General features: G+C 39.5%; 7 protein-coding genes and 1 long non-coding RNA gene across 17 annotated transcripts in view; 3 read left to right on the forward strand and 5 right to left on the reverse strand.

Annotated features, from left to right (window-relative positions):
• LOC133560522 (transmembrane protein 184C-like) overlaps positions 1-8159 on the forward strand; it is a 9570-nt gene extending 1411 nt beyond the window's left edge. The window contains exons 4-11 of the mRNA XM_061913114.1: positions 1-201; positions 279-353; positions 3850-3943; positions 4029-4141; positions 4232-4331; positions 4682-4759; positions 6478-6571; positions 6643-8159. The exon at positions 1-201 is cut by the window's left edge and continues 5 nt beyond it. Of these exons, the coding sequence (XP_061769098.1) occupies positions 1-201; positions 279-353; positions 3850-3943; positions 4029-4141; positions 4232-4331; positions 4682-4759; positions 6478-6571; positions 6643-6899 (1012 nt within the window). The 3' untranslated portion in view covers positions 6900-8159. The remainder of the gene's footprint in view (positions 202-278; positions 354-3849; positions 3944-4028; positions 4142-4231; positions 4332-4681; positions 4760-6477; positions 6572-6642) is intronic.
• A 16428-nt stretch (positions 8160-24587) lies between these two features.
• On the forward strand, positions 24588-47319 carry sult4a1 (sulfotransferase family 4A, member 1). 5 transcript variants are annotated; one of them, XM_061913118.1, is made up of 8 exons: positions 24588-24875; positions 29091-29221; positions 29331-29411; positions 30079-30205; positions 30322-30416; positions 33272-33410; positions 39959-40033; positions 42869-43004. In XM_061913118.1, the coding sequence occupies exons 1-7, from the start codon at positions 24707-24709 to the stop codon at positions 39997-39999; spliced, it is 783 nt and encodes a 260-aa protein (XP_061769102.1). In that variant the 5' UTR covers positions 24588-24706; the 3' UTR covers positions 40000-40033; positions 42869-43004. The 5 variants fall into 5 exon arrangements, with proteins under 5 accessions (XP_061769102.1, XP_061769103.1, XP_061769100.1 ...); XM_061913119.1 differs by having other exon boundaries at positions 33272-33404; XM_061913116.1 differs by lacking the exon at positions 39959-40033 and having other exon boundaries at positions 42869-47319.
• On the reverse strand, positions 25841-50254 carry LOC133560524 (uncharacterized). The gene is made up of 3 exons (XR_009808472.1): positions 50129-50254; positions 38912-39120; positions 25841-31330 (listed from the first exon to the last, which is right to left on the reverse strand). It is a non-coding gene; the product is annotated as an uncharacterized LOC133560524 (long non-coding RNA).
• Positions 50255-51614: 1360 nt separating this feature from the next.
• On the reverse strand, positions 51615-72701 carry bcar1 (BCAR1 scaffold protein, Cas family member). Of its 2 annotated transcripts, XM_061913121.1 has the most exons (6): positions 72502-72701; positions 64827-65366; positions 60138-60272; positions 58716-59108; positions 54981-55808; positions 51615-54310 (listed from the first exon to the last, which is right to left on the reverse strand). In XM_061913121.1, the coding sequence occupies exons 1-6, from the start codon at positions 72535-72537 to the stop codon at positions 53825-53827; spliced, it is 2418 nt and encodes an 805-aa protein (XP_061769105.1). In that variant the 5' UTR covers positions 72538-72701; the 3' UTR covers positions 51615-53824. The 2 variants fall into 2 exon arrangements, with proteins under 2 accessions (XP_061769105.1, XP_061769106.1); XM_061913122.1 differs by lacking the exons at positions 64827-65366; positions 72502-72701 and adding an exon at positions 62179-64458.
• Positions 72702-77932: 5231 nt separating this feature from the next.
• Positions 77933-91965, reverse strand: cfdp1 (craniofacial development protein 1). Its single transcript, XM_061913123.1, has 8 exons — positions 91820-91965; positions 91612-91741; positions 91055-91178; positions 90443-90674; positions 85225-85331; positions 83442-83570; positions 80150-80308; positions 77933-78432 (listed from the first exon to the last, which is right to left on the reverse strand). Exons 2-8 carry the CDS (start codon positions 91673-91675, stop codon positions 78336-78338), a joined length of 912 nt encoding a protein of 303 aa, XP_061769107.1. The 5' UTR covers positions 91676-91741; positions 91820-91965; the 3' UTR covers positions 77933-78335.
• A 5847-nt stretch (positions 91966-97812) lies between these two features.
• Positions 97813-106550, reverse strand: gal (galanin/GMAP prepropeptide). 3 transcript variants are annotated; one of them, XM_061913124.1, is made up of 8 exons: positions 106393-106550; positions 104193-104312; positions 104040-104111; positions 102852-102906; positions 102375-102446; positions 100188-100246; positions 99689-99760; positions 97813-98085 (listed from the first exon to the last, which is right to left on the reverse strand). In XM_061913124.1, exons 3-8 carry the CDS (start codon positions 104109-104111, stop codon positions 98080-98082), a joined length of 336 nt encoding a protein of 111 aa, XP_061769108.1. In that variant the 5' UTR covers positions 104193-104312; positions 106393-106550; the 3' UTR covers positions 97813-98079. The 3 variants fall into 3 exon arrangements, with proteins under 3 accessions (XP_061769108.1, XP_061769109.1, XP_061769110.1); XM_061913125.1 differs by having other exon boundaries at positions 104193-104315; positions 106393-106549; XM_061913126.1 differs by lacking the exon at positions 100188-100246.
• A 12181-nt stretch (positions 106551-118731) lies between these two features.
• Positions 118732-144179, forward strand: part of caprin2 (caprin family member 2) — a 28125-nt gene continuing 2677 nt past the window's right edge. Inside the window, exons 1-20 of one of the 3 annotated variants that reach the window (XM_061913137.1) lie at positions 118791-118943; positions 121558-121812; positions 121897-121959; positions 124931-125017; positions 127332-127570; positions 129564-129646; positions 131285-131362; positions 131646-131683; positions 132723-132908; positions 133466-133501; positions 133578-133706; positions 135265-135349; positions 136595-136644; positions 136722-136817; positions 136900-136971; positions 137675-137815; positions 138050-138146; positions 138515-138576; positions 141099-141150; positions 142445-142815. In XM_061913137.1, coding sequence (XP_061769121.1) covers positions 118905-118943; positions 121558-121812; positions 121897-121959; positions 124931-125017; positions 127332-127570; positions 129564-129646; positions 131285-131362; positions 131646-131683; positions 132723-132908; positions 133466-133501; positions 133578-133706; positions 135265-135349; positions 136595-136644; positions 136722-136817; positions 136900-136971; positions 137675-137815; positions 138050-138146; positions 138515-138576; positions 141099-141150; positions 142445-142707 — 2151 coding nt within the window. In that variant the 5' untranslated portion in view covers positions 118791-118904 and the 3' untranslated portion in view covers positions 142708-142815. Of the gene's footprint in view, positions 118944-121557; positions 121813-121896; positions 121960-124930; positions 125018-127331; positions 127571-129563; positions 129647-131284; positions 131363-131645; positions 131684-132722; positions 132909-133465; positions 133502-133577; positions 133707-135264; positions 135350-136594; positions 136645-136721; positions 136818-136899; positions 136972-137674; positions 137816-138049; positions 138147-138514; positions 138577-141098; positions 141151-142444; positions 142816-144179 lie in introns of those variants that run through there. The other 2 variants (XM_061913136.1, XM_061913135.1) reach the window with 2 other exon arrangements.
• Positions 141895-144179, reverse strand: part of LOC133560533 (uncharacterized) — a 6321-nt gene continuing 4036 nt past the window's right edge. The window contains exon 3 of the mRNA XM_061913138.1: positions 141895-144179. This exon is cut by the window's right edge and continues 72 nt beyond it. Coding sequence (XP_061769122.1) covers positions 143689-144179 — 491 coding nt within the window. The 3' untranslated portion in view covers positions 141895-143688.

The raw sequence follows: 144179 nt of genomic DNA on the forward strand, positions 1-144179 counted from the left end.
GGCTCTGAGGTATCCCGGCCTGGCCATCTACGTGGACACCTGCAGGGAGTGCTACGAGGCCTATGTCATATACAACTTCCTGGTCTTTCTGCTCAACTTCCTTAGCAACCAGTACCCCAGCTTGGTGCTAATGCTGGAGGTCCAGCAGCAGCAGCCCCACCTGCCGCCACTCTGCTGCTGCCCGCCATGGCCGATGGGGGAGTAAGCGAGGGGGGCGGGGGCGCTCAGTTGACACCGGTGGAAAATAAAAACCAACAACTGTCTTCCTGTCCTGACAGAGTGCTGCTGTTCAGGTGCAAGCTGGGGGTCCTGCAGTACACCGTGGTCAGGCCCGTAACCACGGTGATAGCACTGTAAGTCTAACCATAGTGATGCATCGCTACTGACACATAGATGCTGGTGCTGATTCCTACTCCGAGGTGGGTAGTAACGTGCTACTTTTACTCTGCTACATTTACTTACCGTATTTCCTTGAATAGCCGCCGGGGCGCTAATAAATTTAAAACCTCTTCTCACTCCTGGGCTTATTCAAAGCATGCGGTATAAGTACGCATGCGCTATTAATTTTAAAACCTCCTCTCACCCCTGCGTTTACCAATGGCATGCAGTCATAAATTGGGCGTGATGTAATGACACCATCATGAAAAGCACATTTAGAAAATTCTTCTGCGGCCTTGTAGCAATCGAGCCGCGGCTCGGTGGTTGAGGACCACTGCTTTACAACATGTCATCGCGCCTGCTTTTACACCATTCTATCTGCGTGCCAAACAGACGCATGCATTTTTGCTGCTTTTCAAATGAGATTGCAAAGCATACTTGGTCGACAGCCATACCGTTTACACTGATGGTTGTGATATAAACAACTTTAACACTCTTACTAATATGTGCCACACACTGTGAACCCACACCAAACACGAATAACAAACACATTTCTGGAGAACATCAGCTCTTTAACACATTATAAAGGCAACATAATAATAACCCAGAATGCCATGCATCCATGACTCTTGCTGATTATATTATACACCCGGCGCCCCACACCCCGCCCACCTCAACCAACGCACGAAGGGGCGTGGGGGGTTGGTGCTAGCGGGGTGTATAATAGAGCCGGTAAGAGTCATGGATGAATTGCATTCTGGGTAATTATTATGTTGCGTTTATAATGTGTTACAGAGCCGACGTTCTCCAGAAATGTGTTTGTCATTCTTGTTTGGTGTGGGTTCACACTGTGTGGCGCATATTAGTAAGAGTGTTATAGTTGTTTTGTATCACAACCTTCATTGTGATCTGTATGGCTGTGGAACAAGACCCCTGGTTTACACATAGTAAAAGCAAAAAAATCCCCCTCCGTCATTTTGAAAATGACGACAGAGGAAGCATCGCCCATGACATCACAAATCTGACCCGGCAGTAAAAGTAAGCATGCGCTAATAAAAATGGGTAGCGAGTTTGACCCGGCAGTAATTCAAGGCAGGCGCATATTACATGCCCGGCGGCAATTCAAGGAAATACGGTAAGTACTTTTTGGGGTAAATTGTACTTGTCAGAGAAATTTTTGATGCAACCTATTTTTTTACTTTTACTTGAGTATTTTGTATCAATATACATTGAGTATATACATTTACAATCTATTGATTACTGCTTGCAGAAATAAAATAGTCTTTTTAGAGAGACATCTTCCAGCAGGCACTGTCACATGACTCCGTTTCACCAATCCAATGTAAGCAGAAGTGACGTCGGACATAATTTCACCGATCAAACGGACCCCGGTAGTCACATGACCACACATCCTTGACCTTTTTTGTAACACAATTAGTTAATGAAGCGTACTTTTGTAGTTAGTTTCCTATATTTCTGCTTAATACCTTTAATACGGTAATCCTAGTGAGCAGTGGAGAATAGGGGGTGATTTTAGGTCCAGAAGATATTTTGCTTTATTCATTAATAACGTGTTTCTTGCCACTTTATGAGTTTTCCAACTCATTTCATCATCTAGTATGAGAACTAGAATGTGATTTATTTTATGCTGTCAAGGTCTACTCTGTAAATTTGTATTTGTTTGACTTTCTCTTCTACTGTTACTGAATAACATTAGTTTTACTGAGATAGTCTGGTTTTGTCAAACCATTTCTTTCATTTCTTAATGTATTCTGATGTTATTTACATTAGATTCTGTGTGTTCCTGCTGAGCAAAATGCAGTCTTGTAGTCTGCAAATAATACTAACTTTGAATCATTTGTCACTTTACAAATGCTGTTTATATAAAGAATGAGAGAATTATATATTTAGCGCTGTTTATACATGTTTACCCTGTCGGTTAAATATCTTCTTACCCAGTTTAAGACCAAACCTCTGATGCCATACAGTTTTAATTTGTTAAATAAGATAATTATGATTAATTGTGTCAAATGTTTATAAGTCCATAAACACTGCCGCTGAACACGGTTTACCATGTTTTGCATTGGTAATTTCCTCCATTATTTTCATCAATGCTATCGACTAAAGAGGAGCCCTGTTAAAGTGTCATAAGTGTCTCTCTGTCTCACACACACACACACACACACACACACACACACACACACACACACACACACACACACACACACACACACACACACAAACGGTTGTAGTGCAAATAATATTTAAAAAAATCAACTAGATAAATTAGAAGTTACTCGCCAGTTTATCAGTACATAAGTACTTTTTCACAAAGTTCTTACTTATACTAGACTATTGATTGATTGATTGAAACTTTTATTAGTAGATTGCACAGTCCAGTACGTATTCTGTGCAATTGACCACTAAATGGTAACATCTGAATACGTTTTTCAACTTGTTTAAGTCGGGGTCCACGTTAATCAATTCATGGTAATTATTCAGATGACAGCTTTTCACTTGAATCATATAACTCTAAAAGCACAGGTGTCAAACTCAAGGCCCAGAGGCCAGATCTGGCCCGCCACGTCATTTTATGTGGCCTGCGAAAGCCTGGAAATTAAGTGCGTTCTTCATCTTTCGTACTAAATGTATTCATGGTTTCCAATTTTTGACAGACAAAATGTCATGCATGAAAGTGCATATGTTTTAAACTTTGAATATTATCGGCTCATGCACCAAATGTTATATTTTCATTTGATGTGCCAATCTTGAGGCATTTCAAGGTTCGATTCGATTCCGATTCTTGGGGTGACTATTTGATTCAGAATGGATTCTCCATTGTAACTGATTCTCTCAATATATTTTTTGGTTACCGGTTACAAAACCTCCTTTTTGTTGCTAACATATGCCGAGTAAGTGAGTAAGCATGAAGATGGCCTAAAAAGGTCTTTTTAAAAATAGATTATTAAAAAAAAGGTTTTTTTTTTAAAAAATGGATTACTTTAAATGATTAATATAGAGAGGAAATGAATAAGAATCGCAATACGGATATGAATGCTTTTTTTAAGCACCCCAAATTAATATACCATATTATAAGTTGTTTGTAAAGATAAATACTTAAATATCTGCTTGTCACCTTGATTTATGATATCCACCAATTTGTATTTACAAAACTCAAAAGTTCAAATGCATAAGCAATTGTATAATAATATACTGAGGCGATTATACATTTATGTTTATACATTCACTCTCACAAGCGGCCCTCTAACGGCAACCATAACTGCGATGTGGCCCTCGATGAAAACAACTTTGACACCCCTGCTCTAAAGCAACTGTACTCTTACTTCAGTAAAATTTCTAGCTACTCTCCCCACCTCTGTTCTTACTTCACGATACTAACTCCAACCTGGCGTTGCCATGGTAACATGGCTGTCAAAGTCATTCATAAGATGATCGTGTGATTCACTGCAGGGTCTGTCAGCTGTGCGGCGTTTACGACGAAGCTAACTTCAGTTTTCGCAACGCCTGGTCCTACCTGGTCATCATCAACAACATGTCACAGCTGGTCAGCACACACACACACACACACACACACACACACACACACACACACACACACACAACCTAACAAATAGACTGTGTGTGTACAGTCGGCTATGTACTGCCTGGTGCTTCTCTACCGGGCTCTCAGAGACGAGCTGGCTCCCATCAGGCCTGTGGGCAAGTTCCTGTGCGTCAAGCTAGTGGTGTTCGTCTCCTTCTGGTACGAAGGACAGCAACTACAGAGAAAATGTGTCTTTACTTTAATTCTTTGAAGTCAAGCCATGACTGTGGTCGGGTGCTGTGTCTCCAGGCAGGCGATGCTGATTGCCTTGCTGGTGAAAGTGGGCGTCATCTCGGAAAAACACACCTGGGACTGGGCCAGTGTGGAGGCGGTGGCCACGGGTTTGCAGGTGAGGACAAACTATTTGTTTTATTATCTCAATGCTGCTGGGACGGCGTGGCGCAGTGGGAGAGTGGCCGTGCGCAATCCGAGGGTCCCTGGTTTAATCCCCACCTAGTATCAACCTCGTCACGTCCGTTGTGTCCTTGAGCAAGACACTTTACCCTTGCTCCTGATGGGTGCTGGTTAGCGCCTTGCATGGCAGCTCCCTCCATCAGTGTGTGAATGTGTGTGTGAATGCGCTTTGAGTACCTTGAAGGTAGAAAAGCGCTATACAAGTACAACCCATTTATCATTTTATTTATGTATTTTTTATTTTATTTTGCTGCTTTCAATGTTTGTGTTTTTATGCCCATTCAGGACTTCATCATCTGCATAGAAATGTTCCTGGCAGCCATTGCTCACCACTACACCTTCACCTATAAGCCCTACGTGCAGGTACACACACGCATTGTTATCTTCTTGGGACCTCCGAATAATGCCTACCTTTTTAGGATCGCCCTTTGTAGATATATAAAGATTTGTATTTACAACAATAATAATATATACATACTATACATACATAAAAAAGCTTGGTGTGAAAATTTAGTTGGAATTTCACAAGAAAAAGTTTACAATATCACAAGAAAAACTATTTTTGGCAGTATTATAATGAAAGTCATAATTTTAATCAACGCAAGTCAAAATGTTACAAGAAAAACTGAACATTTGTGCAATATTATGATCAAAGTTGGAATTTTACTCAACAGTCACAATCTTACAAGAAAAGCTTAACATTTTTGCAATTTTATGAAAAGAGTCGTAATTTTACTTGACGAGTCACAATTTTATCAGAAAACTCAAACATTTGGGCAATATAATAATAATCTGAATTTCATTTGGCAAAATTATGACAAAAGTCATTGTCTTACTCAAAATATGTCACTATTTTATAAGAACAACAAAAAAATTGGCAATTTTGTGAAAAGTCAGAATTTTATGAAAAAATATCACCATTTTGCATTAAAAAGTAATAACTTTACATGAAAGTCATAATTTTACGAGAAAATATTGCAATATTACAAAAACAAAAAGAATACGACAAATTGAAAAAAGAAAAAAGTTGACTCATTGTGAGAAAAAGACTGATTTTAGTTAATTTATTTTTAATTGTTTGTTTGTAAGTGTTTTTTAATCTTCATTATTACAGTAGGTCTCTATATACATATTTATTTTATGTGTTTAATTTTGGCCACATGTTATTTCATTTGTTGACCAGAGGGGGAGCATTTTTAAAACTGACCCACAGTCAATTTGAAAAATTCCTCCTTTACACCACCAGGGGTGGAAACAGGGGCGTCGCCAGACATATTTCACTGGGGCACTTGCCCCAATGTTGATCTGCAGTGCCCCACTAAAAATGTCACCAATAAAAAAAAAACGCTTCAGAGTTTTAAGTCTACATAACATAGACAACAGCATATACTACTTAGTATGGTAATTGATTGCTACTGTATTCACTCCACGAAACAGTGAGCACATGGCTACTTAATATGGTAATTTGTGTGGATCAAGACTTCGGTTGAGAGAGAGAGAGAGAGAGAGAGAGGGGGGGGGGGGGGGATTCGAATCACTGCGTGAGGTAGGTGACGTTAGCCAACAACAATTTGTTAATTACAATATTTTGATTTTGATTTGACTCAAACTGTAACTCCTAGATGGATTTAAGAAAGTTATTCGCCCGCAGCAGAGATGAAGCGAGGAATGAGAGATGTAAGTGAAGTCCTAGCTAGCTAGGCAACATCATTGTCTTTAGTTGATGCTAAGTTAGCTAACGTTATTCCTTGTATCAAGACAAACATATTAATTTGCTGTACGAGCTGTCGGGGGAATTTCCAATGAACATGAAATATAATGTTGGTTATTGTCTGCTGGTTCTGCATCAATGATGATTTGGAGTAAGCATGTGTGAGTTGAGTGCTTCTCAAATGGTTTATCTTCAGGAAGAAAAACATTTTTCCATATCATCAAGTCGTGAGCCAATTTTTAAGTCATTCAAGTGTATTTCACAGAAAAATAGCACACACACACACACACACACACACACACACACACACACACACACACACACACACACACACACAAAGTGTAGTTTTAAAAAGAAGATCTTGTTTTAGGAGGCGGAGGAAGGAACTTGCTTCGACAGCTTTCTGGCCATGTGGGACTTCTCGGACATCAGAGCTGACGTCACGGAGCAGGTCCGCCATGTTGGTGAGTGTTAAGATCCCCACCGATGGAAAAAAACCAACTCATTCATCCGACATCTTACCTGTCTGCACCAGGTCGCACCTTCCTGGGTCGTCCCAACAAGATGTACTTCGGTGCAGTGGCCCGCCCTGAGCACAACGAGCACACTGGCCTCCTGACGGGCGGCTCCCAAGACCCCGTCGCCGTGACAGCCGCGTCCATGCCCGCCTCGCCGTCCTCTACTGGGCGTTACCAAGGCCTCGGGCACACCCCCACTCCGCACTCCATCTCAGCTCCTGCCGGATTCACTTCAGCATCTTGGGAGGACGACAGTGAAAACTCTCCATCGTAGGGTTGTGGGCGGCCAATGGCGGGACATGTGTGCTGCACACAGGGGGCGGGGCGTTTTTTGTGTATCGACTGTAAATATTAATAACTCCACTCCTGATGAAAATCTTTCAAAGAATTGCGTGAATGTGGTTTTAGAGCTTCAAAATGCAAAAAGAAAAACTGCCTTTTAAGGGCAAAATTGGCAGGAAAATGTGGATTTAATGTAATTCTGTGTCAATTCTTCACACTCTTATGACCACCTGATGGCAAATATAAATCCAATTGAGAACATTTAGGGATTATCTTAACATCGGGATGGGATGGCCCGGATGGTAGAGCAGCAGTGTCAGCAACTTGAGGGTTCCAGGTTCAATTCCATCTTCCGCCATCCTGGCCACGGCCATTGTGCCTTGGCCAAGATTCTTCACTTACCTTGCTCCCAGTGGCGCCTACACTGGTGTATGATGTGCAGGACTCCCTGGGGAAAAATAGATTATTTATCTCAATGGGACCTTTCCTGGGGTTAAAAAAACATTCTCAGTAACCTTCTGGAAATACCTCAGGCTAAACTCGTTCAGGTTTTGTTAAGCGAATCATTACTGACTCTTCTTTTACCACTTTTATAATTCTGTTGTGCAAACGTCTTCACTTTTTTATGAGCTTCTGATCAATGATTAACTATTTCAATTCATCCTTTTTAATTATTTGCCTGCTCAACATTTGTGTCCCCATTTCTTTTTTTTGGCATTTTGAAGCTTTCTTGGAATCTTTTTACGATCCCACAGTGCAAAATGCACAATCTTGTTGTCAGGCTTGTCAACGACATTTTGGTTATATTTTGTTTTTTCCTCTGTGTGTTTTATTTCCTGTCAGTGCTCTTATTTTTGTCCAGTTTCCTGCTTGTCTGCCTGAGTGCCGTTCCCTCTCAGCTGCGGCTGATTGGCACCAGGGCACACCTGGTGTCAATCAGTCGGCTACTATTTATACCTGCCTCGCCCTCCAGTCAGGGCTGGAGTATTCTGTCAGGAGGTGGGGGTGACGAACCACATGATGCAGAGATGGCAGGCTTGACACAGGAAGACATGATTTTTAATGTCCAAAAAAATGCAGAAAAAACACAAACCAGGAACCAGCAAACAGGAAACAAGAAAACTGGAGACAGCAACCAGCAAAAAGTCCACAGCATAGGTAACAGCTTTCAATACTCCAGCCCTGACTTGAGAGCAAGGCAAGTATAAATAGCAGCTGGCTGATTGACACCAGGTGTGCCCAGGTGCCAATCAGCCACAGCTGAAGGGAAACAGCACTCAGGGAGACGAGCAGGAAACTGAACCTAAATAAGAGCGCTGACAGGAAATAAAACACACAGAGGAAAAACCAAAACATAACTAAAGTGTCAGTGACAAGCCTGACACTTGTAATATTTGTAACTGGTTCTAAAACTTTCATCAGGACTTACACAGGTTAAAAAAGAAAAAAAAAATAGAATATCATGCAAAGGTTCGTTAATACTAGCAATTAGATTTGCAAGCTGAAACTAATAGATGACATATTCTCATAACACGTAACTGAATATATTCAAATATGTATTTTGATCTAATTTTGATTATGGCTTACCTTATGAAAACCCCAAATTTAAAATGTTGTGTTTTCAAAAACTAAACCATGAGCAGCAAAATTAAAACATTGACATATTTCACTTTGCAATGTGTTTATATCACATATTAGTTTTATATTTGAAGTTAAATTGCTAAAAAAAGGAACTTTGACACAATATTCTATTTTTTTTGTTTCACCTTTATGTAAAGACAGTACAACTACTGTTTGAACATTTTTATTAGGCCTGTGTAAGTTCCTTTAACACGGCAAGTTTTTGTAACACGCATGCTCCCGACTTCCTCCATTCCGTAGTGTGAGGAAATGTGATGGCATTCTGTTACTGTTGAGCCACAGGCTCCAAAACAGCGATCAGAATTGCACAAATAAAGAACATTATGATAATCTCAGATCCAAAGCCATTACATGTCCTTCCGACAAAAAAAGACAATTTTTATCTTTGATCGCCTTGAGACGACATCGTTGGAGCGTGCTTTAAAGCTTGCAGGCAGGAGGAGTTTTACGTCTGTGTTTAAATTACGATGTAGTGCATGAAATGTAAATTGTTACACTAACCGCTAAAGTAAGATGGAATAAAAGATCAGCAGAAGAAGAAAACACAGTAGACAGGAAGTCTTGACTCAATTATTTATCAGAGACTTTCTTCAAAACATGTCAATACAGCTTTTTTCATACCAATCACCGGCATCACAATAATAGCATAACGTGTCAAATCCGGTCTAACTACCATAAAAAATAAAAAATCGTGCTTTGTCAAATATTTTTTATAATGTATTCGCTGACATGTCTACCTAAATAAATATTTTCTGGCAGATTAAAACAAAGTGTACGTTCTTTTATATCATGTCCTGATTAATAGTCTGCCATTGCAGAATCTTCAGCAGGCTTCATATTACCTTTTTATTAATATAGAGAGAAGGTTAAAACATTGGCATTCAGAGATATGAATACCGTCAATCAGTACAACATATAATGTACAGAATATCAGAAGCATTTATTCAGGTAGAAATATCACAGATTACATTAACAACCATCTTTGACAATCAAACCATGTTTGTAACAATTCGCATTGTGTGTTTTTAATGTGTGAAACTAGTATCTACTCATGGAAATGTAGCTCCTCTCATCTGAATGCAAGTGCTCCTGCAGAAGGACTACAAACGTATTCCCACAAAATTGAGCAAGACACTAATGCACTGCAGGTAATTTTTTTCATTATCATTAAAAGCGTATTCATGTCTGTTTTGTGCTAAGCTGTTTAAAAAAAGCATAACAGGTTTAAAAAAAAAAAAAACATTTAATTCAAGCAAACTAATTATCCAGTAATGGCATTAAAACTTGAAAATTAACTGTCTAGGGTACACTTATTAAATACGAAAATGTATATTTATATGTGATTAATCACTGTTAATTTTGAGTTAACTTCGATACGGCAAATTTTCTTTTCACCATGCAAATCTTCCATCTGCATCGAATCGTAATGTTTTTAAAAGAATTGTTAGTGAATCGTATCGTAACCTATGTATCAAGAATCAAATCACCATTTAAGGTAGAGATGCACACCCCTTATATCTGTGTACTTAAAGAGTAAACTGCCCTTTTGGTGGAATTTTTCCGAACGTTCACGATCATGAAAGACATGACGACAAAATGTTTACAAAGTACGAAGGTGAAGACTCATGATAAAAATGTTGAATTTATTGCAAATTAAAAAATCGTATTCATCTCATTATGTGAATTATGATTTACTTTACCATTTATTTATTTTAAGAATTCTATTATTTATGGAATAATGTGTACAAATTGAGAATAGGAAGTGAATACATTTGTAAGTAATTGCTATTAATTAGAAAAGCTGTAGGATTACTTGAGCTTTGCTTCTTCCAGCTATGCCTTTTTGAACATGTTGAAAAAAAGAAACTTGAAATTGTGATGTACCATGTTGCAACTATATGCATGTTCGAAATGAAATTAAACCATAAACAATTTAAGCAAACAGTGTAGTTTAGAGTAGTGGTCGTCCTTCGTGATGAGTCTTCACACTTCAGGCATGGATGAGTTCTCCGATTTGGAAGTGGCTTGCAATGTGTGGCTTTGATCCATCTTGTAAATCTGTAAGGGCATAATGAGAGAATTAAGGGATACATGCTACTTCACATTGGACTAACAGTAATCAAGCAGAGGGTTTGCTTGGAAATGTTAAAAAGCAAGATAAAGATTCGAACCCTGAAGTGATTTGATCAATTGTTGTTGAAAAATTAAATATGGAAATCACCACCAGGAGTGCAATGATCCCCAGGGTGACCAGTCCTGTAGTCTCAACGCATCTGAGACAGCGAAAAGGCTTATCACACCCTGTGTTTGAATCAAACGTATAAACTGCCAAAGCATCAGCCGGGTGATTTGATTTCAATGTGGCTATCAACAATTTTCATTGGATTTTTTAAAGTCAAAAGGCTTCCCAAAAAAACAACCCTCACTCTGAAAATAGAAGACAGTGCTTATGTTTACGTACAGTTATTGAGAAGTCATCACTATTGAGTCATTATTGAAGAAGAAATGCCCTCAATCTCCATACAAGCAATCCTGGCGGATAGCAATTTACAATCCCGCATAAATAACATTGATAACCCATGGGTGAAATGGACCCTTAAAGTTTGGAAAATTATCATAAAGGACTACAAACTCGAGAGCGATGCTGCAGTCTTAAATGGTGTGCCTATGATACAGAGTTTACACCTAATAAATTAGACTCGAGATTTAAGGACTGTATATGTAAGGGTATAACAGCTTTATGTAGCGTAATGGAAGATAAAAAATGCATAGTTTTGAAAGTATTAAAAGGACATATATATTAAAAAATCAAGATTTCTATAGATATTTGCAGTTGCGGCATTTTGTTGATATGAAGGTGAAAAGCGTCACAAAGACGAGTATATGTTTGATTGAATTGTTTACAAAAGTCTACATTTCAGATGGTATTGATAAAACTGTTTCATGCTTGGATAAGGGTCTGTTGAATATGCAATCATACTCAACTTCATTTATAAAAAAAAAATGGGAGAAGGAAGGAGGGTTAACTATATCGGAGGAAGAATGGACAATAATATGGAAATATCAATGGACTTGTACCAGCTCACCCGAGTGGAGGGAGTTTGGCTGGAAAAGTTTGATCAGATTTTTTTATTACACCTTCTCAGGAGTCTCACTATGATAACTCCCCTGCTTGCTGGAGAAATTGTGGGAATTCAAACGCAAACCACTACCATGTTTTCTGGGACTGCTCCACCATAAAGGACTATTGGAAAGAGATACACAAAGCTCTACAGGATAAAACTAGAAATACCCCTTGAAAGTAAAACTTAGTTTTTTGTACTTGCCCTTCAGGACGGGCTGAAGAAAGATAAAGACTTAATGATTATCCTACTGGTGGCTTGTAAAAAGACCATCACTAGGAAATGGATATCCCAGGAGAGCCCAACTTTGAAGCAATGGATGGAAACCACAGTGGACATATATAACATGGAGAAGATAACTGCCTTTATTAATTATAAATTGGAGAAATTGACTTCATACTGGGAAAACTGGGTCAATTATGTCACGCCCCATAAGCCTGACTTAAATGTTTCAAATTAGTGCACTGCTTTAAAAAATAAAATAAAATTAAAAAGATTACTCCCTTTATGTATGTGTATATACATATATGTATCAGTGTGTGTATATATATATATATATATATATATATATATATATATATATATATATATATGTATGTATCTGTTTATATTTATTTTATTGTATTCATGATTACTTTTATCAATGTATTATTATTTATTTTTTGTTTATTCAATTGATGTATTTGTAGATACTACTTTGTTTTAGTTTTTTTGTTTTTTTGTTTGTTTGTTTTTTTGCTATTTTTTTTGGGGGGTGGTATGATGGGGATATAAACAAAAAATACTTTTGACATTTAGGGCAGACAGCAGATATGTGATGTATGTGAATATGATGTAATGGATAGAAATGTCTGACGCTGGATGTCAATAACAAAAAACAAAAAAAAAACATGAAAAGTCATCACATTTTTTTGCTGAAATCAAGAAAATCTAAAATTTTGTGACGATCTATGATGTAATGGATAGAAATGTCTGACGCTGGATGTCAATTAAAAAAAACCAAAAAAAAAACCATGAGAAGTCATCACATTTTTTTGCTGAAATCAAGAAAATCTAAAGTTTTGTGACAATCGGTCACATTACGTCTTGTGTTTCTGTAGTTTGTTTATTTCCTGTGTGGCACTCTTATTTTTGGTTATTTTTCCTGCATGTCTCCCTGAGCGCTCATTCTCCTCACCTGCTGTTGATTGGCAGCCTGGCCACACCTGGTAGTGGTTGTCAATCAGCTGGCTTCTATAAATGCCTGCTCTGCCCTTTCATCAGTGCTGGAGGATTTTGTGTCAAATAGCACACACTCTGTCTGGCTCTTCTTGTATGCTTTTTAGTGTTTTCATGCACTTCCCTGCTGCACCTTGTGCCATTTTGTGGACATTAAAAGACTCCTATTTGTACGTCAACCTCTTGTCTCCTAGGGGTCGTTTATTTTCTTGGTTAGGTTCTCAAGAAAACTACCCCAAAAAGAAGCGCTTACTCCAGTGAAAGTCTAGTCAGTGCTTTTTTGTGGGAAGTATTTGTGAACAATTCCGAACGGTACACATATGCATATGTTTTGTCAGATTCCACACACTAAACAACCCCAAAGAGAAGCACTTAAGAATTTACAAAGTATCAGTGAGGTCAGATGATTTTGATGTGATGTTCCCATTAATTTACGTAGGATTTTTTTAAATTCAACAAGACCACCCAAACCAACAGCACTAACTTTGAAAAATAAAAGACAGTGCTTATGTTTGGGTAGTCTCATTGGCAAAATCATCACACTTTGTTTGGCTGAAATCAACACAATCAAAAATAATGATGAATACCAGTTTGTCCCTTTGAATTGATCAAGCCGTGTGTTGAAAAACTTCAGTGTTCATGCAGAATATGTCTGTACGACTGCCCCAACAAAAAGCACATCCAGTTAATGCTTAGGTTGGGGCAATGAAGCAGACTTGGACTGGAGGTCCTTCCTTTTTAGGTACTCAAGAACACTACCCCAACAAGAAGCACTTATTGCAGTGAAAGTCAAGTCTGTACTTTTGTTTGGGAAGTATTTGTGAACAATTCCAAGTGCTAAACACTATAGCATATGTTTTGTCAAAGTCTACACCCGGAACAACCCCAAAGACGAGCACTGCAATTTTCTTGTATTTGAGGGCATTTTATTCCAGGGTATTTGAAAGCTGTAATGTCAGCTGTTATCTTCTCTAGTGATAGGTGGGGAGACACTCATTGATGCAGTAGGTGAGACTTGATTTCTCATGGCTATGACTGGGCTGAGTTCAGCGTGGTGGTAGTACTTGTGTTGATATCATCACTGTCAACCATGAATGATTCTTCACCAGTGCTTGCTGCTTCAAATTCACTTGCAGGTAGTGACGAGGAATCATCCTCTCTCATAATTAAAGCTGAACAAAAACAACAAAAGGACACATCAATGTGAGTCAATATCATACATATATAATTTTCATTCATTCTTCTGTCTCGTGTGGGTCAATCATAATCTTGTAGTACCTAATGCAGTTGCAGAGATGCTCTGGCCATCTCTGCTAGTAGGCTACGGATGTAAATTTGTCTACACAAAAAGCAGTTTGGGTGCATGTTTTAATTTTATGATTAAATAATTACCTTTGCAAAATGAATACTTTCTATGATGTCACTCAAGAGACTCCTGTTAGCGGAGATGATTAAGATTTTTTTTTATATTAGGGGAACGGGGCAGTTAACTCCAGCAGTAGCAGACACAGCTAATATCACTGAGATGTCTAAATTCACCTCAAAAAGCCTGCACCTGTTCAGCTTCATTTACAACAATGGCTTTACTAGAGCTAACAGCGTAGTCAGGAGGCTCATCTGCACTCCTGGAGATAAAAACTATGTTCACAGTTATAACAGTGGAGCTCTCGGCCTCCGCTCAAAACTGGAAGATCTTTTGAAATCAACTAATAAAGTTAACTTAAAATAAAAAGGCTGCAGATCATCTATCTTAATTGGCAGTTTAGTTTTATATTGTGTTACACTGGAAAACAGACACCAGTAATTGGCATACTTGCTAACCTTGAGACCTACCATTTCGGGAGGAGGGGGTGGGGGCGTGGTTGGGGGCGTGGTTAAGAGGGGAGGAGTATATTTACAGCTAGAATTCACCAACTCAAGTATTTCATATATATATATCCATCCATCCATCCATCCATTTTCTACCGCTTATTCCCTTTCGGGGTCGCGGGGGGCGCTGGCGCCTATCTCAGCTACAATCGGGCTGAAGGCGGGGTACACCCTGGACAAGTCCTGGACAAGTCGCCACCTCATCGCAGGGCCAACACAGCCAGACAATATTCACACTCACATTCACACACTAGGGCCAATTTAGTGTTGCCAATCAACCTATCTCCAGGTGCATGTCTTTGGAAGTGGGAGGAAGCCGGAGTACCCGGAGGGAACCCACGCATTCACGGGGAGAACATGCAAACTCCACACAGAAAGATCCCGAGCCTGGATTTGAACTCAGGACTGCAGGACCTTTGTATTGTGAGGCAGACACACTAACCCCTCTTCCACCGTGATATATACATATATATATATATATATATATATATATATATATATATGTATTAGGGGGGTAACGGTACGTGTATTTGTATTGAACCGTTTCGGTATGGGGGTTCCAGTTCGGTGCGGAGGAGTATACTAAAGTCTTAACAAGCTGCTCCGCTCCGTTCTGCCTCTGTCTCCTGCACAGCACCCTGCAATTGTCCCTCCCACACAACCATCTGATTGGTTACAACAGTAGCGATAACAAGCCAATCAGCAGTGCGTATTTAGAGCGCATCTAGTCAGTGCTTCAGCGTCGAGCAGATAGGCGATTAGCAGGTGTACAACGGTCTCTCCCCAAATTATACTAAACACTTCCAAGTCAACTACTTTCTAAACATCAATATGAGCCCGTTGGCCTTCTAGAAACAAACTGCAACTCAGCTCACTTGCAGTCCTGGCTTTAGGCGAAGGCTAGTTAGCTTTTAGCGTAACGTTAGCTCATTTTGCGGTGTGTGTGTGTGTGTGTGTGTGTGTGTGTGTGTGTGTGTTACGGACAGTGTTGATTGAGGTGTGTTGAAGCGGCAAAAAAGGACATTATGTTAAATGAAGAGTTTCTGTCTCTGATAGTGTATATAATAATGTAAGTGCATCATAAAGCCTACATGAACGCCATGGTGTTTAGGTATGAATAGTCTCTCCTATTGCTATTGTACTATTTTTCAGGTATAGTTACATTAATCATTAGTAATGTAGCAGCCTAGTTTTGAATGGCAGGGTCCCTGCTATCACATGTTGATACAAATATAACATTTACATAATAAAAAATCAACTACAGGCTTCCCCAATGCTGTAATAAATTAAGCATGATGAGTTGACTTGAAACTGTTTAATGTTACTATTTTTAGATGTAGAAGAAAAGTTGTGTCATTTTATTTCATCTAAGCAACAACTTGAGGCAGTTTAATTTGGATTAACATGGGCAGAATTATTATAGTGTTCCCAATGTTAAAAGGATCAAGCCATTATTTACAAATTTGGTAAATAAATAACCTAAAAATTTATATTTTGTTGTTTTCTTACTTTACCGAAAATGAACCGAACCGTGACCTCTAAACCGAGGTACGTACCGAAACAAAATTTTTGTGTACCGTTACACCCCTAATATGTGTGTATATATATATATCTATATATATATATACTTGACTTTCAGTGAATTCTAGGTCTTTACAAGAAGTGTAAATACAAAATAATTACTTTATCCATGTTTCTGCTTCTGCTTTCATCACACATCAGACCAAAGGGTTGGTTTTGGCAAAGTTCGATCACTTCCGGGGCAATGGCACCTGTCAAATACACAGTAATGAAAACACAGTTGTTTTACTAACTGTACTGTGCTGGCTGGTTACAAAAAACAACAACAACACTTACCTTTCACTATTTGAATAGCCTTTGTTCTGCCATTTGCGTAGTGGCGAGCGATCTCTGAATCCGGGAACATATCCTTTACGGATTTGTTGTAGACATCCGCAAAGGAGAACGGGATGTTGCTTCCAGCTATCAGCATAGCCATCTTTGTCTCGGCATAAGTTACACCATCAGGTCTCCATTTTGCGAGGTGGCCCATAATACTGGGTTGTAAACGGTGCTGCGCTATGGACACTTTGTGCTTCGCTGACCGTTCTTGACTGAGTATGTCCGTTCGGCCACCATTTTCAATGGAGAAATCTGTTCTACAAAATTTACAGGCAACATACACCTTCCCCTTCGAACTGTCCTGGATAAACTGAAATTCTTGTTTCCATTCGTTTTGGAACTTGCAATCATATTTCTTCATCTTGCTCGTCGACAGCGTCGCCATGGCTGTAACTTCTTCGTTCTTCTGCTTTGTCTCCTTGTGTGCGCAGTTGTGTCATCTCTAAAAGCCGTAGATGTTATGATGTGATTGGGCAGGCAAGCTGTTTATATAGTGGGAAAGCGGACGTTAAAAAAGGCTGTCCCCACTCACTGGACTCAGGTCCGCATGGAGCTGGAGGGGGCGTGGGCTCCAGCTCCGGCTGAATTCCGGGAGATTTTCTGATTTCTATTGGCTTCAGGGAGGGAATTCTGTTGGCTGCAAGGTCATCTGCCACCACATACTGAACTTCAGGTCCTCAGCAGAACAGACTACAACATTTTTGATTATCTCCACTACTCGCCGTAGTGTCCTCTTGGCTGAAGACAGTACTGAGGGATGAAGTCACCCCACTCACCCAATCACCAATGACTGCAAGAGGGGAAAAAAGAAACGCCTTTTTTTGTAAGTTTGTAGGCCAAACTGTCAAACTGACTGCTTCTGTTAGCATACAGGTTACCTGTTTTCGCTGTTTCTAGAAAATGGTTCATTCAGAAGTTTAAAAAAAAAAAAAAGGAACTAAATTGAAAACAACACACTGTTTTGTATTTTTGTCAAAAATATGATGATAAAGTTTCGTAAATTAAGATACGTTTCGTAATTGTTAACCGATATCATGGATTGCATCTGGGGCCAAGAGTATCATCTCACCCCTATATGGGCACCACCTGGCCGCACAGCTGGTGGCACTTCAGGCTGATTGAGCAGGTACCGGGAATGTACCGCCCCTCGATGATGCGGCCAAGGCTGGGGCGTTGTCCTCTGTGTTCCACTCTGCCTCCATGCCCTGGCTCCTCCCCTGTGAGGTGCCTACCTGTCAGGCAGTGCTTGAGTGAGACTCCGCAGTCCATTAATACATAAGGGCATTTGAATGACTTGTTTTACACCTTCTCTGTCGCATATTTCTTTAGTCAGTGGTGTACCTTCATCAGGTCAAGTTTGCCAATAAATGATGAAAGATACACATACCAACGGCTGCAATGGTAGGAGCTTTGTTGAAAATATGTTTGGTGCAAACATCCTTGATGGTCGAAGTGTCAACAGCCTTTTGGAAGGGAAATAGAAAATCACTTACCATGACCATGTTTAAAAAAGAAACTTCCAATAAAAATACTATTAATTCTTGACAGCACAATTGCTTAGGCATTGATTTACTTTCATGCCATGTAATGTCGATAATTACTATTAATCATAAGTCATATCATAAATGAGCAGTTAGCATGAGAGCACCGAGCAAGAGTTTGTTGAATTTTACACAAGAATACCAAAATTGTGACTAAATGTGTCTAACCTAATCACACCAACTATGAGTTGGCAGGGGATTCATTTAAGTTTAGCTTTGTAATAATTGTCCAACACTTAAATGTTTTATGTAACTATTAAAAAAAACATAATATATGAACAAAAGTGAACAATACACTGTTATTGTCGAATTTTACAGCATAACGCGATTTATCACAACTGAGCACAAAAGTGAGGCGTATTTAAATACAATTAATCAATTCAGCCCACAAAAAGCATTTACATCCTGTACATACACTTTGAGATTAGTCCCACAGACTTGTGCAGTGGAATGTAATTGTACGCGCAAAACATAACTGGATGTGGGTGGTTACGACCACACACACATTTATGCATTTAAAATGTAAGTAATTTACCCAAATATCATTGTCCAGTGCAACTCTTAACATGTTTGCGTACTTGCCAAGCCACATTAGTGTCAGGCTTTCCCCTGACAGTTTGTCTATGTTTTAGTTTTTTCCTCTGCATTTGTCTGTTTCTTCTGTGTTTAGTATCTCCTGTCTTTTGTTCCTGTCTAGTGCTCTTATTTTGTCAGCTTCCTGTCTTGTTCCCTGAGTGCTGTGTTCCTCCTCAGCTGCGGCTGATTTGCACCTGCCCACACCTTTGCCAATCAGCCCGCTCCTATTTGTACCTGCTTTGTCTTGTGTCGGTTGCTGGATCATTGTATTGTATTGTCGTTGCCACATGTCACTCTTGCCGTGCTACCTGTCATGTCGTTTTGTTACAGGTACTACCTGTCGTGCTACAATTTGTCCTGGTCGTCATAGCGGTAAGCTGTTTCTGTTAGCATTAGTTATTTCCAGTTTTTCTGTTTGCTATTCACTCGCTTCCATGCTTAAGTTCCTTTTTGTTTTCTAGCTTCCAGTGTTAGCTCCCTTAGTTTGTTATTCCGCCCACGTGCGTGCTTTTTGTTTGCTTTTGTTTAGTTTTAATTAAATCATGTTTTTATATTCTATGCCTGTCTCCGTCTCTGCATCTTGGGGTTCATCAACAAATAACTCTGACAATTAGTTGGCCTTTGTTGCACCTTTTATACTAAATGGTTATTATTTATTCATACATTTTAGAGAACACATATCCATCTTACAAACCCTGTTTCCATATGAGTTGGGAAATTGTGTTAGATGTAAATATAAACGGAATATAATGATTTGCAAATCCTTTTCAACCCATATTCAATTGAATGCACAACAAAGACAATATATTTGATGTTCAAAATAATAAACTTTTTTTTTTTTGCAAATAATTAACTTAGAATTTCATGGCTGCAACACGTGCCAAAGTAGCTGGGAAAGGGCATGTTCACCACTGTGTTACATCACCTTTTCTTTTAACAACACTCAATAAACGTTTGGGAACTGAGGAAACTAATTGTTGAAGCTTTGAAAGTGGAATTCTTTCCCATTCTTGTTTTATGTAGAGCTTCAGTCATTCAACAGTCCGGGGTCTCCACTGTCGTACTTTACGCTTCATAATGCGCCACACATTTTCGATGGGAGACAGGTCTGGATTGCAGGTGGGCCAGGAAAGTACCCGCACTCTTTTTTTTATGAACCCACGCTGTTGTAACACATGCTGAATGTTGTTTGGCATTGTCTTACTGAAATAAGCAGGGGCGTCCATGAAAAATACGGCGCTTAGATGGAAGCATATGTTGTTTCAAAGTCTGTATGTACCTTTCAGCATTAATGGTGCTTTCACAGATGTGTAAGTTACCCATGCCTTGGGCACTAATGCACCCCCATACCATTACAGATGCTGGCTTTTGAACGTTGCGTCGATAACAGTCTGGATGGTTCGCTTCCCCTTTGGTACAGATCACACGATGTCGAATATTTCCAAAAACAATTTGAAATGTGGACTCGTCAGACCACAGAACACTTTTCCACTTTGCATCAGTCCATCTTAGATGATCTCGGGCCCAGAGAAGCCGGCAGTGTTTCTGGATGTTGTTGATAAATGGGTTTCGCTTTGCATAGTAGAGCTTTAACTTGCACTTACAGATGTAGCGACAATCTATATTTAGTGACAGTGGTTTTTTTGAAGTCTTCCTGAGCCCATGTCGTGATATCCTTTATAGATTGATGTTGGTTTTTGCTACAGTGCCGCTGAGGGATCGAAGGTCACCGTCATTCAATGTTGGTTTCCGGCCATGCCGCTTACGTGGAGTGATTTCTTCAGATTTTCTGAACCTTTTGATGATATTATAGACCGTAGATGTTGCGATCCGCTACTTGGATCACCACATATGGTTTATACTTCCAGTTGTTGTATCACTGTTGTTCTACACTCTTACTTCCTGTTTAGTCAGTCACTATGGTTGCTCATTGATCCCACCTGCTAATCACAGTTTTTGCACACCTGTCACTTTTTGGTTACTCCCCTATTTAAGCCCGTCCCTTTTCGTTATTCTTTCTGGGACTCTAATTTGCCTTCGAGCAACATTCACGACTGTCTACTACCCGTATGTATTTTCTCGCTAGCTCTTACGCTAAGCCACTTGATATTCCAGCTTTCATGCTGAATGTTTTTGTTTACTTTTTTGTGTGCTTCGTGCCAAGTATAGTTTTTGTATTTTCTATTCCTAGCTTTCATACTAGCGCCCTTGGTTTATTTTTGTCTGTTAGCTCCAGTGTTTTGTCTGTTAGCTCCAGTGTTTTTGTTCAGTCTGTTTTTGTTAAGTGTAATAAATCATTTAAACTTACCGTTGCTGTGTTCATGCCGACGCATCCACGAAGGGACCAATTTGGCATCACTATGCCAACCAGTCGTAACAGTAGATGTTGTAATCCCTAAATTTCTTGCAATTGTACTTTGAGAAACGTTGTTCTTAAACTGTTTGACTATTTGCTCACGCAGTTGTGGACAAAAGGGTGTACCTCACCCCATCCTTTCTTGTGAAAGACTGATCATTTTTTGGGAAGCTGTTTTTATACCCAATCATGGCACCCACCTGTTCCCAATTAGCCTGCACACCTGTGGGATGTTCCAAATAAGTGTTTGATGAGCATTCCTCAACTTTATCAGTATTTATTGCCCCCTTTCCCAACTTTTTTATCACGTGTTGCTGGCATTAAATTCTAAAGTTAATGATTATTTGCAAAATAAAAAATGTTTATCAGTTTGAACATCAAATATGTTGTCTTTGTAGCATATTCAACTGAATATGGGTTAAAAAGGATTTGCAAATCATTGTATTCCGTTTATATTTACATAAAACACAATCTCCCAACTCATATGGAAACGGGGTTTGTACATTTCAGAATCAGAATCAGGTTTATTTGGCTAAGTATACTTGCATATACAAGGAATTTCTGTTCGGCAGTTGTTAGCGCTCTAATCATACAAAAAAAGACAGGTATACATTCACTGAGCAAGCAAGTACTCTAGGAGTATACTTTACAGCAAGACATACACTAGTCGCCTATCAACATTATTTACAAGTCAGATTTGGTGCATAGTACAAATATATACATATGAGAAATATATTGTGACCAAAAAATGTAACGACGGAGTAGTACAAAAAAAGCCAGGTGCATGGTGTGGAATGTGCAATAACTATGTAATATGCAGGATGAGAGAGTGATAAAGTCAGTAGTGTCATAAAGTCAGGCTGTGCTTGGGAACAGATCAGATTGTGCTGTCCACCTTATCTACTGTTCAGGAGAGTGGTGGCAGTTGGAAAGAAGCTGTTCTTGTGTCTGGTAGTTTTTTAACTCTGTATTGTCTGGTTGAAGACAGTGTATGCCAGGTGTGTGAGGTCTTTCATGATGTTCTCTGCCATGCTGGAGTACAAGTCCTGTAGGGCAGTGTTTTTCAACATTTTTTTGAGCCAAGGCACATTTTCTGTGTTGAAAAAATCTGGAGGCACACCACCAGCAGAAATGACTAAAAAAGTAGATGTACTGTCTCGACCTGTCACATCACGCTGTATGAATTTTTTGCTGTTATCCTGTGTGTAGTGTTTTAGTCCTTGTCTTGCGCTCCTGTTTTGGTGGCTTTTCCTCTTTTTCTGATATTTTCCTGTGGCAGTTTCATGTCTTCCTTTGAGGGATTTTTCCTGCATCTACTTTGTTTTAGCAATCAAGAATATTGAAGTTGTTTTTATCCTTCATTGTGGAGACATTGTTGATTGTCATGTCATGTTCGGATGTACATTGTGGACGCCGTCTTTGCTCCGCAGTAAGTCTTTGCTGTCGTCCAACATTCTGTTTTTGTTTACTTTGTAGCCAGTTCAATTTTAGTTTCGTTCTGGATAGCCTTCACTAAGCGTCAATGTTTTTCTTAGGGGCACTCACCTTTTGTTTATTTTTGGTTCAAGCATTAGACATATTTTTACCTGCACCATCCCTCCCGCTGTTTCCGACATCTACAAAGCAATTAGCTACCGGCTGCCACCTACAGAGATGGAAGAGTATTACACGGTTACTCTGCCTAGCTCTAGACAGCACCGACACTCAACAACAACACATCATTTGCAGACTATAATTACTGGTTTGCCAAAAATATTTTTAACCCAAATAGGTGAATTTAGATAATCTCCCACGGAACACCAGACTGTATCTCACGGCACACTAGTGTGCCGCGGCACAGTGGTTGAAAAACACTGCTGTAGGGGAGGGCAGGGTGGCACCTATGATCTTTTCCGCCGATCTGATTGTGCGCTGTAGTCTGCATCTGTCCTGTGTTGTGGTTGCCCCCAACCCAACCAGACTAATGGATGAGCAGAGAATGGATTCAACTGTAGCAGTGTAGAATATGACTAACAGCTCTTGTGGTAGGCCATATTTGCTAAGTTGCCGTTGAAAGTACATCCTCTGCTGAGCGTTTTTGAGGATGGAGCTGATGTTTGTCTCCCACTTCAAATCCTAGGAGATGATGGTTCCCAAGAACTTGAAAGAGTTTACCAGTGACACTGGGCTGTTGGATATTGTGAGGGGATGCAGCACTGAGGGGTGTTTCCTAAAGTCCACAGCCATCTCCCCAGTCTTTAGAGTATTCAGCTCAAGGTTGTGTTGACTACACCAAAGCACCAGCCTCTCAACCTCCTGACGATATGCAGACTCGTCACCATCCTGAATGAGCCCAATAAATCACAGTGGTGTCATGTTCAAATTTCAAGAGTTTGACAGCTGGATCCTTGGAGTATAGTCATTTGTGTATAGGGAGAAGAGCAACAGAGAAAGGACGCACCCCTGTGGCGCTCCAGTTTTGAGATTTGACATAAAATATCAACTCTCTGATTAATTGTATACGATTCATTGAATTTTAACTATATAATCAAAATTGGTGTGGCATGATCACAGAATAAAATGTCACAGTATGGCTCGGGGGTTGTTGGCTTGGACCCCAAGATACGGAGACAGCAGGTGAAGTGCAGGATTGACAATGTGCACAGGAACTATAGGGGAAGTTATGGCACCAAGCCCAGGACTGGAGACATAAGTCCAATTGGCAACCAGGTACAGGTGGGAGCCAGTGCTCTGACGAAAGAAGTGGTAGCAAATTGGAGGAAATTCGGAAGTGGAAACAAAAATTATAGCGCTGAACAGAAAAATGCAACAAGAAACGAGTAATTGTTGTGAGATTATGACAGATAACCTGTTTTTTGTAAAGATTTGCACTCAGAAAAGAGTAGGAGGTACTGCAAAATTTTGTATCAAATATAATTACCTAGTAAATACTAATAGTCCATTTTGAAATTGATATTCTTACCTTAAATTGTTCATTTGATAATCATTAGTATAATAAGAATAACTCGGGACATATATTTTAGGCGGACTATGTAATTTCATCTTTGTTTACATACAATTTTTTTATAACAAAATAAAGTCAATAGTGCAAAAAGGTCTCGTTCTCCCCAAGTTTGTAAACAATACAACAATATATACATATAACAGTATTAACAGTGTAACTATATCAAGAACAACAAAACTTGCGCTACAAACAAGTAGCAAGTTGAGTTATTTTCATGTCATTACATTTACCATGAACAATGTAATACGATAAATAGTACACGCCTTTGTCATGAATTAGTATTTCAGAGAAAAATAAACCTCGTATGTTAAAATGTATTTACGTTAATCACAATTATATTGTAATTATGTGTTAAAATGTGATCGAGGAATAGTGACTGTAATACGTTTTAAAAACGCAAGTGGCTGGTGAGTTTTGCGCATGCGCACACCGTTGATGCTGTTAAAAGGCCAGTGAGAGCATTACGTCACTTTTGTTGCCCCGGAAGCAGTGACGAATCTGCATTGAATGAAGCATACTGCATTTTGGTAAACATATCGCTCATGTGGATTTAAGTGTTCTGACACTACGATGGCAGAGAGTGAGGTCGAAACGCCGAGTACTCCGATCGAGTTTGACAGCAAATACTTCGAGTTTGATGGGATTCGTCTGCCTCCCTTCTGCAGAGGAAAGATGGAGGAGATCGCCAACTTCTCCATCAGAGGGAGTGACATATGGATTATAACCTACCCGAAGTCAGGTGACACACCTTCCTTCACGTAGTATTCAACAATTAGCATGAGCAAAGACAGCTCAACAAGCAGCCTGTGCTAAATAAAACACGTCATTTGAAGGCCATTTAACTTTAGTACAGCAGTTGCAAGGTTTTAGAATCTTAATAAAGGCTACCACTGATGGCAAAGAGGACAAGTGTGATGATAACCATAGAAAAAAAGCTGCAACGTTACGGTGGTACAGTGAAACCGATATAAGCAATTAAACATTTCATTAAAAGATCAATTAGAACATTGGTGCACCCGTCATATATTCCACAGTTTTTTTCCATAAAAAATATCCGTCCATCCATCCATTTTCTACCGCTTATTCCCTTCGGATTCGCGGGGGGGTTGCTGGGGGGGCGCTGGAGCCTATCTCAACTACAATCGGGCGGAAGGCCAAGTACAACCTGGACAAGTCACCACCTCATCACAGGTCCAACACAGATAGAAAGACAACATTCACACACTAGGGCCAATTTAGTGTTGCCAATCAACCTATCTACAGGTGCATGTCTTTGGCGGTGGGAGGAAGCCGGAATACCCGGAGGGAACCCACGCAGTTACAGGGAGGACATGCAAACTCCACACAGAAAGATCCCGAGCCCGGGATTGAACCCAGGACTACTCAGGACCTTCGTATTGTGAGGCAGACTCACTAACCCCTATGACACCGTGCTGCCCAAAATTTAAAAAAATGGTGCTTTGTCATTTCTGTGGCTTCTCTTAATGCTTGTGCAGCAGTTGGCATGCCATTAAAAGTGGAACTGCACTTTTTTATGGAATTGTGCCTATAATTCACAATCCTTATGAGCAACAAAAGCATGCATGTCTTTTTTAAAATGCATTCTAACTTGTATATGAACGTAAATAAAAGTCAGTGTCACGGCTTGGTATAACACAGTTTAAGAGGAACCCAAGGATGCAGACAGACAAGAGGTGAGTCGAGCAGTTCTTTACTTGGGTAGCGTACTCACAAAAAGGTGCTCCTCACAGGAGAGAACAAAAGGCGGCGGTGCAAAAAGGAGAACTCAAAATGGGCACCGTGGATAAACAAAAACTATTATACAAAACTAGAACAAACTTGGGTTGGAGTTGCAAGATGTGCAACTGCTGACGCAGACACCAAGCTGGATGGCACCGGGAGCGGCCAGGATAACAAGTAACACGAAACATGGAAGTCGTCAGGAGTGGAGAGCCAAGGATTGGAATCACCAAGTGCCATCCAGCTGCCAAGGTGCTGCTTAAATATCATCCGGGTATATTGGAGGCAGCTGTGCATGTCTCACAACTCCGCCCACTTAGTGGAAACAGGAACTCTAAGGGGAAGGAGAAATTAAGTGAAGGTCAACATGGTCAACTGCACCAACAGAGGAAAACTGAATACGAACCACAAGGTTACAGCAGGTGGTGACAGTCAGCTTACAAGAGTCTTGGGGAGCCATGACATCATTGCTTCGATTGTGTCTATTCCGACCATAAAACCCAATATTTAACCATCCAAAAAGCGCCAACAATACTCCCATTTATATTTTGTGATCTGACATCATCAGCCGGTGAGCTGCTTTTTCGCTCCTGAGCTTGTAAAAATTGATACTACATTATAAATCGTGCCTTTCACCTTGATAGTAAAATGATTTGGACATAAACTAAGAAGTTGGTACACTTTGATAGACAACTTGGACACGGAAATGGCAAGAAAAACCCGACAAGACGCTCTGCTCCAAAACCCTTTTTTCTTTGCAAGGATAATGAGTCATTCATCAAAATAAAATAAAAGAAGGTGCTGTTCTTCTTTATTTGTCCACATACATTTTAAATCTTCTTATTGTTTTATTGAGCGCATTAAGTTGTGATTAAGTGTAGGGTTTTAAGCTCATCAAACTTTTCTGCACTTCAGACACTGCTTATTTTGGCCCCCCAAGAATTGGGACTCTGCATAATTAGCCATGACAAAGGTGGGTGGGTGACTCATTATTCACATCATTTTTTAAGGGGCGTAAAACGCTATAAAAATATATTTAAAGACACATCTTTGTGTTGTTATTAGCTATTAGTAGCTATTTACATGTAAGGAAGTAAGTAGATGTTATTGATATAGTACTTCTCACAGAGAGAGCTCCCAAAGTGCTTCACATGGTTTAAATACAAACAGCATAATTAAATATCAGCATATAGCATAATGCAACAGCAGAGATAGTGCAGATTAAATATGATAATGAAAATATTTAAAAAATATATAAAAATGATCATGGAATGTTACTGGAACACATGCTTAAACAAATGTGTTTTAATGGCTTTTAGAAAATGTCCACAGGATGGCCAACTCTCATCGTATACGGGAGTGCTTACTCGTGTTACAACATGCTCTTTTTCTCTTTTTTTCTTGCACTTTGGCATTTTTTTCGTTTGTTTCTACAATGTGCTACAGGTACAAAGGGGCTAACTGTTTCGTAGGGTCTGCCATCTAATCATCTACTGTGACGTTAAGAATGAGGAGAAGGTGGTCGATTGAACTAATGTATCTTTTTTTCTCCACACACACACACACACACACACACACACACGCACACACACACACACACAGACACACACACTCACACTCACACTCACACACTATATTGCCAAAAGTATTTGGCCACCTGCCTTGACCCACATATGAACTTGAAGTGCCATCCCATTCTTAACCTATAGGGTTCAATATGATGTCGGTCCACCTTTTGCAGCTGTTACAGCTTCAACTCTTCTGGGGAGGCTGTCCACAAGGTTTGTGTGTTTATAGGAATTTTCGACCATTCTTCCAAAAGCGCATTGGTGAGGTCACACACTGATGTTGGTCGAGAAGGCCTAGTTCTCAGTTTCTGTTCTAATTCATCCCAAAGGTGTTCTATCGGGTTCAGGTCAAGACTCTGTGCAGGCCAGTCAAGATCATCCACACCAGACTCTGTCATCAATTTCTTTATGGACTTTGCTTTCTACATTTGTGCACAGTCATGTTGGAAGAGGAAGGGGCCTACTCCAAACTGTTCCCACAAGGTTGGGAGTATGGAATTGACCAACATGTTTTGGTATCCTGGAGCATTCAAAGTTCCTTTCACTGCAACTAAGGAACTCCTGGAAAAACAACCCCACTCCATAATTCCTCCTCCACCTAATTTCACACTCGGCACAATGCAATCTCCAAGCCCTGACTCGTCCATCAGATTGCCAGATGAAAAAACGTGATTCAACACTCCAGAGAACTGCTCTAGAGTCCGGTGGCAACGTGCTTTACACCACTGCATCCAAAGCTTTGCATTGGACTTGGTGATGTATGGCTTACATACAGCTGCTCGGCCATGGAAACACATTCCATGAAGCTCTGTGTGTACTGTACGTGGGCTAATTGGAAGGTCACATGAAGTTTGGAGCTCTCTTGCAATTGACTGTGCAGAAAGTTGGCGACCTCTTTGCAATATCCGCTTCAGCGTCCGCTGGCCCCTCTCTGTCAGTGTACATGGCCTACCACTTTGTGGCTGAGTTGCTGTTGTTCCCAAACTTTTCCATTTTCTTATAATAAAGCCGACAGATGACTTTGGAATATTTAGGAGCAAGGAAGTTTCACGACTGGATTTGTTACACAGGTGGCATCCTATGACAGTTCCACACTGGAAATCACTGAGAGCGACCCATTCTTTCGCAAATGTTTGTAGAAACAGTTTCTATGCCGAAGGGCTTGAATTTATACACCTGTGGCCGGGCCAAGTGATTAGGACACTTGATTTTGATCATTTGGATGAGTGGCCAAATACTTTTGGCAATATAGTGTATGTGGAGCAAGTTGGTGATTTTCCTTTTAATAATTTATTTGTATATCATTTTGTTTGGATGTTTTATTAATTATATCTGAATAATTTGTATCAAACTTGCCAGCAGTGGACTCTTTGAAAACAACATATCATTTTGGCTGAAATAAGTAATATTTTTTAAGGCACTTAATGTAATAAAAACAGTATTTCTGTGGGAAATTTGTTGGATTATTTTGTCTGACGTTTGACAAACGCTGAAAAAAAGGGATTTAATCCAAGAAACTGTCTTTTTCAGTAGTTTCTCAACTCAGGCAATCAGAACGTAGCTTTTGACAGCCCTAATTTACACTGTATATTTTTACCATTATGTGTCATTATCCACTAATGTGCCTTTGCTTCCTGTCACTGCAGGCACCAGTCTACTTCAAGAGGTTGTGTATCTTGTGAGTCAAGGAGCAGACCCAAATGAGATTGGCTTTATGAACATTGATGAACAGTTGCCTGTCTTAGAGTACCCTCAACCAGGCCTGGACATCATAAAGGTATTTAAAATCTGGTTAAGTACGGCATACTGATTTGTAGCCCATGTATGGAAAAACCAAGCAACAGTTAACGGTCTAATAATTTTTACTGTAATTATTATTTCTACAGGAGCTTATGTCCCCCCGCCTGATCAAAAGTCATCTTCCCTACCGATTCCTTCCCTCAGGAATACACAATGGAGAGGCAAAGGTCAGTTCCATGTTGGCTCATGTCTCCTAACTTTACATTTTTATGGAGTCAATATCCGTCAAATTTAATGTTCAATCAAGTGTAGTCTTTTTGCCAATGCCCTCAGCAGTGTGTTTGTTGTGCATTTTGTATATGAGAACTCACACTTTCCTCAGATCCTCCTGTGCTTGCAGCAGAAACAGTTGAGTTCATCTGTTAGAAAATATTAATATATATTTATATTAATCAGAACACAAATACTTTAATAATCCCCGAGGAGAAATTAAGATTTTCAGCAGAATCCCATTCAAGAGCAGACAAACATAAGGAGACATAACATACATGTAGCCTATTTCTAATTATTAAGTGATGCCTGTTATGTTAAAGGTAATGCAACTTTTATCAACAAGATCCCTCTCTGTTGTGTTATAACATTGTTACAATAACACAAGGCAGCATGGGCCTTGCACTGAATTATATATATATATAAATATATATATATTTTTTGTAGTATGTTTGTTTAGGAAAAAAGTGAAAAAGGCAAAGCCACAGTGTTTGTGACACCAAGCATCAGTACTTTTTCTATTCAATTTCTTGGTGCCCTTCGTCTTGTTTCCCCTTTTGAACCTTAACCTGCATCATAAGAAATGTGTTATTCCCCCAATACTCTCAATATCCTTCGATGCAGGTAATATACATGGCTCGTAACCCAAAAGACTTGGTAGTATCCTACTACCAGTTCCACCGATCTCTTAGGACCATGAGCTACCGAGGAACCTTCCAAGAGTTCTGCCAGCGTTTCATGAATGAAAAGTGTAAGTATGGCAGTTACCACATTCTATACTAATTGAACTCAGTTATTGATCTGGTTATTGGACTGTCCAGAGACGACGGCAAACTCAAAATGACCTGTGTTTTTTTTTTTTCTTAGTAGGATATGGTTCCTGGTTTGAACATGTTTTAGAATTTTGGGAACATCGTATGGACTCTAATGTCCTCTTCTTGAAATATGAAGATATGTACAAGGTAAGGCCGTGTCTCAATTGGTGCACTTGTGTAGTAACACTTCAAGTCATAAGTCATGTTCCTACTAAGAAGTACAGCAGAATGCAGTGCACTGTTTGTTCTCATTGATACAAATGTTGAGTGTATAGTGCTTGGACACTTGGCACCCTTGATAGTTGCCATCTAGTCTACTTAAATGAAGGCGAGTAATCGCAATTTCTAAAACTGTCAAAATCGGCGTAAGGGTACACAATATGCTTACTTATTAAAGGGCACATTTGTGACACAGCCATCATTTCTATACTATACTCTTTATTGTATCATAAGTGGAAGTCCCACAATTTATTTAATGTATTGACATCTCAAAGCGCCACCTAAAAAGATAATTCAAAATAAAACATGCACATTTGACAACAAAGTTAGTAAAGGACAATATGAAAGTATTACAGTAACTGACTAAAAGCACTGAGTATTCAGTGAGCTAAGTGAGGGTGTCACCATGCAGACGGTGATGGTAAAGAGGCGCAGTGTGTACTCCGTACAAATGTGAACAGGAAACCGGGAGTATTTCACCATAAACAAATTGAGAAATTTACATTTAATACATGTGAATTGTATCGGCCGATCTCACTAGTGGATCCTCGTAATCGTCAGCATAAAACATACATCGGAGAGTTCTGAATATATTAGGATGAAAAAAATAGTAAATCGTTTTTGAAAGGGAAAATGATAGAAGTAACATAACTCATTTGGTTGTAGTGATCATAAGAACTGGTGGTGGACTAAACAGGAAACAACAGAGTCCTGAAGCATGTCAAAGTACAGTAAAGATCCTGCCTGCTCTTGTTCCAGCTGTGTGCTTAAGAAGCCACGCTCATTATTTGATGCGTGCCAGTGTGCCTCTCAGTGCGGCCCAGCGTCTGACATAACGCCATCTGGGAATGAAACAAAGTACAACGCAGTCAGGAATAGAAAATGACCCCAACACAAGTCGAGCATGACAAACAAGAAAACTACTATTAATACAGAAGATGGGAAGGATGCTGCAAGACGTAATCAAAATATTTCTAGCTCAACTTATTAAAAAAACATCACACCATTATCACTTCCAATTGGTCGTATTCACTTGACGTCACATCTGGCTCATTAACTATGTGAGACTCCAAGTGGGGGGCCAGCGAGAGTCTGCTGTCTGGGTGGCATTTTGCCTTTCTTATAAAAAATGCCGTAATGATGATAATAATAATAATGGATTAAAATTCATATAGCGCTTTTCTAGACACTCAAAGCACTTCACAGAGAAGTGAGAACCCATCATTCATTCACACCTGGGGATGTAAGCTACATTTGTAGCCACAGCTGCCCTGGGGTGGACTGACGGAAGCGTGGCTGCCAGTTTGCGCCTACGGCACCTCCAACCACCACCTTTCATCCACCAGTGTGAGCAGCACTGGGGGCAAGGGTGAAGTGTCCTGCCCAAGGACACAACGACAGCGATTTGGATGTCAAGAGGCGGGGAGCGACCCTGCAACTCTTAGGTTTCTGGCACGGCTGCTCTAGCCACTGCGCCATGCTTTGTTTTAGGCTGTTAGAACCGTTGAAATTGCGAAAAGGATACAAGTTTTTTAGAGTCCTTTAAGAGGTAATCAGGAAGGACGAAATATGTCAAGATACTATGAAGCGACGACGGGAAAAGTGTCTCTCGAATATATCACGCCAGTCCAAACGAGCAAAGTCGAAGAACGTACATGTTTGTAGTGATCACTTTGTTACAGGTTTGTTCGATAGAATTTTAACGTTTAGTATATCCCATTTAAATTTTATCTTGATTTTTTTTTTTTTTGGTTTATCTTGTTTTGCAGTTTTTTAAAACGTAGTCTTAGTAAAAAAGCAAAAGTGAGCAAAACCCGAAAAGTTAAGCTTTCACTAAAGGCAGCAAACATAAATCAAGCTTACAGCCCAAACACACTGTTGGGATCTGTAGATATATTTTGATAAAGATGGGTAAAACTGGCGTACTCGTCACGACGTATACAACAACATTAACAAACATGGCCGAGTTACAGTGAGCTGTAATAGAGCTTTTGTTGTCTCCCTGTTATTTATCAGAGCACATATGACAACAGACCAATAATCAAGGCCATCAAGTGCTAAAGGCAGTTTGTTTGCAAGGATGCATCCTAGCAAGACACCAAGTTAAATCATGAAATGTAACCTTACCCGTGCATTAACGATGCGTGATCTATCTGGGAAAATCTTGGTACCAATTTCCGTGACCCAACCACACACAAAGAAGTTATTGGTCAGGCTTTTCCAAGCTTTCATCTGTTTTGCCATGTAGAATAATGTCTAGAGCACAAGATAGTTCAACATGTCTTGGAATGCGAATGATGGATAATCCTTGAGCTCACGCGATAAATCTTTTTTTGATAACTTATAGGAATTTATACAATTGCATAGATAGATTTTGTTTTTGCTCGTATAGTGGAGTCCTAGATCCCTTGACTACCCCGATAGTTAGCACGCTGTTTTCTGCAAAGTAGCCATGATGGTTTGGTGGCCCCTACTTTCTCTTACTTTTCAGCTCAAAAGTCACATGACTGAATACAACCTACTAAGATCTGCAGAGAGATGTTCTTCAGCTTCAGTTCTTCTAATGTGAATAGTTACTCCATTATTATTTTTAATAAGAGTACACTACATTGTTTTAAGTTCTAAATCTATTGGTTTTAACTTTAGTAAAGGTTATTATTACCACATTGCTTTATAAAAAAAATAGAGAGAAACGTTTCCGGTTAACCCGAAAAAATGTTTTATATCCATAAACGGTAGAAAATGTATGGATGGATGGAACTAACTTCTTATTCATCCTTTAGGATCTTGGAGCTTTGGTGGAGCAGCTAGCATGGTTCCTGGGTGTGTCGTGTGACAAGGCTCAGCACGAGGCCCTGGTGGAGAGCTGCAACCAGCTTATTGAGCAGTGTTGCAGCTCGGAGGTGCAGTCAATTGGTAGGGGTGAGTAAAAGAGAAATTTTGAGTAAAAGATTTCAGTGACACCATTTTTGCCATTTTAGGGTCAAGCAAGTGGACACACATTTGTAAATGATTACAAGATAATGAGATATTATTGCATTAAAAGCAGAAATAACATTTTTCTACATAATTGGAACTTTATATTGTTACACACATACAAACCCCGTTTCCATATGAGTTGGGAAATTGTGTTACAATGATTTGCAAATCCTTTTCAACCCATATTCAATTGAATGCACTACAAAGACAAGATATTTGATGTTCAAACTCATAAACTTTTTTTTTTTTTGCAAATAATAATTAACTTAGAATTTCATGGCTGCAACACGTGCCAAAGTAGTTGGGAAAGGGCATGTTCACCACTGTGTTACATCACATTTTTTTTAACAACACTCAATAAACGTTTGGGAACTGAGGAAACTAATTGTTGAAGCTTTGAAAGTGGAATTCTTTACTGTTCATGCTTGATGTACAGCTTAAGTTGTTCAACAGTCCGGGGTCTTGTTGTCGTATTTTACGCTTCATAATGCGCCACACATTTTCGATGGAAGACATGTCTGGACTGCAGGCGGGCCAGTAAAGTACCCGCACTCTTTTGCTATGAAGTCCCTGAAATAAGCAGGGGTGTCCATGATACCGTTGCTTGGATGACAACATGTTGCTCCAAAACCTGTATGGACCATTCAGCATTAATGGTGCCTTCACAGATGTGTAAGTTTCCTATGCCTTGGGCAGTAATACACCCCCATACCATCACAGATGCTAGCTTTTGAACTTTGCGCCTATAACAATCCGGATGGTTATTTTCCTCTTTGTTCCGGAGGACACCATGTCCAGTTTCCAAATATAGTTTGAAATGTGGACTCGTCAGACCACAGAACACTTTTCCACTTTGCATCAGTCCATCTTAGATGAGCTCAGACCCAGCGAAGCTGGCGGCGTTCCTGGGTGTTGTTGATAAATGGCTTTTGCTTTGCATAGTAGAGTTTTAACTAGCACTTACAGGTGTAGCGACCAACTGTAAAAAATCAAATCAAATCAAATCAACTTTATTTATAAAGCACATTTAAAATTTACCACAGGGGTAGCCCAAGTGCTGTACAATGGACCGGTTAAAAGATAATACGAGGACCAAGCAAACAACACAACACAAACAGAACATGATAAAAAAAAACAAAAAAGAAAACATAAAAACAGGTTCACAGCAGGTGTATAATGGGGTGTCATTGCAGGATGGATATCACTTAATGTTAAAAGCCAAGGAATAAAACTATGTTTTTAAGAGAGATTTAAAAACAGGAAGAGAGGAGGCTTGTCTAACACTCAGAGGTAGGTCGTTCCAGAGCTTGGGAGCAGCAGCAGCAAAACCTCTGTCACCCCTAAGCTTCAACCTTGTGCCAGGGACCGTCAGTAGCAGCTGATCGGCTGATCTTAGGGATCGGGTGGGGCAGTAAGGCTGAAGAAGGTCGGAGAGATATGTTGGCGCGAGGTTGTTTAGACATTTAAAAACAAGTAGAAGGAGTTTAAAATTGATTCAATAACGCACAGGGAGCCAGTGAAGGGACGCTAATATAGGGGTGATGTGCTCACGTCTGCGGGTCTGTGTTAGCAGACGAGCAGCAGAGTTCTGCACGAGCTGCAGGCGGGCGAGGGAGGCCTGGCTAATGCCAACATACAGGGATGGCCTTGCAGTAGTCTAAACGATTCAAGATAAAGGCGTGAATTAATTTATCAAGGTCATGTCCTGACAGAAGCGGTTTCACTTTCGCTATTTGGCGTAATTGATCAAAGCTTTTTTCAACGACGCTGCTGATTTGTTTTTTGAATTTAAAATCTGAGTCAAACTTTACCCCCAGGTTTGTGACACAGTCGCTGAGATACGGGGTCAGATTGCCGAGGTCAACGCTGGGTGAGGGAGAGCGACTTGGACCGAACAACATAACTTCTGTTTTGTCTTCATTTAAGACTCAGGAAGTTAGCTGAAAGCCAGGCTTTGATGTCGTGCAGGCAGTCAATGAGACGTTGAACTGTGTTGTTTTGTGCCATGGGAAAATAGATCTGGCAATCATCGGCTTGAAAATTAAATGCGATGCCATACTTCCTAAAAATAGAACCAAGGGGGAGAAGGTAAAGCGCAAATAAGATTGTGGCAAGGATTGAGCCCTGGGGGACCCCGTGTGGTAGAGGAGCTGTGGAAGACATAAAACTGTCTATTTTTACACAAAAACTCCTGTCGGCTAGGTACGACCGGAACCATTTGAGGGCGGCGCCCTTAATACCCACACAGTTCTCAAGACGAGTGATTAAGGTGGCGCGGTCGACAGTGTCGAACGCGGCAGACAGACCTAAAAGCACTAGGACGACATATTTGCCAGAATCAGTTGACAGGAGGATATTGTTAAAAACTTTTAGAAGCGCTGACTCTGTGCTGTGGAGGGCTTTAAAACCGGACTGGAACAGCTCAGTGATACCATTATCCTCTAAGAAGGGCAACAACTGACTGTAGACAACCTTCTCTAATATTTTGGAAATGTATGGAAGATTAGAGATAGGTCTAAGGTTAGAGAGGAGAGAGGGAATCCAGGCTTGTTTTTTTAAGTAAAGGTCGTACCACTGCATGTTTAAACTCTACTGGAACTATTCCAGAAGAGAGGCTACTATTGATAATGTTAAGGACACCTGATCCCATAGTAGCAAGTACCTCCTTAAACAGGCGAGGTGGGAGGGCATCTGCAGGAGAACCAGAGGGCTTCATATGACTAACTGTGTCATTTAAAAAAGAAAAGGACACCGGCTCAAACTGATGGAAAACAGAAGAGAAATGCAGAGGAACAGAAGGGTCATATGAAGGCTGGGATAAACTGGCTCTAATTGACGCAATTTTGTCTGTGATAAAATGGAAACAATTTTCACAGAATTCAAAAGAAGCATCAAAACCAACAGATTTGGGAGCATCAATGACAGTGTTAATAGTTTTGAACATAACTCTGGGGTTGTTCCAGTTAAAAGATAGAATCTGAGATAGATATATATTCATCTCTGCTTTTACAGTCATCTGAAAGGAAAGCAGGCTTTCTCTAAAAATGGCAAAGGACACATGCAGCCTGTCCTTTTTCCATCTTCTCTTTGCTCTTCTGCATTCGCGCCTGGCCGCACGAGTGACCTCATTCAACCAGGGCTGAGGCGTGGCTTTAGAGCGACGGTACTTGAAAGGAGCGATCGTGTCCAGTGTTTGTAAACAAATAGAGTTGAACCCAGAAACCAACTCTTCAGTATTTGGACATACAGAGGCTGCAGAATTATGATCACAAAGAGTTGAAAAAATGGAGGAGAACAGAGCAGGAGATGACGAATTAAACATGCGAGAGTGTTGAGGCGGAACGCACAATTTAACCGGACACTGAGTGGGAAGATCAAACAGGATCGGCATATGATCAGAGAACACAGCGTCGCAAATGTCCAAATTTAAAACACACAAACCATACGAGAGCACTAAATCGAGTGTATTCCCGGGTTCGTGTGTAGAACCACACACAGACTGTACAAAGTTAAAAGAGTCAATGACATTCAGGAAGCTCCTGTATAAAGGTTCGTCTGGGCAGCAGGTGTGAATATTGAAATCATCAACAATTAGGACACGATCATATTTGGGGAGGATTTCGGCCAGAAATTCAGAAAAGTCATTTATAAAGTCTTTGTGGTACTTGGGTGGTCGATATATGACGGCACACAGGACGACATCAGAAAGACCCAGTTCAAATATGCATAGTTCGAAGCTTGAAAAGGAGAATTGCAGGTGGTTCTGACGGCATTTAAAGTGATTTTTAAAAACGACTGCTAATTCTCCTCCTTTTCGGCCGGACGACCGCGGAGAATCAAAATAGGAACACTCCGGAGGCAGAAGTTCATTAAGAGCGGCGGACTCCCCGACTCTCAGCCATGTTTCTGTCAAACAGAGGAGGTCCAGTCTGCGGGAGACGAATAAATCCTTCAGGATAAATGTTTTGTTGGTCAAGGATCTTGCTAAACAAGACCGAACTTAACGGGGGCCGGCGCGTCCAAGGCCGCTGCGTCCAAGGCCGCTGCTAATCCAGATGGGGCCCGACACACAGCCCGCAGGTGGCGGGAATTCACGGCGCACCTCCGGGAGCGGGGACAGCAGGACCGAGGCGGGCAAGCTTCCCTCTGCGGACTGACGACTGGAACAATCCAGGACCCGGCGGGATCCAGCGAACGCGGGTGCAGGAAGAAACCAGGTACTGGACCATACCTCCTTCGGGAAGCCACGGAAAGCCGGGCCAGGAGTGCCCTAACTCTCACCAGCTGGCCACCAGATTTGCTGCGGCGCCGGTGGCGCTTTTGCCGGGGGGGAGGAGCCATTGGGCGAAAAAGGAAAGCAGGAATCCGGCCAGGTGAGAATACTGACTTGGACGTCGAAAAACCAACGTAGAAGTTGATCATGTCCGTGTGAGAGGGACACAGATCCAACAGCGTTTGGCGATCATACACCAACAGTGAGCTGACAGGGACAACAAAAAACGTGAACAGCACAAAAACAAACAGAGCTGACAGCGGAAGACAGCAAGCCACAGCACATACTGGCGCCATCTTGGATCAAGGCCTGTAGTTACTGACAGTGGTTTTATGAAGTGTTCCTGAGCCCCTGTGGTGATATCCTTTACACACTGATGTCGGTTTTTGATGCAGTACCGCCTGAGGAATCAAAGGTCCGTAATCTCATCGCTTACGTGCAGTGATTTTTCCAGATTCTCTGAACCTTTTGATGATTTTACGGACCATAGATGATAAAATCCCTAAATTCCTTGCAATAGCTCGTTGAGAAATGTTGTTCTAAAACTGTTCGACAATTCGCTTACAAATTGGTGACCCTCGCCCCATCCTTCTTTGTGAATTACTTAGCATTTCATGTAAGCTGCTTTTATACCCAATCATGGCACCCACCTGTTCCCAATTAGGCTGCACACCTGTGGGATGTTCCAAATAAGTGTTTGATGAGCATTCCTCAACTTTATCAGTATTTATTGCCACCTTTCCCAACTTCTTTGTCACGTGTTGCGGGCATCAAATTCTAAAGTTAATGATTATTTGCAAAAAATAAATGTTCATCAGTTTGGACATCAAATATGTTGTCTTTGCAGCATATTCAACTGAATATGGTTTGAAAATGATTTGCAAATCATTGTATTCCGTTTATATTTACATCCAACACAATTTCCCAACTTTTATGGAAACGGGGTTTGTATATACAGTAAACAAATAGTCGATGTACATATACAGTACATATTCATTTAGCCAACCATAACTTCAAAACTGTTATGTACGTAAGGGGTGGAAGGAGAAGACACCACGAAAAAACTCAGGTTACCAGGTTTATTGTAACCTTTGATGATTGTGTGGGGGGTGCATGCTACTCTGCGCGTTGGTTGCAGGACTAAGTGTGGAATTAACCGTGTAAATAATACCAGAGGATGTTGTACGTGCGGGATGGATGAATTCTTTGTCCGTCCGAGAGGGTGAGGCACAAAGGAAGTCCGGGGACAGGCAGGAGGTCGAGGGCAGGAGAGAAACGACAAGGTCTGTGTCCAGGCAAGGGTCCAGGATCAAGGGAGGCAGTCCAAAATCCGGATGGAGGTCGAGGCACAGAGCTCGAGCACACGGAACAAGGCGGGTACTGCGAGGGAGACAAGGAACATGAGTCAAAAAGACAAAAGGACACGAGAACTTGGGCGAGGACAACAAGAGGGAAGCCAGAGACGTAAAAATTAGTACTGAGAGTTAACAACTTTCCGGCGTAGGTTCCAAGGAATGACTGGTCTCTATACTGTCCTCCTGATTGCTGCCAGGTGCGCTGATCGCTGACAATCGGCAGCTGCAGCGAAGCGTGGCCGTAAAGCGTTCGGCATGTGCGGGGCGTGTACTGGCCCTGTGGGATCATGCTACGGGAGAATTGTGGGTTCGAGACCGCGCCGTGACAAAAACCCTACATTAATGTTTTATATACACTACCGTTCAAAAGTTTGGGGTCACATTGAAATGTCCTTATTTTTGAAGGAAAAGCACTGTACTTTTCAATGAAAATAACTTTAAACTAGTTTTAACTTTAAAGAAATACACTCTATACATTGCTAATGTGGCAAATGACTATTCTGACTCAAAATTTGAGAAGCACTTTGCGATACTATTGTAACAATTAGTCATTTCCTGCATAAAGTATCTAATACTGGTTGAGCTATTTCAATGTTTTGGTAACTACTGCATGTTTTAATGTTTGCTTATCAAACTCTAAAACAGGGGTTGAATCATTTTGAGTTCTGTTTTCTTTCTAAATATCCAAGAGAAAATAAAAGAATAAAACAAACATTTTAAGATTCGTATTTTAATTTGAGGCCGTGTGTCCTTTGTCATTTTTTTTTCTCTTGTCATTAATTTATCCACATTTTATTATAATTTTTCTCTTTTATGTCAATGTTTCATTATGCTTTATGTCAAGTTTGTCCTTTGTTTTTCAGTTTCTTCATTTTGTTTTGAGCCCATGGAAGTCTATAGCTGATATTCAGTTGGCCGTTTGTCACGTTTCATTGCAGGTGAGCTCTACTTCATTTGATTATCAAATAGTTTAGGTAAAATATTTGACCTACACAAGTAGTTTAAAAACAGGCTGACATGACAAAGACAGTCTTAAATGACGAACATATATTCAGAATCACAAAATGAATAACAAAAACCAGCAAAGTGCTGCTCAGTTCCTTATCTCACCACAGACCTCCAGTTTTAGACAGCGTAAGGTGTGTTGTCATTGTTTACTTGCTAAAATTAGCCTTTGGCTAGACTGACCATACATCCTCTTTTCCCCGGACATGTCCTCTTTTGCGGGACTGTCCGGGGTGTCTGGGCAGGTTTTCTTAAATGCCTCAAATGTCCGACGTTTCGAGTCAGGGTTACTTGTATTTTCAATGTACGTCCAGAGTTAAGAAGAAAACAAATTGTGAAGGTGTGCGCACGCAGCAACATTCGTGAGGGAGCGGCAGAGACAGAGAGATCGAGAGAAAGAGGCAGAGAATTGATTGTAAAGCAAGCCGTACTTGTTCAACAGCCACACGGGTCACACTGAGGGTGGCCGTATAAACAACTTCAACACTGTTACAAATATGCGCCACACTGTGAACCCACACCAAACAAGAATGACAAAAACATTTCGGAAGAACATCCGCACCGTAACACAACATAAACACAACAGAACAAATACCCAGAACTCCATGCAACACTGACTCTTCAGGGACGCTACAATATACACCCCCGTTACCCCCCTGCCACCCACCTCAACCCCGATTAGTTCACATCAAATATTCCACGTTGAAAAATATTTTTGGTGGAATATTTTTCATATTTTGTGTGTTTGCCATAAAAAACAGTTTTGTTTGACAAAAAAGGGCGGAAAACAAACAAACAAAAAAAAAACATAAAAAAAACCTAAAACAATTTGAAATGAGGGATAGATGTGAAGTTAATGAAGACGCCAGAGATTTAAGCGTTAAATATAAATTGTATGTATGCCCTGGCACACCATTATCATAATTTCATGACCAAAGCAAAATACTTTTTACACTTTTATACTGAAATAAATACACCTACAACTTATTAAATAAAAACATAGAAAAAACTACTAGCAGCGGTAAAGTTTAGATCCATGAAGGAAAGAAGAAAGTGAATGAATGTTTATAACTGAACACATTTACATATGCACATACATTTTTCTTTTTTTTATATTATTTCTTTTAATGAATTAAGTAATGTTTATGACAACCTTTTTCCAAAACACAGTATATAATGTAAGATATAACAGGACAATGCATACATTTATCAAAAGGCTTACAAAAAAGTGGGATCCCAAAAATGTATTTTTATGACTTGATGGGGTCCATGGGACCCCTTTTTGAAAATTCCTAGCACCAACACTGGAATCAACAGAGGAGAACAAATGCTTTATTTAAATAAATAAATTATTTATAAAGCAAGTTCAAGTATCATTGGTAAATGTTCACCTAGTCCTGGCCTTGGCACGTATATGTGTCCTCTTTTTGGGATTTCACAATATGGTCAGCCTAGCTATGGCCGTGTCAACGTTGGATATAACGCGGTCGTTGGGGTCCATGAAATACCGATCGCATTATTCCTGAGATTGCGGTTAATAAAAATCCTTATTTTTTACCCTTTTTCTGTTTGAAAAAGTTATGCCTTGATGCTCGGCTGCCTTCACCTACTTGGTGGACAGGGCCCCCAAGTGACGTGACGTGAACGGTGGCTTGATCTCCCATATCACAGAATGGGGTGGACACTATCCACCAGTAGGTATGGACATCACTCGGTCAATATTTACCGTATTTTTCGGACTATAAGTCGCAGTTTTTTTCATAGTTTGGCCAGGGGTGCGACTTATACTCAGGAGCGACTCATGTGTGAAATTATTAACACATTACCGTAAAATATCAAATAAAATTATTTAGCTCATTCACATAAGAGACTAGACATATAAGATTTCATAGGATTTATCGATTAGGAGTGACAGACTGTTTGGTAAACGTATAGCATGTTCTATATGTTATAGTTATTTGAATGACTCTTACCATAATATGTTACGTTAACATACCAGGCACCTTCTCAGTTGGTTATTTATGCGTCATATAACGTACACTTATTCAGCCTGTTGTTCACTATTCTTTATTAATTTTAAATTGCCTTTCAAATGTCTATTCTTGGCGTTGGGTTTTATCAAATAAATTTCCCCCAAAAATGTGACTTATACACCAGTGCGACTTATATGTTTTTTTCCTTCTTATTATGCATTTTCGGCAGGTGCGACATATACTTCGGAGCAACTCATACTCCAAAAAATAGGGTTGTTTTAAAGAAAAAATGTATTCCTTCTTTTACGTGTTATGATCTGGTGGCATGTCTGTGAAGGTCGTGTCTCTCAGAATGCAAAGCACGGCAGGAAGCACCTTGCAGGTAAGAAGGCTTGTTTAATTCCAGTACAAGGCACAAAAAAAATGCAGGGCATCAGCATCGCGTGAAGTTAATGGGAACGCAAAGGATCGGCAACAGTAAACAACAAGAAAGTCTTTGTGTAGCAAAGAAGTAGCGTAACTGTCGCGTTGAGTACCTCAAAACAGGACATGATTGGAGAGGAAAAGTTATGACGGCAAGTTTGTAAATAAGCAACAAATTGGTGGGAAACAACGCGATTGACTGGTGGAAAATGAACGGGCAGAAATTCTGAGTCAATGACACAACAGTGTTATATTGGACCGCGCTATATCGAACTTCGAGTGTATAAGTAAAAAATATTGATATTTTTGTTTGTTTTTAACAATTTTTATTAATGATTTATTTCTCGAACCCCTTGCGTATGCTCGTTACAGGTCATGTGGGTCTATGGAAGGACGTCTTCACTGTGTCAATGAATGAAAAGTTTGATGCGGTGTACAGACAGAAGATGGGAAATTCCAACCTGAACTTTCATTTCGGCCTGGGAGAAAGAACTGATTTTCACCCGGCAACTGATTAATAACTTCACAATCCAATCCAAGCAACTGCTCACTTAACTCTCAGTGCATGAGCCTTACACGTTTGTGTGCTTAAGTACGTGTCACGACATGAATTTACATGTTATTCAAGTATCCTTCATCATCAGTCTACTGTAACACTCCAATTGGTTTTAAACACACCTGTGAAATGTTTTACAGTTGTACATGAGTTGATGTACATTTACACCATACAAAACCAACTTTATTTATAAAGCCCTTTAAAAACAAACACAGTTATGGATAAAAAGAACAAACAAAACAAGTCACAATTTAGATAAAAAAAAACTTAAGATTCAACAGGATGTCCACATTAGATATGGCATTTCCGGTTCTCTTGTTTGTCTCCCTTTGAAGTCCAGGAATTGTTCAGTGTTCTTTTGATGATTGGTTGTTATGATGTAAGACTTTTAGTGGATCCAGGAATTTGTAAAGCCAACATAAAAGAAATCACACACAATCTTGCTTCTGTTTGCCATGTGATAGAAGCTCAGCATGCAATCACAGATGTCCTCACCGCTTATATTGTCATTTGACTTCCTTATGGCTGCGTGTCTTCTCACATGGACCTGGACTTGGTCTGCCTTTGACCATCTACAGCAGGCCTGGGCAATTATTTTGACTCGGGGGGCTACAATTAGAGAAAAAAATGTGTATGGGGGTCGGTATATCACTTTTTAATAACACATATACAAAACCTCACAATAATGTCTGATTGAATGCTAAAAATGTTATGACAGACCACCTTAAAATTGTAATGGAATTTAACATTTTCTATGAACGATAAAAAACACTGAATATTGACAAAATATGAAAGTCACACACCCTGTCGATCGACATATTTTACAATCAAGTGAAACGCAACAAAAATGCAACAAACGTTGAAATAAACCCACCTACAATCTGATGCATCTGATATATCACTAAGCTTTAGAACTTTGTTGTGAAAATCTCCTTCCGCGTCTGTGAAAACGCTTCCCACCCAAACTGCTTGGTGCCTCGTCTGAGCTGCTGTGACATACATAACCATAGTAACTAATTAAATTACCATAGTAAATAATTAGATTACCATAGTAACTAATTAGATTACCATAGTAACTGGTATATCATCCATAAATGCAGATTCCAACCATTGAAATATGTTGTATAGTTGAAGATTTACGGTCATTAGAAAACATCACTGCACATCATAATGGCAGCTACACTTTCCATCTTAGAGATCTAAAAAAAATAGATTAAAAAGCTTAACGGGCCGCATGTGGCCCCCAGGCCTTAATTTGCCTAGGTCCGATCTATAGGATCTCTTTGATTGATTGATTGAAACTTTTATTAGTAAATGGTAACACCCGAATAAGTTTTTCAACTTGTTTAAGTCGGGGTCCACGTTAATCATTCCATGTACAAAACCCAAAACCAGTGAAGTTGGCACGTTGTGTAATTTGTAATTAAAAACCGAATACAATGATTTGCAAATCCTTTTCAACTTATATTCAAATGAATACACTACAAGGATAAAATATTTAATGTGCGAACTGAGAAGCAGTTTTTTTTTTGTGCAAATAATCTTTAACTTAGAATTTAATGGCAGCAACACAGTGCAAAAAAGTTGGTGCAGAGGCATTTTTTACCACTGTGTTACATGGTCTTGCCTTTTAACAACTCTCAGTAAACGTTTGGGAACTGAGGAGACCAATTTTTGAAACTTTTCAGGTGGAATTCTTTCCCATTCTTGCCTGATGTACAGCTTAAGTTGTTCAACAGTCCTGGGTCTCCGTTGTCGTGTTTTACGCTTCATATTGCACCACACATTTTCAATGGATGACAGGTCTGTACTACAGGCATTCCAGTCTAGTACCCACACTCTTTTACTATGAAGCCACGCTGTTGTAACACGTGTCTTGGCATTGTCTTGCTGAAATAAGCAGGGGCATCCATGATAACGTTGCTTGGATGGCAACATATGTTGCTCCAAAACATGTATGTACCTTACAGAATTAATGGTGCCTTCACAGATGTGTAAGTTACCCATGCTTTAGGCACCAACACACCCCCATACCATCACAGATGCTGGCTTTTGAACTTTGCGCCTACAGCAATCCGGATGGTTCTTTTCCTCTTTAGTCCGGAGGAGATGACGTCCACAGTTTCCAAAAACAATTTGAAATGTGTACTCGTCAGACCACAGAACACTTTTCTTCTTTGCGTCAGTCCATCTTAGACGAGCTCGGGCCCAGCAAAGCCGACGCAGTTTCTGGGTGTTGTTGATAAATGGCTTAGGCTTTGCATAATAGAGTTTTACCTTGCAATTACAGATGTAGCGACGAACTGTAGTTACTGACAGTGGTTTTCTGAAGTGTCCCTCAGCCCATGTGGTGATATCCTTTACACACTGATGTCGCTTTTGGATGTAGTACCACTTGAGGGATCGAAGTTCACAGGCATTGCCGCTTACGTGCAGTTTTTTTCTCCAGATTCTCTGAACCTTTTGATATTATGGACCGTAGATGGTGAAATCCCTAAATTCCTTGCAATATGCTCGTTGAGAAATGTTCTTAAACTGTTCGACAATTTGCTCACGCATTTGTTCACAAAGTGGGGACCCTCGTCCCATCCTTGTTTGTGAATGACTGAGCATTTCATGGAAGCTGCTTTTATACCCAATCATGGCACCCACCTGTTCCAATTAGGCTGTTCACCTGTGGGATGTTCCAAATAAGTTTTTGATGAGCATTCCTCAACTTTCTCTTTTTTTTTTTGCCACCTGTGCCAGCTTTTTTGAAACATGTTGCAGGCGTCAAATTCCAAATGAGCTGATATTTGCAAAAATAAAAGTTTTCCGGTTTGAACGTTGAGTATCTTGTCTTTGCAGTCTATTCAATTGAATATAGGTTGAAAATTATTTTCAAAACGTTGTATTCTGTTTTTATTTACGAATTACACAACATGCCAACTTCACTGGTTTTGGGTTTTGTACAATAGAAGCCATCCTCACTGGATTGTTGTTAAACCTATTTGTGATCACCAGCACAAGACCTGTAACTCGAATCAATGACGCTCTTCTTCTTTTGTTAATTGTCATCAGGCATGGCTGACATGGCTTAGGGAGAAGGTTTTTTTGTTGTGGTTCCAGCTGCTGGAAGTTCCTTAGCCAATAATTCTGGGAATAGTTTCAACCACGCGTAGTACTGCTGCTGCCCCAGGTCCCAAGCTGTGATCAGCAAAAGTATCCTTCCCTTGATAAACTTTAAAGTCCTGCACCAAATTATCTGGACTATATAGCTTTCCTGACACAAAACGTCTGACGGGACGTCGGCCTACGAAAGGGATCCTTTGCTCAGCTATGCATGTTTTTAATGGTATTGGCAGGCTTAGGCAATCTTGCCTTGCATTTTACTTTTGTAACTGTATGTAAAAATGTTCCCACTGAAGTGGTAGTTATGCGTTCTTTACAGTCCTTTGTTTTCGTTAATGTTTCCCTTGTTTCCATGTTTTGTTTTTTTTTTACCTTTTTTTGTGGACTGTTCATATCTACACAGCAACCACATCATTCCCCATTGTGGGATAATAAAGTCTATCCTATCCGATCCTTACTCTGCCCAGAAAAAGTCTGACTTTACAAAGAGTTTCTCTTTTTTTCTCTCTGATACATCCAGTTCATGGACAGTTTTTAGTGACCTCGAGTCTGCTTGTGTTTTTGTTTTGCTGGGCCAAAACTTCTCGTAAGGCGAATTGCAGGTGCCAAAGAGCCTCATTTGTTCAGCGGTGGTTCTCAGACGCCCCCCATCTATCGCTCTGTCTCATTTGTTCACGCTTGCTTGTGAAAGTATCAAAGACTTTGTTCAGGTATTCCATAGGACTTCTGTTTTTAAAAACCTTGACAGTTGGTATAGGCCTGGATAACATTGGTTGAAATCTTTATTGGGAGGAAACAACTGCAAACTGTCAATGTGGTGATGAACACAGTATTTTACTATTGATCACCTTTAAAGCTGGCATACACAATTTTAGAAGAGTCCTGTGAGAAAAAGGCCTGGAAAACAATGTTAAATATTATGTGATATTATTGATGATGAATACATAAGAAATGTGTTCTTTTCCAAAGCCGGATGTTTTCCGATTCTGGAATAAGCCATGTAACTTGAAAATATTGTTTACACATTTTGTTGTACTGAACCTTCTGAAACCTGCCCATTTTTGTTGTTCATTAAAAATGTTGTTGCAAGGGATAGGAAACACATGCTCTTCATTAATGTAACTTATGCCTGAAACGAATAAATCTTTACAATGACTCTGGTGGGAGAATCTTATGTCTGCAACAACACTGAAGACTGGGAGTGGTCCTGCTGCAGTGTGTGTGTTTGCTAATTATGCCCCTTATTTTCATTGACTAAATGTGTAAATAAATGTATGAATACAGATCTCTGGTGTGATATTCTTCAACCTGATATCCTACCAAGTCTGCTACAGGTAAACACAAACTTTACATTTGTGGTCAGTTGCTGACGTCATAGCACAGAGCGAAGGATGATAAAGTTGTATAAAGCACAAGGGTAGTGCCAAATGGGTCACGCTACTAAGCATGCACACAAACGCTAAAGGTTTCCTCAAACAAAATAACCATAGCAGTTGAGGTCAAACACGTTGATATGTTGTGGTTATTTTTAGCATTATTTTACATACCAGGAAATAAACCAAAACCTAAAGTGCATGGCTGGTTGTTTGTCTATCGGCAACTTTAAGGGGAAGGAATGAATGTCAACAAGTATTTTGACTTGCTCATATATGCATAATAATAATAGAAAAACTGCAAAAGCACTTGTTCCATGACCTATACTGGACATTTTCTGAAAATGTCATCAAAATCTGTCCATTACGTATGCTACATGCTATTGGTTTACACAAGTCATTTTTTTTTTTTTAAATGAAGCAGCACCTTTTTTCAGAACGCCGTTTTAGAGCCATTTTAACACAAATGATATAGAACCACCTTATGGAATATTTGCAATGAAAACATAAATTGAATTATTAGTGATTCAGAATAATACCCACCATCCATCCATATTCTACTGCTTGTTCCTCTTGGGGTCGCAGGGTGCTGGAGTCTATCCATACAGTATATATAGATCCAAATCTCATTTTATAACTGACTGACTAACTGATTGTTTCTTTGATAAAAAAAACAAAAAAACAATGTCTGTAAAATAAAATTTCGCCAGTCTTTTGAACAACTTTAGGTAGGACCAGCTAGGCCCTACCATTAGTATGTAGCATTATATTCCTTTACCTACTTTTCATGGCTAAACGAGCTGAAATGACCACCATCACCTTCTAGCGTTTTGGAGACACACAGCGGGACAGCTCTGGTGCACATTATTACAAGTATGTGTTGTCAGCTGGTCCAGCAAGTAGCATGCTCTAAACCAGTGGTTCTCAAATGGGGGTACGCGTACCCCTGGGGGTATTTGAAGGTACGTCAAGGAGTACATGAGATTTTTTTTTTTTTAATATTCTATAAATAGCCACAATTCAAAAATCCTTTATAAATATACTTATTGGATAATACTTCAACAAAATCTGAATGTAAGTTCATAAACTGTGAAAAACAAATACAATAATGCAATACTCAGTGTTGACAGCTAGATTTTTTTGTGGACATGTTCCATAAATATTGATGTTAAAGATTTCTTTTATTGTGAAGAAATGTTTAGAATTAAGTTCATGAATCCAGACGGATCTCTATTACAATCCCCAAAGAGGAAACTTCAAGTTGATGATTACTTCTATGTGTAGAAATCTTTATTTATAATTGAATCACTTGTTTATTTTTCAACAAGTTTTTAGTTATTTTTATATCTTTTTTTCCCAAATAGTTCAAGAAAGACCACTACAAATGAGCAATATTTTGCACTGTTATACAATTTAATAAATCAGAAACTGATGACATAGTGCTGTATTTTACCTCTTTATCTCTTTTTTTCAACCAAAAATGCTTTGCTCTGATTAGGGTGTACTTGAAATTTCAGCACTGAAAAAAGGTTGAGAACCACTGCTCTAAACATTCATTTACCTGGTAGGGCTGGGCCGCATCAGGTATTCCACAAGAAAAGCTTTGTTAAAAAATTCCAATCTTCTCAAATGTTATATTTATTTTTAAAACAGAATTAGTTCGAATAATTAAATGAAGAATTAAAAAGAAAATAAGTAAATATATGTTTAGGGTTGTGAAATACTGCGATGAAGTGGCGACTTGTCCAGGGTGTACGCCGCCTTCCTCTCGATTGGTGCTGAGATAGGCTCCAGCGACCCCCACGACCCCAAAGGTGAATAAGAGGTAGAAAATGGATGGATGGATGGAATTAGTTCAAATAATTAAATGAAGAATTAAAAAGAAAATAAGTAAATATATGTTTGGAGTTGTGAAATACTGCGATGAGGTGGCGACTTGTCCAGGGTGTACGCCACCTTCCTCTCGATTGTAGCTGAGATAGGCTGCAGCGCCCCCTGCAACTCGAAGGGAATAAGCGGTAGTAGATGGATGGATGGATGGGTTGTGAAATATATTCTGTTTAGGCAACGCACGGAGAAGGTCTCGATGCGCGGGGAACGTCAATTCCGCTTTTTCCTGTTCAGCAAAACGGCGGCGGATAATAGTTTGGTGGTAGTCTCCTTTGCTTTTGTGCTGGATGTTGATGTGTTTCATGAGGACATGAACACCTTGACATAAGTAGATGTTACAGCAGAGTACTGGAATAACGAGTGCAAAAAGGCGACTGCTCCCAGTCTTATCCGCTGTGCTGTTACTGGAAAAAGAAGCGGAAATGACACCGTGCTGTTGTCGTAAACGTAGTAATAAAAGACAAATTACATTAAATAAAAATATTTGCAGTGTTCATCGTGTGAGGCAAAGCAGAAGAACGCAAATAGCCTGATGCAAATACAAAAGGTGTGACCCTATAATTGACAAGGTTTATGCGGAATGTTATTGCTGACGGATCCCGCTCATCGTGTTTTGTGCTTTTGTGCCTGAGCATTTTTGTTTTATTGGCACCATAGTTTTTTTTTTTTTTAATCATTGACAGTGTAGACAATAAAACTCACCGATGTTGTCCTCGAAAGCTTTTTTGGATCCACCGTATTAATCCACGACATACAGTATACACTACATTGCCAAAAGTATTTGGCCACGTACCACATATGAACTTGAAGTGCCATCCCATTCCTGACCCATAGGGTTCAATATGATGTTGGTCCACCTTTTGCAGCTTATTAAAGCTTCAACTCTTCTGGGAAGGCTGTCCACAAGGTTGCGGAGCGTGTTTATAGGAATTTTTCACCATTCTTCCAAAAGCGCATTTGTGAGGTCACACACTGATGTTGGTCGAGAAGGCCTGGTTCTCAGTATCCACTCTAATTCATCCCAAAGGTGTTCTATCAGGTTCAGGTCAGGACTCTGTGCACGCCAGTCATCTACATCAGACTGTCATCCTCGTCTTTATGGACCTTGCTTTGTGAAGTGGTGCACAGTCATGTTGAAAGAGGAAGGGGCCTATTCCAAACGGATCCCACAAAGTTGGAAACATGGAATTGTCCATAATGTTTCGGTATCCTGGAGTTTTCAAAGTTCCTATCACTGGAACTAAGGTCTCAAGCCCAACTCCTGAAAAACAACCACACACCATAATACCTCTGCTGACCCCTCTCTGTCAGTTTACGTGACCTACCACTTAGTGGCTGAGTTGCTGTTGTTCCCAAACTTTTCTATTTTCTTATGATAAAGCCGACAGTTGATTTTGGAATATTTAGGAGCGAGGAAATTTCACGACTGGATTTTTTTCACAAATGTTTGTAGCAACAGTCTCTATGCCTAAGTGCTTGATTTTATACACCTGTGGCTTAATAAATGTGATCAGCACACCTGATTCTGATCATTTGGATGTTTGGCCAAATACTTTTGGCAATATAGTGTATGTATAATGTACCGCTGGGTAGCAATTTTAAAAACAATTTTTTGAAAGTGTTATGAACACAGCGCGGTGGGACGAATGTCCGCGCGTGCGTGTCCAATAGAAACGAGGCAGCCAGCTACGCACGGAAGAAGAGTCTCCATAGCAACGCTGCTGTAACATTCACTAACTGAGAAATGTTTCTGTGCTTTCATCAAGCCTGGTTGATTCCCCCCCCTGCATCTTTTAGGATTAGACAAGACAACACATTTTTTGCAGGGCCATTTTCAAGAAGGATATTTAAAGAGAAACTACATCTTGTGAAACCATGTCAGCCAATCCCGGAAGCTCGAATGGGTTCTACAAGTTGGGAGTTCAGATACTTAATTTCTTAATTTTTTCATGTTTAATATGTTTTTTGCCATTTTAATTTTGACAGTACCACATTAGATGTTTTATTGTTGATGCGGGTGTATTGATTTTTAGATGCGCCAGAGAATAACCTGTATTGTACACTGTTGTTGGTGATTCCATGCCCACTAGTGCATAAATGCGCTTCTGTAAAGCATTTCTCCAGCAATGGTCATATAGTGACATAAATGATGGTATTATCAGAGGTAATCATTGAACACAGGACATCATTAAAGGCTGAGGTGGGAAACGCACGTCCCGCCACTTTATTTTGTAAAAGCATATTCCAAATTTTTTGGTCCTAAATTAAGCATTTTCAAACATAAAAATGAGTAAAATAACAAAATACCAAGACATCAGTAGTCTTTGGCCATGATACAACATCAGAGCTCGCTGTTCAGTATCGTAGGCACTGATTGGCTCAGCCTCAGCCAGCATTACTATATTGGATTGGACAGGGGAATCCACTTTAAAGGTATTTTCTGTTTGTAGGGGTTTTCATGAAACATTTATGTTGAAGGTCATAAAGTGTTTTTTATTCTTTGGCTATGATATTTGATTTACAATAAATTATTAGTACTTGGTGGAAATTAATTATTGCAGTCATGTCTGCAAGCAATTAAGAGTGATAATCAAGGGAAGGCTGTAGGTTGGAGAGACGTTGCCTATTCATAATGTTCTTAAGTGGATTAAAACAGACATTGAAACATCTTGTTCAATAATGATGCAATCAATTATAAAATATGGTGACATTTACAGTTGAATAGATATAAACATAACGATCAATATCTTGAAATATAGGCCAGTCTACTCCTTGGAATCCTCTGGCAGAAAGGTCCTAAATTAGTCCAGCACTTCTAACTTCACCTTGTTTTTTTCTTTTCTTCTTTAAAACTGTGGACCAAATCTAACCCAATTCCCACACATTCCCTCCCTTAAAATATAAAACATTTGACTGACAACTACAGAAAAAGTGTAAAATTATACGAACTACACAACTTTCTTAATGATTCCTTATAATGTATGTCATTTCATTTTAAAGTATGTCAGTTTTGATAGTTAATTATTAGTTGCAATGATGGTTAAGTGTCTAATGGAGGGATTCCCAACTACTGTCATCATTGGGTGTAATTCCACGTAATTTGTTTGAAAATGATCCTTAATATACTTTTTTGTTGTTGTTTTGTCTGCCAGTGACGTATAGTGACAGGCAATTCAATGCTGTTCCACAAGATGGCAGAAGGTAAACCCATGTTTGCCTGTAAGGCCCCAAAAACTTCCCAAATGACTTCTAGTTGTTGATTATTAAATTATACAAACATATTTGACTTCCATGTGAGCACTGGTAAGTATCCAACCATGACTACAACCTTAATATGCAAACCATACCTGTATGGTGGTTTTATTTAGCTTTACCTTGAGCTTTAGGTCTGAAATATTAAAATGAACAAAAGAACGAGTTCCCCAAAAGACAGTGAATGATTTGGAATGACCGACCAAGAACCCAGACCAGAGAAGAAATGTCATCAAACCACTTTTTTTTACAAGATTGGGTAAGTACAGTCGTCCCTCGTTTATTGCTGTTAATTGGTTTCGAACCAATTCATTTTAGCAAAGTAGCATTCATTATTCATAAATTCAATATTTTCATGTCTCAAGCATAAAAAACCTGTTTACGACCTTCTAAAGGCGTTTTTGCATTGTGAGAGCCTTCTAGACATGAAACAACATTTAGTCACCTTTTCACTCTTAATCCACAATAGCAATGCTGCCTAAGGCTCAGCCAATGAGTGGCCACAATACTAAGCAGTACGCTCTGATTGGTTCTGGTCTACTATAGTGGCTAATGCTACTTACGTATTGTTATTTTAGGTTTATTTCGCTACTTCGATGCTTGAAATTGGAGAATATGCTTGAAAACAATTTGCGATGTGATAATGCCACAATATTTGTAGTGCGGGACGACTGTATAGCAGTGTATTTCCTCCTGACTCTTCGCACATACTAAACTAAACAAGCAAAAGTGCATCTGTTTCCAGTCACTGTACACACATTCATGTTAATTGTACAAACATTCCAAAATGATTACATATTATAATTATATATCTCATATAGCAGCACAAAAAAGAGATAAGTATGGTCTGGGCAACTTTTCTTATGGAAGAAAACCTTTCCAACATGGTGAGGCTTTAAAAAAAAGGTGCATTACTTCTTTACAAAAAATATACATATTTTAGACGTCATAATAATCACATTTAAGCCCACTGAAAGTATTGATATTGTCCATCTGCAATTAAAACGTGCCCAGGGAAAGGTGTACACAATAGTACAGATAATAGTAGTAGTAGTAGTAGTAGTCATAGTACACCAATATACATCACTCTGGTGTACATTAGGTAGGTTCCTTTGTTCTGTCAATCACATGTATCCTCCTGGCCAATTAAACCATCGCCAACTGTCCAAGAACCTTTTTGAATGTGTGTGTACATCCTGCCAGCTCCTTCACCCTCTCACTCATCTCCCGGGAAGCTCCTGGTGACGGGTACTGGAGTGATGCCGCCTTGGTACTGATGACAAAGTCTTTGAGTTTATTACAGAGTGTGCTGCTGTTCTGACCTATCTGGGCTTGCACCCGAGGTGACTTGGCCTGACGGGAGAGCGTGTCCCCGATGAAAACCAGCTTGTAAGTGGCGATGATGAGCAACTTGCTGTGCGCGACAAAGATCTTGGGCGGCTGGTTGGAGTTAACTGTGGCGGAGAAGGCGGCGATGGCGTCGTTCACGCTTGCAAAGTTCCGCTCTGACTGCTCCAGATAAAAAAGGAGGAGTTGGCGGTCAGCAAGGCACAGCTTGGAAGAGGTGTTGTCCTGTCCAGTCACGTCCTTGTTGTTTGGTCGGCCAGCTTCCTGCCGCTCTGACTGTTTCATCTGTTGAAAGAAGAGTAGGCTAGTTAATAAATGACACAAGTGAAACATGATAGTAGGCATAATCCACTTTGTTATGGCAACTAGTCACTTCAGTAGTTGATCATCAACATTATCGCCATGCTCTGCAGGTGTTTGCCACTGTAGTTCTACTTTGATGGACCGAATTACTTCATGGGTATGACAATACTTTGCTTCTGCTAAACTTTTATCCAGCACTGAGTCAACATGTTTTAGTTTGATTAAGCAGCATCACAGTTGTGTCTATGTAAAAGCCCATAGAGATAATTGCTAATTTAACATTGCTTTGAACGCTGTGTACTTGTGACATTTACAGCTATATTTCTAAAACAGCTGTAATGTTTAAGTTTATATTTTAGCCGAACATTTTCCCCAAATATATGTCTATAGGGCATATGCTTTTTCATATTGTTTGCACTTTTATTGTTTTTTATTTACTTTATCAATTATTTCCAAAGCAGCATATCAGTTTTGAACTGCTTTATTGTAGTGTTTTACCGTGGTTATCATTAATACAATTTATCATTATATCCCTAATGGGGATCAATAATGCTATGAAACTGGCTTCACTGCAGAGAAATGTGTGGTTGTTTTTGTATACTGGTGTATCGTCAGTTAATAGTGTATGTAATTAAATGCATACTGTGTGTACCTGTAGATGAACGTAGTCATAGTCCTCCATCCATCCTTCTGTGCTCTCATAAGAGTCGTCTACAACAGTGTCTTCCTCAGCAGCTGCAAACTTTGGTGGTGGCGGTAATGGCCGTGACTGAATGTTGATCCTCTCTCCTGCTTGATAGCTCCCACTTCCTGTCATGTGACTGCTTATCTGTCCTGGCAATGGAGGAAGCTGTGGCTGGTGGCTCCGTTTGAAAAGCAAAGAGGCGTTGCCATGCAGAAAAGAAGTGAGCTGTTTGGTGTCTTCTGGAATCCCACGGGCTGTTATGATTAGTTGATCTAAGACATCTCCACCTGGTTGTGATTTGATGAGGTCTGTCCAAGAAACGGTATCTAAACTCTGAGTCTGCATAGTTACACTCTGAAAGACCTCCTCCAATTTACCCACCTGTTGGGCCAATTTGGTCTGTAAGGAGCGGTCTGTGGCTTGGCCGGCATTTGCCACAGCACCGTGAGAAAATTCTAGAAAGTCTCGCAGAGTGGCGCACACTCCATCAGCAGCCTGGTGAATGGCAGGAAGATTCCCCTCCAGCTTATCAGGACTACGCCAGTTGTTTGTAATGATTGACATCATCATAGAAACACTTAAGTCCACAGCTTGTTGAAGACGGGAAAGGCGCTCCATGGCTTTCTCCAGGTCCAACAGAAGGGGTTTTGCTGCAAAGAAGCTGGGGGCTGATGACTCTGTGTCACAGAGCATGTCTGAGGATGAAGCAGAGTTGTTGCTCCCTGTGCTTGAGGCTGAGTGTCGCTTGAAGGCGGTGTGGGGCTCTTCACTAGTTACCTGGGCCTCACGGATCACCTGAAAAAAAGTTTGTTTTTAGCGGCTTTGCAGAAAGAAATCATTTTGAATAAAAACATTTGACGACATTCACATTCATGTCTAAACTTGAAAACTGCAAGCCTTGTTAACTTAGTGATCATGATTGACTGGAGCAGGTGGTTTCTCTTTGGCAGCATTAAATTGTTTAACAGGACCCATTGTGAAGTGGAATGTATTTATATTAATAAAGGGCTTTTCTCTAGTGATTCAAAGCGCTTTACAACGTAAAACACATTATCTAAGTTACATTTAAACCAGTGTGGGTGGCACTGGAAGCAGATGGGTAAAGTATCTTGCTCAAAGGCACAACGGCAGTGGCAAGGATGTAGGGATCGAACCACGGCCGGTCTTCCAACTGAGCCACACCGCCCCATTGATCAACCAATACTCAGGCCACGGAACTCAGTGAGAATCTTAGCGAGGGAACTGTACATTTACACGAGCTGGGTAAGTCTTTTGTAAACATTTGTAAACAACTGCAGATTCCAAGCACATCAAACAACTATGGATAAGTACAATCTCTCTGTATGTGTCACCACGTTGCCAAGGCCTCGGAGGAAGGGCAGCCTCTGCAGACACTTCCTTGTGTGAAAATACTATTAGTATTATATACCATTTTGCTCTACATTTTATTTTACTTAAGACCACTAGATACATTCCTTAGACTAAAAGTATAAAGACACAATAAATTGTTTTTATCTAAGAGAGGCCAATTTGATGTCTAAGACCTTTGTTCTATCCTTCCCTTGCTTCTTCATGATGCTTGCAAGCTGCTTTTTCGATTATGTTTAGTCTTTCATGTTAATGTTTATGATTATTGTAATAGCAAAGCTCACCTACATCTGATTAAGAAAACAAAATACAGGATTTGAGGTGTCAAAGACAGAAATATGTAAAAACACATCATCACCCAAGCTGCAGAAATGGCCCCAAACATCACTGAACTTTCAACACAGCGGACTTGTCCGCCATTATCCAATAAAGAGGATGAAGACATCCCCATCGTGGCTCATTCTTACTCTTGACTGACCCGCAGATTCCTTTGAAGGAGTGGGACCAATGTTGTAACAATAGCCTGTGACCATTTTTAAATAATCTTGTTTTCCAGTTGACCCAACCTTTGACTGTTCAACAAAAGACTGCTGTAAAGTTTAACAATACACTGAGGACTTTTTGTGTAAATCCTATGCAAAGTGTATCTATTAACAAACAACAGAAAAATGAAGCCACTCTGTAACATCAAACCAGGAGATTTAATACTTCATGACCCATCGGAACAAGTTTCTGGCGTTATTCAATAACATTTAACCAGGAGACCAGGTTCTTATACTCTCCAGAAAAAGTTTTGGCGACAACAGTGGTAAGGACCATTCTAAGTACTGTTGACAACCCATACAGAAATTAGGGGAGCTGAAAGATTGGAAGGGGTTCATTTGTGTAATTGCAAGCTCATAAATTGTCCAAAGCAAGACATGTGCACCACCTACACTAAATAAAAGGCAAGGCAGCAATGATACAGCACAAATAATGCATTAGAATGTGAGCTAAGCAGCACTCAAGACTGCACCATTAATCACACTGCTCACACTCCTTGCATATTTCTAAAAAAAATATTGGTAATGAGTGACCGATTTGAGTGGCTAACAATGGAGGGCGGTGTTTGATTGCCTTCCTCCTTTTCTCTGTCACTAATAGATGTATGGAACCGTTGAGTCAACAGGGGCCTCATGTACAGAGTTGAGTGGCTTTCCTAATAAAATTCAACGTACGATCAAATCCAGAAAACGGCGTATGCAAGTAAAAATTCATTTGTATTAAAGTATTCACACACAAATTGGAGGACATTTTTCTGTTACATAGCAATCTACGACCGCATATGTGTACATGGTTTGAAACACCAAGACCACCCTTCCTTACAAATATGCAAGCTTGATACATGAGGCCCCAGATGTTGTCTGCTGATCATGGTGTCTCTTCTATTGTTTTATCTGTGTGCATGGCATAGAAAGTCTATGGGTACTCTAGAGCAGAGAGTTAAAAAATATACAATGCAAACCCCTGAAATACACTCTCCAAACAAATGTTAAGTCATAGCCCCAAATTCAGATGCACAACTCCCATGTGCACATTTTGCAGCAACATTATACAACATCCTTATGTTAATAATTTGTCAACAGTAACAATGAATATATATAGATATATAGATGGATATTTTATTAATGTTCAAAAGAAATTCTCACACAGAGAAGTTCACAATATGACTTTGACACAGCTGCTACCCTCCATTACCATGTCATTTGTATGTTCTTCTTGCCAGTCCCTACTACGGTCAGCCCAGGTAGTCATTATGTAACACGTTCATCTGTACAGTGGTCCGACAGGATTCAATTGTGTCATAACGAGATGAACATAACAAGGACTTCTTACATGATTTTGTTTACATTCTTGACTATTGTTCCCCCCCTCTAACCTTACAAATACTTCTGTAGTACACATATCCAAATGAAAGATCTTACAAAACCCTCACTAAATATTTCATATTTCTACTGATAGCAATAAATCAACTTCCCTTTTCTATATGACATATCGGCAGCCATGTTTCCGTCAGTTTACCCCAGGGCAGCTGTGGCTACAAATGTAGTTTACCACCATCAGTGTGTGAATGTGGGGTAAATGAAAAATAGGTTTCACTGTAAAGCACTTAGGGAGTCAGTAAAGTGTAAATGTACATGGTTGGTTGTCTGTATGTGACCTTGGGTCATTTAAATTGCTTTGTGATTGTGTGACATTATGCTTCTGAACTCAGGTAAGCTAGCATTGGCTCCTCAACAGATAAGAGGTATAGAAATGAATTGTTGCGCACAATAAATGTATTCTGTCTCCTACCTGTGGTGGGACATCATAGACACACATGTCCTCCCTCTGCCTTCCCTTCTCCTCTTGCTCTCTTGGGAAGTCATAAACACCCCGGGTGGGGTGACTGCCAGTGCGCAGGCTAACTGGAATGTCGTAGATATCCTCAGCCCGCTTGCTGACTTTGATACTGTCTGCATATAAATGTTTGTTGCTCAGCAATGGAGGTGGGACATCATACACATCCTCAGGGATTGGATTGTCTTGGATGTCATCATTAGGACGACTGGCCATATTTTGGCCATATTCTGGAGTGAAGCCTTGGGTTTGTTTTCTGCTTAAATGGGATGGCACATCGTAGGTTTCATCTTTCATTTGATGAGTGTCAGGATCATCTCTAATGACTGTGGGTGGGAAATCATAAACCTAAGGAAAATCAATAAACACATTTGATTAAAAATGCATTTCATTCATGATTCAAACAAATTGAAAAAGCACAGCTATAGTGGCAGAGTGGTTTGCCCTGCTTCTTTATGGCCACTTTCAAAAAGTGCTGTAATTGCATGACATTTATTGTTTACTTGAATAATCAAGTGTCAGTTACTGGGTCAAGCATTGGCTTATTAGGAGAGATGGTGTCCAGCCCACTTTTGGCGGGGCTGCTCTCCTCTCTAGAAAATTTTACAAAATATTCATGCTCTCATAGGAATTTATAACTATAAAAATGGTCACTTCACTAGTGCAGCAATGTATACAAATAAAATGTGGACTTTTAAACATCATACTATTTTCAAATAAAGCAGTCTTTGTGAATATCTGATTTTTGACAACATTGATCTAACTAAGATGATGAAAATCTTAGCTTAAATCGGTTCTTTTAAAATCGTGGGCTAGACCCCGTCCTGGGGAGGTGGGATGACAAAAAACATTGTTTTCATTTTTTTAGTTTACATTTTTCTTTCAAAAATGTCCTTAGACTGGCATTTCCTCTTCTATACATCCTTTCTTATTTTTCAATGTAGTTAAAGCACAATTTGAAAGACAGCATGACCATAGCACTGCACTCACTTGGTGATTTAAACAAAAAGTTTTGCACTTCAATGTACAGCGAGCAATTATTCCTCCATTACCTAAATTTCCAAAAAGTATCTGTTGTTAACATAAACTTGATGCAACCAATTCTATGCTAGTATGACATACACTAGTGTGTGTGTTTGTGTGTGTGTGTGCGTGTGTGTGAGACTATCAGTGTACTATAACTTTAACTTTAACTCAGGTAATAGAGTGTATTTCAAAAGGACAGATTAGACAGTTTTATCTTAAAGGGCACTATTTACGACTTAAATGAGGAAGCAGAGCAGGAGTGCAGAAGGGCACCACTGGAGTTGCACAAAGCCTCAAACCAAGCAGTTAGACCTACCTCTGATGTGTGATCTACCTGTGCTTTCAACTGACCTGTGTATTGTATTGATCCCGGGTTGGAGGCACATCATATATATTTTGATTGGATGGCGGTTGACGCATGGGTGGAAGATCATATTTATCTTGGTAAGTGTTCACTGTATCACAGGCTCGAGTGGAAAGAACCACCTAAAGAAAAAGATATAGTCAAGTTCCTGACATGACAATAGCTCAAAGACAACAAACAACAATTACAAAGTGTTGATGAAATTGGAATTATGAGTTAGAAAACTTGATGGGAAATGTATGATGCAGCTCTAAATGGCATTACACTTGCCTTCATCAATCCATCCATTTTCTACCGCTTGTCCCTTTTGGGGTTGCAGGGGGTCGCTGGAGCCTATCTCAGCTGCATTCGGGCAGTAGGCAGGGTACACCCTGCACAAGTCGCCATCTCATTGCAGGGCCAACATAGATAGACAGACAACATTCAGACTCACATTCACACACTAGGGCCAATTTATTGTTACCAATCAACCTATCCCCGGATGCATGTTTTTGGAGGTGGGAGGAAGCCAGAGTATCCGGAGGGAACCCACGCAGTCACGTGGAAAACATGCAAACGCCACACAGAAAGATCCCGAGATTGAACTCAGGACAACCAGGACCTTCGTATTGTGAGGCAGATGCTCTAACCCCTCTGGCACCGTGCTGCTTCAAGTAGCATAATAGGGTACATCAGTGTTACTTTAATCAGAACTATTTAAAGGGAAATGCACTTTTTTCATTTGACAATCATAATGAAAGACATGACGGCGGATGGATTTTTTTTAAATAATGCATTCTAACATGTAAATAAAAGTCTGCTTACAGCGGAGCCCATGGGAGGTCCTCTATTCCCACCATAAAACCCAATAAATAACCATCTAAAAACCGCAAACAATATTCCATTTACATTTCGTGATTTGAATATTAACCAAGTATTAGTGATATTGTTACTATAAATGCCAACGCAGACAAACTATTCATAGTGGCGACATGATCACTACCGCGTCTCCCTATGTTTACAATCTAGTGTGTAAGGACGGAAGTCAAAGGGGAGAGCTAACTGTTTTGAACACATTCAGCTTTTCCAAAACAACAGAATCGTATTCTACATTCGTGGCTTTTTTTAGTGTGAACACAACAGAAATGCGTCCACTCAAAACCCATCAAACTGGAATTCTCTAAACAAACTCAAGTTCTGTGAATGAATTATGTAAACCCACTGCAAAACCCCTCAAAATTCACCCATAGTCAAAATCATCACGATGATGGCCCGATCACGGTGGGTAAGCACGGTAGGGGCCAAAGTAGGGAGGGCCATGGCTGTGGGGGAACGATGCTGACAGGACAGAGGGCACACTGACTGGAAAAGGGGGGTTGGGCATTGGAATTCCAATGTCCTTGACATAGCGACACGGGCCAGCTTGATCCTATTGATGGAAACAGTTTAAGGTATGCCCCTAACGTCCACGACCATGTTCTTATCGCCGCCCATAGGATCTTAAACGGCACAAAGGTCCTTGGTGGGCTTTGTGACAAATGAAAACCAAATCCGCCAAGCAACAGTACCATGCTGTGATGTAAGGACGAGTGCAAAGGCCCTGGCGGCCTTCCGCAGGGAAGACTGCTGCGAGGCCGCAGACCAGGATGTATTTACCTCCGGAATAAAATCCTCGGTACTCGCAGCAACTGGCCGTAGACGAGCTTGACATACGAGATGTGCAAGTCCTCTTTGGGGGAGTTCCTGAGGCCAAGAATGACCCATGAAAGTTTGTCTACCCAGTTACTGTCAGTCAAAGCGGCACGCAGGGCAGCCTTCATGGAGCGGTGGAATCTCTCACACAAACCGTTAGCCTTGGGGTGGTAAGCAGTGGTAATGTACAGCTTGACCCTTACTACCCCGGCGGTACTAGGGTGGCGGACCACGGCTCAGCCACCTTCGACATGGTGAATGTGAGGGCCACAAAAAATGTAAACTCACGACCCTGAAGCAGAAGTGGGAGATTACCAACCAGATGTCAAGCAGCTCTGTCAAAGGTGCTGTACTTACGCTTCCTGGGAACCAGCTGACGGCTGATGAAGGTAAGCTGGTGCCAGGCACCATCGACCCATTGCTCCAGCAGAGGACGCATCCGTGGTGAGAGCGACTGGGGCTTCTGGGGCCGGTGGACGTGCGTGAAAGTAGTACAAACCAGGGCTGGCACGACTGTTGATGCCAGTGTTCCCCCTGCCCGGGTGCACACAGGCGGCTGTGGGCACGTGACTCCACGTCAGGGGTGAAGCGCTGGTTGGCCAGGAAGAATTGGTCCGCTTCCTCTGCCAATGCACGTGGCTGAGTAATAGCTGTATTAGCAAGCGCGGTCTGGACGTGTCGTGGCATGTGTCACAAAAACAACTCTATGAAGAGGTAATTCAGCTTTTCTGTACACAGCAGGTTCAACATCATCTCCATGTGTTCAGAGGGTTTGCTGTCTCCCATGCCCTGAATAGCAAGAAGAGGTGAGGCTCATTCTGACCGTGACAGTTAAATAATGTTGAGGAGGTAAGCTTTGAAACCCACATATTAGTCCTGGGCAGGAGAGAATGTAATGAATCTTACTGCTATGGCTGCTGGGGCACTATCGAGTGCCGACACGACGTGGTAATAACGCGCGGCATCGTCCATAATACCAAAGAGGGCTAACTAAGCCTCAGCCTGTGTGAACCACGTTGTCGCAGACGACTCCCAAAACTCAGGCAATGGCAGAATTTGCCATGTCATGTTGTTCGATCTGCTGTTCAGTCCTGGAAACTTCAGCAGGACAGACGTCGGCGTCACCAATGTACCGTGTAAGGACAGGAGTCGAAATAGGAGTGTCAAAAGAGGGAGCTAACTGTTTTAATGACATTTAGCTTTTCCATCAACAACCGAGCAGTACGCTACATCCGTGGCTTTTTTTTAGTGTGAACACAACAACGGGAATGTGGTTTGTTGTTTTTTCACTTCCCTGCTCCTTGTAAGTTTATTATAGATCATACATCATGCCTCTCACCTGAAATAAGAAGGCTGAGGACATATTTCGACAAGATGTTAAACTTTGACATTCAATTTAGATCCAAGAAAAGAGAGTACACGAAAAAAACGCTTGGTCTCTCTTCTCCCCCTTCCTTCACAAGGATTATGAGTCATTCTTCATCTAAAAAGGAATATGTGACCATCCTAGTAGTTGGCATCCGAATGACAGCAGACCTTGTAGAGTAAGTGATTTTTAATTATGTTTGTTGGCTCTCATGAAGTCAGCAGTGAGTATTAATCAGTGATGAAGGAAAAAAATTAGAAGGTTGTGATACGTTTTAAAAATTAATGCGCTGCGTATGCTTAAAATGATAAAATGCGTAAATATGAAATGTTATTATGAATGTGCCCATGACATATGACATATGACATATGACATATATACTTATAGTGTGTATACAAAATCTTAATGGAGGTGTTTGGATGTTGTTAAGGGCTTTATAGGCAGAAATATAGAGCGGCTCTATTGTAAGCAGACTTTTGATCTAACTTATTTAATATTTAGAATGCATTAAAAACAACCGATCCACGCCGTCTCTGAGAATGAACTGCTGCTTATGAAAGTGAGCACAGAGAGAAAGTAAAACATTGGAGCATACGGAAGCCGAGAGAGTGAGGTCGGCGTGACTTGCTGCTGCACATGTGGAACTCTGAGTCAAGCTATGCTGACATAAATAAATGGAGTGCTTACCCATACTAAAAGAGAAAAAAATGTCCCTGGCCAGCTGGACCAAATGCACAACTGTCCGTCGAGTGAGTCACTGTAATATTGATCATAATATATGCATCAGGCCTGTTTTTACAAGTACATACGATATGTCGAGTTAGCTCTCTACAAGAAAAAAACATGAAATGTGGGCTAATACTTTACAGATATATGATAGTTCATGGTTTTTAGTCAGAACAGATTGGTGTCCTTTCGTATTGTCTTGTGCATTACAAACTCAAAAGCCATTCAGCTGCTATCTTACAGCTAATGTCATCGCAAGATGATGTGTTACTATGCTAGAAAAAGAGGTCCTCAGTCTTCGCTCTTACAATAACAATGTGGCTACAGCCTGGTTATTATACAGGTTACGTAACATAAATGAAGTATTGTTGGCAGTTATTGGATGCTTTTTCAAAGTGATTTAGAGGCAGAATGGAGTGTTCCCATTAGCTGCATTGCAAGCCACCTAGGACAAGCCGTTTATTACAAACTAAAATGCAAAAAAAACCCAAAAAAACCTTTGTCTTGTTTCTCATAAGGATTGGTAACAACAGGCAAAATTTTAAATAATAAATGTTTCTTGTGTGCGAGATGGACACAATCTGGACTGCCACTTATATATATATATATATATATATATATATATATATATACACATATATATATATATATGTATACATATATACATATATATATATATATATATATATATATATATATACACATATATATATATATATATGTATACATATATATATATATATATACACATATATATATATATATATATATATATATATACACATATATATGGACAAACTAATATTACATACATTTTTTGATTATTGTTCTGGAGGGGTTGCTTGGTGTGATATAATAACGTTTTTTTATTTTCATGTTATGAAGTATATAGGAGCACACACAATATACTTACCTTATCAAGTGGTTTGCTGTCCTCCCAGATCCTTTTGTCCAGAGAGTGTGGAACCTGGTACACGTCATTGCCTGTCCCTTGACCAACTGCTTTGATGGTGTTTTTTAGCTTGACCTTTAGAGGAGGTCCACTTGGGGCAGAAGTACCCTGATACAAACTCTGGGTGCTTGGTTTAGGGCCGTGTTTAGGTGGAATCATGTAGACAGGATCAGATTTGGGCTGTGCAGGACTGGGGGTGGAGTAAACTGAAGCCATGGGTGTGTACGGAACCGGTTCGGGATGCAGGAGTCGCTGCAGTTGGGGGCTATGACAGGATGAGGTCGGTTGGATCGTGCCAGGTTCTTTGCCATCATACATGCCAACAAGGATCTTAAGACGGTTGGCAGGAACAATGCCTTGGCGACCGTGGAGAGAACAGAGCCACCAGCCATCTAGTCCTTGCGTGTTGCGTTCCAACACGGTTAGGATGTCCCCTTTACGAAAGGACAGTTCATCTGGAGACTCCGCAACATTGTCATACAAAGCCTTGGCCAACACATTCTGCAAGAGAACAACAACAAGTTCAAAATGTTTTCATTGACTTGAATGTAACATTTTAGAAAACGGTTCCTTTGTCTTGCACGGCGTGGCGAAGTTGGTAAAGTGGCTGTGCCAGCAATCTGTGGGTTGCTGGTTCAATCCCCACCTTCTACCATCCTAGTCACGGCCGTGGTGTCCTTGGGCAAGACACTTCACCCTTGCTCTTGATGGGTCCTTGTGAGCGCCTTGCATGGCAGCTCCTGCCATCAGTGTGTGAATGTGTGTGTGAATGGAAATACTGTCAAAGCGCTTTGGGCTCCTTAAAAAGGGGTAGAAAAGCGCTATACAAGTACAACCCATTTACCATTTACCATTTGCAGGGATGTGAACAGCCTTTAAAGAAAAAAAGGTTGACTATAATGTGCAGGATAAATGAATAAGAGCGAAGCACAGTTCTGTTTCATTGAACATTGCTTGCAGGCCCTATATTAGTGCCGTTAACAACAGAAAATAACACAATTTTTCTTTAACAGACCAACAAGTGGTCAACTCCAAGCATCCAAGGGGGCAGATATGAATGTCAACAACATAAGATACATGCTTTTAATCCAATTTAAGACCACACTATTCTCATGGCACAATGTTCTAGTGTTTAATAATCAATGTATTATGATCAATTTAATTGACTGTATTACATTAAATACACCAGTTGTACAATGTTTGGGATTTAAAGCATTAATAATTTCTTCAATTGTGTCATAAATTACATTGAGGTTGAAATGTTTCTGGATTCATTAGTCTTGTCAAAACTTGTGGACTATTCAATAAAACAAAGTGACCACACTCACAAAGCCTGTCAAAGCTTGTTTACTTGATGGGCTGTCTTCATGCAGTTACTTTTCTGTTCTTTTACTTGATGGGCTGTCTTCATGCAGTTACTTTTCTGTTCTTTTTGACTTGACAGGCAGACAACCACAACGCCTGATGACTTGTCTAAGCCATATAGTAACAAATAAGCAAACACTAAAGGCCTGATTTACTTACTGTTTGCGTGCACTATAACATGTGCAAATCTGATACCACACGCAAAGTTGATCTACTTAATGTGTGCAAAGTGGATTGTGTGCGTTAGGTGTGCAGAATAAGCTGCACACAGCTTATGTCTACATTAATATGCAAAATACATGCTTACTATCAAAACGGACACAATACTCGGAGGAGGAAAATGCAAATGTAAGAACGCACAATGTGATTTATCAACACTCATCAGCGTTTTGCGATTTGCCGTTTTGACAGTTCAAAACAAGGATGCAGGATCAGTGCTCACGCTGCACAGACGAGAATCCTCCATCTTGAATGTGTCAACATTTTGGTGGACCGCCAGAAATAAAAAATATTAGACGTCTCATCTATTCAGCAATTTCATTTTATAATTTTATTCCTGCTGGATGACTTACGGGGCTGAACAAAATTAATTCAATTGATGCGAGTTGGTATCTGCTGGCTTTTTTTTTTAAATGTTCAGTTTTTTTATTTAGGAAATACATTACTATAATATGGGCAGCACAGTGCCACAGGGGTTAGTGCGTATGCCTCACAATACGAAGGTCCTGGGTTCAATCCTGGGCTCGGGAACTTTCTGTGTGCGGTTTGCATGTTCACCCCGTGACTGCGTGGGTTCCCTCTGAGTAATCCGGCTTCCGCCCAAATCCAAAGACATGCACCTGGGGATAGGTTGATTGGCAACACCAAATTGGCCCTAGTGTGTGAATGTGAGTGTGAATGTTTTCTGTCTATCTGTATTAGCCCTGCGATGAGGTGGCGACTTGTCCAGGGTGTACTCCGCTTTCCGACCGAATGCAGCTGAGATACGCTCCAGCACCCCCCGCGACCTCAAACGAGACAAGCGGTAGAAAATGGATGGATGGATGGTTTACTATATATCTACTACATGAAAATACGTCCTTAATATGCATTTTCTTGTGTTTAGTTATTCCAGACACACAAAGGTGCTAGTGATGTGATCCAGAGCCTCGCACACACTAGTGCCAATGTGCATATGTTTTTGTTGTCTAGAATGGCGTATCAGAAAATGTGTTACATATTATAGATGTGTGCCTCTGGTTCAACACATCCCACACAGGTAGGAGCATTATAACATGAATCCGAAGAAAATGATTGTCTATGTGGCACGCAAAATCCTCATTTAAATAAGGCAGTCTTCAACACTTTTTAATTGCACACGCATTGTTAGTAGATCACAGCCAACACGCCTGCTCATGGTACACACTATTTAATTTTTTTATACGCTGTCTCGCGCATGGTGTTTGGATCGTAGTAAATCAGGCCCTATGTGATTATTTTATGTGAACGATATTGCACCACATCATTAAGGACTTAAACAAAGATTTTTACTTCTTCCGGCCATATACGTAATCCCAATGGGGTATCATTGTTCAAAAACAACTTTCTGTTTATAAGAACATTATTGCATACCGATCCATCCATTTTTTTACATTACATGAAATTCTTTTGGCATTAAGTTGTTTACTGTTCCCAAAGAAAGAAATGAAGCAAAGGTATGAAGGGTGTTATCATATAAATGGGAAGATTGTGAAGAAATTAGCATATTTCCCTAAATGTTTTCTCATTTGATCCGGAGAATATATAACAATATTGAACAGCCTCTAAGTGTATTAAAAATCAGATGCTGCACAAATAGCATGTAGGCAACAATAAATTTTATTCAAAAACATGGACAGAAAACACTGCAAGTGTAATCATTAAAACAATAAGCTTGTTGTGCTCACTGATGACGGCACACGTTTCAGTGATCAAGTAGGAGAAGAACAATGACTACCAAAACAACAATACGTCTCCTACAAGTGTTTCCAAGTTCACTGTATCATCACTTGCAGTAACAAACCCACTTTTTCATACAGATAGAAATATTTGTGCATGATGTTCATGTACTTGCCTGGCATGCATTCCACTAATTTGTTGACTTGTCTTTTTTTGCACACACAGGAAGAAACTAATTCATATTTTGCAAGACAATTGTATCTTGCATTACCACTGATATGCTTTACCATAACGACTGAACACAATTAACGTCCATGGACAAAAAAATATTTCCTTCTCCTTCTTTCTTTGATCATATTCTTCCTGTCACGTCATTGCTGTCCTTTCATTCACATCAAGTACACTTTGACAACTTAGACTACAATACACATAAAAACACTCACCAGATAATTCATTTTCCTTTCATTCATACAATATTTACCTGGCCAGTTCTCAGCCCAGTGAAGTTTGTGCATGAACTTAAAGGCCTACTGAAATGAGATTTTCTTATTTAAACGGGGATAGCAGGTCCATTGTATGTGTCATACTTGATCATTTCGCGATATTGCCATATTTTTGCTGAAAGGATTAAGTAGAGAACATCGACGATAAAGTTTGCAACTTTTGGTCACTAATAAAAAAGCCTTGCCTGTACCTGAAGTAGCAGACGATGTGCGCGTGGCATCACGGGTTGTGGAGCTCCTAACATCCTCACATGGCTTACAATCATGGCCACCAGCAGCGAGAGCGTTTCGGACCGAGAAAGTGACTATTTCCCCATTAATTTGAGAGAGGATGAAAGATTCGTGGATGAAGAAAGTGAGAGTGAAGGACTAGAAAAAAAAAGACGAGGGCAGTGGGAGCGATTCAGATGATATTAGACACATTTACTAAGATAATTCTAGAAAATCCCTTATCTGCTTATTGTGTTACTAGTGTTTTAGTGAGATTATATGGTCGTACCTGTACAACCTGAGGGTCGGCCCTGCACCTTTCTTCAGCACCAGTCGACGGGTGGTGGCGATGCCCATCTCTGCCCTTCGCAAGGGACCCTCTTCGAAACACGATCTTTCGAAATGATCGCTGCATAATACACTGTACTTTGTGTGTGTGTTCCAATCCAACCGTGTTCGCTTGACATCTCTGTTCCATAGTAAAGCTTGACTGTCATCTTTCGGGAATGTAAACAATGAAACACCGGCTGTGTTTGTGTTGCTAAAGGCGGCCGCAATACACCGCTTCCCACCTACAGCTTTCTTCTTTGACGTCTCCATTATTCATTGAACAAATTGCAAAAGATTCAGCAACACGGATTTCCATACTACTGTGGAATTATGCGATGAAAACAGACAACTTATAGATGGGAACGGTGCTGGAACAAAATGTCCTCTACAATGCGTGACGTCCCGCGTACGCTCCATCATACCGCGACGTTTTAGCATGATACTTTTGCTCGAAATTTAAAATTGCAATTTAGTAAACTAAACCGGCCGTATTGGCATGTGTTGCAATGTTAAGATTTCATAATTGATATATAAACTATCAGACTGCGTGGTCGGTAGTAGTGGTTTTCAGTAGGCCTTTAAGTGTACAATATTGGGAGACACATTCTCCACGGATCTTCTGTGCCCTTCTCCCTCCCTTCCCTGGAATGTTTCTTCTTCTTTCCTGTATGATCTTGCCCTCAGTTAACAATCATATCTCCACACATGCAGAAACTCTGTGATCTCACACAAGAAGAATGACATTGTTTGTTACTACTTGCCAGAGGAAAGGACAGTGTAACCCAACACGTCGCTTACAGTTCTCAAATGTCCCCTTTCCAATCTGACCAAGGCTCTAGACTCCCTCCTAAACCACACCTCCTAATTACTGGACCAGTAGACATATTACTCCTAGAAGTGTACAACATGAAATACACACTTGCAGACCGGGAGGAAAAGTAGTTGCTTGCTGCTTGTCCAAACGGGCTTAGGAAACATGCCCTGACTGGGTTTTGTGCTTGAATGTTTTCTTTCTGGTTTTTAGCACGCATGCACACGCACGCGCACACACACGCGCGCACACACACGCGCGCGGGGACACACACACACACACACACACACACACACACACACACACACACACACACACACACACACAAAATAAAAAATTATAAAAATAATGACTGAATGAGGACGAATAGGTAACCAGAAAAACTTGAAAAAGGTGCTAGATGTGTTGTTAGTAGGGATGGCCTATATGGTTTTAAAAATAAAACTTCTGATTATTTCACAACAAAAATTGATTTACGAACCCCCCCCCCTACTTTTTAAAGAAAACAATGAATACAGATGACAAAAAATCACAAAAATGTTTTCTTTAATTTGATCACATATAGTAGGTTGAAATGACACTGCATACACGGTATCTTAATCTCAGCAAAATTCTAATCTGAATAATGTTGTTCTTTTAAAACCACACATAAATTGTACTGTATATGGAATAATTTTCAAAGAACTAAATTAAGAGCTTCCTCTGGGAGCCAATACTTATATCTTAAGCAAATTACTTATGTTAACAAAAATGTAGCATTGAACATTGCATGCAAATATTAATCTCCTACATGAGAATAACAAAGTGCAAAGTTAAAACTTATTTCTTCAAAAAATAATGTAAACAAAAATGTAGCATTGCACATTGCATGCAAATAAACTCCAATAAGGCGATAGAGATATCAATAATCAATAAAAAGTAACAATAAATGATCAATCAGATCAATACAGTGTGAATTTAAAACATCTGTCTTGTAAAAAAAAATGTAGTATTGTACATTGCATGCAAATAAATAATAATCTTCAACATTGAGTCATAAGCAGCAACAATTAAATGGAATACAGCGAAACGATATGAAAAAAAGTATATGTTCATACCATTTACTAATAACACTGATTTGTTTTTACATATATGTATACAGGGTGTACCCCGCCTTCCGCCCGATTGTAGCTGAGATAGGCCCCAGCGCCCCCCGCGACCCCAAAGGGAATAAGCGGTAGAAAATAGATGGATGGATGGATAGTATACATTTTTTAACCTTTATGCATCAGCACCAATTATGCAAATTATATAACAGCGTCATATTGACCACACACCCAATGCCACAAATTTAATAGCAAGTTGGGAAAACCCTGCAATGCATAAATGTTCTAAGTGCAATTACAAAATTGATGATTATGGGGGGAAATGAAGGTTAGGGTAAGCAGCGAAATTCCATCCATCCATTTCCTACCGCTTATTCCCTTTTTTTGGGGTTGCGGGGGGCGCTGGCGCCTATCTCAGCTAAAATCGGGTGGAAGGCGGTTTACACCCTGGACAAGTCGCCACCTCATCGCAGGGCCAACACAGATAGACAGACAACATTCACACTCACATTCACACACTAGGGCCAATTTAGTGTTGCCAATCAACCTATCCCCAGGTGCATGTCTTTGGAAGTGGGAGGAAGCCAGAGTACCCGGAGGGAACCCACACATTCACGGGGAGAACATGCAAACTCCACACAGAACGATCCCGAGCCTGGGATTGAACCCATGACTACAGGACCTTCGTATTGTGAGGCAGACGCACTAACCCCTCTGCCACTGTGAAGCCCAGCAGAGAAATTGTTTATCTAATGTATTTTTCCTAAAATATGCATTGAGGTTATAAAGTGTATGTTATCCAATTACTGATTAATCAAACAAACTAATCCATAGATTACTCAAATAACTGATCGATGCAGTTCAGAATTCTGAAGATCAAAGATCATTTTTGTTAAGGAAATTGGGGAATTATAGGAAGTGTGGAGATGCGTAAGTGTTCATGTTGGAATAGTTTAAATTGGTTGACAAATGTGGAAGTACTAAGAATTCTGGGATCAAGGGGAATTTGTGTATGGAAAATGTTGGAATATTTTCGGAATGTCTCAATAGATAGCTATCTTGCTGCATGTTTTCATGTTTGAATCACACAGAATACATGCAAGAATTGATGGAGCAGAAAAACGCGTGCCAATTATCAACACTCAAACAATACTAACAAACAATTCACTTACTCCATCCATACCAGTCACTGCCGTAGTATTTGGGCTAGACACTTCGCCCACAATGGTCTTACTGTATATACTGTACGGCCCATTATTTGGATGCTACACTCCACTTCTTTTGACATGTTTATTACTTGTAACTATTATTTATAACTAAAGTACACACATAAATAAAACACGACATCGCACTGCTGCATAGCACTACTAGCATTTAGCTAATGTCGATAAAGTATACATAAGAGTGAGACTGACCACTTTAGCCTGCTTGTCAACCAACGGCAGAGTCATTTCCCAGAGGCAATGTGGCTTCACGTAACGCTCTTCTTTTGCAGTGTTGACTCTTTTTCTTCTTTACTTCTTTTTCCTTGTATGACTTCAGTGCGCGCAAGAGCAGGCAGATAACATGTACTGAAGTGTACCACTGTACTAAGTGTACTAGCGGTCGCTATATCAAGCACACGGAGTTGACCAAAAATCCGGTTTGGTCCGTTAAAAATAAAGGCACGTATTTCAAAATAAACTACTCATAAAGTTTGCGGTTACATATAACAGTGGTTCTCAACCTTTTTTCAGTGATGTACCCCATGTGAAATTTTTTTTAATTCAAGTACCTCCTAATCAGAGCAAAGCATTTTTGGTTGAAAAAAAGAGATAAAGAAGTAAAATACAGCACTAGTCATCAGTTTCTGATTTATTAAATTGTATAACAGTGCAAAATATTGCTCATTTGTCGTGGTCTTTCATGAACTATTTGGAAAAAAAGATATAAAAATAACTAAAAACTTGTTGAAAAATAAACAAGTGATTCAATTATAGATAAAGATTTCTACACATAGAAGTAATCAACTTAAAGTGCCCTCTTTGGGGATTGTAATAGAGATCCATCTGGATTCATGAATTTAATTCTAAACATTTCTTCACAAAAAAACAAATCTTTAACATCAATATTTATGGAACATGTCCACAGAAAATCTAGGTGTCAACACTGAATATTGCATTGTTGCATTTATTTTTACAGTTTATGAACTTACATTCATATTTTGTTGAAGTATTATTCAATAAATATATTTATATAGGATTTTTGAATTGTTGCTATTTTTAAAATATATTTTAAAAATCTCACGTACCCCTTGGCATGCCTTCAAGTACCCCCAGGGGTATGCGTACCCCATTTGAGAACCACTGACATAGAATGTACAGGTATGCAAATGTATACATGTAAATCCATGGCGCATAACGTGAGTGATTCATTCTCATGAATTTGTTTGAGTACAAAACATGCATCAAATAAATTCCAAGTTTTATGAAAAAAAAAGCAAAGCATAAAAATAATTTTATTGACGGATAAATAAAACGTTTAAAAAAAATGTGTAGTAAAATTTTGCTTTGGGCCTAAATTTAGCCTCAGATGGTTATAAATGATTGTTCACTATCAAAAATTGTGTAGAATTAATATATAACAATAGTGTGAATGTGAGTGTAAATGTTGTCTAGCCGTGTTGGCTCTGCGATGAGGTGGCGACTTGTCCAGGGTGTACACCGCCTTCCGCCCTAATGCAGCCGAAATAGGCTTCATCACCCCCCGCAACCCCAAAAGGGGCAAGCGGTAGTAAATGGATTGAGGGATGGACAATTGTCATGTTACTACTATGGGTTGCTGGTGCACATTAAATACAATCCATCATATATACAAACTTAAATTGTTTTCTAAACCGTTGTATGGATACAACAAACTATAAGTGTAAACATTTTTTGATCATATACAAAAACATTGTTATTAATGTGGACTTAACTTCCTTTTATTATCATTCAAATTTAAACTTTACAGTACAGGTAACACAATTTTGTTGCATTAGCTCATTGTAGGGCAGGATAAAAGAGTAATAAGATGCAGATATAAATAAATGATAAATGGGTTGTACTTGTATAGCGCTTTTCTACCTTCAAGGTACTCAAAGCGCTTTGACATTACTTCCACATTTACCTATTCACACACACATTCACACACTAATGGAGGGAGCTGCCATGCAAGGCGCCAACCAGCACCCATCAGAAGCAAGGGTGAAGTGTCTTGCTCAGGACACAACGGACGTGACGAGGTTGGTACAAGGTGGGATTTGAACCAGGGACCCTCGGGTTGCGCACGGCCACTGTCCCACTGCGCCACGCCGTAAATAAAAAGATTACTGCACATATAAATACATTGCACTTTTTCATATGAATAATGCACGTTTATGGGTATATGTTATATTGTCTATATATTCCAGCAAGTTGATCCATTTTTGGGGGGGGGAATTGAGGGAATTATTTTGACGCATTGCACATTACCCTGAATTGATTAATGTGGACCCCGACTTAAACAAGTTGAAAAACGTATTAGAGTGTTACCATTTAGTGGTCAATTATACGGTATATGTACTGTACTGTGCAATCTACTAATAAAAGTCTCAATAAATCAATCAATCAATGCGTTAAATAGTCTTATGGCCTGAAGGAAGAAGCTGTTACAGAACCTGGAGATTATGCTACGGAGGCTGTGGAACCTCTTTCTAGAGTCCAGCAGTTAAACAGTCCATGGTGGGGGTGGGGGGAGCCTGCAGATTTTCTGAGCCCTGGTCAAGCCGCATCTTTTTGCGATTACCTGAATAGGAGGAAGAGGAGTCCTGATGATCTTTTCCCCAGTTTCCAGTCTGAGGCACTAGGTATGTAATAAAGGGTTCTGGTCGTCCTGTGTTGCTCACGCTGCTGAGGCTTGACGGAGATCAGCGGCCACCCACGGACAGCTGTGCTTATCCTGTGCCTGGTGGTGGACCTTGGCTTGGACTTGGGCTGGGTTTTATCTTTTAAAAGATTCTGTCATCACCACTGCGGTTAGAGTCAGTATCTTCCTTTGGGTTAAGAATTGACCTGTTTTCAGACGAGTCTTTTAGCTCCAACTTCCTGTAACCCTCAGAATCTTTACAGAAATGTAAAATCCTATACAGTGCACGATATTGCAAATTATTAGCGCAATATGATAATATGGCCAAGTGTTTAACATTGACAAAATATATTTTTAACTCCCGACAATTTTCAGGTGTTGTGTCAGTTGGCTGCCTGGCTGGAACTTCCGCCTTGTTTAGTTATTTGTCTCATGTAGCTGAAATGTGACTAACTACAAGAACGTCTGATCTCTGTGATTGGCAACAAGGGCCTTTCCACCAAGTACTATTAAGTCATGTTTTACATTAGGGTGAAGTACTTATTATTAAACCCCTACTTTACCAGGAGGGTTTACGCTACCATTTATCAATACAGCAGCCTCACCATTAGTATAGTAAGATGGCCTGGAAACACATTACAATTGCATAAAAAAAAAGGACAAAACAGCTTACTATTATTCAAACCGAATAATAAAAAAGGACAATTCAAAAAGGCAAAACAACCAAAAACCTTTTGTAATGGAAGGTTTTTTCGCTTTTTGTTAAGGTTTTCTGTAATTGTATATGTTTTGCTTTTTGTTAGTGTTTTCTAAAATTGTACTTGGTTTTGCTTTTTGTTCATTTTATGTAAATGTAATTTGCTTCATGAAATATAAAAAAGGTTGGCACTTCCAGTTCAGTGTAGTATACCAAGTATAGGCACCAGATATTTTGCAGTGAACTAGGGCTGCACAATTAATCAAATTTTAATCACAATTTTGACTGCCACCTATAAAACCATCCATCCATCCATTTTCTAGCGCTTGTCTTTTTCGGGGTCGCGGGGGTGCCGCAGCCTATCCCTGCTGCACTCGAGCAGAATGCAGGGTACACCCTGGACAAGTTGCATTCGTCATCGCAGGGCCAACACAGATAGACAACATTCACACATTTATTTGCAATATTAATATTTAAAAAGCAGGCTCCGCTGCATATTAAATCAAGCACTTTTAAAGCCCGCAGAAGCGCAACAGATGCTTGACTTGAAACACTGTGAAGCCGCTTCTGCACAGGCCAGAAGTCATTGGGTATAAACAGAGAGCTACATGACCACACCGACTGCCTTACCAGCTGGCATTAATAGAATACAATGGAAAATAATGCTTTATATTTATGTAGCCTTTGTGTTACAAATAAATTATGTCACAATCCTCCCCTACCTCTGGGACCATTAGTGCAAATAGATGACTAATCTGTGGGAAACACTAATGTATGTAATGTTGATTATAAAATAATCATGATTATTTTGGTCGTCATCGTGCAGCTTTACAATAAACTTGGCTGTAGCGTTTGGGAAGATCTTCTAGTCACACAGGTTAGGATTAGAGTGCCACTTTTTAAAATCACATGGACATATTAATGTGAATGCAATTAAAGCATGTAACAGTGGAAATGATCTCTAAAAGGCAGTCACTAAATACTGGCTGCCCTTCTGGCGTTACATTCAATACAAAGTAAATTGAAACTCTCTGAACTATTTCCATTTGGAGCCTTTCGTTCTATCCTGAGGAATATACACAGCACAAGACGTTTGTAAAGTACCTGATTTTTTTAAAAAGGTGTAAATCTTAAACTGTTTCACAGTTCCCTTTTAAAATGCCTTGACTTATTACCTTTCTGTTACTTCTCTGTGCCATGTGCTGTTGACATCTTGACCAGGTCACCCTTGAGATCTTAATCTCAATGTGTTCTTATCTGGTTAATTAAAGGTTAATGAACAGATTCCACATACAGGTTACAGAAGGCTTGTTTTTATTCGTCTCACTTAGAAGTTTCATATCGTCAAATATTTTGTTTTTATTCTAAAGGTTGGAAGGTTTGTCCAACGGCTCTTTTATAATGTCACTGATAGGATCGTTAAATTGTATATTATATTGCTTTAAATACATCACATTTTCATAATAATCAAAATGATGAAAAGTTTAGTGACTATGGCAAGCTGCAGTTTTCAACTAGCAGCATGACTTCTAACAAGAAAACTAGATGTATGCCCTTAATTGTCAACAAGTTCCAAAATAAAACAGTGTGGTACCAAAAGGATGACAAAAAACAACCTAAAGGCAGTTTAAAAAAAATAAAAGTAAGAGTGTGATTAATCTAATAAAAAAAATAATTGCACGCACACTGAAAAAAAACAAGTGCACCCGGAAAGTTTTCAGAGTGCTTTACTTTTTCAAATTTTTTTTTTTTTACTTTTTCTACATTTTGTTATGTTACAGGCTTATTCCAAAATGAAATTAATTAATGTTTCCTAAATTCTGCAGACAATTCCTCATAATGACGATGTAAAAAGTTATTTTTTTAAATGTTATGCAAATGTATTTAAAAAAAAAAAAGAGGAAAAAATTAACATATACAAAATTATTCACAGCCTAAGCTCAATACTTTGTTGAAGCACCTTTGGCAACAATTACAGCCTCTAAGTATTTTTGAAAAGAAAAGGTGCATCAACTAAATATTAATCAAAAAAGGCTGTGAATATTCATGGACATGTGATTTTGTATTTTTTTGTATTTTTAATAAAGTTGCTAAATAAAAAACAAAAGTTTCACCTTGTCATTATGGGGTATTGTCTTTAGAATTTTGAGGACAAAAATTAATCTATTCTATTTTGGAATAAGGCTGCCGCTGTACCATAACAAAATGTGACAAAAGTCAAGCGCTCTGACTACTTTCCAGATGCTGTAGCTGTTAGATACGTCTGAACACATCACAGCGGGCAGTTATTTTAAAACCAAAACTTTATTTTGATGTTCAGCAAGAACATGGATTATTTGAATAGTCCCAAAAAATAGTGCTCTCTGCATTGGAGGTTCACCATACATAATAAACTGAGGTGTATTTGATGACTTAAAACCAAGACCAAAACAAAAACCTAATGTTAGAATTTAAGTTGGTGTATTGATGGAGGCTAAGAGCACAGTAAACACACAGTGATGATCACTGTGAGTTTAAAACAACCAGATGAAACATTATTAAAGGTTAATGGCCATTTCTCCTTCCAGATAAACAGTACACTGCCTAAAAATGTGAAACAGCACAAGTACAGACTAATAGAATTCTACAAAACAAAATAGATTGAAGCCTCACAGGCAGTCAGTTAACTAAGGAGATGGCAGCCAGTAGTTAAGATGAAGGTTTCATGTTTTTTAGACGCACCGCTTTCTCCATTTCAAACTGTCTGTGATCAACACGTTCCAAGAAGTTCTTTCGCTCCACATACCTTCAGATGGAAAAAAAAACACATGGAAAGCAAGTTAGATTAACTTCCAAATAAACTAGTCACAAGGAATTAAGATATCATATGCTACAAAAAAGAAATGTATATTGCATGTTGGGATGAGAAAACCGGATCTGAACCCAGTGTATCAATTCCTTGGAATTGCTTGTCATTTTTTCAATCAAGTCCCTTAACGATTCTTGCGGGCGGGAATGACGTCATTACGCAACATGCATCGTAACGTCAGAGAGCAACATGGCACTCAGGCTCCAGAAACACTCCAAAGTTTGGCTACATTTTAACAAAAAATTGTAACATTGTAATGCTTGCAAGGTTGTTATTTAATCAAGAGGAGGACATACAAGCGATGTGCTGAAACATTTGAACACACAGCATGCAATAACTATAAATGAATGTGGTGTTTCTGAACTGCTCAGATTTCATCCCAGCAGCATCAACGCTAGCACGTCATCTGAATACAACAAAACTGCCTAGGATGTTAGCGCCATTTGCCTAATTGTCAAAGCTGCCATTACCTGTTAAATTTAAATGAATGCCTGCTCATTTAGATGAGCATGAGAGACAGATTGACTGGCTCTGAGGCAGGCAGTACTAGATCACGTCTGCTGTACCTCTATTCTATTACCACAGCAGGGAAGAGTAGAAGTCAGGATAGACCAAAGTCACCAAGACGTGACTAAGTTTGTGTTTAAAATTTAGCAACAATTTGCCACATAGATGCTCCTCATTTTCAGCAGGGGAATTTTTTAATTGTAGTCAGAGAAAAGTTGTATGTTTTCCTCCAATCCAATTTTCCATCAGTCTTTTCCATTATACAGGTGGTACTAAAAAAAAATGGAATATCATGTAAACGTCTATTAATGTCAGCAATTCAACTTCAAATGTGAAACTAATGTTATAGAAACCCATTACATGCAAAGTGAAATGTCAAACTTTTAATATAATTCACTATTTTGGCTTGCAGTTTTTGAAAACCCCACATTTAAGATATAAGTAATCATCAAAAGTATATCAAAAGAAGGCTTGAAATATCTTCAGTTGCATGTTATAAACCTATGTAACATTGGTTTCACTTTGTAAATCTGAGCAAACCTTTGCACGATATTCAACATTTTACTAAAAGCTAGTCTTGTGTTAATTCCACATGTTTTATTTTGGTAAATTCTACAGAACATTTATTTCTTATATGTTATTATTTTCTTAATTCTTAGCATCTTGTTAGCAATGTAGTCTGTAGCTCTTTCCACACTTTGTTGACCTTAACCCACCAACAGCTGCGCTTAATTACAAACTCGAACACACTTTTTTGGTCAATGTTGATTGACAGTCTAAAAGGGACATGTCTTCTTTCACTTTTTATTTTATGCATTTTTATGCACAAAATATAAAAATCGCAAATCAAATCAGTCGCAATTTTGGGGAGAAAAATCGCAATTAGGTTTTTTTCTCAAAATTGTGCAGCCCTAATTAATGAACACCGAAACTTCGAACACCAACATTAGAACACAATTACTGATATTTTCCCAGTTAATACAAGACTCTTGCAAACACCCTTGTAACGGTAGTCCATTGTCGACATAAACGAGTGACGGTTCACAAATATCAAAATTAATACACTAACACAAAGACAAGACAAAGTACCAGGTGAAGATTTAAAAAAAGAAAAAGAAAAAATATATATATCATCACAGCCTCTTACCCATCTCTGCCCCTATTGTGGATAGCCAGCTCCTCAGTGATGCCCTCCTCAGATTTAAAAGCATCCCAGTCCATCTTTGACTTCTCCAGTGTACTCAGTTTTTGTTTCTTTCCCCCAAAACGATTTAGTACACTGGAAATCCCTGCTGGCCGCTTCGTACTGCAAACACAAAAAAGACCAATCTTGCAAAAAGGTGACAATTACAATGAAGTAAAGCATAAATGAATTGTGTTAAGTACCTAAATGAATAACAGGGCTACTTTGAGTGCACATGTGTACGCACGCTGACAATACCGCCGACAATGTTAATAGTGCCCATTGTTTCTTACTTCCTGTGAATGTGCTAGTTATTGTGCTGTGGGTATTACAAGGTGTTCCAGTGGTATAAATACTTTTTTGTTTACCAAATGTTAAAAAATTACTTTAAACAAAAAGCATCTTTACGATAGGGAAACGGGTGGAGTTTTTTATCATCATTGTCAAGAAGAGATGAGGACCTATGTCACAATCTTGTGCAGGTCCACAGTGAAGGAAAGAGTTATAAGGTCATTTCAAAAGCATTATGATGTGTAAACTGCCCAGATCAACAAGCACAATATGTTCAATACGGCTTAAGAAAAAACTCAATAGATATGGCAGGAAGTTAAAGCTTTGCCCCATACCTGCAAGGAAAATCTGCCAAAAAGGTCAATAACAACCCTAGTACCAGCCAGAACAAAAAAGTGTCACGATCCGTCATTCAGGAAGAATACCAAATAAATCGGGAGGAATAATGGCGGTGGAAACAATGCTACAGGATTGCTTCTCTTGAGTTGGACAAGGAACTTTGTCAAGATTGAAAGAACCATGAGAAAGGTGGATTTAGGGACATAACGATAAACGTTACTAATGTTAACCGCAGTAAAACTTCGGAGGGCTAGTATTACTGTTTTAAAATATAATGATCTAAAAACCGTGATTGATAACCACACTTTGAAAAACTCACGTAAGGACTTGGAACCTACAAGTTGTGTTGTCATAGAACAGAGTGATCAATCAGTACTCAGAGGAATAACACAGGATTATTATTTATTTTATTTTTTTTACGATTTAAGACTAACCGGTTTACAACAGAAAAGGAACTGCTATGATGTCACAAACTAGAGAAGCAAGGTGAACACTCAATTTGCCTTTGATCACTCAATTTGCCTTTCTACAGGTCTTAGAAAATTAGAATATTGTGATAAAGTCCTTTATTTTCTGTAATGCAACTAAAAACATGAAAATGTCATACATTCTGGATTCATTACATATCAACTGAAATATTGCAAGCCTTTTATTATTTCATTATTGCTGATTATGGCATACAGCTTAAAAAAACTCAAAAATCCTATCTCAAAAAATTTTAATATTTCCTCAGACCAAGTAAAAACAAAAGATATACAACAGCAAAACAAAATCAAACATTTGAAAATGTCAATTAACGCACTCAGTACTTGGTTGGGAATCATTTTGCACGGATTACTGCATCAATGTTTTTTTTTCCGCAGGCACCTCGGTCTCCCTTGGTTATGACCCTCATGATACGAGATATAGATGTTCCACCTGTTCTGTATTTAATGTAGTCAGTTAGTGGGAGCTGAACTGATCCATGTAGACATTTATATAACCAGACAGGCGTTTGTAAATTTAAAAAAAATAAAAAAAATTCAATAGTTTATATATGGAAAGAAATTACAATGATTGTAAGTAACATTTTCAGAGCTTTTTTTTGTAGAGGGATTCTATTGGCTAAAATTACGTATATTATATTTAACTGTCTTGGACTTCATTTTGATATGTTTGTTGAAAGAAAGGACTGAATCCAATGTTACTCCCAGGTATTTGAATTCCTTCACCACATTTAGTTGTTGACCTCCAAAATACACTTTTTTTTTTTTTTGAGTAAACAGTTTTCTGTGTGTTACACTTGTTTAACAAGTGTTACGGTTGATGAGTGAATCGGAACAGACTCTTTGATAGTTTTCGAACTTATAATTCTGCATCATCTGCATATAGTTATATGCAGATGATGCAAAATTATAAGTTCATGTACGTCCACAACTTTACAAATATCAGCGGGATCATTTATACACAAGGAAAATAAAACGGGGCCCAAAATGGATCATTGAGGTACCCCGACAGGACAATCTTGAAATTATTATTTACCCCATTGACCACGGTGCATTGTGTTTTATTGGATAAATATTGCATAGGGGGTTTGGCCATCATTGAGATGTTCTATTAGTTGTTTTGCAATTCATTTTTCCAAGTACTTTTGAGAGCACTATGGCTTCACGGTGGCAGAGGGGTTAGTGCGTCTGCCTCACAATACGAAGGTCCTGAGTAGTCAGGGTTCAATCCTTGGCTCGGGATCTTTCTGTGTGGAGTTTGCATGTCTTCCCTGTGACTGTGTGGGTTCCCTTCGGGTACTCCGGCTTCCTCACACTTCCAAAGACATGCACCTGGGGATAGGTTGATTGGCAACACTTTATTGGCCCAAGAGTGTGAATGTGAGTGTGAATGTTGTCTGTCTGTGTTGGCCCTGCGATGTGGTGGCGACTTGTCCAGGGTGTATGCCGCCTTCCGCCCGATTGTACCTGAAATAGGCACCAGCGCCCCCCGCGACCCCAAAGGGAATAAGCGATATAAAATGGATGGATGGATGGCAGTATTCTAATTGGCCTGTAATTATTTATGTATCACTTCTGTCACCTGATTTATACACTGGGGTCACTACTGACTTTTTCCAGTCAGCTAGGACAGTCTCAGGTTTAATTGACAAGATGATTAATTTAGTGATTGGGCATACTGATGCTCCCTTATACTTTTTAAGGAATCTAGAATCAAGATTGTAGTTGCCCTTAGCTTTGGAATTCTTTTATGTGTTTATTATATTAAAAACCTCAGGTGCAGTTATCCGTTTTATGGTGAAAGGTCCTGTCAGTATTAAGAAAAACAGTAATAGTTGCTTTTTAAGTTTTAATCACTGCATTAAAAAAAAATTCTAAATCCTTCTGGGCTTTGTGTTTGTGTGTATTTTACAATATGTATCAGAAACACAAATGAATGCGAAGATGGCCAGCACTGTTTTCAGAGACAGGAATGCTGGAGAAATACAGACAACAATTGTTACACAAGTTCTCAGAGCTGAACACACTGTCAAAATTGTATTGTTAGTGAAAATGTAACTAAGAAAAAAAAACAATACAGTCATAATGACTAGAAACAAATGAAAAATGCTACTTTGAACAACTTGTGTGAGTTGTTGTACCTGGGGCCAGGTCCACCTGATTGGGTGGGAGAAGCGGGAATGTCTTCATCTGTTCTTTCTTCTTCTGTGACCTGCCTTTTTAGATGCATCTTTGCTTCTTTGGAGTCTGCTAATACTTCTTCATTGAGCCTGACAAAACAACAAACAGTCAATAATATAGGGCAGCCTTAGACAACTGAACATCACATTCTAATTGGCATTCAAGAAGCTGCCTTAGAGTTGCTTTATGTCATGGTCAGGTGGCTACCCTGAGGGTACTCCTTGAAGGGACGGGACAAATGTTTTCATTTTATGGACACAAGCAGTACTAGGGATCAGAATTGTTGCTGTATGTTAAGGGATCCAATACAGTAATACCTAAACTTACAAGCTCAATTTGTTCCACAAACAAGCTCGTTATTGCACATCAGCGCCGTCCATTAAAATGAATGGAAATCAACAGAAATCATTGCTTGGCCCCCCAAAACACCTCAATTTTAATGCGACACAATGCCTTAAAAAAACAAATACTTTTTGATAAGAAATATTGGTTAAAGAGAATACAAAAGTAATGGACTCCAGATTATCACAACCATATTGAATATATTAGTGTCCATACTTTATTTATATTGTATTGCATGTATTCTATTTAAACTGTTTGTTGTATTGTCCTCTTTTTCTGTTGCTACTACAGGCGGTTTCTGAACAAAATAGAAAGTACTACAAATAAAAGAGTAATTTAATGACGTAATAACGTAAAGCATCTACTCACTTTCTCTGTGTTTCCATGGCTGGAATACAGTTATATCGATCTCTAGCTATAAGCTACTGCTAGAAAACAAGATGTTTTGAGGTGGCTTTTAAAGGGTTAATTTGACATTTACCATGCCCACTGTTTTTGTTGTCGTTTTATTTTACTTCAAATGCAAAGGTCGGGTGTACACCGTCCGAATGAGTCATAAACACAGGAAGTATTGTAAAAAATAAATAAATCTTATACAAAAAAATTGGTGTGTGACTCCTTGGGCACCTAACTATTTGATCCGATTCCCATTCCAATTCCTGCGGGGAAGAGTAAATTCAGAATCTATTAAACAATTCCGGACTCAAACCAATTCTCCCAACCTATTATTTTGTACAATAATTATGAAACTTTTTCAAAACCAGGCTAATGGTTAGAAAAACTACTTCTGGTTGCATTGAGATGGCCTAAAAACATATATAAAAAAATTTCAAATAAAGATTTTAAAAATAAATAAAATGATAAAGCCAACCAATCGGGGTTTACAGTTAGAGTTGTCAGGACCTTCATATAGAAACAAAAAACAGGCTTCCAAGACTGAACATTGTATACACAAGCTTACTTGTGGATACAATGTGTGCCAAGTACCAAAATTCATACATGTTGGCAGGTGTGCCTCTATTTAATGTTTTTTTTTTTTCTGAAACGATTAGTATTAGCATACAATTAGTATAAGAGATTAGAAAACTTTTGTATTTGGAGAGCAACTGTGAAGAGTCTTTTGGAGTGGCTGTGAATGAAACGTCTTCTTAAAGTTCCTCTTGATCCTAATAATGAGCTCGTTATAGACCAAATTTTTACTTTCCTTTGAATTTAAAGTCAGAAAAAATGCACACCTGTTGCTGAGAGACATTTGTAATAAGAACTTAAAAATAAGGAAACAAATCTTGAATTAAATAAACACATCTCAAATAATTTCAAACTTCTTCAATTTTTAAGCCTAACGCTACATTTCGGCCGGAAATAGATCAATAAAAGCACAAAACAAAAAAGTTACCATACCTGATTTCTTCTCCCGCAAAGTCAAATATTTTGGTGATGGTGACTTTAGATGGACCTGTTGCCTGTGATTCAGTTTTCATACAAGCACTAGAAGCTGAAGAATGAGCCTGAGAAAAGAAAAATGATTGACATAAAAGCATCCTTAAATATTGGCTGCTACAACAGACTTTGCAAAACAACTACCTTTCATTAGGAATAAGTAATAACTTTTGGTTAATTATCCTACATAATCTGGGGGAAAAGCATATTCTTTGCCAATTTGCGTTTGAGTTCTATGTCTTTTGTGAAAGTATGAAACTACATAATACATATTTTTTAAGGTGCCTAGTTTCTCCACACATGACTTGTGGATGCTCTTTTAGCAAAGATTTGCCTTCTTTCAAATTCAAATTTATTCTGACATATTTCAAGTTATTTTGTTTTAGGGTACCAAGTTCACCCTACATTCCTTTATGAACCTATCTTTGTGCAGCCATGGTGGAATACCAGGATATTCCATAAACATTTGCCACAAACCTTTAAATATTCATCTTTTAAAAAAAGTCCTGCTATGTAAATAACATTTGAGTACAGTGGTATCCTTGTTTTTGTATGTTGTGGTTTTCATAGGATTCGGTTTTCGACAGAAATTATTGCCAAATTGCGTGTCATTCCGCTGAATAAGTGACAGAACAAAGAATTCCATTGTTGGTGACTCAATCTCTGACAAATTCAGAGTATTTCTTTTAGAGTTGCGACACTATAGACTAGGGGTGGAACGGTACACAAAAATTTCGGTTCGGTACATACCTCGGTTTAGAGGTCACGGTTCGGTTAATTTTCGGTACAGTAAGAAAACAAAATATAAATTTTTTGGTTATTTATTTACCAAATTTGTAAACAATGGCTTGATCCTTTTAACATTGGGAACACTATAATAATTCTGGCCACGTTAATCCACATTAATCTGCCTCAAGTTGTTGCTTAGATGAAATGACACAACTTTTCTTCTACATATAAAAAGTGCAACATTAAACAGTTTCAAGTCAACTCATCATGCTTAATTTATTACAGCATTGGGGAAGCGTGTAGTTGATTTTTTATTATGTAAATGTTATATTTGTATCAAAATGTGATAGCAGGGACCCTGCCATTCAAAACTAGGCTGCTACATTACTAAATGATTAATGTAACAATAGCTGAAAAATAGTACAATAGCAATAGGAGAGATTATTCATCCCTAAACACCATGGAATTCATGTAGGCTTTATGATGCATTTACATTATTATATACACTATCAGAGACAGAAACTCTTCATTTAACATAATGTCCTTTTTTGCTGCTTCAACACACCTCAATCAACACTGTTCGTAACATACACACACACACACGCCGCAAAATGAGCTAACGTTACGCTAAAAGCTAACTAGCCTTCACCTAAAGCCAGGACTGCGAGTGAGCTGAGCTGCAGTTTGTTTCTAGAAGGTCAAAGAGCTCATAGTGATGTTTAGAAAGTAGTTGACTTGGAAGTGTTTAGTATAACTTGGGGAGAGTCCGTTGCTCCCTTGCTAAACGCCTATCTGCTCGACACTGAAGGGCTGACTAGATGCGCTTTGAATACACACTGCTGATTGGCTTGTTATCGCTACGGTTGTAACCAATCAGATGGTTGGTTGTCTGGGAGGGACAATGCAGGGTGCTGTGCAGGAGACAGAGGCAGAATGGAGCAGAGCAGCTTGTTAAGACTTTAGAATAGGCGGCTACTTCATATGTTTGTGTTGAACTCGTTCGGTACTCCTCAGCACCGAACCGGAACCCCCGCACCGAAACGGTTCAATACAAATACCGTTACACCCTTACTATAGACAGATTTAGCCATGTACCTAGTAATCATCTTTCCTATGTGTCTGGTTTATGTTCATAGTTTTGTTCTGTCAAACACTGTGGGCCTGATTTAGAAAGGTTTGCGTGTATAAAATGTGCATACTCGATTGCGCACGCAAAGCTGGTATACTAAGCCTGAGGTCAAAGAATTGTGTCTCATAAATGTGTATGTGGGGAGACGGGACCGACGGGCCGACAGCGGGGTAGGGCAAACCGTGGTCCTACTCAAGATGGCGGCCAGGAGGCGGGAGTATGCAGCGGAACGGAGAGGCGGGGCGCGCCTGGAGCGACGCCGCAGCGATCAGAACCAGGTGAGTAGCACACACACCTGCTCTCAATCTGTGCAGAAGGAGTAAGAGAACCAGCAGAAAAGACTGACGAGCAAAACCACCGAGAGCCACGGAGCGACCGAGACCAGCACAGGAAAGACCCGGACGACTGAAAAAGGAGACCGGCGCGAGCAGCAGAGGTGGAATTGAAAGAGTGACCGACCGACACGGCGAGCGGCTTTATTGAAAGAATAAAGAGTCAAACCTGTGCGAAGCGATGTCCTTCATCAATGGTCCATGCAACCCACACGATGGTGGCGGGAAGCCGTTCACAGTGGCGCCCAACAAAGATGGAACAGGGGTGGACGACATCCTCTGACGATCATCACGGCGTTAAGCGAGCTGGCAGAAAACAGGCGTCAGAATTGCAAGCTCCTACAAACACTGGTGGACCAAATGGGGAAGGCGGCAAGTGCCCCCCCCCCCAAAGACAAAGTCGAGGAGAATGCCAGTGAATTCTGGGCTGAAACCTCCCCCCAAAGAGAGGGAGGACGAGTTCGCCCTGCTAGATGATGATGATGACGACGAAGAAGATGAATCGGTTGATGAAGACAGCGGTGCAGAGGCGCCCTCTGCTAAAGAAACTCAAGAAATTAAGAAAGAAGAAGAAATACTTGAAGAAATTCAGGAAAATGATGAAGATGAAGAAGAAATTGAAGATGAAGACGAAGTCGAAGAAACTCAAGAAATTGAGAAAGAAGAAATAATTGAAGAAGTTCTGGAAGATGATGAAGATGAAGAAGATGCAGAAGAAATTGAAGATGAAGACAAAGTTGAAGAAACTCAAGAAATTGAGAAAGAAGAAATAATTAAAGAAATTTGGGAAAATGATGAAGATGAAGAAGCAAAAGTTGAAGAAGAAGTGGAAGAAACTCAAGAAATTGAGAAAGAAGAAGAAATACTTGGAGAAATTCAAGAAAAGGACAAAGAAAAAGTCAGATGACAACGGAAAAGTCAAAACGGACAAAGAAAAGGTCAAAGAGGACAAAGAAGAGGTCAAAGAGGATGAAGAAGAAATCAAAGAAATTGAAGTTCGAGTAGACAAAGGAAAATACAAATAAGACAAAGAAAAAGGAAAAGACAAAGAAAAGAGACAAAGGAAAAGACAAAGAAAGCAAGGAGAAGGCAGGTGGCCGGGGCAGTTTTTCCCCCCCCGCTCCTTCAGAAAAGGGAGGGGGGAGTAGGCTCAGCCGGACTTAAGCCCGGCTTGAGTTTGGCGATGGAGAACTGTGGCGAGACGGAACCGACGGGCCGGCAGCGGGGTGGGGCAAACCGTGGTCCTACTCAAGATGGCGGGCAGGAGGCGGAGTATGCAGCGGAACGCAGAGGTGGGGTGCGCCTTGAGCGACGCTGCAGCGATCAGAACCAGGTGCGTAACACACACACCTGCTCTCATTCTGTGCATCTCCTCCTGCTGTATAAAAGGGAAGAAGGAGGAGCAATCGGGGCAGAAGCAGTAGGAGAACCAGCAGAAGACCTGACAAGCAAAACCACCGAGAGCCACGGAGCGACCAAAACCAGCACAGGAAAGACGCGGACGACTGAAAAGGAGACCGGCGCGAGCAACGGAGGTGGAGCTGAAAGAGCGACCGACCGACACTGCGAGCGGCTTTATTGAAAGAATAAAGAGTCAAACCTGCGCAAAGCGATGTCCTTCATCAATTGTCCATGCAACCCAAACGATGGCGGAAGGAAGCCGTTCAGTGTAAAATAAAAAGCGCAATCCAATAATTGTGTGTCTTGATGAATGAGCAGAACACATGCTGATCATCAGAATGCCTGCAATACTGGGACAGGGACATGCAAATGTGATCATTTAGCACTCGCAATGTGATTTGTCTAGACTGAAACTGTTTTGTGGCCACTGTTTTGCGTCTGAAAATGGGATCGCGCTGAAAATATTAAGAGAGAAATGTTTTTTCATACAAACGATATATATTATTAATATATCTCCTTTATGAAAAAAAATGTTATTTGAGTCTGGATCATTCCAGGGGGATGCACCACCATGACACCAGCGCCTCCCAGAGGGCACCTTGGGCATGCTAAAAATAGAGTTGATTGTTGAGATAGCGCTACAATATAGCCCAGAAAAAGAAGCAGCTTATATTTGTATGCTGCATGTTCAACATAACAAAACACATCAGGTAGGAGAGTTTGACCATGTCCACAATGTATTTGCCATATATTACAAATCACAAAGCATAAAAAAGAAAGACACGTGTTCTTGTCTCACAAAAAGGGATTGTGATTGCAAAAGTTCCAAAAAAGTGCAGTTCCCCCTTAAATAGGACAGTCTGCACCATGTTTGCAATTGCACACGCAGTATTAGTAGATCACACGCAAGACACACACTAATAGTACACACAATTTTATACTTTGCACACACTATTTAGATCTTAGACCCAAACTAGCAGTAATTCAGCATATTGCGGTACAATAGTGAAGATACGAAATTGTCATGTGTCATGCAGGTGTCATGTGTGATTGCATCAGTTGATGCAAACAAAGCTGTGTCCGTGGAGAATCGTTGTAAGCATGTTCATTTTAGATATGAAACCAGTGTGACTTTGATGAAGAAGGTGAGAACCACAATTAACTTCAAGAAAATGTACTAAGGTGGCATTCACTTGACTCCCGACTCCTCTCTACTCCTCAGTCTTTGCCGACAAGTCTTCAGTAAAAAGGTAAAAGTGATGTTAAAATGTTAATTTATCCTTTCATTTGTCATATGAATATCATTCTTTTTTGCATGTACAACTATTTGCTGTACATTAAAAGCATTTTACATTTACATGTTTTGGTGTCTAAAACCAATTTATTGGATTTATATAATTCCTCTTGAGGAAAAAGTGAATCGGTTATCAAAGAATTAGGTTTTCAATAGACCCCTTGGAACATATCATTAGCAAAATGTAAGGTATCACTGTGCTAGTATTGTTAATTGCATAACTACTGACTAGACCTTTACCCAGCATTGATTACATGAGTTCATAATGTTGTTATGCACTGCATGATAAGTTACCTCCTTTGCGGTTTGAGCCTGTGTAGCAGACGTGGAGGCATTTGGTCTGGAGCCAACATCACACAGGAAACGAGCCCAGAGGTCATCTGATTGCTTCTGTGTACCTTCTTCGTTATTTTGTATTTGGGTCCGTTTTTGCAAATCTTCCTGTTGCGACTGAGCCTCTTTTGAACCACTTCTATTTTTCTCTTGGTCTACTTGAATTCCTTCTTTGGTCCTGGTCTTGTAGATCCTGGGTGAATAAATGTTAATAGTCATTGGAAACTTCCTTAATGATAGGGGATAGAATGGCCAACTATATTTTTCAATGCAAACAACAATATTTTACTACTGTCAAACAGCAATGACATTAATTTCTCATATTTGTTCACACGTTAGAATTCCTGACGTAGTCCATCCTGTTGATACATCCATATAGTGCCCTCAAGTCATGTGGAGGACTACATGTTTGACTTCTTGAATAATATTTGTATGATTGACAAAGGAATTTCACAAACACATTTATTTTAAAGATGGAGTTATTATACAACATACATCTTCAATACGTATTTAACTAAACAGGAACATTTCATCAGTTTGGTGATGATGCTGTGACTGACAAATGTACCCCACCTCTTACTGTTATTTCCTTTCTTGACACTCTTTTTGGTCAAACGATCAGCATGTGACACATCACTTTCATCAAAAGGGTCTTCCTTTTCACACTCATCAATGTCATCTTCACTGAGATCATCATCTGTGCAGAAAGAGCCGAAAAAGAAAACACAAGCTGACTATCAAACTTTCATAATTCATTTCATTTCATGGATTCATAAAATCACAATTCAGGTTCAAATGTACACATCAGCTTCTGGCAGTTGTGATGGACACATAGTCCAATAAACAGTGCATTAATATAGAACTGGTCTACCCCGCGTTCCACCCGATTTCAGCTAGGATAGGTTTCAGCACCCCCGCGACCACCAGAGGGACAAGCGGTAAGACATGGATGGATGTGATATACACTGGTCTGCATTAATTTATTGCATCCATCCATTATTTACTTATCATTCTGTTATGTTACTAGTACTTTGCACCTTCAGGTTCAATGTGTGCCAAAGTCAAACTTTTTATTAATGATGAAAATCTCAAACCACACATCAACTTTTCAGATAATCGATCTTCCTCACCTGACGGCATGTAGTCTGCATCATCACTCGATGAACCTTCATCGTCATCGTCGAAGCAGTTCATCTCAGCTTTAAAAGATGATGTTTCACAGTGCCACAGATTTCACACACAAGGATCGCCGACAAAAATCTAGTAAAAATACCATTAAAACGTGTCATAAAAAAACAGCAGTTCAACACGTTGCGTTCAATTTAGTCAACAACATACCTCTTGGTGATACAAGAGAACAAAGTAGATAGCACTTGTTTTGGCGCATGCGTGTTCCTTCTTCTTCGTCTCTTCTCATTCGGTATTTATTGTTGATCGGCAAATGAACTTTTACGTGCGCTGCCGCCATCTACTGGGAAGGAATATGGATCGGGAAGGTATGCAGAAAAATGATAATAAAAATACAAATTATTTAGCTATTGTTTTAATTATTTACGTTTCGTTTAGTTACGTTACGTTGCATGTTTTATTAGATTAACGTGGAAAACTTGTCGGTGTTTGGTCATTGTGGTCCATATATCTTGAATGCAATGGTGGAGTCCGTGAAGTGAAGAAACGACATTGTGTCACTATTATGTGGCGTGGTGAAATACTTCTCAACCAACGATAACTATCTGGAATCTTGTAATTTTGCTGTATTTAATGTTTTATTTTCTACGTGAAGTCCACACAAAAACAGCCAGGTCGCTTGCACTCCTGCTTCCTGTTTGTCATTGCAAAGTAAAAACACGCATTGCTGGTTGGGTGTTTCCTGATTCTGTACCGTGTAGTGCAAAGGTTCTCAAACTTTGTTCACTAAGTACCACCTCAGAAAAACTTGGATCTCCAACTACCACCATAATGACCAACATTAATATACAGTAGCATAGTAGGGCAAAGTATTCATTAAAAACAAGGCAGCGATTTTATTCAACAAATACATTTAATATTTTGGCCATTGAACACTAACACTGTGTTTAAATATTGTCAAATAAAACACCCATCCATCCATCCATCTTCTTCCACTTATCCGAGGTCGGGTCCCGGGGGCTGCAGCCTAAGCAGGGAAGCCCAGACTTCCCTCTCCCCAGTCACTTCGTGTAACTCTTCCCAGGGGATCCCGAGGCGTTCCCAGGCCAGCCGAGAAACATAGTCTTCCCAACGTGTCCTGGGTCTTCTCCGTGGCCTCCTACCGGTTGGACGTGCCCTAAACACCTCTCTAGGGAGGCGTTCGGGTGGCATCCTGACCAGATGCCCGAGCCGCCTCATCCGGCTCCTCTCGATGTGGAGGAGCAGCGGCTTTACTTTGAGCTCCTCTCGGATGGCAGAGCTTCTCACCCTATCTCTAAGGGAGAGCCCCACCACCCGACGGAGGAAACTCATTTCGGCCGCTTGTACCCGTGATCTTATCCTTTCGGTCATGACCCAAAACTCATGACCATAGGTGAGGATGGGAAGGTAGATCGACCGGTAAATTGAGAGCTTTGCCTTCCGACACAGCTCCTTCTTCACCACAACAGATCGATAAAGCGTGCGCATTACTGAAGACGCCGCACCGATCCGCCTGTCGATCTCTCGATCCACTCTTCCCCCACTCGTGAACAAGACTCCTAGGTACTTGAACTCCTCCATTTGGGGTAGGGTCTCCTCCCCAACCCGGAGATGACACTCCACCCATTTCCGGGCGAGAACCATGGACTCGGACTTAGAGGTGCTGATTCTCATTCCGGTCGCTTCACACTCGGCTGCGAACCGATCCAGTGAGAGCTGAAGATCCCGGCCAGATGAAGCCATCAGGACCACATCATCTGCAAAAAGCAGAGACCTAATCCCGCGGCCACCAAACCGGAACCCCTCAACGCCTTGACTGCGCTTTGAAATTCTGTCCATAAAAGTTATGAACAGAATCGGTGACAAAGGACAGCCTTGGCGGAGTCCAACCTTCACTGGAAACATTTCCGACTTACTGCCAGCAATGCAGACCAAGCTCTGACACTGATCATACAGGGAGCGGACCGCCACAATAAGACAGTCTGATACCCCATACTCTCTGAGCACTCCCCACAGGACTTCCCAAGGGACACGGTCGAATGCCTTCTCCAAGACCACAAAGCACATGTAGACTGGTTGGGCAAACTCTCATGAACCCTCAAGAACCCTGCTGAGAGTATAGAGCTGGTCCACAGTTCCACGACCAGGACGAAAACCTCACTGTTCCTCCTGAATCCGAGTTTCGACTATCCGGCGTAGCCTCCTCTCCAGTACACCTGAATAAACCTTACCGGGAAGGCTGAGGAGTGTGATCCCACGATAGTTGGAACACACCCTCCGGTCCCCCTTCTTAAAGAGACGGAACCACCGGTCTGCCAATCCAGAGGTACCGCCCCCGATGTCCACGCGATGTTGCAGGGTCTTGTCAACCAAGACAGCCCCACAGCATCCACAGCCTTAAGGAACTCCGGTCGGATCTCATCTACCCCCGGGGCCAAATAAAACACTGTACTTTAATCAAAGGATTATTTGGCATACAACGAGATAGAGCTCGTACACTGTTTGAGAATCCCTGGTGTAGTGAAAAGTTAAGAGCATGCACCATCTTCTTAAAAGAGATCAAATGTCCTCTCTTTCTCTTCAAATTCAACCCTTTCTTCCATAAGAAATCTTTATGAGAGAAAAAAAACATATCTTTCTGCGCTTTTGTCCTTGTCTTATGGGACAAAAGCACAGCAATGTTTAAAACAGAAATGATTCACAACTAAAAACGGTGCAACAATGTTGTAATAACATAAAAGCTGCAAGATTAAAAAAAAAAAGAGATATAAAATGCAGTGAATGCCTTAAAACACACACAACCCCTTAAACAATTCCTTGAAGAGATATATTGCAACTTCAGCTAGACTACGACATAACCTCACTTTGTATAATTGATTACAATGGATGTTGTAGGAGAGAGGAATAACATCCAGGAAGAGCTAAAAAACTGAGTTTAAAAATCCATCCATCCATCATCTTCCGCTTATCCGAGGTCGGGTCGCGGGGGCAACAGCCTAAGCAGGGAAACCCAGACTTCCCTCTCCCCAGCCACTTTGTCTAGCTCTTCCCGGGGGATCCCGAGGCGTTCCCAGGCCAGCCGGGAGACATAGTCTTCCCAACGTGTCCTGGGTCTTCCCCGTGGCCTCCTACCGGTTGGACGTGTCCTAAACACCTCCCTAGGGAGGCGTTCGGGTGGCATCCTGACCAGATGCCCGAACCACCTCATCTGGCTCCTCTCGATGTGAAGGAGCAGCGGCTTTACTTTGAGTTCCTCCCGGATGGCAGAGCTTCTCACCCTATCTCTAAGGGATTGATTGATTGATTGATTGATACTTTTATTAGTAGATTGCACAGTACAGTACATATTCCGTACAATTGACCACTAAATGGTAACACCCGAATAAGTTTTTCAACTTGTTTAAGTCGGGGTCCACGTTAATCAATTCATGGTACAAATATATACTATCAACATAATACAGTCATCACACAAGTTAATCATCATAGTATGTACATTGAATTATTTACATTATTTACAATCCGGGGGGTGGGATGAGGAGCTTTGGTTGATATCAGAACTTCAGTCATCAACAATTGCATCAACAGAGAAATGTGGACATTGAAACAGTGTAGGTGTGACTTAGTAGGATATGTACAGCCAGCAGAGAACATAGTGAGTTCACATAGCATAAGAACAATTATATACATTAGAAGTACATTTGAGTTGTTTATAATCCGGGGAGATGGGATGTGAATGGAGGAGGGTATTAGTAAAGTGTTGAAGTTGCCTGGAGGTGTTGTTTTAGAGCGGTTTTGAAGGAATATAGAGATGCACTTACTTTTATACCTGTTGGGAGTGCATTCCACATTGATGTGGCGTAGAAAGAGAATGAGTTAAGACCTTTGTTAGATCGAAATCTGGGTTTAATGTGGTTTGTGGAGCTCCCCCTGGTGTTGTGGTTATGGGAGAGCCCCGCCACACGGCGGAGGAAACTCATTTCGGCCGCTTGTACCCGTGATCTTATCCTTTCGGTCATGACCCAAAGCTCATGACCATAGGGTAGGATGGGAACGTAGATCGACCGGTAAATTGAGAGCTTTGCCTTCCGGCTCAGCTCCTTCTTCACCACAACGGATCGGTACAACGTCCGCATTACTGAAGACGCCGCACAGATCCGCCTGTCGATCTCACGATCCACTCTTCCCTCACTCGTGAACAAGACTCCTAGGTATTTGAACTCCTTCACTTGGGGCAGGGTCTCCTCCCCAACCCGGAGATGGCATTCCACCCTTTTCCGGGCGTGAACCATGGACTCGGACTTGGAGGTGCTGATTCTCATTCCGGTCGCTTCACACTCGACTGCGAACCGATCCAGCGAGAGCTGAAGATCCCGGTCAGATGAAGCCATCAGGACCACATCATCTGCAAAAAGCAGAGACCTAATCCTGCGGTTACCAAACCGGAACCCCTCAACGCCTTGACTGCGCCTAGAAATTCTGTCCACAAAAGTTATAAACAGAATTGGTGACAAAGGACAGCCTTGGCGGAGTCCAACCCTCACTGGAGATGTGTTTGACTTACTGCCGGCAATGCGGACCAAGCTCTGGCACTGATCGTACAGGGAACGGACCGCCACAATAAGACAGTCCGATACCCCATACTCTCTGAGCACTTCCCACAGGACTTCCCGAGGGACACGGTCGAATGCCTTCTCCAAGTCCACAAAGCACATGTAGACTGGTTGGGCAAACTCCCATGCACCCTCAAGAACCCTGCCGAGAGTATAGAGCTGGTCCACAGTTCCACGACCAGGACGAAAACCACACTGTTCCTCCTGAATCCGAGGTTCGACTATCCGACGTAGTCTCCTCTCCAGTACACCTGAATCAACCTTACCGGGAAGGCTGAGGAGTGTGATCCCACGATAGTTGGAACACACCCTCCGGTCCCCCTTCTTAAAGAGAGGAACCACCACCCCGGTCTGCCAATCCAGAGGTACCGCCCCCGATGTCCACGCGATGCTGCAAAGTCTTGTCAACCAAGACAGCCCCACAGCATCCAGAGCCTTAAGGAACTCCGGGCGGATCTCGTCCACCCCTGGGGCCTTGCCACCGAGGAGCTTTTTAACTACCTCAGCGACCTCAGCCCCAGAAATAGGAGAGTCCACCACAGATTCCCCAGGCACTGCTTCCTCATAGGAAGACGTGTTGGTGGGATTGAGGAGGTCTTCGAAGTATTCCTTCCACCTATCCACAACATCCGCAGTTGAGGTCAGCAGAACACCATCTGCACCATACACGGTGTTGATAGTGCACTGCTTCCCCTTCCTGAGGCGGCGTATGGTGGTCCAGAATCACTTCGAAGCCGTCCGGAAGTCGTTTTCCATGGCTTCCCCGAACTCCTCCCATGTCCGAGTTTTTGCCTCCGCGACCGCTGAAGCTGCACACCGCTTGGCCTGTCGGTACCTGTCCACTGCCTCCCGAGTCCTATGAGCCAAAAGGACCCGATAGGACTCCTTCTTCAGCTTGACGGCATCCCTCACTGCTGGTGTCCACCAAGGGGTTTTAGGATTGCAGCCCCGACAGGCACCAACTACCTTGCGGCTTGAGTTTAAAAATGCCACATATAATTAGGACTGCAAACGAACATTCTTCTGTTGATTCCTAGTTTGTTTTTATTACACTGAAATCAATGTTGTACTGCACTGTTAAATGTTAATAGTGTTTGATCAAAAGACTGCAAAGTTGTGATATTCACAAAGAAACCTAATCTTTTGACTGTATGTCATTACAAATCTTTTTTGTGTAACGGTGAAAAAACATTGCATTACATTTACAACACTCTCTGTCTCCTCTCAGCTTATACTGCTGCTGGGACTGCTGCGTGAGGCTACTGTCAACCTGATCGCCTGCGAGGACAGAGAAGAGGCTCATGGCAGCACCTGATGCTCAACTGCAGAGTGATACGTGCTTTCATGTCTCCAAAACATCTCAAAATGGCGCGAGATATAACGAGAACGTCGTTCAGTTGGCAACACTGAGACGTTAGCTTTTTTTATTCCAGTGCTTCAAAAAGTGTCAATATGTTAAACGTTGCATTCAAACAAAGAATTGTCCAGTGAGTTTTTACTCCGTTGTCAGCATGGTTATAAACATGCTGGGAGCTATTACAGTATGGACGTCTCCAGTCAATTAATTCCAGTCACATTTACACCTTTGATATAATGTTTATTTACATTTGAAAATAAATGTTATTAAATATCATCATGTCTGTATTGGGTGACAACCAAGCTCAATATGATGGTTATAACCAGACAACCACTGACAAAATAGTTTGAGAAGACAAGTACATTTACTGTCAAGTTAACAACAGTTATTTCAGTACCAACAGTTGATAACAGGTGTTGATATATGATGATGCATTAGCCGTTAATCAGATGTCACAGAAGATGTCAGGCTTTTCAAGGCAATCATTTCTGCAAATTACAAAAAACATGTCAGCGCACACTTCAAAATGCATAAAGGAAACATCTTACATGAACCCAATCTTTAAATGTGTCCTATATAGCTTTGTGCTTGACTTTAACTCATGGTGTTAGTTAGTTTTTCTGGCTTGGCACTTGGTGGAGGCGGTCGCATTTTCCTCCCTCGCTGTCTCTCCCTGCTTGCTCACTTTGTGATGCCTAAAGAGCCTCTTTTTTCTGTGCTGTGCTCCGAAATATAAACACCTAACAGGGAATTGATAAGCTGGACTCTCAACTCAATTGACAAAATCTTCTCGACAAGAAAAATAAGTTCTGGGGAGCCTGGCTGCCCTGACGGAACAATTGCTGTGGGGTACGTGAGAGACTCTTGGGAGAAATAGAGAATCATGTGCCTCTCAGTGCTTGCTGTCGAGGACGTGGTAGACATCTACTTATTTGGAACCGTGATCGTAGGGTATCTGCTGATTGGGCTGGGCATTGCTTTGGTGTATCATCAAATTCGGAAGACGATGGCAGCTGTTTTAGGAGCCCGAAGGCTGCCCGTCGCAATGGACGACATGGGTCGAGCTGTGGGAACACAGACTGTGGCGATTTCTAAACTGAATCGTAAGTTGGATCACATCACTAAGAGGCTTACTGAAATGTGAAAATTGATCACCTTGAGAGCCAGCAAGGACGATTAGATCAGGCAAGCCATTAAAATGTCTGCCCCTTGGAAAACTACAATCCTTATCTACGTTTCGACTCCCTCAAATAGCCTTGACACTGCTCATAACAGAAGAAGGCTGTTCTGAAAACATCTCCCGAGGACACCTCAGTGATAGCAGCTCCGACCTCCCTCCCTCCTTCAACAACACCTGGGAGTTGAACTTTTGCCCGTGACGCCTGTAAAGCGACTCTAGGCCTATAGACACAACAACACTAAAGCCTGGAAAATCGGCATATGCACCCCCCCCCCTCCCACCCCCGCATACCCCACCCACCCCCACCCCGACCCCACACCTTCACCACCGCTTGAATCCCTAAGGTGTGTTTGACGGCTGAGCAGAGCTTTACATAGCAGCAGCCTTCCACCGTAGCCCCTACTCCCTCCCCTCTGTTGCAAGTTTTGTGGATTCTATGTAACATGTTTAAATGTGCGTATGGCGATTTAGTTTTTATTTTTTCTTCTTGGCCTCAGTCTTGACCCCTTCCCCAGGAGCCAAGTCTGGGACTGAACCTTTTTTTTGCTCTTTCCACATGCTCATTGATTGGCTGCCGTTTCGTGACAGAAAGCAGCAACTGACCAATCAGCAGTCAGGTGCGCCCGCAGGCAGCTGGATGTTGGTCGAGAGAAGAGTTGGCCTCGAAATGGCGATATGAATCAGTTGTAAATCAAACCAAGAAAAACTTTTTGTCAAGGCTAGAACCCGTTATTCATGTTTACATCGATTCTTATGGGGAACTTTTTTTCATTTTTCTTTTTAAAAGGCATGTTACATACAAAATAGACACACATTTTTTGAGTTAAGAGCTCCATCGCAAAACCAATTAGGCTTCTAAGTTGAGACACTACTGTAGATAACTCCATTGGCAGCAATAATGTTATAAATACCTTTAAATTTGAGGTATGACAGGAAGTCAATAACAGTGTGGAAAATGTCTTCATCTGCGTTCCTTTGGGTATCTGAAAAAACAGAGCCACAAACTATATTGATATTTTTAGGTATATGTATAATAAATGTATCAAAACATTTTTAAACTTTTAAAACGGCAAGGTTGTGTCTGTGTAGCTATAGTAATTGCTTAATATCAGTAAGCACCTGACCATGTAACTAGAGGACTTTCAGCCTCAAGTTCAACATGACAAATTTGAGGAAAACGGAAAATAATTCAAAGCAAGAAAACAAGAAAGCAGTCAGAGAGCTGCATATGGAGGGACTTGTGACTAATTTAATAAAACAAAACACCAATGTGACACTATTGTGTATCACTATTGTGATCACTAACAGGCTGGTTGCTATGGTGACATGTGGGACACACCCACCAGAGTTATGACATTAGAAAATTCAGAACTGGAAAAGCATTTTTGACGAACGGTGAAAAGTATTCACCAAACCAGAAGAGACCAAAGTCCATGAATGCCTAGCATAGCACCTTAAGGCTGCATCCACTGAAGGAAAGTAAAAAAATTCATTTTAGTTTGCACATTTGGTCCAGTTTGCATACATGACCTTGGTGAACACAACGAGTGATAATGTTTGTCATACTTCACAAGGAAACATAACAAACTTGTTATTGAAAATGTCCCAAGACCAGTATTGGAGAGTAATATTGTAATTAGTGGCATGCAGTTAAAGCCAAAAAAGCCTTCGCTGCTGGCCAAAACATTTCAGATGCATTTACAACCTAATACACCTACGTTTACAACTAAAATTCTAGTATTTGTTCCAATAACTTACTGTATATCAATTAATTCCCATCAGCGTAATATCACCGGTTTGTAGCCTGTCTCTTTGGTGAACAGCTGCTACCAGAATGTATGTGCATCAGATTTCAGCTTCTATGTGTTGCCATGTCAATCTAATCCGTCTAGAGACTTTCGGATCATTAGGGTTGGTCTAATGTAACATAAACAATATAAGTGAAAGGGCTGAGGATACCAGGTGGCTACAGATCATTTCTGGAGAGGTACCAAGAGGTACTAGCTGTCAGCTGTGAGCCCTGTGCCCTGAAGAAGATCCCTCCAGGACTATCTGTTGGCTTCCCGATGGACTGGACTCCCACATTATCTATTGATTTAACGATTCAATAATTATACCCACTCGACATCCATTGCATCCAATCACCCTGGTAGGGGTGTCCCTACATAAGCGGTCCCTTTTTAAGTTTCTTCTTTTTCCTCAATTGGGGTCTTTTGAGTTTTTCCGTGCTCGGATGTGGGTTTACTTTCAGGGGATGTTTGTGACGGCTTTTGAGGCATTTGTGATTAAGGGCTATGTAAATACATTTTGATTGATTGAAGGATGTTTCTCGAACAAATCAGTTTTTAGATTTGCCTCTCAGTGTCTGAGAGGCAAATGCTAAGAGGCATTTTCCACCCTCTGATTGGTTGAAACTGCCTACTATTTCTGAGAGAGTAGGAGAAATTGATATAGATCAATTCTCTTTCCAAAAAAGATCTCGGCCAACACAGTAGCAATAGCTAGCTTGCCTCCGGGAAAGGGTTTGTTTGATACTTTTTGATACGTTGAATTGTGCAAATATAGCCATGTGATATAAGAAAATAAATAAATCATAACCATAACCAACGATATAACCTAAAGACCAGTGCGTAGCAGCCTATAATTCAATGAGCATCGCAAATCATACGGTTGGGAATCAAGATTTATTCAGTTTATTAGCATACAGTATCTGGGGAGTATGATGGGTTTTTTAATTAAAATGTATTAAGTCAGTAAGTCTCCACCAATGACTCAGGTACAAAACCCTTTTTTTAATGCTGTTAATTGGTTCCGAGCCTGAGTGTAGGAAATTAATTTCCAGAAAATAAGAATTACTAGTTATAAATCGACATGGATTATGTATTAAAAAAACTGTTTACGACCTTCTAAATATAGTTTTTGACATTATGAGAGCACTCTATCTAAACATGAAATAACACCCACAGTGTCTGTCACCTATACATTCATTTAATTTAATATAGTAAACATAAAATCGGACCTTGCGGAGAGAATGAGCACGTTCAGTGGAAGGCTCAGACTCCCAAAATGTAACACAGAATGACACAGGAGGTCCTTCATACCGACAGCCATCAGACTGTATAATGCATATGTTCCTTCTTGACTGCACTTAAATGTAGAATATATGTAGAATATATTTATATTATTCATATATTGTGTATATATATATATATATATATATATATATATATATATATATATATATATATATATATATATATATATATATATATATATATATGTGTGTTATTTATTATTATTATCGTCTATTGTGAGCAAACTGTGTTGCTGAATTTCCCCCAGGGATCAATAAAGTACTTTCTATTCTATTCTATTCTATTCTATTAATAGGACAAGAAAATAAGACATCTACTGTACTGACTTTAACATTCACTGTCTCATATAGTGGCTAAAACTATTGTAGTATTGATATTTTAGTTTATTTGGCCATTTTTTACTTGAAAATTATTTATTGCAAAGGATAGTTAATAGTGTGCAACAGATAATATTAGAACATACAGTTACTATACTGCACATGAAATACTTAACCACACCAACCTGTTCTGAAGTCCTCCTCCTGGTCCATGTCTCTCTTGCCAGCAAGACCAGGCTTGTGTCCATTTACACCATCTGTACAGTAGAAGTAATTATCCAATTGTCTCTTAAAAATATTTGTGTAGCACATATCAGTGAAAAATTAATAATAATTTTGTCTCATCAATATAATATATAATATCAATAAATATAGGGTGGCGACTTTTTCCAGGGTGTACCCCGCCTTCCGCCCGAATGCAGCTGAGATAGGCTCTAGCACCGCCCGCGAGCCCGAAAGGGACAAGCAATAGAAAATGGATGGATGGATAAATATTGTTAAAAAGTTTGTCGGTATTAGGGATTTTATTCAGACCATATAGACAATATTTTTAAAATGCTTTTTTAAATCATAGACATGGACCAATGAGTGTCCTCTGTACGGTGGCTGGACTCACCCTAAGGATTACTATAAGTACTATCATAAGTGACCTCAGTACTTACGGGGACCTAATAAGTAGCCGGCACTATTGAGAGTCCAGCCTCTTTTCTCCTTTGCCTGCAGGATGGAAATGGAAAAAAATGAAAATTCATAATATAATTCACAACAGTATTTATGTTGTTATATTCATCAATAAGAAGTCACACTGCTTTAAATATGTCCGATACAGCTTTGTGCTTGACATGAACTCATGAAGCCCTTAAGTGATGTACAGAAAACATTTTGGAGGTACAGTGGTGTGACTATCCCTGGTAATTGCTTCCTAAAAGCTTATTTTACTGCCAATAAATCCAATTTTGAAGCCACTTACAAATTCTAGTGTTTTATTAGGATGTCAGAATTAAACTGTTCGAATCATATTTCTTGAGTGGCTTAGTCGTTGGTGTCCGCCCTTAGATTGTTAGGTCGTGAGTTCAAAAACCCCCGGCCGAGTAATACCAAAGACTAAAAAATGGGACTCATTACCTCCCTGCTGGGTGTTTAGCATCAAGGGTTAGAATTGGGGCTTAAATCACCAAAAATGATTCCCGGGCGCGGCCACCGCTGGTGCCCACTGCTCCCCTCACCTCCCAGGGGGTGACGAAGGGTGATGGGTCAAATGCAGAGAATAATATCGACACATCTAGTGTGTGTGTGACAATCATTGGTAATCCATATGAAGCATAGGAAAATATTGACATAAGGATTTTAGACTTATGGAAAGCCTGATGTGACATATTTTTTACAATAGCAAAAATTCTAATAAGTTAAAGATCACCGTTTCAACGATTTTGACAGTGCAGAGTTAGAAACTAAAACTATTAATGTTGCACTTCAACCAATAATAATTATTAACACTGTTCAAACTCTTACTGTTGCACATATGTTCATTGTTGCATTTTATTAAAATTAAATATTGTAAACCATTATATATTGTTGTTTTTTAGAATTACTTGCTAGTAGTGTGCTGTTTTTGTTCCATTTTTAAAATCATTAAAAGCTAAGCAAGCAGTTTTACATTTTGCACCCTGACTTAATTGTGACCTTCCACATCAAACTGTGATGATGGCGTACTGTTACACCCCTAATTATGACAGATAACAATATATTATAAATGATTGCCCTTTGGAATCTTTTTCTATGACTTCTTTAATTTCAAGTATTGACCAGATAATAGACCAGATAATAACGATGTCATGTTTGTAACTTACCAGCTGGATGGTGTCAGAGAACATTGAACAAAAGAGGAGCGATGCACACAAAATCCCAAAGCACCTGTTCATCTTGGGGGTAAGTAAAGACAAAATTAAGTTGTTCAAACTTAGGATAGAATAAGTTGTCTTTATTAATAAGCAAAATCATACCTTGGTAAGAAGATAGTAAAATGCTGTCTGCTCCTCCCTGAGTCCAGCTGAAATTCTTGTGTGATGAAATGGACACTTCTTTCACCTTTTATTGTCCTCCAGCTCAGCGTCAGCAGCTCTCTCCTCCCAGTCAGGAGAAAGCAGAATATAATGACATCACGTAATGATCCACTTTTTGTTTGACAACCTCGGACAACATTAAATTAAATGTTGTTCTACTTCTGCCTGTTGGATATCCGTTACTTGTAACTATTGTATATTTTCTAGAGATGTGAATCTTACTCATAATTTGATTTGATTTCGATTCTTGGGGTGACAATTGCATTCGGAATCAATTCAACACGATCCTCAATCAAACTGATTCTCGAAATATATCATTTGTTTTATCATATCATATATATTACAATAGCTCCTCTTGGCCGCTGACGTATGTTGTATTCGTGCAGCGAGTAAGCAGGAGATGGCATAAAAAAATGTTTTTCTTGTTTCCACGTTTTTTAATATTACGACTCAATTTAGAATTGGGTTGAATAAGAATCGCAATTCGAGTATTCATTCTGCATGATTTTTTTCAGCATTCCTAATGTTTTTGTTGTGTTTTTTTTATATGAAAAAAAAACCTTGATGTTTACCAAATAATGATCTTGGTAACGTTATCCTTTTTGTTGTTGAAAAGTATCACCAGCAGCTGGGTTTGAGTTTGTAGATGACAATTTATTGTCTTTTCTTGTAATCAATAGTCCATGTTCATATATTTTATCTAAAAGTGTATTATTCGTGGTAACTTTTTGAAAGGGCCCGGTTGAGTTGAGTTTAGTAGAGTTTGGGTTTTTTTCGAACATGCAAGCACACAACATGCTACATCACAATTTCCAGTTTCTCTTATACTGGTCTCAGTACACAGGGCAGCAATGTTGCATTTATGTTGCTGACTTGTATCAATAACACATGTTGTACAGCTACGTTAGCGGAAGAACGTCAACTGAAAGCTCAACAAGACCAGTACATCTCATGAATATTTCATCAAACAAAATACAAATGTGACAAATGTTTAGCCCTTCCAAAAGTACGAGTACAGTATCATTCCTTTACTGCTAAAACTAACAAATCAAACAACTTCATTTACTCTGTCTTTTTCGAGCAAGCCTTGAATGATCCTGGAAAGATGTTGTCTCTCAGCTGGCCTGAGAACGGGAGAGGGAAATCTGGCTTCTTGTTTTTGTTTATTGTCTCGGTTACCCACATGGCAAAATATTGTGCATGACGAACTAGTCATTTTGCTCGTATCATTCCTCGCAAATGAGTACCAGATTAACAACTCCTACTTGTTGCTGACTCTGTCTGCTATTTGAGTTCATAATCACAATTAGATGTATTGGCCATTTATGTACGAGGAATTTGACTTGGTAGAATGTGCTCTCGTTATTCAATGCAAGAAACACAGAAAAACACAACAGAGAGGACAGTACCGTGGCGGCCATCTTGGTATAAAAAAAAGAGGAAAATATTAAATAACACAAAGGACATACAATACATTAAAGGAGCACAAAGCTAATGCAACGAGCTGCCACTTTGTATGCACACTGAAGGATATCACATCAAATTTAGATGGTTGAGTATGATTGTTGGCAGTGTGACCCCAAGATGCAGAGACAGCAGGCGAAGTGCAGAATTTTATTTTTTTATTATTAGAACTAGGCAGGCAAAAATCCAAAGAAGCTCCATTAACATTAGTCACATTAGCCAAACGAACCAGTGTTGCAAGGAAGGCAACTCTGACAGATAAACCCTCCTGATTAGTGATCAGAGGCAGGTGGGTTCCCTGATCACTATTGAAGAGCAGGTGTGGAAAACAGTGCTCAGAAACAGTGGTGAAGTCACTGCAAGACATACCCAAAACAGGAAGTGGAAGAAAATAATGCTAAACAACAACAAAACACTAAACACAGGAAAACAACACAACAACTCAAGAACTGTCACGCAGATCATGACAACTGTTTTGTAATCCATCGTCTGTCATTTATTTTTGCATCCATTTATTTTGTTTAAGAATAATGACATTTGTCAACTTTCTACGACAAGTAGGTGTCCATACTCTAGTCGCATTGGCTACATTTTGGATTAATGACCAGACACGATGGCCATAATTTACAGTTTTGTAATAAGTGATATAATGAATAACGTAAGCAATTGTCATTACCTGTCATGAAAAGTTCGGACATGGTTTGTTCCTGTGTTTGTTTGCTGTCCATTGCATTCCAGATGCCACCACTTCTCCTCTGGTCCGAACGTTGGCTCCCTCACCTGTACCTGATTGGCAATCAGGACACACCTGTCCCTGGTAGTCAATCAGGAAGCCTCAAGCCAACCTCTTCATTTGTACGGGGCTGAATCATTGCTTTGGGTTTTGTGCTTCCTACGCCTGTTGACCATTTGTGTATGTCCTCTTTGTTTTTGTCTAGTCACCTGTAATCCACTCCCTTGTTATTTTTGGCTTTATTAAATATATATTTTTACTCGGATCTGCCAGGTGTCTCTGTATCCTAGGGTCATGCCACACTGAAATGTAACAATCAATAATGAAATGAATAACAGAGTGAGTAACACAATGAATAACATGAATAACAATAAAAGACAGCAAAATGAATAATATATAGGATAACACACTGGGAACACCATAGTAATTCAGTAATATAGTGAATAACACAAAGAGTAACATAATGAATAACGTAGTGAACAATGTAATTAATTATGCATGTATCGTGTATTCTTGCCCTGATGCTCTGAGTGTATGGTTATTGACTAGCCTTTGTGTTTTTACTATCATGCATAATTATGGTCTTGCATGTCCGTCTTTACAGCAGAACAAATTGCTGCTATTAAATGATTCACCCCTGCAATGAATATAATTGACATGTTCACTACAATGGTGGAAATAAAGACTGAAAACCATGTGTTTTCTCACAAAGGTCCGGCCAGTTCCTACTGAGTATTTCCTGTCACTGGTACTGTACTATGGATGGCATCTACAATCATATATAATCACTTGATTCATGTGGCAGAGTTGTAGAACACACAGTGCAAGGAAAAATAGAATCTAATAGAACAGAACAGACTGTACACGACTGAAAAGTGAGACCTTAGTTACCATATTAATAATCATCTTTGTCATTTAACATTGAGCTATAAGTAAGATTATGGTCATAAAAATATTAATCATCATAATCATTATAATATTTATTCTTTAAACTGTTGTTACAATAATATTAATCATCATAATCTTGGAAGGGCTCCAGCTTCCCAATTACCCAAATAAAAACAATATTTTCTGTGTCTGACCAAATAGTAATCACTTGTTCACTTCCTTTATTTAAAATGTTTAGTAAAAGATACAGAACACATTTTTTTTTTTTTTAAACGGAGATTGAAGATAAACAAATGTATTAACAAATAAGTAAATGCATCAATTTGTGATGCTGGAAGAACATAAATTATTATGTTTAGACGGATAGATAGACATCATTGTGTCAAGCCAGGGATGTGCGGTCAGGGAATAATCAGGGATGGAAAAAAAAAAAAAAAAGAAGAACCCATAAACCCACAAAGAAATATTAATATATGTCCATTAAACTGTGCTATACATGCATGTGTTTTCTGTGTGATTAAATTTAAAATTTTACAATATACTTAAGTAAAAATCACAAATGTTCTCACAAACCGAATGTGAGGCTTCAGGGTGTGTTGCCGCTTCACCTCCTTGTGTGTGAGTGTGTGTGTGTGTGTGTGTGTGTGTGTGTGTGTGTGTGTGTGTGTGTGTGTGTGTGTGTGTGTGTGTGTGTGTGTGTGTGTGTGTGTGTGTGTGGGCGTGTGTGTGTGTGTGTGTGTGTGTGCAAGAGTCGCTAAAATAATGTTTGCAGATACATTTTCACAACATGAATTTGTAGTTTTTACACTAGAATCTACAGGCTGTTTAATGTTTTTTAATGGAAGTGTGACATCATTCTTGATAAATCGACTCTAAAGTAGAGAAAAGGTGTATCCTGGTTGTCAATCAAGGACTAGTGTGGAGGCCAGCACTCCATGGCCTGACAGGGGAAGTGAAACTACAAATGAGGAGTACTAGAAATGGGGAAAAACACAAAATTCCAAAATAGTCACAAAAGTGTGACACAGATCCTCCAATGCCCCACTGGGGGAAGTGGGGGTGCTCGTGTTAGCGGACACATGTCTCTACAGTAGAAGCCAATATTTTTTTCAAACAGCTTTACAACAAACATGGCATTTGTAATACATGAAGCCAGTGTTTGTGGGCTTCTTTCTGATGCAAAAACTTAGTTTTACTCCTTTGAATGAAATGGAATGAAATAAATTAAAGAATGTCTCTGCCAGTATGGAGGATTGTGTATAGAGGCTAAAAGCTTTTTTTGACACTGAATTTATGTAACTGAATTTTTTGTGTTTGAATTTTGGAAACTGAATTTTTTTTACATCAAATTATGCTGACAATTTATGCATCCATTTTCTTCCGCTTATCCGCTTATCGAGGGGGCAGCAGCCTAAGCAGAAAAGCCCAGACTTCCCTCTCCCCAGCTACTTTGTCCAGCTCTTCCCAGGGGATCCCATGGCATTTCCAGTCTAGCTGGGAGACAAATTCTCTCCACTGTGGTCTCCTAGCGGTCGGACGTGCCCTAAACACCTGGGAGGGGCATCCTGACCAGATGCACGAACCACCTCATCTGACTCCTCTTGATATGGAGGAGCAGTGGTTTTATGTTAAGCTCCTGCAGAATGACAGTTTTTCCACCCTATCTCTAAGGGAAAGCCCCGCCACCTGACGGAAGAAACAAATTTTGGCCGCTTGGAAGCTTGATCTTGTCCTTTCTGTCATAACCCAAAGCTTATGACCACAGGTGAGAATAGGGATGTCGATCAACCGGTAAATTGAGAGCTTTGCCTTCCGGCTTAGCTCTTTCTTTACCACGACGGACCTATCTGGATCACTGCAGACGCTGCACCGATCCGCCTGTCGATCTCGCAATCCACTCTTCCCTCACTTTTAAATAATATTCCGAGGTACTTGAACTCCTCCACTTGCAACAAAACCTCCTCCCCTATTCGGAGATGGCACTCCACCCTTTTCCTGGTGAGAACCATGGACTGTGGAGGTGCTGATTCTTATCACAGTCACTTCACACTCAGCTGCGAACCACTCCAGTGAGAGCTGAAAATCAGGGTCAGAGCAAGCCAGCAGGGCCACATCATCCGCATAAAGCAGAGACCAAATCCTGCAGCCACCAAACCGGATCCCCTCGACGACCTGACGAGAAATTCCATCCATAAAAGTTGTAAAGAGAATCGGTGACAAAGGGCAGCCCTATGTGACCAATTCCAATGATGACGTGCGGGCGGCTGGATATTTTCAAACTATAGAGATGATTCCAATGGTTAGAATCTGCACTTTTGAGTGACATACGAAGGCACAAGTGGGGCAAATTGGGCGGGGCTTGTTTACTGAGCAAAAAGCTTGATAGGGAGTGTCAGACAGAGGCCGATCACTGTTCTGCAGAACTGTGATCTTATATAAAATATGTGGATGTTTTTTACCCATTGCGTTTATGTTTCGCCGTGTTTATTGCATCTTTTTTGTTCTTGCTCGATTATAAAAGCTGTCGATCAAGGAGATGGTCACTGTTGTCTGAATCAAGCATACAGAGACCACACTGTATATTTCATTCATGTGTTAGTCCGAGAAAATAACGCTGGGGATGAATTTAAGAGGAAAACCCCATAATCCCATTGAATGAATACAGTACAGTACAGTACAGTTGAAGTACAACAAGGATTATGTTATGTTTTGCTTGAAGACCAAATCCTTATTTTGTTCAATCATCTCTCTGATACAATAAACCTAACAAAAGAAAATACAGACTATTTATGTAAACGCACTAAATCACCAATGGGCAAATCAAAGCACAAGCATTTCTTAAACACAAAAGTGCAGATGCAGTCAGGGGTCATATTTCTCTGACACCCTTAACTCTAACCCATCTTGTTTACATGTTCTGGTTTACTTCAGCCCTGCTTCTTGTCAATTCTAACCATATTGTGGGCTTTAATTTCATTAAAAAGACATTTGTGACTATATTTAGCGCTGACCTGATACTTGTCTTTAAATGTGTTTTGGTATTACTCAATATTCACTGCAAAAAGTATGTACAGTAAAAGCACGCTTATAGGCATATTCTTTACGTACTTTTTTCCGAGGTGACTAAGGTGTTACATTCACAGCAGACTATAATCATACAGATACAGAATGAATGGTAGATTACTTGATAATAGTTTTTAGTTTATATACACCTTTCATCACGTGTGTCTAAAAAAAGTCCAGATCAAATGTTATCCGTTCAAAGGGAAGAATCGAAACATCAAACTGAGATAGAAATATTTAACAGTTACATTATCTATTAGTTTATCAGTGCTAATGTTATGCACCGAGTGCCAAAATATTAAAATCTAATAAAAAATGTTGCTTAAAACCAATATAAAAATGTATAACCCAATGTAGTGAGAGCAGCTGTCCCAAATTAAGGAAAGATGATTATACTGGTTCACAATTTATTAAATGGGTTGTACTTGTATAGCGCTTTTCTACCTTGAAGGTACTCAAAGCGCTTTGACACTACTTCCACATTTACCCATTCACACACACATTCACACACTGATGGAGGGAGCTGCCATGCAAGGCGCCAACCAGAACCCATCAGGAGCAAGGGTGAAGTGTCTTGCTCAGGACACAACGGACGTGACGAGGTTGGTACTAGGTGGGATTTGAACCCGGGACCCTCGGGTCGCGCACGGCCACTCTCCCACTGCGCCACGCCGTCCCTAAAATACAATTAAAAACCAATCACGTTGTCGACGCTAAAATACCAAATGGTAACACATGTGATGGGCGAGGGTACAGTCACGACCATACTTGCCAACCCTCCCAGATTTTCGGGAGACTCCCGAAATTCAGCGCCTCTCCCGAAAACCTCTGGGACAAATTTTCTACCGAAATTCAGGCGGAGCTGGAGGCCACGCCCCCTCCAAGCAGTTGGTCTGGCGTAAGCTCCAATGTTGTGAACTTGTGACTCTTAAACACGACAATACTGCCATCTACTGTACATAGAATAGAATGTAGCATAGAATTTACTTTATTTAATTAAGCACCACAGTTCGCTCACAATAAACAATGATAATAATATAATATATTATATAAATATATTCTACATATACTCTACATTTAAGTGCAGTCAAGGAACATATGCATTAAACAGTCTGATTGCAGTCGGTATGAAGGACCTCCTGTGTCATTCCGTGTTACATTTTGGGAGTCTGAGCCTTCCACTGAAAGTGCTCATTCTCTCCGCGAGGTCCGAGTGTAGTGGGTGTGAAGTATTGTCCAAAATGGCTAGGAGTTTTGCTAGACTTCTTCTCTACCGAGAGTCTAGCTGTGGTTAGAAAAGTAGTGACAGAGAATAGAACAAAGATGGACATTTCAACCCTTAACTCAACAATGAGTAGATGAGTGTTTTGTGTGTATATGTGCAAATAAATTAACACTGAAATTCAAGTATTTCTTGTATATATATATATATATATATATATATATATATATATATATATATATATATATATATATGAATATATATATATAAAGACGCTGAGATCATTATCCATGCGTTTGTTACGTCTCGCCTCGATTACTGTAACGTATTATTTTCGGGTCTCCCCATGTCTAGCATTAAAAGATTACAGTTGGTACAAAATGCGGCTGCTAGACTTTTGACAAGAACAAGAAAGTTTGATCACATTACGCCTGTACTGGCTCACCTGCACTGGCTTCCTGTGCACTTAAGATGTGACTTTAAGGTTTTACTACTTAGGTATAAAATACTACACGGTCTAGCTCCATCCTATCTTGCCGATTGTATTGTACCATATGTCCCGGCAAGAAATCTGCGTTCAAAAGACTCCGGCTTATTAGTGATCCCCAAAGCCCAAAAAAAGTGCGGGCTGTAGAGCTTTTTCATTTCGGGCTCCAGTACTCTGGAATGCCCTCCCGGTAACAGTTCGAGATGCTACCTCAGTAGAAGCATTTAAGTCTCACCTTAAAACTCATTTGTATGCTCTAGCCTTTAAATAGACTCCCTTTTTAGACCAGTTGATCTGCCGTTTCTTTTCTTTTTCTTCTATGTCCCATTCTCCTTTGTGGAGGGAGTCCGGTCCGATCCGGTGGCCATGTACTGCTCGCCTGTGTATCGGCTGGGGACATCTCTGCGCTGCTGATCAGCCTCCTCTTGGGATGGTTTCCTGCTGGCTCCGCTGTGAACGGGACTCTCGCTGCTGTGTTGGATCCGCTTTGGACTGGACTCTCGCGACTGTGTTGGATCCATTATGGATTGATCTTTCACAGTATCATGTTCTCATAGTCATCATTGTCACCGACGTCCCACTGGGTCATTATTGTCACCGATGTCCCACTGGGTGTGAGTTTTCCTTGCCCTTATGTGGGCCTACCGAGGATGTCGTAGTGGTTTGTGCAGCCCTTTGAGACACTAGTGATTTAGGGCTATATAAGTAAACATTGATTGATTGATATATATATATATATATATAATATTTGACCCTTAACCACGCCCCCAACCATGCAAATTAAAAAGACAATCAAATTCCAAAGTGTAAAAAAATGCAATTAAAAATATAATCAAATCCTAAAATGTGAAAATGTGCAATCAAAAATACAATCAAATTCTAAATTATAAAACCATGCAATTTAAAATCCACAGCAATAAAACACTATAAAACTTGCATGGCAATGAAACATTAAAAAATAAAATCCCCTACTTGTGTCCCATCACACTAATGTGAATTTCATCAAAATCTGACGATGCGAAATACAAACACTGTTTCCGTATGAGTTGGGAAATTGTGTTAGATGTAAATATAAACGGAATACAATCATTTGCAAATCATTTTCAACCCATATTCAGTTGAATATGCTACATATTGAATATGCTAGTTTGATGTTCAAACTAATAAACATTTTTTTTTTTGCAAATAATCATTAACTTTAGAATTTGATGCCAGCAACACATGACAAAGAAGTTGGGAAAGGTGGCAATAAATACTGATAACGTTGAGGAATGCTCATTAAACACTTATATGGAACATCCCACAGGTGTGAAGGCTAATTGGGAACAGGTGGATCCTTTCAATCCGGTTTCAGGGCAAATCACTCGACTGAGACAGCCCTCGCAAAATTGACTAATGATCTATTGCTAACGATGGACTCTGATGCGTCATCTATGTTGCTGCTCCTCGATCTTAGCGCTGCTTTCGATACCGTTGATCATAATATTTTATTAGAGCGTATCAAAACACGAATTGGTATGTCAGACTCAGCCCTGTCTTGGTTTAAATCTTATATTACTGATAGGATGCAGTGCGTCTCTCATAACAGTGTGACCTCGGACTATGTTAAGGTAACGTGTGGAGTTCCCCAGGGTTCGGTCCTTGGCCCTGTACTCTTCAGCATCTACATGCTGCCGCTGGGTGACGTCATACGCAAATACGGTATTAGCTTTCATTGTTATGCTGATGACACCCAACTCTACATGCCCCTAAAGCTGACCATCACGCCGGACTGTAGTCAGTTGGAAGCGTGTCTTAATGAAATTAAACAATGGATGTCCGCTAACTTTTTGCAACTTAATGCCCAAAACACGGATATGCTGATTATCGGTCCTGCTAGACACCGACCTCTATTTAATAATACAATTTTAACATTTGACAACCAAATAATAAAACAAGGTGACTCTGTAAAAAATCTGGGTATTATCTTCGACCCTACTCTCTCCTTTGAGTCACACATTAAAAGCGTTACTAAAACGGCCTTCTTTCATCTCCGTAATATCGCTAAAATTCGCTCCATTTTGTCCACTAAAGACGCCGAGATCATTATCCATGCATTTGTTACTTCTCGTCTCGATGACTGTAACGTATTATTTTCAGGTCTCCCCAGCACTTCCTGTGCACTTAAGATGTGACTTTAAGGTTTTACTACTTACGTATAAAATACTACACGGTCTAGCTCCAGCCTATCTTGCCGATTGTATTGTACCATATGTCCCGGCAAGAAATCTGCGTTCAAAAGACTCCGGCTTATTAGTGATTCCTAGAGCCCAAAAAAAGTCTGCGGGCTATAGAGCGTTTTCCGTTCGGGCTCCAGTACTCTGGAATGCCCTCCCGGTAACAGTTCGAGATGCTACCTCAGTAGAAGCATTTAAGTCTCACCTTAAAACTCATCTGTATACTCTAGCCTTTAAATAGACCTCCTTTTTAGACCAGTTGATCTGCCGCTTCTTTTCTTTCTCCTATGTCCCCCCCCTCCCTTGTGGAGGGGGTCCGGTCCGATGACCATGGATGAAGTACTGGCTGTCCAGAGTCGAGACCCAGGATGGACCGCTCGCCGGGACCCAGGATGGACCGCTCGCCTGTATCGGTTGGGGACATCTCTACGCTGCTGATCCGCCTCCGCTTGAGATGGTCTCCTGTGGACGGGACTCTCGCTGCTGTCTTGGATCCGCTTGAACTGAACTCTCGCGGCTGTGTTGGAGCCACTATGGATTGAACTTTCACAGTATCATGTTAGACCCGCTCGACATCCATTGCTTTCGGTCCCCTAGAGGGGGGGGGGGGGGGGGGGGCTGGGGGGGTTGCCCACATCTGAGGTCCTCTCCAAGGTTTCTCATAGTCAGCATTGTCACTGGCGTCCCACTGGATGTGAATTCTCCCTGCCCACTGGGTGTGAGTTTTCCTTGCCCTTTTGTGGGTTCTTCCGAGGATGTTGTAGTCGTAATGATTTGTGCAGTCCTTTGAGACATTTGTGATTTGGGGCTATATAAATAAACATTGATTGATTGATTGATGATTGGGTATAAAAGCAGCTTTCATGAAATGCTAAGTAATTCACAAACAAGGATGGGGCGAGGATCACCACTTTGTAAGCAAATTGTCGAACAGTTTTAGAACAACATTTCTCAACGAGCTATTGCAAGGAATTTTGGGATTTTACCATTTACGGTCCGTAAAAATCATCAAAAGGTTCAGAAAATCTGGAGAAATCACTGCACGTAAGCGATGATATTATGGACCTTTGATCCCTCAGGCGGTACTGCATCAAAAATCGATATCAGTGTGTAAAGGATATCACCACATGGGCTCAGGAACACTTCATAAAACCACTGTCAGTAACTACAGTTGGTCGCTACATCTGTAAGTGCAAGTTAAAACTCTACTATGCAAAGCCAAACCCATTTATCAACAACACCCTGAAACGCCGCCGGCTTGACTGGGCCAGAACTCACCTAAGATGGACTGATGCAAAGTGGAAAGGTGTTCTGTGGACTGACGAGTCCACATTTTGAATTATATTTGGAAACAGAGGACGTGGTGTCGTCCAGAACAAAGTGGTCCTCTCCAAGGTTTCTCATAGTCATCATTGTCGACGTCCCACTGGGGTGAGTTTTTCTTTGCCCTTATGTGGGCCCTACCGAGGATGTCGTTGTGGTTTGTGCAGCCCTTTGAGGCACTTGTGATTTAGGGCTATATAAATAAACATTGATTGATTGATTGATTGATTGATTGACTACGATGGTAGAAGGTGGGGATTGGACCAGGAACTCTGAGGTTGATGGTACAACCACTCTACCAACTGCGCCATGCCGTCATAAGACCCATTGCCTCCTTGCTTGGCATTCAGCATTAAGGGTTCGAATTGGGGGTTAACTCACCAAAAATGATTCCCGGGCGTGGCCACCTGCTGCTGCTCACTGCTCCCCTCACCTTCCAGGGGGTGGAACAAGGGGTTAGGTCAAAAGCAGAGGACCAATTTCACCACTCAGTTGCCTAGTGGTTAGAGTTTCCGCCCTGCGATCGGAAGGTTGTGAGTTCAAACCCCAGCCGAGTCGTACCAAAGACTAAAAAAATAGGACTCATTACCTCCCTGCTTGGCATTCAACATCAAGGGTTGGAGTTGGCGGTTAAATAACCGTAATGATTCCCGGGCGCGGCCACCGCTGCTGCCCACTGCTCTCCTTACCTCCAAGAGTGTGATCAAGGGAGATGGGTTAAATGCAGAGAATAATTTCGCCACACCTAGTGTGTGTGTCACAATCATTGGTACTTTAACTTTAACTTTAAGTGCTTGAGCCTAAAACTGGATGTGATGTCACGTACAACAAGGGTATCGAAATATGGCACCTTTTGATTATATGTGAATTGGTACCCGGTGGTACCGATGGATTTTGGTCAGTACCTATACAAGTACTAAATTTGTCACGCATCTCTAAAGTCCAATTGCGCCTACGCATCCAAATTGTACACTCGAACACTAATCCAGCAGCCAGAAACATGAGGACCACCGCGGTGTTTTTACACAAAGAACAATACTTTGAGTCAACTCTATGGCAGTGTTTACATTAGATTACTTAAAATCAATCCACAAGACGCACCACTTTCAACACAAACTATTTGCTTTATTTGCTTTAATTTAATTGTGTTATTGTGACACTAAGTAAAAGTTTGGAGTCGGAGCAACACCATAGTGAGATTTTTTTTTTTTAATGAAACTTGGAGCACAAAACTAGTAAGCGGAGAAACATTTCCTCACGAGTGCATTGAGCACAAAGGCATCACTCTGCAATATTGAACCTTGCTCTTGCTCCAACCCTATCAAATGAGAATTATTTAACAAAAGTAGTAATAAGTCTGCCCTTATAGAATTGACGTCACTCTGTCACCCACTTGTACTAATATGTGCAAATTACACTTAATCACTCATCATTTGGGTCAACTTCAAAAGAAAACACCGGTCCTCAAAACATATTATATAGTTAGCACAATTATGTGTTATTTTGGAGGAGATGGTAATTGCTTTCTTTCTTTAAGGGTCCATGTTAAATAAAAAAAGAACTGCAACCCTTTTCTCTTGTTGTTAGGACACAGTGGAAGAAAAGATGTTCAGAGTCAGACCATTTCTCACCCAGCATGGAGGATTACACATGAAAACCCACATCATACACTTTTTAATGTAGGTCTTAACATTTAGTTTGGGTCATTTTTCAGGCAGCTGAGTTTTGAATGAATGTTTAAGAGGGCTGCAAGGCAGTTGAGTGGTTAGAACGTTTGCCTCACAATCCACAGGTCAGGGGTCTGAATCTCTGGATATCTATTTGTGAGTTTGCATATTCTCCCTGTGCATGAGTGGGTTTCCTCCCGTCTACATGAGCCCTGCAATTGGCCGCCACCCAGTACAGGGATAGGCTCCACCTCACCCCTCACCCTAACGAGGACAAGTGTTAGCCCTACTGAAAACCGGTGAATGAAAGACAGGAAGTGAGCACATACGTGTGTAGACCTCACGCTGTGATGCCTTAAAGAGTTTCGTTGCACAATGAGCTGACATTTCAGGCTTTTATTATTTCCCAATATGTGTTTTCCATATATATATATATATATATATGTATATACCGTATTTCCTTGAATTTCCACCGGGGCACTAATTAATTTAAAACCTCTTCTCACTCCTGCGCTTACCAAAGGCATACAGTAAAAGTAAGCATGCGCTAATTATTTTAAAACCTCTTCTCACTCTTACATAACACACTTGAGTGTTATGTAAGCTTGGACCTTAAATCCTATTGAATAGCTCTTAATCTTTTTCCCTTCATGCGATTTCAAATTACCGGTATTGAAATCAGCCTCCTCCATTTTGAAAATGATGACAGGGCAAGTGTCACTCATGATGTCACGAGTTTGACCAGGCGGTAATACTAAGCATGCGCTAATTATTTTGCGAAGCGAGTTTGACCTGGCAGTAATTCAAGGCAGGCACATATTATATACCCTGCGGCAATTCAAGGAAATACGGTATATACATATGTGTTTTCCAAATATTTATATATATATACATTTGGAAAACACATATTGGGAAAATAAACATGGATCCGATACCTACCCGGTACCACGCTGGTAGTAATTAAATATATAAATTAATTTGGACAAGTCGCCACCTCATCCCAGGATCAACACAGATAGACATATATATATATATATATATATATATATATATATATTATATATATATATATATATATACATATACGTATATATGTATATACGTATATATATATATATATATATATATATATATATATATATATATATATATATATGTATATATATATATATATATATATATATATAAGTGTATATAAAATACATTTGGAAAACAGATTGTGAAAATAAACATGGCTATGATATTTAATTACTACCACGCTGTATCGATCCAACTTCCTCGATTACATACAGTTAAAGTCAAGAACGAAGCTGTTTTCTACCTAGTTTTGGACGTTTCAAGTGTTATTAGGTTATTATGGATTAAATGTGATTTTTGCACTTGTTAAGGCCTTCACTGAGGTCTTTCTTAGAAATATTTGCAGCCACCTGAAAGCCGAACCGGAAGTATGTATATAAAGGCAATAACAGACCAAGATTCGCTCCCACAAGGAAGAGAAGGTGTCGCTTTTGTTTGGACGTGGTCGTCATCTGCTTTAAGTCTGGATTTAACTCCCAACGCAGACAAACCAGGCAAGCTTCTTATATGTAATGCTATATTTGCCACCATCTAAAGAACGCCCTGTTCGCGTAAGTTAATTGTGATAGTGTTCCGACGATATATCTTCGTCAAAGTTTGAGGCGATTTAATGACCAAAAATTAAGTTTTCTGCTCAGTGCTGTGTTGTCTAAATTACATTCATTAACTGTAAAAGTACTTTGTACACGACCACATGTGAATTGTATTAACAATTTAAACACTGTGACTTCATAGTTTCACCATAGCATGTGTCCAATTTTGCTCAGGGGGTTAATTAGGTGTAGTACCTACGTTTATTATTTGAGTTTGACTTTGAGCACACTTTCTTGCACGGTGAATGAGGCTCTGCAAGAAAATGGTTTGATGTGGGTGGGGCGATACACACGTCAATAATTTGATAGGGTATCAGATCAATAAAAGTGTGAGGATATCAATATTTTAAAGTTAGCTCATATGTCTATTTCTTGTGTCCAAAATATTGTCATATTTATAGAATGTTTTGACATTGGTTATAGTATTATTTTTTGAACTTGCATACAGTACACCACATATTTCCAGTTTCATGTCCAAAAAAGGAAGAGGAGGAAGCAGAGTTTATTGAATTCTACCCCTTTTCCATTTCACAGCAATTTCTTACACATTTGTCTGTTCACCTACGGTGCTCAATATGTAGCACAAACAAAATACAGTTCTTATGATTAAATAGTTGTTTAAAGGTTGTGATTCACATGAGATTAATAGGATTATCTAATTTTCAATCAGGTTGAAGATGCTTATCAGGATTATTCTTCCTTGTAATCATGGAGTTTGAACAGTTTCTTTAAACTGGATCATATTTAATTTTGACTCTTTTTTTAAATCCAGTATCTTGCTTCATATCCTGCTTCAAAAAGCTGTGCTCTGCAAATGATTTTGTTTTGTTTAGTTGGCAATGGTCCAATGCCTTACATCAGGGCTATTCAACCAAACCTGGCCAATTAATGACAAAAGACCGGCCCTCGAGTTCATTTTAAAAAATTGGGAGGGACTAACATTTTTGTGGCAGATTCCTAAAAACACTAGAGCGCTGTCCTACAGATCAGTGGTTCTCAACCTTTTTTAAGTGATGTACCCCGTGTGAACATTTTTTTAATTCAAGTACCCCCTTATCAGAGCAAAGCATTTTTGGTCAAAAAAAGAGATAAAGAAGTGAAATACAGCACTATGTCATCACTTTCCGAGTTATTAAATTGTGTAAAAAGTGCAGAATATTGCTCATTTGTAGTGGTCTTTCTTGAACTATTTTGAAAAAAATATATAAAAATAACTAAAAACCTGTTGAAAAATAAACAAGTGATTCAATTATAAATAAAGATTTTTTACACATAGAAGATATCATCAACTTAAAGTGCCCTCTTTGGGGGTTGTAATAGAGATCTATCTGGATTCATGAACTTAATTCTAAACATTTCTTCACAAAAAAAGAAATCTTTAACGTCAATATTTATCGAACATGTCCACAAAAATCTAGCTGTCAACACTGAATATTGCATTGTTGCATTTCTTTTCAGTTTACGAACTTACATTCATATTTTGCTGAAGTATTATTCAATAAATATATTTATAAAGGGTTTTTGAATTGTTGCTATTTTTAGAATATTTAAAAAAAATCTCACATACCCCTTGGCTTTCAACAGAGCCCATAGCTCCTATACTCCAAGTACACCCAGGGGTACGCGTACCCCCATTTGAGAACCACTGATATGGATGATCTTTGACTAGCTTTTCTTAAAAAACGCAAGTAAATTTTTTTTATGGAATCCTTGCATTGACACTTGGGGTTGTTTTTTTCACAATGTGTCCTTACAGCTTTCTGGAAAGGCTGTCCCCAACACATTTTAGTTGAATAGCCCTGCCTTAGATAGGCTCCAGCACCCCCCGCACCCCCGAACGGGACAAGCAGTAGGAAATGGATGGATGAATATATCCGTAAAGACACACCAACCGCTACTGCAAACTTTCATATTTTCCGTTAGATGAACATGTTGATTGTACATTTGAAACAACAAAAATAAAATAACTTTGAAGTTTGACAGCTCACTCGGTCAAATAGACAACCGTTTACCCTCTAATGTACGTAGTTGTGGCAAATTATCTCATCATAATGAAATTGTGGGAACAGTGATATTTTGGTTGATTGGTGGGCTTTTTTTTGTTTTATGAAAACAAGAAACACGTGTGTAACAAACAACGTATGAACTCTTTTTGAAGTTGGGTTTATTAGAAGTCTTTATTTTATGAAGAGTACATCAAAGATAATATGCAGTATCCAGAAGGCCATGGAGCTTTGTTTGCTTTGGGTTACGGACGTATCGTTATTTTAAAAGTATTTTTCTTAAAAAAATGTAGACCAACCTCTTTTTTTCTGTGTATTCAAATGCAGCGTCAGTCGCAATTAGTTTGTGAATGCTAAGAAGAAACAAATTTAGCTTGTAAGCTTTCAACAGAGCCCATAGCTCCTATACTCCAAATGGTTCTGGGACAACTTTACATTTACTTTCGGTACAACCTTTTTTAGGCATTCGAGCCCAGAATCAGAAGGGTTTTAAAAGAAACTGTTTTTGTACGCATCCTTACCGCCACCTGTTTTTTGAGTGTCTGCTGCTGCTCCTGCCCCCCTTCCAGTTGCGGAGCAAAACAATGGTACAGCTTCCCACATCTCCAAAGATGGGTGTCCCTCATCTTGCTGAACAATCTGAGGAGAGGAAGGAAAAAATGGAAGACACAGTGATTGTTGGAAGTACAAAGGGAGACATATCTGCTACTCTGTGCGCCCTGGAGAGCTTTGAATTTACCAAAGCTTATCATGGGTATGAAAACTACATAGAAGATGGCCTTATCTGCCTCAAACACAAGGTTCGCAACTTGGAGAAAAAGAAGGTAGGTAGTAGCAATGCCCTTTGTATGTGGAAAAATGTTTGAATGCATGTTAGAATGTTGCAGACTTTTGTCTTGCTGCCATAGCTGAAACTGGAAGACTACAAGAAGCGGCTTGACTGCGGTGAGACACTAAACCAAGACCAAATGGCAAGTCTGGATTTTAAAATGGCATCATATTATAGAAGCGACTTAAAATATAATGTTGCTTCTTTTGCAAACCCTGTTTCTTTTTCTTTTTCTTTGTAAGCAATTGGCCACTTTTACTGAACATGCATTAGTGGGATGAACAGCACAATTATAAATGTTGCATCCAAATAAAACCAGCCAATAAATACTTCACTGCCTATACTTATACCATATTAATGATTTGGTGATTTAAACCCCAATCTCAACCCCTGATGCTGAGTGCCAAGCAGGAAGGTAATGGGTTCCATTTTTATAGTCTTTGGTTTAACTCAGAACCTACCGATCTCAGGGCGGGCACTCTAGCCACTAGGCCACTGAGTAGGTGGCCTAAACTTGCATGTTCTTCGACTCTGCTCCCTTGGACTGGAGTACGAGCGAATTTTCTCATTCACCATCTGTCGTTCATTGTAGTTAGGGCTGGGCAATATGGCCTTTTTTTAATATGGCAATATTTTTTGGCCATATCGCGATACACGATATATATCTCGATATATTGCCTCAGACTTGAATTAACACTTGATACATATAATCACAGCAGTATGATGATTCTATGTGTCTACATTAAAACATTCTTCTTCATACTGCATTAATATATGCTACTTTTAAACTTTCATGCAGAGAAGGACATCACAACTAAAAAAAAAAAAAATCACTTTATTTCATACGGTGGTGATCTGGAAATCTTTGCCTCGGCATTTTGATGGTGTGGGCGTGTTTCATCAAATAGAGATGTTGACCTGCGGAGTTATCACTCTTCATTCTACAGCAGGCGACTTTTCAAATGATGCCACATATTAGCAGTAATGCTAGCTTTTGTAGCAACGCTTGTGCCCCACACTTGACAAATTACGGTTGTCCGTTCGACATATTCCCACTTGAAGCCAAACCACAGCCAGACGATGGACCCCCTGTTGTTTTTCTTGGGAATTCATTCTTCCTTCATTTGTTACTAGACTGGCATCTTCTCTCTCTCTCGTATTACCACTCCGCTAGCACGGATGGATAACACCACAGCTAACGTTACCCATGCTGCTACCTCTCTGCTCCGCGAGGGCGCATATGTATGTGATGTGTGTAAGAAGGTGCGCTTGCTGTCTGTGAGAAGGAGACACAAGGAGTGGGAAGAGCCTGTAGTGTAATGCCTGCAGCTAAAAACAAATGCGTGAGAACGTATACTCAAATATCACGATATAGTCATTTTCTATATCGGACAGCGTCAAACCCGCGATGAATTGAGTATATTGATATATCTTTTTTTCCCCTATCCTATTGTTATGGGGCAGACTGGCTTGTACATGCACATGCATTCTCCGCACGGCAAGAAATCATCTTAAAAATGGTCTGTAAAACATAATCTAATCCATGCAAACTTTTTTAACCAAAGAACCACTATTACATGTAATGTATACCACAAGGAAGAAATGTAGATAATCATAATATTAACCCTTTAACTTGACCTATGCTCACAAATGCCACTATTGTAAAAGTTTAAGTACCAATCATTGTCACACACAAACTAGGTGTGGTGAAATTTGTCCTTTGCATTTGACCGATCCGCCTGTTCACCCCCTGGGAGGTGAGGGGAGCAGTGGGCAGCAGCAGTGGCTGAGCCCGGGAATAATTTTTGGTGATTCAACCCCCATTTCCAACCCTTGATGCTGAGTGCCAAGCAGGGGAGTAATGGGTCCCATTTTTATAGTCTTTGGTATGACTCGGCCGGGGTTTGAATTCACATCCTACCGATCTCAGGGCAGACACTCTAACCACAAGGCTACTGTAAACTCAAAAGTAAATAGCAGAATTAGCTGTCTGGCGTAGGAACTGACAATGTCACATTTTACATCCAATCCAATCCACTTTATTTATATAGCACATTTAAACAAAAAAATGTTTCCAAAGTGCTGCATAACAATATTAAAAACATTCAAATACTATCCTGAGCTCCACCAATGACTGAATAAAAAAATAACTAAAAATAAATACATATAAAACCAATATAAAATAAATATGATTAAAAACGATTTAAGGGTGAAACCAATTAAAACCGTAAATAGAAATCTAAATTTTAAAACACAGAGGACCACACAACTCACGTAGTGTTAAAAACCAGAGAATAAAAATGGGTCTTAAGACGAGACTTAAAACACTCCACTTTAGGAGCAGTTCGAATATGGAGGGGCAGAGTGTTCCAGAGCTTACGGCCAACCACAGAAAAGGCCCTGTCTCCCTTGGTTTTAAGTCTGGTCTTGGGCACCACGAGCTGGAGCTGGCTCTCGGACCTCAGAGCGCGCGCAGGATTGTAAGTTTGGATGAGGTCCGAGATATAATGATGTGCCAGTCCATGTACAGCTTTAAAAACAAATAGCAAGATTTTAAAATCAATTCTAAAATGAACAGGGAGCCGGTGCAAACTCTCAAGGATTGGGGTTATATGCTGGATTTTCTTGGCCCCTGTTAAGTCGTGCTGCCGCGTTCTGGACTAATTGCAACCGGGAGAGAGCTTTTTGGCTACTGCCAGCATAAAGTGTATTGGAGTAGTCCAGGCGACTTGAAATAAAAGCATGCACGACTTGTTTAAAAAGGTTAAAAGATAAAAACGGTTTTACCTTTGCTAAAAGACAAAGATGATAAAAACAAGATTTTACAATGCCATTGACTTGTTTGTCAAGTTTGAAATCACTGTCTATAGTGACGCCAAGGCTGGTGACCTTGGGAGGCACATAGTTTTGCAATGGTCCCAAGTCATTGAGGGCTGGACCGAAAACTAAAATTTCAGTTTTTCCCCTCATTCATTATTTAAAAATTCTGGGCTAACCAAGCCTTGACGTCGCAAAGTCACTGTTTTGCTGATATCCCTCAAATGCATGTTCCATTTTAATGGGCACCTGCAACATTTTTCTTTGAATATAAGGTTTTTTGTTTTGATCCGTAGGCTGCTGCTGATACGTATGTGCAGGTGGTGCACAATCTAAAGTTTGTTCAGGAGCTACACAAAACCCTGGATAGCTTGACGCAAAACGTAAGAATTTTCTCTTGCCGTTTTTGTTACAATAACGCAAGTTTTGTTTAATCAAATTACAAAAGATCAATGCCTGTTGTACTGTAGTGTGGAGTAATAAGAGGTGATCCAGTTGAAAAGCATGTGAGATTTTAAAACAAAGCCACTTATAAATAGGATAACAGAAATTATCTGTGTATTATTTGTTCATTATTTTTTCAATATAAAACCAAAACTAAAAATAACTATTTTAAAAAAATATTTGTTTAGAGACCCAAAACGGATAACGAATTACTTTTTCCATTTCCAATTTTGTTCACAATTGGAAAATAGACAAAATGGATAACAGGGCATTTGAATTTATATTTTGCAAATCCGTTTTACTGGGTGTAGTTTTGTGGACTTGGGCTTTCAGGTAAAAAAATATCTAGAGGAAGACCACGGGGGTCTAAATTAAGTTGAAGTTATGTGATGGCTGTATTTTACTAAGCCCAAAATTAGAAAATTGTATAACCTGTACAAAAATATGCATTTTTAAAAATATCCATGTTTGTCTGGATATAACCGCGATATCTGGCAAATGTCTGTATGGAACAAGATCTAATTTTGTCTTTCCAATTTCCCAATAAAAAGATGCAAATAAACGTATTTTTAGCGGCCAAGTTAAGAGTTTATAGGTTTCCTTTTTCAGATATTTATCCACTTTTGTCACTACTACAGTGATTCTAAATTCAGGTATATTGTGTCACTAACAAGGTCCTTAGCTATTTGCTGCTATTTAGTGGAAGATGATTTAACTGCACTCAAAGGTACAAGCGGTCAACAGACTTATTTGCAGTAACTAAGCATTTTTTTTTTTTTAACTGCGTAGATTAAATGGAAAATTGTAGTATTGCGATATAGTGTATATGTACGTGCATATAAATAGTGCTTTTCTAGACACTTACTGTATGATGTAGAGTTTTAGATATTAACGTAATTGTGATTTTCTGAAAGCTTTCTTTCTGGCATTTTTCAAACTGTAATCGTGTTTCCTTTAGAAAGTATACTATGTTTATATATTTTTCGTATGATTTATTGTTCTTCCCGAATGACATAAAACTGTAAGCTGTATACTATGTTTGTCATTTGATCATTTGCTGCTTATACCACCCTTTAGAGCAGTGGTTCTTAAATGGGGGTACTAGAAGGTATGCCGAGGGGTACGTGAGATTTTTTTTAAAATATTCTAAATATAGCAACAGTTCAAAAATCCTTTGTAAATATATTTATTGAAGAATACTTCAAAAGAATATGAATTTAAGTTCATAAACTGTGAAAAGAAATTCAACAAGTGTTGACAGCTAAATTTTTTTGTGGACATGTTCCAAAATAATTTATGTTAGAGATTTATTTTTTTGTGAATAAATGTTTAGAATTAAGTTCATGAATCCAGATGGATCGCTATTACAATCCCCAAAGAGGGCACTTTAAGTTGATGATTACTTCTATGTGTAGAAATCTTTATTTATAATTTGAATCACTTGTTTATTTTTCAACAAGTTTGTAGTTGTTTTTATATATTTTTTTCCAAATAGTTCTAGAAAGACCACTACAAATAAGCACAATTTTGCACTGTTATACAAATTTAAAAATCAGAAACTGATGACATGGTGCTGTATTTTACTTAATCTTTTTTTTTTTTCAACCAAAATGCTTTGCTATGATTAGGGGGTACTTGAATAAAAAAAAATGTCCACAGGGGGTACATCACTGAAAAAAGGTTGAGAGAGAGAGAGAGAGAGAGAGAGAGAGAGAGAGAGAGTGTAATAGCTGGATCAAATAATTTGAGTTTATTGACTACTACAGAAAATAGTTTTGTTGTAGTAAAATAGTTTTTTGCTATATTGCTGGTTAAATATAAACAAACATTTTTAATTTTGTTAAGAAAATGATTAGTAACACATTTTGCTGTCATGGATTGAGATGTCCCTGACTCGCATAAATCTGCATGACTGTAGCTCAAATTTCATGTTCATCTTTAGGCTGCTTGACTTGTCATAGACTAGGCTCCATGGGAACAGTTCACCTGCAGGTTTGCCAAGTAGCCCTCAAGATTTAGCACTTAATTACTGTAATGCACGGCTGATTTTAAAATTCAATTAAGGTTTTCCCCCAATACTGACAGTTTTCTATACTGAAACAGTAGCATTACACCATTTTGGCTTCCCAAGGTTGTCCAGTCATAAGATATTACAACTGCATCTTATTTGGGAATTACAATGTGTTGTGTTTCATTTTGATCATTAGTCTTTAAGAATGTTGCAATTTGAAGTTGGTTGGCATGTTTTCGCAGCTGTTAAGGTCGCAGAAGAGGGCTGTCAAGCGGCAACAAATGGTGAGGATAGAAGCAGAGAGGAAGCAGTTAAACATGGTGCTCCAGATCCAACACCTCCTTACCAGCCTAGAACAAGAGCATGTAAAGAAAGACCTACTAAATGGACACAACCAGGCACCCTACCTCCCAGTCCAGAAACTGCACAGCCTTGGCCAGCTTGCCAACTTGCTTGGGGTAAAGCAGGATAACAGATTAAGGTGATTTTACACTGATTTTATAGTCTTGCTTTGTAATATGTGTGATAATTAAAAATGACAATCTGCAGTGTCAGTTTATTTTCCCTACAGTTCCCAATGTTTAAGCATGTGTTATTCTCATTCAGGCCTTTTGGAGTCGTGCATATTATTCAAATCAGCCTTTTTGTTTTATGGCAAAGAAATAACACAAATGTTAGTCTTCCAGACCTTATCACGCTCCGCAGTCGTCTGACTTTTTATTTTGAGATTATTTTTGTTATGCTGGGATTCTTCATACAGGATTAGATTCAGAAGCGAACAGTCACTTTGTACATGTTTCGCTCATCTTGACAGTGTTTTACAGGCTTCATTACTTAGAAGTGGATGTCACTTTATATAACAGACGAGAGTAAAAGATGTGCTTTCAATGTCTCCAACCGCCAGGGATGGAACAATATGAACATTTCATATCACTTGTTATTGTGACCAAAATTATAACAGCTATCATTATCGCTACATTGTTCAATTTGTTAAAGTTATAAAAAAAATAATAGACAATGTTGGAAAATCCTTTATTTTGCATGTTTTGTTTATTTTGCTTCACTGACACTGTTTTAGTTCATATCCTTTATTGTTTTAAGTATTTAGTTTTACTGTAACACTTTTACAATTATTAAAATGAAAAGTGCTTAACAAATAAAATATATTACTTATTTCTGACAGGCTTTGTGGCGTCCTTTTCTGTTCAGCAGTCTTTGAACGCACTGTAGAAAAGGCGCCATTTTTTTCCTCTTTGTATGGAAGAATCACTCTGTCCTAAGAGCACAGTTTGTAGGTTAAATGTGCACAATTCTATAAGTGGTTTACTTAGACAGCACATTTTTAGTATGTGTCTAGATTGGGGTATGTTGTTTCTTAATGGGGAAATACGTTGCTGTCTCTTGTTTTCATGTTCGTAAAGAGGCGTTAGAGCTGACAGCATTCAGTCTGCGTTTATCAAATTGCGGCAATCAATCGCGGCTTTTCGATAATTTTAATTTGTAAGACCAACCATCCGAAGTTTTACCGTGGTTATCATTACATCCCTGCTCACCGCTGTTTTTTTTTTTTTTAATTGAGTTATTCCCACTTTAACATTTTGATTTCAGACACTCATAAAAGTTACTTTGCCTTTAGTGTTTTAACTGCATTTCAATATTTTGTTTTTGTGAAGCGGTGCTATCCACTTCTTTCTTGGCAATAATTTGCTTTTCCATTTCCTGGACCAGTTGAGTTTAGGATATGGAGAAAACATGATTGTGCTTGTCAAAGGGAGATGTGTGTTGCAATAGCCCTATTATCAAAGATAACCCTACACATAATAATTTGCTTTCAACATTACTAAAGCTAAATGTTTTTAGTACCATTTATAAAAAAATAATAATCATGAGAAACAAGAATTGCATTGTTTGTTGCACCTATGGTCGCAGGAATGGCTCATTAATAGAAGGCATAGGTGTGCTATCTGAGCTGAGGATGTAGTGCTATACAAGTAAACATTGATTGATTGATTGCTATCATCTTTATTGCTGACCATTTACTTCAACTACCGGTACTTAAAAATATGGTCGTAAAAGCAGTTTTGCTTGCAGCTGTGATACAGGAGAATGAGAGGGAAACATTGAAAACATATACTGTAAATGTGTTTAAATAACAACTGTATGCATATGGCAGCATTACTAAGGGACAGTCCAGGACATGCCCTAGTCATCCCTGACTATAAACTTGTATCTTGAGTAAAGATGGTGTGTCGTAAATTGTTATAAATTTGAAAAAAAGCTTATCTTTGTTGTCAATGTGTAGTCTGAACGGATGGTAAGCCCGCTGTCTTCTAAGCCAGTTTTCAAGCATGTACTGCAACACTAAATGTTTACATGAGCCTTATCTTGTGATCTATCATTGGCAAACTACTGATTGCTTGAAACCGAAGTAAATTAACTGACTAATTTTTAATGGATTTTTCTTTTTGTTGAAGTTTAGAGCAGCGGATGGCGCAAGCGACTGTGGTCTACATGGATCTTCTGGAGGGAAAAGACAAACCAGTAGCTGGATCAACATGTGTGTATAAAATAACCATTAACTCGCCATAGCTAATATGAAAGATTCTTGGCGGGCACTAAATTTCCATTGGGTTGTAAGCATTATATCACGTAAACTACATATATATTATTTGTTTTTTTTTTGTCATGTCCTATTACGCAATCATGTCCAAGTTTGACTTTTAACTGTCATTTGAGGTACATTTAAAAAATTTGGAAGTAGGGCTGCACAAATTTGAGAAACCTACTTGCGTCTCTCCAAAATTGCAAGTGGATTTGCGATTTTTAGATTTTATACATAAGAATGCATGAAACTGTGAAAATAAGTAAAGGAAGACATGTTTACCGCCACTGGGCTTGTTCTATGTACAGTGCCATTGGGTTTGATCCTTGACCAACCCCGGCTTCTCCATACCATATTAACCAGAATGTAAGACTACTTTTCCCCTAGAAAAATACAGAAAAAAGACAATACTGTGCATGCAAACCAGCAGCTGCCTTGCCATGCAAGAGTTTTTCTTTCTTCCAGTGAACTGTAGGGAGGCTATCTGGATTACATTATGTGTTGACACACCCACATACAGTATCACTATACAGAAGAAGGAGGACAAATCAGTGATTGTCAAGTGGAATCAAGAAGAGCTGGGTTACAGCAGGTGGAACCAAAACCCCCTGTGTGATTTTGAAACCTAAAGCTTTACCTTGGGTGACATTGCCAGCTAGTTTAATTATACACCCCTAAATCCTCTGAGTGCCGCAGGCTTTCTGTGAACGCTTGGGTGAGCATTTAAGAAGCAAATGCAAAAGTTAAATTGTTCACTAATTTTTACAGTTGAAAGGTATTGTGGTTAAATTGTCTTCTGTTCTCGTTACGTGAATGTTTTATTGATATTTAGTATTTGGCTAGACCAATACAACCGATTCAATTATATTTGCTTGGTTTGACTTCTTAAGAGCCAGTTTTGATGATGTTTGGGATTATTGACCTGTTGGAACACCCAATTGTCATCAAGGTTCAGTTGTCGAGCTGTTGAGTTTTAGATCAATGTAGATAACTTGGAGGTAATCTTCCATTTTTCTATCTTCTTTCTGACCCTTTTAAAAATTGAATTCAAACATTAGTACTCTGTACCCCAAGACAATATATTTATATATTATAATAGGCATCAGACACAGTATCATTATTTATAGGCTATCATTGGTTATTTAAAGAAGCAAAATTCTATGTTTCGAAGGCATGATTTGGGGATAATTGAACTAATGTTGAAAACTTTGTCGGATGGACATGGTTAACCCATTTAAGAACAATATATGTCAGCCAGTAGCCAGGCTGTACAGTTCTTTTAATAATGCACTAAACTCCTCTGGAAAGATTGAGAAACTGTTTGTACATCTTCTCTGTGAATGGCTGATTAGTTATGTTTAAATGAGTTAAATCTTGCACTTTCCTTCTATTTTTAAAAGTCATTGTACAACAGTGTTGTGTCAGAACTGGGATTTTAAACCAGCAATTCAACTTTCGCTCATATTCAGTAAGCTTCTTTTTTTTGTCAGTTTTATTCATGAGCTTAGGTAATTTTCTTTGTTGTGTAATAGAAATGGTAATGACACGCCATACTAAATTGTCTATTGGTTTCTGTATTCTTTTTTTGTCCAGTTAAACTACTTAAAGAAGAGCTAACCCGACTGTTGAACTCCAAATACTTCACCTGTCTTCCTTTCAAAAAGACTCCAGGTTTGTTCCAAGAGTTAAAGGAGTATAACAGTACAATAAGTGGTTACACTCATTGTCAGACTCCATCTGTGACTGTTGTACTACTGCTAAATATATCAATTCCTAATTAATATCCCATACAACAATACAAAACCAGCAAACGTTATATAAAAGAGATGAGAAAACTGTACATGATTATGTGGTAGGTTTTTGTGAGATCCCGAGCAGCCTTTGTAACATGAGCTGTTCAAAGACTACAATTTTCAATACTGTAATCATCTTGACCTATTTGTATCTCTGACAGACGTATCAAAGATGACGCCCACTGAAGTTCCAAAAGAGGTAATACAACGTTTTTAAAGATATACCAGAGTTTTTACTAAAGTTCTACAATGGAATTTCTGATTTGCTTGTATTATAGAGAAACTATTTCACTTATGACAGAGGTTGTCTAAAATTTCTGGACCAAATAATTTTCCAAGAACTCCTTAAAATTCCCTCATTGATTTTAATTTAAAACATTGAAATATAATTCTGCCATTTCTACAAGCTGAACCAGGAATTAGTTATATCAATTCTAAATACTTTTGACAAACCATAAAGTTTGAACAGTAATAAGATTGGAACAGTCCAAATTAACCCAGTTTTTTTCAAAGTGTTTTTATTTGGTTCAACTTTAACACCATGATAAGAATAGTTTTATTACCGGTACTTACTGCCTCTTATCAAAGTTACTGACAGAAAAATTTACATTGTTACAAGTTTCATTAAGCCTTTGCTCCATGGATTCATTTGCAAGCGCTTGAACACACTATACATTTTGGCCTTTGTTATTGTTCTCAACAAAAGCCAAGCCCAATGTTCTGTAACTGTCATTATTTTTAAGATTACTCAGTTTGGCCTCTCATTATAGATATTGTCTCCTGAGTGACCCACAGTTAGCATTTTAATAAAAATTACTTTTTCAACGCGTTCAAATCACTCTCGCATAAATACCATGATGGAATACACTGACGTAGAAGAATTGTGTCATATTGAATGTTCATACTGTACATACTTTATGTATGCACAAAGACTGTGAGTGTGTGTGGGGGGGGGTGCGCTTTGCAACACTCATCAGATTCCCGTAACATCAGGAGTTGTGCTTTTTGTTTTGTCTGGGTGGCTTACTGTCAAATTAGAAGTATTTGCATCCCTGATAAAGGTTGCAAGCTAAATTGTAAAGCTCTTTAAAGTTGTCAGCAGTCATGCAATGTGGAAGGAAGTTTAAAGCCGTATATTTAAACAAAAGAAACCCATTCCAATTTTGAGATTTCAATGTACTGTGAGCTTTGGGTATTTCGGTTTCTTGACAGTTATTTGTGTTTTATCTGCCATTAAGACTATTACTGCTCAAAACCGGATCGGAGAGTTTCGGGTCATGAAAGTAGAGGAACCTCCTGACTGCTGGGATTCGGATGGAGTCACTTCACCTCAAGTTACAGTCCACAAGCCATGGAAAGGAGCAGCTACTTTAATCCCCAAAGTTCCCATTACTGACAAGAGCAAATCCACTGAGACCAGAAAGGTAAACGGTTGCCAACAACCTGGATTTTAGGTACCAGTAATTCATATTGTTCTAGATATCTGTTGTGATGAGTTGTTTGTTTGATTATTTAAGGAGCATTCATACTGCGCTCTGTTAACGGGTGGGAAGAGCAACAAGGTTAGCTGTCTTTATGTACTGTGGTTGTTTTTAGAAAGTCCTCTGTGAGGTACTATGTGGACCTTTAGCAATGTTTGGTAGAGGCGTATACAGACATACAGTCAATGGATCTTCAGCTTTATAAAGCTCAATGTATGTAATATTGAAATCTTACAAGCAACTCCACTTTTCCAGAGTCTGGCGCATGGTGGTTCATCAGTCTATTTGGAATAGGAGACAAGAAAAGATGGCTTATTAGAGCCACATTTCTATTTCCATTTGCACTAAAAAAAATATTTTTTGCCCTTGGTTTGTGCTACCTATTGACAAAGATTGATAAACAGTCATTTTTAGATGTTTTTGTGAGATGTTGTATTAACCATTGAAAACGGTAGTTACTGTACTGTAGCCTTTCATGATTTAAAAAAAAATGCTTTCAGGAGCGGAAAGCTAAAAGGAACCAAAACGCCAAGACTGTGAGTACAAAAAAAAACATAATTTAAAAAATATAAAAGTTTGACTTTGAGCATTAGGTTTTGTGATTCCTGACAGGATGTTCTCATGGATTTACCAGGACTAAAATTTGACTCCCTGTCAACCTTATCCAAAGACCCTATCCTGAGGAAAAAGAACTTGGAAGACCTAATGACAAATATTTGTGGCTCATTCAGTTTTATTCAGGTGAAATCAAGCTTCTACTATACTCTTTAAAATCATTGTAACAGTGAGGCAAATTGCTTTTATTTTTTTGGTATGGTTGTGATATAAGTTTGTCAAACATGCATACAGTTACAAAATAATACTTTACATTTTTCAGGTTTCTTGTTACATGTCCTATAGTTCCAAAACAGTTTGGTTTGACATTACTTAATAATAAATATCAAACAAAATCGGCATTTCAGCTTACATCTCCAGGTATTAACATGCGGACATTAGATACACAATTTAAAAGATGGCACATTTTTTAAAGCTTGTCACTGTTAAAAAAAGATAATAATCTGTGACAAGAAGTGGAATGTTTTGAAATAAATCACTTTCCAGACTATAGAGAAAATATTTTACCTTCTCAGTAATAACCCAAAAACAAAACACTGGAAGAGGCTGCAGTGAAAGTTAAAAAAAATATATCACAAAAGAAGAACGTTGGGTCATCATGTTAATGGGGTAAAGAGGCTTGTTGCAGTTATTGACGCAAATGATGTGCTGTTAAATTCAGTCTTATGTTTTAAAAAAGATCAAAGTGAATAAGAACCCAGACCCATTTGTGCTTAAAAGAAAATGATAGGTCTCTGATACCACAGGCACAGATTGGTTTACAGACCTCTTAAATTTGGCACAATTTGAAAGCTAAGACTTAGACTAATGTTGGGGATCATCACATGACCATAACAGGGTTCGGAAGCACTGAAAAACTGGCTTGACTTTATTAAAAAAAAAGAAAAAAAAGGCTGTTGCGTTGTGCCAAGAAGGGTGGGTGCATGCAAACTTTATGATGAACCTCCCGATTAAGAATTGGAATGGTTCGCAAGGGAAATTGAAACGAGGAATTGGAAACGAAACCGTTCAAATTCAATTGATGCCCTATTCTAATTTAAGTTCAGACCAGTGGTGTCATTGTGGTGTGTGCAGCCCTTTGAGGCACCTGTGATGAAGGGCTATATAAATAATATTTTATTGATTGATACTTTTAACAGACTTTCCACAGTACAGGTATCATTCCTCTACCGGTAAAGCTTACTGAACAAGCAGCTTTATTTATTTTTAAACGGTAGCAAATGTGTAAATTTTCACACCTTATCAGAAAACCTAACTATAAAATTTTCCCCTGTATCTTTATACCAAGACCATCTTATTTTGGATATGCGTTTGCCCTCAAAGCCTCTCAAGTCCAGTGCTTAAGAGGTTGTTAAAGTGGTTTAAATGGCAAAATGAACTTTCGGAAATGAGTTTGCTCCCTAGTATATGTTGACCTGACACATGGCTATTTTGGGGAAGCCATATCCTGGGATAGTCACGTGACAACCGCTCAAATGTTTCGTATCCATCACGTAGGGACCAAGGCTGTATAAGGCCTATTTTAGGACAATTCAACTGTTGGATTTCTATGTTTTAAGTCTGTTCATTTGACAACAAAAATAACAGAATTGTCCGCACTGTTGCAATACTTATGGAGGCAAGTATATGCTGTAACTTTCATTGTGCGTGATTGTTTTTGTTAACATTGGAAATTGCTTTGCAGAATTCTCTTCTAGATTGTGGGTCATTTCCAGATAATGGACACTCCAAATTGAAAAGGGATCCACCTGAACAGTCATCTACTTTGGGTAATGTTGACTTGGAATTTGCAATTCTCTCAAATTTAGTTTGACTACTGTTCTACACTATGGTTTCTGCAGTTTTTTTAGGACTAATACAATCCATGCTACATAAAGTGCAAAACTAGTAGTTTTATGGATTTAGTAATTTAAGTCACTGCTTCGACGAAGAAAATACTGTATTAGAAGGCATCATTGGTATTTGCTGCGTATGCAATTAACTAGATTTGCAGAATTCACAGATTCTCTGTGCAACAATGCCAAACATTGAAATGTTATGCTGATTAGTTGATTGCGTCATTTAGCTCATTCCAGCTAGCTTTAGATGACGCCAACTGATGGCTACCCAGTTAAATGTTCATCACTGCACACTCGCCAATTTGAATATTTATAACTTGTAACTCTACTTACTCTTTGTAAATAAGGTAGCGTCTGGACATCTTTTGACAGATTTTGATTATTTTTGGCTTCCAAGTGACAACATTCAGGTATGGGTAATAGTGACTATAAATCAAATCTGAAACACAAAAATTTGATTTGACTTTTTGAACTTAAGATGTTGGCCCTAATCACGGTTCAGTGCGTTCCTTTAAGTGAAACAGAAAAATGTTAACTGCGAGCAGCCGGCAATTCTCAAATAAATACAACTTTTCAAAAATGTTTTTCTTTTTCAGAAAATGCAACAATGCAAACAAGTGCAACAGTAACAGTGGTAACTGTGTTTTGGTTGGTTCGACGTGACAGCCATACAAAAAGGGGCGGGAGAGAAGCTGAGGTGGCGCGTGCATCTTGTTTAGATGCCTATTACTGTATGTGCCTCCCTGGTAAGGTGTTGGGGGCCTGCCCAACTGAGATAAACCGTACAAATGCTGGAGGAACAATGTCTCACAGATGGCCTAGGAATGCCATTGTGACACTTTGAGCCTGTAACATACCGAGTTTCGGATATTTACTATGGAGGAATTAGTTTTTATAATGAAAACAATTTGAATGTCAAACAGCGCCACAGAATAGATTTGTCTTTATGGGGTCACACTGAGTGTTGTCACTTTGCCATTATTGCCCTTTCTCTCATGTAATGTAAATGCTGTACATCAAGTCTTTCTCTATTTGCAGAATATTGTATGTTTTAAGGGAGAGTCTAAAAAGCTTGGTTTGATGCAATTTTGTAACATTTTAACATTGCTCCAACATATCAATATCAACCTGGGGTTTTGGTAAATTGGTTTCTTATTGTATTATATTCCTCAACAGCTCAGGCAGATTTAAGAAGCTCAAGTGAGTCCCTTCCAAAGGAAATGCATGTAAGCAGTCACACATCTGACTGTTTTCAGATTTGTGTTGGTCATATGGCAATAGCTTACCATTTTTTCTCTGACAGTCGACTCCAAACCCTACAAGGCTTCTGGACCGAAAAAACAGTCTGACAAATGGGGACCAATGCCTAAAAAGCAATGGACTGGAGCTTTCCTCAGATGTAAGTTATTTCATAGACTCAGATGTTGCATACTTTTAAGGTATTTATTTTTAGAGCTTGAAGGTGTTTCTTTCCCCTACAGGAGAATCTACAATTGCCTGACAGAGGGAAACTTTCCTCGCCATTGTTTGGCGACACAGAGTTGACAATTACTGTCAGTTAGAAGTATTGGTGGTGGGAATTACGGAGTAACAATATTTTGCCGACTCGTATTGACTGTACAAAATTTCATACAAGACTATACATCACAATACTTGTAAGGAAGGGAACAGTTTTAGTTTGCAGCAAGTTACAAAATACACCTGACCCATCTAATGGTACACTCTTCAAATAATTAACGGAACAGAGATTAGTAGAGCAGGTAAATGTTAAACATGTTTTGAACGTTCAGCTATGCTGTGTTAGAATAGAATAGAATAGAAAGTACTTTATTGATCCCTGGGGGAAATTCAGCACCACAGTTCGCTCACAATAGACAAACACTTAGGTATCTTTTTACATGTGAATAATATAAATACAGTCTATTACACAGCATTATTCACATGTGGATAATATGAATACAGTCTATTATACATTTAAGTACAGTCAAAAAGGAACATATGCATTATACAGTCTGATGGCTGTCTGTACATAAGGATAAAATTAGGATTCAGTAATATTAAAATGATTAACTGCGCAACTGTATATATGTTGAAGTGTGACTGCTACAATATCAGAAGATGGCTTATATATACTGTATTGTTAGATGCAATATTAATATTTTTCGCCACCCTAATGTGCACATTGCATATTGCTTTGCTTGGTGTTGGAAAGGACTGAGATATTCAGCTCTCATTTTACTATTCTGTGTTCTTCAGACACTAGTGACTGAATCAGCGATGCATTCATCCTGTTCCAGGACGACGCAGAGCAACTCCATCCCTGTTCCTAAGCATACGTTTTCCACACCGCCCACAAGGCAAACCGTCACGTCTGCACATTTTCAAAATATTGAGTCTGTAAGTCTTCAATCTTTGAAAAAGGCTCTTACATAAAAGAAGTAGATATTTCTTGCAATCTGAATTACCAATCACTAAAACAGGAAACATTGCTGTTTGGTGTTAAGTCTGCAAATGTCCAGACTCCAACTTTTACACAGTCTTTCAATCAAAGTACACAGAGAAGAGGTTGTATAATAGGTAAAAAAGCAATGAATGAATAATAAATGTCTAATTCTTTTCATTTTATTTTAGGTATTTAATGAGAGGGTGGAGGTACAGCCCAGGTACACCACTTCGAGCACTCAAACACTGCCTGAGTTTGCTCCCTCAGAACAATCACAGCCACTGGGTATGCTGTTCCTGAACTTAAAAAAGTACAATCTCAACACTTTATTGTTAAAATGATTTGCACTGGAATTTAATAAAGTAAATGTATTGGGATGCAGCTCTTGTTTGATCAGATTCTGACAAAAGTCTGTTAGAAAACACATTTTCCTGCCCCACACTGACTGTTCTGTTTCAGAAGTTTTTCTTTGTCACAAAGTGCTTCTACTGTATGTAGCATTCAGATGGTTGTTTTTAATGAATGAATGTGTTTCTGCACCTAAATGAATGTGCTTTGAGTTAACTTCTCTTGAGAATTGACATTATATACATTTTAAATATACTTGAATTGACTTGACTTTCTGATTCTAAAATCTGATTTCTGTCTGGCAGGGGGTGCCTACATTTTTCAAGCTCATTCCAAAAACTCTGGCCCTCTGTTCTGTTCTTCTCGAGTAAGTACATTCCCGAGGTATATAAAGGTTGTCCAAAGTCTATACATGTAAAATATATACATTACACAAAAAAGTTTAATTTTTATGAGCAATAAATGAAAAAAAGTTGGAAATGGCATTACTGTCATCTGCAGTAGTCTAAGTTGCCAGTGCGGTCCGGTTCAGTTCAGAGGGCATTTTGCCAGATTCAGTCCAGTCTAGGAACTGTTCAGTGTTCTTTCCTGATCAATTATTGTGCTGTAAGACTTGTACCGGATCCAGGGATTCGTAATAGCAACCTGAAATAAATGACATGTAATTGCCATATTTTTGATTTTGCTTGCCATGTGATAGAAGCTTAGCATGCAATCACAGAGGTCCACTCCACCAAAGCTGTCATTTTACTTCCTTATGACTGCGTGTCTTTTCACCGAGAACTGGGCTTTGTCTTTTTTCGACTGTCTGGTGCAGAGACATCTACGGGATCTCTTCCATGTGCAATAGAAGCCATCCTCACTGCCTTGTCATACCATTTTGCAATCACCAACCCAGGACTACTCTTTACAACACAATCACTGACACTCCCTTCTTTTCGGTTTTTTGATTATCATCTGGCAACCAGTATTGCTTTGGGCCACATTTTTTTTTCTCATGGTTTTGTTGTCTGTCTTGGCCCTGCGATGAGGTGGGGACTTGTCCAGGGTGTACTCCGCCTTGCGACCAAATGCAACTTCGACCTCAAGAGGGACAAGCGGTAGAAATTGGATGGATGAATGGGTTCCAGTTGCTGGAAAGTCATTGGCCAGCAATTAATCCATGAGTTTACTTAATGTAAAGTAGCGGTCAAAAAACAGGTCACTCCAATGGGAAAAGTTGCAACCATGCGTAGGGCTACTCCTGTCTAATTTGCCAACATCAGCAAATGTATCTTTCACTTGATTTCATTTTAGAGGACAGCATCCAACCAATACATTTATGCTTGTATGTTATGTCTTGATTTGAAGAAAAAATACCTGATTGGACAGCCAGGTTTTTGACAATATTTAGTAAGTTCCTCATCTTAAATAATCCATTTGTCATTTTCTGGCTTATTTTTGCCAAAGGCATGCCATGTAGTTTGATACACCAAAGAAGAGCCTCATGTCTTCAGTGGTGGTGTTAAGGTTGATGCTCCTTATCTCTAACCTCTCTAACATGTGAATGTTGCCAAGTCTTTGTCGTCGATTTCTACGAATGATTAGCTCCTCCTGACAGTCTGGTGGCTGATTAGCACAGATTGGAACCTATGATCGGGGGGGGGGGGACACATTAATGAATAATACCTATTTTAGGATTGATTGATCCATCTTGGCCCACAGAGGACAAAAATTGTTCTTATTCATCAGTATCCGTACGCTCATCTGATAAGTTTCTTGCCGCTTCTTCTGAGCTTCTCTTTTCTCGAGGAGGAGCAATAAGCTACTATTTTTTACTTTACCTGGAAAATACATTTAATGTTTATTACCCCATTAAAGGGTTTTGAGCAGAAATGTGAATGTAAACCATGAACATACCAAAGACTATAAAATGGGACCCATTACCTCCCTGCTTAGCACTCCGCATCAAGGGTTGGAATTGGGGCTTAAATCACCAAAAAAGATTGCGGGTGCGGCCACTGCTGTTGCCCCCTGCTCCTCTCACCTCCCAGGGGGTGAACAAGGGTGATGGGTCAAATGCAGAGAATAATTTCGCCACACTGTGTGTGTGTGTGTGTGTGTGACATTAATTGTTACTTTAACTTTACCTAGCAGGTTTGTTAGCTAGTTTTCTGTTCGCTAACCTCATCCTCGTAGAGCTGGCATTCATAAAAGAGTTACTATTTTCCTTACGTTGAACTCTAACCAAAGATACACAGTGCTCCCTCGCTATTTCAGTTCACGTACTACCAGTTTAGTGCATTATGGATTTTAAAGTACCATTGAGATTTGTGTACGTATTCTAGTTTTCATGTTAACATTACATAATTTTTAAATAGTTTTTAAGGTGTTTTAAGAGAAGAGGAAGTGTTTTAATGTGTGAAAGCTGACTGGAAGGCTTATAAAGACATTACACTCATATAATAATCATAAACATATAATAAATAGGGTCACTACTTCACAGAAATTTGCAGGGTCTGGTAAGTAAACCTGGTAATAATCGAGGAAATACTGTTGACTAAAATTAAATAGACACGATTAAATGGGTTTGTCCGGAGGATTATATGCATGTTTGCTTATGCACCCCAACAGGTACACCCGGTATGGTAAAACATCTTCCAAATGTCATTCTTTTCAGCTCAGAAGCACCTATTAACTTAAAGTTGAAATGTGCATGCATTTGTTTGCACACAGGTGATGGTCATCTGAATTCTGCTCAACTTTTGATTATAAATTGCTTGACAATTATCACTGGCTGTAAGGCTTGATTGCTTGATAGTCTATTGACAAAGAACATTGAAAATAAATCAAGAGATGGAAATTATTAAAATACATGTTAACATTTCTTGATCTTTTATATATCTGCAGGATTCTGGATCCCATCATTCATATGGATGCGGAGGACGGCATAATTCCAGTGGTAAGTTATTTAAATAGTACAATGAAATGTTAAGGGCAGCACGGTGGTACATGGATTAGTGCATGTGCCTCACAATACGAAGGTCCTGAGTAGTCTTGGGTTCGATCCTGCGCTCGGGATCTTTCTGTGTGGAGTTTCCATGTTCTCCCTGTGACAGCGTGGGTTCCCTCCGGGTACTCCGGCTTCCTCCCACCTCCAAAGACATGCACCTGGGTATAGGTTGATTGGCAACACTAAATTGGCCCTAGTGTGTGAATGTTGTCTATCTGTGTTGGCCCTGCGATGAGGTGGCGACTTGTCCAGGGTGTACTCCGCCTTCCGCTCGAATGCAGCTGAGATAGGCTCCAGCACTCCAAAAAGAGACAAGCGGTAGAACATGGATGGATGAAATGAAATGTTAAGAACAGACATGTCTTATATATATAGCACTCCAAAAAGAGACAAGCGGTAGAACATGGATGGATGAAATGAAATGTTAAGAACAGACATGTCTTATATATATAAATGATCAAGTTTTACACCATAATTTATCTTTCTCAAGATGTAGTGAGTTGGAGATTGGTTTGCTTATTCATAATGCTAAATGTCAACCTGTCCAACACATGGTCAAAATGAAATATCAGTATTACACATAGAGAAGATGTAATGAGAATATTTACGCTCAGCTTTTTCCATCCTTTTTTTTGGAGATGATGAATTGTGCAAGTGTAAAGATGTGATCCTTAATGTAATGTTTTTGTCCTGTCCGAAACTGATGAGATCATTACCATGATCATAACAATAACCAAAGGCAGTCCAACGAAATATTGGTGTGTGTTTGTTATGCAGAAATGTGAGAGAAGTCTTCACCATTTGTTTTCATGCTTAGCCTTGTTTATGCGTTTCTGCTGTGTTTTTGCTTGCAAACCTGTTGAGGTAGGATTGAAGAAGTGAACTCATAAGATCTAAAAGTATTTTCTGTGTACATCAAATGCCTATTTTTCAAGCATTGTTTTAAAATCTGTTTTAATAGGTTAGTGAAGATTTATATGCCAAGATGAATGATCCACTACACATATAGGGCATGTTGAGATGCTGATTACGCCGCATACTTGTGTGCATAAAATAAGAGCTGAACATCTCAGTGTGCATCAGGTTAGTCCCCAAAAGGTCACACCAAAATGTGCAGTTTTATCACACAAAACAATGTGAGAAAAGTCAAGTTTTGAGCGAGCGTGTAAAAGGCATACTGATGAAAGAATATTGACTAGAGCTGCTGCCAGTGAATTTAATGTACCATAAGCTGTCTCCAAAGGTGTTTTCAGAGAAATTGGCACCACATACAGTACATCAAAGCCTCACAATCGCAACTGCAGCCCTTCAACTGTCTGCGTAACCACACCAGCCCAAGTCCTTCACATCCAGCATATTCACCTCCAACATCGTCTGAAGCCAAACCTGGATAGCTGTTTCAACGATCAGTTTACATTTCTCCACAAACTTTCAGAAATCACCTCAAGGAAGATCTTTATGCTTTTTGTCCAAATTTGGGATCTTAACCTGACTGCAGTTCATTGACCCAAGTGGTCAAATGCTCACATTAGATGTTGTCTGGCAATGATCAATCCCAGTTTTTAACTGTTCAGGTGAAATGGTAGACCGCTTGTATGGCATCATATGGGTTGTGGATGGAATAGTCCATTGTGATAGGGGGGGGAGGGATGTGTTATAGCATGGCCAGGCATTTGATACACTATGGACACAGGGCCTTTTTATTGATGGCATTTTGAATGCACAGGTATACCGTGATGATAGCCTAAGGCCCGCTGTTGTGCCAGTTTATTCACGATCACGACCGTCACCTAATGTTGCGGCAAAATACTCAGCCCCATCATTTGTGCTCAGCCTCAAAAATTAGAGATGTTTCGTAAGGTTGAACACGTTTAGAGTAGCAAATGGTGAATGGGGCCCTGGCCCAGCGTGCCATTGGAACTAGATCCGCCATTGGGTGTATATATACAACTACATTTGGGGTTTTTTAATCAGTACAAATCTGTAAGATTGAATGCCAGTTTTGTTTTTTAGTTGGTCTGTCATATATCCTGGTATAGCTCTTTAAGCATGCAGTTATTTAAAACTGTCAGATGTTAGAAGTAGTTCTCAGGAAGGTGACAAAAGCATGTTTTTTACATGTCATAAGATCATGTAAAATGCTTTTAAAGGGAACCTATTATCAAGACCAACTTTTCTAACTATTGGTACCTGTTGTGTATTTGGGCACTGTGTGAGTCTCGGAAATTTTTAATCAAACCATAGAGGCATGGCGGAGATTTATATAACTATCTTGTTTTCCTTCATACTTCCTCCAAATGAGCCATTTCGAATTTGCCCAATGTCACTCGAAGAGCTTTGCGCAAATGTATAGATTTTATTTGTATTGTACTTAACATTTGAATAATAAATCTCAAAGTGCTACAGAGTGTGAACATTAAAGCATTAAAACAAGAGAGTGAAAAACGATATTAAAATTAGTTATATGCTTTTTTTAAAGTTAGGTTTTTAGCCTTTTTTTTTTTTTTTTTTTAAAGCATCCACCATCTGTGGGGCCCTGACGTGGTGAGGAAGGGTGTTCCACGGACGGGGATTGGCAGCTTTGTCTCCCATGGTCTTGAGCCGTGTCTTAGTCGCTAGCAGACAATGCTGTTGGCCTGACCGGGTCCTAGCTGAGGTGTGTGGTGTGAGGTTCGTGAAGTAAGTGGGGGCATTAACAAGCAGATAGTGGTGGGTGTGCAGGAGGATCTTGTACTCAATTTGGGCGGTGACGGGTAGCCAAAGAATGATGGGGGTGATGTACTCATACTTCCGCACCCTCGTCAGGACCCTGGCAGTGCTGTTCTGAACATTCTGGAGCTTTTGGAGGCTCTTGCCAGGGATCCCGATTAGTGTGTTATAGTAATCCAAATTGGAAGAGATGAAGGCATGGACAAGCTTCTCTGCAGCTGGAAGGGAGAGAAAGGGGTGGAGTTTGGAGATGCTACGGAGGTGAAAGA

The sequence above is a fragment of the Nerophis ophidion genome, linkage group LG10 (genome assembly GCF_033978795.1).
Source record: "Nerophis ophidion isolate RoL-2023_Sa linkage group LG10, RoL_Noph_v1.0, whole genome shotgun sequence".
NCBI lineage: Eukaryota > Metazoa > Chordata > Actinopteri > Syngnathiformes > Syngnathidae > Nerophis > Nerophis ophidion.

Bases quoted from the DNA above. Each gene is read 5' to 3' on its own strand.
- bcar1 (XM_061913121.1), bottom strand. From the start codon at position 72,537: ATGACTCTGCCGTTGGTTGACAAGCAGGCTAAAGTG. The intron at 60,273-64,826 runs GTAAGTATATTG...CTTTTTCTTTAG, and splicing joins ACAGCAAACCACTTGATAAG to GTGGTTCTTTCCACTCGAGC. The intron at 59,109-60,137 runs GTCAGTTGAAAG...GATTTTCCTTAG, and splicing joins GGGATCAATACAATACACAG to GTTTATGATTTCCCACCCAC.
- sult4a1 (XM_061913116.1), top strand. From the start codon at position 24,707: ATGGCAGAGAGTGAGGTCGAAACGCCGAGTACTCCGATCGAGTTTGAC. The intron at 29,412-30,078 runs GTCAGTTCCATG...CCTTCGATGCAG, and splicing joins TACACAATGGAGAGGCAAAG to GTAATATACATGGCTCGTAA. The intron at 30,206-30,321 runs GTAAGTATGGCA...TTTTTTTCTTAG, and splicing joins GCGTTTCATGAATGAAAAGT to TAGGATATGGTTCCTGGTTT.
- gal (XM_061913124.1), bottom strand. From the start codon at position 104,111: ATGAACAGGTGCTTTGGGATTTTGTGTGCATCGCTCCTCTTTTGTTCA. The intron at 102,907-104,039 runs GTAAGTTACAAA...TCCATCCTGCAG, and splicing joins TCTCTGACACCATCCAGCTG to GCAAAGGAGAAAAGAGGCTG. The intron at 102,447-102,851 runs GTAAGTACTGAG...TCTACTGTACAG, and splicing joins CGGCTACTTATTAGGTCCCC to ATGGTGTAAATGGACACAAG.
- cfdp1 (XM_061913123.1), bottom strand. From the start codon at position 91,675: ATGAACTGCTTCGACGATGACGATGAAGGTTCATCGAGTGATGATGCA. The intron at 80,309-83,441 runs GTACAACAACTC...TTGTGTTTGCAG, and splicing joins TCAGGTGGACCTGGCCCCAG to TACGAAGCGGCCAGCAGGGA. The intron at 78,433-80,149 runs GTAAGAGGCTGT...TTCCATCTGAAG, and splicing joins CACAATAGGGGCAGAGATGG to GTATGTGGAGCGAAAGAACT.